The 144,179-nt window shown below is 39.7% G+C and overlaps 1 protein-coding gene across 1 annotated transcript; it reads left to right on the top strand.

Annotated features, from left to right (window-relative positions):
* The first annotated feature begins 34,552 nt into the window (after window positions 1-34,552).
* On the top strand, window positions 34,553-120,772 carry RYK (receptor like tyrosine kinase). Its single transcript, XM_055321189.1, has 15 exons — window positions 34,553-34,790; window positions 65,932-66,053; window positions 77,458-77,557; window positions 79,677-79,811; window positions 81,363-81,416; window positions 84,858-85,002; window positions 88,666-88,766; window positions 92,568-92,693; window positions 94,374-94,460; window positions 97,786-97,855; window positions 103,346-103,478; window positions 104,742-104,851; window positions 105,015-105,174; window positions 119,269-119,405; window positions 120,335-120,772. The coding sequence occupies exons 1-15, from the start codon at window positions 34,553-34,555 to the stop codon at window positions 120,444-120,446; spliced, it is 1,830 nt and encodes a 609-aa protein (XP_055177164.1). The 3' UTR covers window positions 120,447-120,772.
* Window positions 120,773-144,179: the final 23,407 nt, after the last annotated feature.

Here is a 144,179-nt window from a genome sequence, read left to right as displayed (position 1 = left end):
TAATTTTGCTTTACTTAAAATAACAGTAAATAGCAAATAAAAAGCACTATGACAAGTAAAGAGAGAGACCTCAAAAGGAAAAGGAAAACTTTCATGTTTTAGTACTTCTAAAGTACTAAAGCACCTTAGCACTTCACTAAACTTTACTAAAGTACTAAACATGGTAGTTATTTTTTCCTGCTTTCTGAACAAGGGGATCCTGCACTTTTATTTTATTCTGCATCCTGCAAATTATGTAGATGGCCCTGGCAGCACATTGTCCCAGGGTGCCCTACGGGACCAGTCTCATCTCTCACATTAACTAACAGGAGCCGATGACCCTCTCCTCACAGAAAGCAGCAGAGGTCCAGAGGATCCCAGTGTTCTGAGGGTCCCCACTTCAGTGCATATGGTTAAGGGTCTTTATTTACCCAGATACCCAGATGACATCTTGAGGAGAAGAAGGGAAAGGGACAGAGCCGAGTGAGTTTTCCAAGAGTCTGTGGAAACCAACCACATGAGGGAGTTCAACTCCAAGTAGATTGAATGCTCAGATTGAAAAAAGACTGTTGAGTGGGAAGAGAGTGTCAATTGTTGAAAGGCAAGCCCAGGCTTCCCCACTATACAACAGGGCGGGCCTGCTGGGGAGTTCCCAAGTTTCTTTGCAGGTCTGATGGAGTGTGTGCACTTGCAAGCCTGCTACCCTCTGGATCCCATGCACTTCTGTCTGAAATAGGCTCCTTCCTGCTTCTCCTGCCTTCTTTCTATCCTCTAGTCCTGGGGCCCTTGGTTACAGGCTATCCTCTCACCTCTCTGCCCTCAGCTCAGGTGTCTCCTCCTGCAGGAAGCCTTCTCAGACACTTCCCTTACTCTCTCCTCTTCCAGCACTTACTGCAACCTCCACATGCCTAGTTTCAGAGGAGCAGTTTGAGAGACAGCAGGCACCGGCCCACAGGCCCAGTGTGGAGGCTGCTTGCTGTTCACTTACCCTCTTTGAGCCTGTTTCTCCATATGGAAAGTAGTGGTTACAATACTAGACCCACTGATCTTCCAGGATTTTTTAAATTTAGTTTTTGAAAAAGTACTACACATGCATGCAGTACACAGTCTAAATAAGCGCATACAATGAAAAGTCCCTCTCCTTCCCTATTCTTTCCTCCAGACTCCCAGTTGTCTTCTCTGAAGACAATCCCTGTCATCAGTTTCGTTAGCTTCCCTCCATACTCCATGTGCATTAGAGCAAATACATGGTTCATCATCATTTATGTAGCATTCTGGGGGTGAATGAGTAACCAGACTCTAAGGAAGAGTCAGATAAAAACCCAAAATATTGTTTTTTAAGAAGTGGTGGTTACAAAGCATCAATATCACAAAACACAAAGAAAGGCTGTAAATGTGTTCCAGGATTAAGAAGGCTGATACATTATATAAAAGCATTATATTCATGTTAAAGTTATCAAAATTGGTATAAGTGTGCTGTGGATATGTAAGAGAATTCCTTATTAGAAAACACATACTGCCATATTTAGGGGCCATTATGTATATAACTTACTCTCATATAATTCAGGGAAAAACATGTGTCTGTGTTTATGTGTGTAGTGTGTGTATAGGCGGGTATGTTTGTATATGAGAAGGGGACAGAGGGCATGAATGATAAAGCAAATGGCAAATGGGGTAAAATGTTAATAATAGGTGAATCTAGGTAGAGTATTGATGAATATTGCTTGTTTTATTTTTATTTTTGTAATGTATGTCTAAGTTTGAGATTATCTTCCCTAGAAAGTTGACGTTTGTATTTGCAGGTTCCATATTTGCCAATACATCTACTTGCTAAACTTTAACCCTGACAGCGATATTCAAGCATGTCCACAGTCATCTGCAAATTTGTACAGAGATATGAAAGGTTTGAGTTTCCCAGCACACATGTTCCTAGCTGAGGTCAATCGAGTGGCATTCTGGCTTTTGGTTTCGGCTCTCATGCTATAAATAACTGTCCTTTTTGCAGTCTATTTAGTGCCACGTTTTCCACATTTTTATGCTTTTTGTTGATGATTTCACTGTTTAAAATAGCCTCCAATCATAGTGCTAAAGTCCCCCCCCCAGTGCTCCTACAAACAAGAAGGCTATGATGTGTCTTATGGAGAAAATACATATGTTAGATGAGCTTCTTTCAGGCATGAGTCATAGTGCTGTTGGCCATGAGTTCAATGTTTATAAATCAACAATATGTATTAAATAAGATGTTTTTAAACATAAACACACATAAAATATGGTTATGTATATATTGATGAGTTGATGAAAATGTTGTGACCAAGACTGGCAGGAACCTAACCTTGTATTTCCCCTGGGAGCAACAGTTTAGTATCTGCAAATTCAGTGTTTGTGGCAACTTTATAGAACATAACTACCATGACTAACAAGAATCAGCTGTTTATATATATGTATTTCCTGCACAAATGATAGTATACAATACACAGTGTTCTGTACCTCATATTTTTAGAGATTGTGCTATTATATTTGTTATTTTGAATAGATCCCTAATATTCCCCACACGGATGTATCCTAACTGATCTAACCAGTTCTCTAGTAATAAACATTTGGGTTTTATCTTTTCAAAATGCAAAGCTGATCATGTCACAGTCCTGCTTAAAGTATTTCCATGGCATCTCTTGGGATAAAAACTGAAGTCCTTAATCATGACCTGCTGGACACCCTCACACAGCATCCTTCATCAGCTTGTCTCCTGTTAGCCTTCTTCTGCCCCCTGGTGTTAACCACACTCCTTCCTGCCACAAAGCATTTGCTCTAGCTTTCCTCATGAAACAATTTCCCCATTGCTCACCCTTGACCTAATGAACTACCCTCTTCCTTCAAATGTCAACTTCACAGATTGATTTTTGTTTACCAATGTATCCTTTGGCCTCTCATAGAACTGGCATTTAGAAGATGCTCGATACACCTCTGCTGAACTATTTGAAGGAACGAAGCAGGAGGCAAACGGAGAGAAGCCAGCTGGTAAGGATTATGTTTATGTGGATCTCTTTTGACCAAACTCTTGGTCTTAAACTCTTCGTGGAATAGAAACTGTACAGCTGCCATATCATCTCCTCTCAAGCTCTCAGTTCATTAGCACCGAAGTAATTTTCGTTGGATTCGACAAGTAATGATGATGGAAAATCAGTGAATACTGCAAAGTGCCCCTGGGGACCCGGTTACTGAACTTTTCTGTACCAGTTCCTCACCATGAAAAGAAGGTGATAATGTCTGGCTTTGGCTTGTTGTGAGTAGCACACCTAGCACTTAGCACACGATGTGGGGACTCACCCCACCCCCACCTCCAACAATCCAGAAAAAGTTGGCCTGTTTTCTAAGAACATCCTCAGCCTATTAGCTCAGAACAAAAGATCTGAGTACAGCACAAAAATATTGAATACAGTAAGATCCACTTACTGTCACCATTCCCCCACAGGCAATCTCCTACTCTTCTTCCAGCCAAAAGGTGTTTTATGGAGCCAAGCTAAGGGGAAGAAACCGAAAAGGAAGTATCACATCACTGTGTTTTCCCACCTCCCCAGGGGCTGATCACCATGTCCCTGAGCTGGGAGGGAAGGAGCTCTTCCAGGACTGTCACTGGCCTTTGGCTCCTTTCTACCTTTGAGTGACTAATTCTATTTTCATGGATTCTCTAAAACTATATGAAACTTGTGGTTAAACCCACATCCTTCCCCTATGCCAAAAGGCCCTCCCACATCCTCCCAAGTTTTGGTTGCAAAATGAATTGAACTAGTTCACAGAAAAGACCTGAGAGAGAGACAGAGAGACAGAGAGACAGAGAGAGAATACATGGGGGAACCTATATACTAGAATCCAGCCAACAACTTCTCACCATCGTCTCCCTGGTCTGCACCACCCTCATCTCACCGGTTTATTGCAACACCCTAGCTGATCCAGCTTTCACCTCTTGCCCTAGTCATCCTCCATGTATGGGATTGCCAGATAAAATACAGGACACTTTGTTAAATTTGCATTTCAGAGAAAAAACAAATCATTTTTTAGTATAAAGATGTCACAGATATATAGGATATATTTCTACTAAAAATTATTCATTTCTTTCAAACGCAAATTTAACTGGACATGATCAAGGTGTTTTGTTTTGTTTTTTTAAGATTGTATTTATTTTTTCATGAGAGACACAGAGAAAAGCAGAGACATAAGCAGAGGGAGAATCAGGCTCCTGGCAGGGAGCCCGATGTGGGACTTGATCCCTGGACCAGGATCATGCTCTGAGCCAAAGGCAGATGCTCAAACTCTGAGCCACCCAGGCATCTCATGATCAAGTTTTATTTGCTAAACCTGGCAATCCTACCCATGTAGCAACCACAGTCATCCATTTTAAATGTAAATTAGCTCAATTTTGGAAGAGAGCACAGCATTTTTCTAGATAGGTCTTCTCAGGAAAGGGAAATAAAAGTAAAAATAAACTATTGGGTCTATCAAAATACAAAGCTTTAGCACAGCAAAGGAAACAATTAACAAACTAAAAGGCAGCTGAATAGAAGATATTGGCAAATGACATATCAGTAAAGGGCTGTATCCAAAACATATAAAGAAGTGATAAGGGCAGCCTGGGTGGCTCAGCGGTTTAGCACTGCCTTCTGCCCAGGGTGTGATCCTGGAGACCCGGGATCAAGTCCCATGCCTCGCTCCCTGCATGGAGCCTGCTCCTCCCTCTGCCTGTGTCTCTGCCTCTCTCTCTCTCTCTCTCTCTCTGTGACTGTCATAAATAAATAAAAATTTAAAAAAAAATTAAAAAAAAGAAATTGCTCCTTAAAAAATAAAAATAAAAATAAAACAAAAAGAACTGATAAAATTCAATACCTAAAAAGCAAATAATCTAATTTAAAATGGTCAGAAGGCATTAGCAGACATTTCTGCAGAGAAGACACAGATGCCCAACAGACACATGCTCAATATCACTCATCATCAGGGAAATGCAAGTCAAAACTACAATGACATATCACCTCACACCTGTCAGAATGGCTAAAATCAACAACACAAGAAACAACAGATTTGGGCGAGGATGTGGAGAAAAAAGAATCGTTACGCACTACTGGTGGGAGAACGGTATGGAAGTTCCTCACAAAGTTAATAATAGAACTACTGACCCATTAATTGCATCACTGGATATTTACTAAAAGATTACAAAAAAATAAATTATTTTTTTAAAGATTTTATTTATTCATGAGAGACACAGAGAGAGAGGCAGAGACATAGGCAGAGAGAGAGAAGCCGGTTCCATGCAGGAAGCCCAATGTGGGAATCGATCCTGGGACCCTGGGATCAGGCCCTGAGCCAAAGGCAGATGCTCAACCGCTGAGCCACCCAGGTGTCCCCAAAAACACTAATTCAAAGGGATACATGTACCCCTATGTTTATAGAAGCATTATTTCCAGTAGCCAAATTATGGAAGTAGTCCAAGTGTTCATCAATAAATGAATGGATAAAGAAGTGGTGGTATGTGTGTATACATATCCATACCTATATTTATAATGGAATATTATTCAGCCATAAAAAGAATGCCATTTGCAACAACAAAGATGGATCTAGAGAGTATAATGTTAAGCAAAATAAGAGAAAAACAAATATCATATGATTTCACTTATATGTGGAATTTAAAAAAGAAAACAAATGAGCAAAGGGGAAAAAAGAAAGAGACTCCTAACTATAGAGACCCAGAGAGGAGGGAGGTGCAGGGATGTATGAAATAAGTGATGGGGATTAAGGAGGGCACTTGTCATACTGAGCACCGAGTGTTATATATAAGTGTTGAATCACTATTTTGTACACCTTAAACTAATATTACACTGTATATTAACTAACTGGAATTAAAGTAAAATAAAATGAATGAAATAAATAAAATATAAATTAGCTCATAACATCCATTTGCTCAAAATCCGTCAGTAGCTCCCCATCTCTGAGCAAAGTCCTTACCTTGATCAGCCTTCTCCGGTACTTCTTCAATATCATCCCCTACCACTCTCTTCCTTTGCTCCTTAATCCAGCCACACTAGCTTCCTTGTGCCTTATACTTCTCTCAGATGGCCGCATGGCTAGCTCCTTCATTTTTTTTTTAAGATTTATTTATTCATGAGAGACACACGGAGAGAGGCAGAGATATGGGCAGAGGGAGAAGCAGGCTTCTCGCAGGGAGCCCGATGTGGGACTCGATCCCTGGACCAGGGATCATACCCTGGGCAGAAGGCAGACGCTCAACCGCTGAGCCACCCAGGTGTCCCAGCAACTTTGCTTTCTTTAGGTTTTTGTTCAGATGGGATTACTCTCTCAGTGAAGCCCTCTCTGACCACTTTTTTTTTTTAAGATTTTATTTATTCATTCATGAGAGACACACAGAGAGAGGCAGAGATATGGGCAGAGGGAGAAGCCGGCTCCATGCAGGGAGCCCAATGGGGGACTCAATCCCCGGATTCCAGGATCACGTCCCTGCCTGATCCCAGGTGCTAAACCGGTGAGGCACCCAGGGATCCCCTTCTGACCACCCTTTAAAAACTGGAGCCATCCTATCCTCTATCACCTATCCTCACCTATCCCTGCTTTTTCTCCAGCAAATGTCATCGCTAACATACCACATTTCTAAATATTTGTTGGTTTGTTCTCCAGCTCCCCACTAAAACATATGGTCCATGAGGGCAGGCATTGTGTTTTGTTCAAGCTGGATATCCAGCCCCAGAATCCTTCTTGGCACATCAATGTTTGTAGAGCCAATGATGAAACCAAGGGCAAGAAGCACAGCCAAGAAATCCCAGAAACAAGGGGGTTTTGTTTTGTTTTTCTTTCTCTGCAGGCTTGCTCTAATCTTTCCCCACTTACTCATCTTGCTCAAAGGCACCCATTGGCTGCCTTCCCATATCTCACCAGGACTTTTCAGAGGCACCATTAAAAGGCTGGGATGGGATCCCTGGGTGGCGCAGCGGTTTGGCGCCTGCCTTTGGCCCAGGGCGTGATCCTGGAGACCCGGGATCAAATCCCACATCGGGCTCCCGGTGCATGGAGCCTGCTTCTCCCTCTGCCTGTGTCTCTGCCTCTCTCTCTCTCTGTGTGACTATCATAAATAAATAAAAAAAAATAAAAAAAATAAAATAAAAGGCTGGGATGATCTGATCAGCTCAGCTCACTCTCCCTTCCTCTCTCTTTCTATCCCTGCTTCCCTCTTTGCCTCCCTCCCTCTTTTCTTTCCTCCCTCCCTCCTTATTTCTCTACACCACTTGTGTTTTTAATATTTTAATGAATGAGTAATACTTCTAAAAACACACTTAATGTTCTTAGTATGCCAAACAGGAGTGATTTGGAGACTCTCAGGACCAAGAGCAAATGCCACGGAACATCTTCCTTGTGTCCTTTCCCACACTCAGATTCTTTGCAGAGAATCAATCACCCATTCTCTAGTCTATATTAGCCAGGAGAGGAGAGGCTTTCCTTTGGTGGAAAACAGCCTCCAAATCTTAGTCAACATGAAATAGAGTTTACCTCTTGCTCATGATACATGTCCAAAATCAATTGGCAGGGTCTATATACTGAGTCTCAAAGAACCAGACCAATGGAGGCTTCTGAATTGTAGCTGGGCCATCTGGCCACCCTCTTCAAAGCAGGGAAAGAGAGAGATGAAAGACACATGCTGGTTCTTAAATGCATCAGCTGAGAAGTGGGGGGCATCACTTCTACCCACAATCCTTTGTCTGAAATTGGTCACATGGCCCCACATAATGGCAAGAGGGCTAGGAAATGTGGGACAGCATACAATTATTTGATAAGAACTAGATATCTCTTCCTAGGCACAACCTTTGGGAAGGGGAGGAGATGCACAAGTGGGTAAGCAGTCTGTTCAGACACAGACATTCATCTCCTCATCCACTTCACCTCTCAGAGCTCAGGGAATTCAAATGAGTCCTGGCTATACAAGAGAAAGAGATCAAACGTGAGCCAGCTCTAAGCACCTGAACGAGACCAGATAGCAGTGGGGGAAATAAGATGATTTTCTAGTTAATGCAGGTACCAGGGACATCTGGGTGGCTCAGCGGTTAAGTGTCTGCCTTTGGCTCAGGGTGTGATCCTGGAGTCCCGGGATCAAGTCCCACATCAGGCTCCCTGCATGGAGCCTGCTTATCCCTCTGCCTGTGTTTCTGCCTCTCTCTGTGTGTCTCTCATGAATAAATAAATAAAATCTTAAAAAAAAAATGCAGGCACCAATTGTGCCTATCTCTCCATGTCCAGATCCCATATCTGCTATGGAAAACAACACTATCTTTCATTTCTCTGGCAATGACACTTTTTTTTAAGATTTTATTTTTTATGTATGAGACACACACAGAGAGAGGCAGAGACACAGGCAGAGGGAGAAGCAGGCTCCAAGCAAGGAGCCCGATGTGGGACTCGATCCCGGGTCTCCAGGATCAGGCCCTGGGTCAAAGGCAGTCGCTCAACCACTGAGCCACCCAGGCTGCCCCTGCAATGACACTTTTTAAAGAGTTTTTCCTCCTATGTGGATTTCATAAGGAATAGGCAGAGAGTGTGACATTTTTATAAAGGAGAAACCAGAGGTTCAGAAATGTGAAGAGAATTGCCTAAAGTCGTAGAGCTCATAAGGGGCAGAACTGGAACTTCAGCAGTTCTGTTTGCCTCTACGTGGTGCAGAGCTCATTATCACATCACACTTCCTTTGACAGGGCCTTGGGGAGAGGAGAAGCAGAACCCGTTCTGCATGGATCTCTGCAGCCACACCGCGTACATAGGAAACCATTACTGCTGCCTTTGTTGTTCATAAACAGGTTAAGATACAAACATTAGGTAAAAGTTAGCCCTGCTTAGGAAACAGAAAGCATGCGATTATGTGGGAGGTAGGGAAGAAAGTGTAATGCATTTTCAAAACGGAAAGATAAGGGGAGCTTCTGGTGAACTTTATGGTCAACTAATATTCGATAAAGGAGGAAAGACTATCCACTGGAAGAAAGACAGTCTCTTCAATAAATGGTGCTGGGAAAATTGGACATCCACATGCAGAAGAATGAAACTGGACCACTCTCTTGCACCATACACAAAGATAAACTCAAAATGGATGAAAGATCTAAATGTGAGACAAGATTCCATCAAAATCCTAGAGGAGAACACAGGCAACACCCTTTTTGAACTTGGCCACAGTAACTTCTTGCAAGATACATCCACGAAGGCAAAAGAAACAAAAGCAAAAATGAACTATTAGGACTTCATCAAGATAAGAAGCTTTTGCACAGCAAAGGATACAGTCAACAAAACTCAAAGACAACCTACAGAATGGGAGAAGATATTTGCAAATGACGTATCAGATAAAGGGCTAGTTTCAAGATCTATAAAAAACTTCTTAAACTCAACACCAAAGAAACAAACAATCCAATCATGAAATGGGCAAAAGACATGAACAGAAATCTCACAGAGGAAGACATAGACATGGCCAACATGCACATGAGAAAATGCTCTGCATCACTTGCCATCAGGGAAATACAAATCAAAACCACAATGAGATACCACCTCACACCAGTGAGAATGGGGAAAATTAACAAGGCAGGAAACTACAAATGTTGGAGAGGATGCGGAGAAAAGGGAACACTCTTACACTGTGGGTGGGAATGTGAACTGGTGCAGCCACTCTGGAAAGCTGTGTGGAGGTTCCTCAAAGAGTTAAAAATAGACCTGCCCTACCACCCAGCAATTGCACTGTTGGGGATTTACCCCAAAGATTCAGATGCAGCGAAACGACGGGACACCTGCACCCCGATGTTTCTAGCAGCCATGTCCACAATAGCCAAACTGTGGAAGGAGCCTCGGTGCCCATCGAAAGATGAATGGATAAAGAAGATGTGGTCTATGTATACAATGGAATATTCCTCAGCCATTAGAAACGACAAATACCCACCATTTGCTTCAACGTGGATGGAACTGGAGGGTATTATGCTGAGTGAAGTAAGTCAGTTGGAGAAGGACAAACATTATATGATCTCATTCATTTGGGGAATATAAATAATAGTGAAAGGGAATAGAAGGGAAGGGAGAAGAAATGGGTAGGAAATATTAGAAATGGAGACAGAACATAAAGACTCCTAACTCTGGGAAACGAACTAGGGGTGGTGGAAGGGGAGGAGGGTGGGGGGTGGGGGTGAATGGGTGATGGGCACTGAGGGGGGCACTTGACGGGATGAGCACTGGGTGTTATTCTGTATGTTGGTAAATTGAACACCAATAAAAAATTAATTTATTAAAAAAAGAGAGAGAGAGAGAGAGGGCCAAGTTAATTATAGGAGAAAAGGCAGCATCAAAAGAGAAGGCTAGAGAACTCAAACAGCTGGTTTGGATAGTTTAGGGGGTTGACAAAATGGAATTTTGTGGAGTGACCTATGGGAACAGCAATGGGGAGAAGAAAGTAAATTTCAAGTTTTGCCTTGTTTTTTGGAGAAAATGTACCTGGGCTCTGTGGTATTTTTTAAGAGACTTCAGTAAATGCAGCATTCAAAAAAAAAAGGGGGGGGGGAGCTTCTGAAAGTCCTACTCTTTCCAGGTCGGCCAGTCAGCTAAGTCGTGGAGCCGAGCGGGCTGGTAACCTTGAGCAAGTGATAACTTTGCTGAATTTACTTACTGAATCACTTACACAATTTCCACACTGGTAAAATGATCATTGTAGCAGCCACTTTATAGACTTTTTAAAAAAGATTTATTTATTTATTTATTTATTTATTTATTTATTTATTTATTTTTAGAGAGAGAGCGAGAGAGAGCACAAGTGGGAGGACGCAAGGAGAAGGTGAGAGAATCTCAGGCAGACTTCGTGCTGAGCACAGAGCCTGACACGGGGCTCGATTTCATGCCCCCAAGACCATGACCTGACCCCATACCAAGAGTTGGATGCACACCTGACTGCCACCTAGGTGTCCTACTTTATAGACTTCTGTGTGGACATAATATTTATAAGCTTTTATGATGCTCACACATAGGTGTCATCATATAAAAGTTGTCTGTGTAGGGCTGCTGAGTGGTACAGAGGAAGCCAGTAGGACCTGGAGTTCAGAGATGAGAACACAAGAAATGGGAGCAGGGGCTTCCCTGTCTTCCTCCTTCCCTCACATTATTTTATTTTTAGTTATAAAAGACAGTAGAGCAACAATTATTTTTTTTAAGTTTAGGAATCAGGAAGAAAAAATGCAAAGGAAACACTCATAACCTCAGTGTGGTAACTGAAACATCTTGCTTTGTCCATACTTATGAGTCAATTTGCCTTCTCTAAATGCTGTGTTTTGAAACATTTTTCTGTGTTGCCTCTTAGGTATAGGATAGGTTATGCTCAAACCTCAGAAACTTAATATAATAAAGGTTTAATCCTTATTTGTCCAATTCCCCCTATGGACCTTAGTGACTCTCATGCAGCTGTCTTCCATGTGGTGACTTAGAGATGAAGGCACCTTGAACCTTATGGCACTTCCATGTGAATATACAGTCTTCTCCTTGACTGTGATGGAGAATCATGCATGGGCCCTTAAATACTTGAGCCCAGAAGAACATTTATCCCTTCCTAGTCATGAGGCCATATCTTACAGCAAGGAGGAGTGTGGGGAGGCCCAGGAAATGTAGTCTTCCATGTGTCCAGGAAGAAGAAAACTGAGACTAGCGCTGAACCATCCTGTATGCAACTTCATGTTTGCATAACTTTTCATTAGTTGCACATTCCATAATTTATAGTAGACATTTGGATTGTTTCCAATATTTCAGTGTTATAAATTGAAGCAGAAGTTCCCAGTTTCGCTATGCTCATAGTTGTAGCCACACTGGCACCGATACTGCCATATTGTCAGATCTGGGCCTCCACCTACTCATCCACTGCCTCAGCTCTCATCCGCACCCAATCAGACCAGCCTCAGCTCCTTCTTAGAGTCCTTAGGTAGGTGATGGGCACTCAGATTCTACTCATTCAAGAATATAAACTGAGTGCTTGCTGTATGTGAGGCAGTATGCCTGACACACATGCAGAGACTTAACTACCTCTGCTGCCTGGAGCTGTTTCCTGATGGTCAGCCGGTCTATGGCAGAGGGGAGAGGGTAGGAGAATACACTTGTCCTTGTTCCACATGGCACTCAACTAGTTAGGCCCTGAAGGCTACACGGCTTGGAAATGAAGTGTCACACAGACCTTTGTCAATTCTTCTATTCTCTCATAAAGCTTCAAAACCAGTGAGGCAGTCAGTCTTATGGTGGTAGAGATTCAAATCCTCTTATTCTCCATGGTCCTCATCTTTATCCTTCCTAGAGAACACTTATTCATTCTTCACCCAAAATTCCGAAGCTGCCATGTACATCAACTGATGCAAACACGTACTTAAAGAGAGGAGCATCCGCTAATGCACCCACCAGGAGCATGGTAGACTCAGGGCCACCAGGTCATCCAGAACCCCCTCAGACATTAGTAACACTCGGTGGACATCACCAAGAAAAGTTTTTTCTTCTTTTAGATAATTTTCCTAGATAAATTCCCAGATGTGGGATAATTGGGTCAAAGTATTAAAACATTTTTTATGGCTCTTAGTTCAAGTTGACAAATTGTTTTCTAAGATTTGCATGGTGGATAAGCACTATCTACAATAATATCAGTTTCTTGACTGTCACCAGGATTAGGAATAATCATTGTTGTAAATTTTATCACTGTGATAGACAAAAATCATACTTTTCCTTTGCTTTAATTTGCATTTCTGTGATTACCACAAGCTTTAATCTTTTGCCATATTTGTTTCTAGGAATTTTTTCACTTGTATGACTTATTAGCACAGATGTTGGTTTATTTATTCAAAACATTTTTTATTAGTTCTTTATATAACAATGATGTTAGTCTTCTGGCCATGGTTGCATCTTAGAGCCTCCATTCCACCCTACATCCCTGTTCTGGTGTATTTGCCTTTTTATTTTGGTTTCTTTCTTTCTTTCTTTCTTTCTTTCTTTCTTTCTTTCTTTCTTTCTTTCTTTTTGTGGTACAGAAGTTTAAACTTTTTTTCAAGATTTTATTTATTTATTCATGAGAGACAGAGAGAGAGAGAGAGAGAGAGGCAGAGACACAGGCAGAGGGAGAAGCAGGCTCCATGCAGGGAGCCTGATGTGGGACTAGATCCCGGGACTCCAGGATCATGTCCTGGGCTGAAGGCAGCACTAAATCGCTGAGCCACTGGGGCTGCCCTAAACTATTTTTTGTATTCAACGTTGTCAGTCTCTGACTTTATGGTTTCTTTCTTTCTTTCTTTCTTTCTTTCTTTCTTTCTTGTCTTCATTTCAAAGCTTTCAAACATATTACTTGTCCATCAATAGGGGACTGGATACATCCACACAAAGGAATACTATGCATCTCTAAAAAGTAATCAGAAATAGCAATATATTCTGCTATAAAGCAATCTCTGAGATATATTATTAAGTGAAAAAAGCAAAGTGTAGAACAGTGTGTATTGTATGTTACCTTTATTTTAAGAAAGAGGCAGGAAAAATATGGATATATATATGTATATGTGTATATATTTGATTATATTATATTTTTAAAAGGAAAAAATGGAATAATAAACCGAAACCAAAAAGGAACCAGAGCCTTTTGAAGAAATGGCTAGGGCAGGAAATTACAAGATAAGCCTGGAATAGCTTGTGTACCAGAAAACAAGGAAATTATAGAAGACTACTGGGTTAAGCCAAAAGGACACAACAGCTAAGAGGAAGGACTTTTCACTAATCAAAGATGGAATAATTTGAATATTAAAAATAAACAAAAAAGGTCTGAGAAAATAATTACATATGTGTGTACTTGATTAAAACACAATAAACATATTACAACCATAAGTCTGTAATGTTATTAAACATAATTCATTGGTTAGGTAAGTTGATGATAGGGCATCAGCTCATCATTCTGAAAAGTAGTAAAGAAGAGAAAAGAATAAATAATTTATTTTGCCTCTTTTTACAAACTGTATTTCAGAGCAGCTGAGTAATTGATGAAGATGAATTTTCCACTATAGATTTCCAGCTAATGCATGCAAAGGAATGTGGTAGCCAGCCTCCAATGATCCTGACTCCTGGTATTTACACCCTATGTAGTCCTCTCCCAAGTTGTACCAGGGCTGACCTGTTTGACCAGTAGCATGTAGAAATGATGGTATGTCACCTCTGAGATTAGATAATAAAGGACTTTGGCTTCCATCTTGTTCTCTCATTCTCCTCTCTCTCTGTTCCTCTCTTTTTCTTTCCATCTCTCTCTCTCACTACTCATTCTGGGGCAGCTGCCATATTGTGAGACATTCAAGTAGTCTATGGAGAACCTCACTAGGTAAGGAACTGAGTTATCCAGTTAAAAGTCAGTAGAACTAAAGCCTGACAACAACCACGTAGGTGGAGTTGGAGGTAGATGATTCCCCAAATGACTGGAACCCCAGTTAGCAGACTGATTGCAATGTCATGAGAGACTCTGAACTAGCTAAGCCATTCTCAGATTCCTGACCCCAAAAGCTACGAGATAATAAATGTTCATTGTTTTAACCTACTAAATGTTGGAGTAATTTGTTATGCAGACACTGCTAAATAATACAAGGGGTTAGAATATCATAGATTTGTACTAATAATTAGATGAGAGCAATGTTCATCAATGACTGCTAAAACCATGAGGTGCAGAGCTAAGAAGGATCTTTATAACCGATGGGTCTGTAGGCTGATGATATCTGAACTTAGTAATCAAATTTTTTTTCATACTCACAGTTACAGTTTATTCTGGTGAGGAGTACAGAGCAAATCCAACAAACGGTGCAGTCCAGGGAGAACCAAGTGTAGACTTCAAGAGTCTCTCCCAGTGGAGTCACCCAGGACACATTTAATTTCTCCAGCAACAAATTGTGACAACTCCTGCAAAGCATTGTCAGTCAGGAAAATGCAACTGAATCTAGGAGTCTGGTGTCAGTCACCCAAAATTATAGTGCTTGTGTGACTATCACTGGAACTCTAGATCCCAACAAAGAAACTGTTTTAATAAAATATCTACACAAAATGGTACAGTGTGAGTAATCAAATTTTTAAAAACAACTTCATTTTTATTAACTCTTTGTTTGAAAATGCTTTATTATGTACAATTTTAAACATATAAAAAGTACAGACACTAATAGGCTGGAATCTATATGCCCATTACTCAAGCATTAACAATTATCAGCTCACGGCCAATCCTGTTTCATCCATAGCACCAACCAACTCCCTTCACTCCATCACCATACTGGGTTCCTTTTTTTTTTTTTAAGATAATTTCTTTATTTATTTGCACGAAAGAAAGCAGAGATTAGGAGAGAACAAGGAGGGGAGGGAAAGAGGGAGATGGAGAAGCAGGCTCCCGACTGAGCAGGGAAGCCTGATGCAGGACTCAATCCCAGGACCCTGGAATCATGACCTGAGATAAAGGCAGAAGCTTAACCAACTGACCCCTACACACACCCCCACACCCCCAACATCCCCCCCCCCACCGCCCCCGGCCAGGAGCTCCCTATACTGAGTACTTTGAATTTTTTTTTTTTTATGATAGTCACAGAGAGAGAGAGAGAGAGGCAGAGACACAGGCAGAGGGAGAAGCAGGCTCCATGCACCGGGAGCCCGATGTGGGATTCGATCCTGGGTCTCCAGGATCGCGCCCTGGGCCAAAGGCAGACGCCAAACCACTGCGCGACCCAGGGATCCCCTATACCGAGTACTTCGAAATAAATCCCAGACACCACATCATTTCATCCATGTCACACACACAAAAAGAGACAAATAGACATTATATATCTTCTGATGTGATGCAATTAGAAGTCTCCAATATTATCTATGAAGTATTATTGCCAAAAAAAAAAAAGACTTGAACTTGAAATCAAGTCCCAACTACAAGTTTACAGGAAATACAGAGATATGTAGGAAACAATACATATAGGTGACTTGATTTCTTCAAAACACAAATGGCTTAAAAGAGTGGAGAAACAAAATTAGGAGATATATCAACCCCAGTGATGTGTGGACTATATTAGCCAAGGTCCTTCAGAGAAACAGAATCAATAGATTACATATAAGAAGGGTTTTATTATAGGCATTGACTTACATGGTTATGGAAATTCATATGTCCCACGATCTGTGTTTGACATCTGCAGATTCAAGAGAACTGGTGATGTAATTCAGTCTGAATCTAAAGGCCTAAGAATTGGGGATACCAATGGCATAAGTCCCGGTCTGAGTATGAATGCCCCAGAGCCATGAGTGACAATGTCTGAGGGCAGGAGAAGCTGGATGTCTCAGCCCAAGCAGAGAGAACAATTTGCCCTTCCTCTATCTTTTTGTTCTTTGCAAGCCCTTAATGGATTGGATGATACCCACACTGAACTGGTGAGGGTAACCTTCTTACTCAGTCTACAGATTTATTTTTTTATTTTTTTTATTTATGATAGTCACACACACACACACACACACACACACACACACACAGAGAGAGAGAGAGAGAGACAGAGACACAGGCAGAGGGAGAAGCGGGCTCCATGCACCGGGAACCCGACGTGGGATTCGATCCCGGGTCTCCAGGATCGCGCCCTGGGCCAAAGGCAGGCGCCAAACCGCTGCGCCACCCAGGGATCCCTCAGTCTACAGATTTAAACGCTAATCTCTTCTGGAGACAACCTCACAGACACACCCAAAAATAATGTTTACCAGCCATTTGAGTATCCCCCAACCCAGCAAAGTTGCTACACAACATTAAGCATCACATGAATCCTATTAGGAAATCAATTCAAAGAAGCCATCTGTAAAAGACATTGTGAGACAATCAAGGAAAAGGGAACATGAACTAGATATAAAAGGATAGTAAGGAATTGTTATTGATTTCATTAGGTGTGATAATGGAACTGTGCTGCTTTTTCATTTGTTGTTCTTATCTATAAGGATACATATAGCAGGGGCACCTGGGTGGCTCAGTGGTTGAGCATCTGCCTTTGGCTCAGGGCATGATCCCAGGGTCCTGGGATCGAGTTCCCCATCAGGCTTCCCACAAGGAGCCTGCTTCTGCCTCTGCCTATGTCTCTGCCTCTCTTTCTGTGTGGCTCTCATGAATAAATAAATGAAATCTTTAAAAAAAAATAAGGATATATATTGAAAGAATTTGTGTATAAAATTAAACTACATGATGCTGGAATTTGCTTTGCTCATCATGAAGTTTTTGTATTTTGACTTTCTAAAATATTATATTAAAATATTACTTACTTTGATTATGAAGTTTTCTTTGTTTTAGGCCCAAAGCAAGTGCCTCACACAACTCACACTAGTCCTGGCCCTGAGGAGACTAAATGTAAGCACAGTAGTCAAGAAGTAAGCAGTGCGGGGATCCCTGGGTGGATCAGTGGTTTAGCACCTGCCTTCAGCCCAGGGCGTGATCTTGGAGACCCAGGATCGAGTCCCACATCGGGCTCCCTGCATGGAGCCTGCTTCTCCTTCTGCCTGTGTCTCTGCCTCTGTGTGTATGTGTGTGTTTGTGTGTGTGTGTGTGTGTCTCATGAATAAATAAATATATAAATCCTTTTAGAAAAAAGAAGTAAGCAATGCAATCACAGAATGGAATGAACACTATACAGTTAAGTGTGGTAGAGAATTGCTAGGGAGTGAGGAGAGAGAGATTGGGAGACAGTGTGTGTGTATGTGAGCATGTGGATGGTGGGAAATGGGGGAGGCAGGCTGGGGAATCAGGGAGCTTTCCAAGGAGTTGCTGAAACTGGAGAGAATTAGAGGGAATTCAGAATATGTTTGCAGGATGGAAAAGATATGACTTGCTAGTGGCTTAGAAAGAGATGAGTGAAAGGTAGGAGACTGGATTCAGCTTCAGTAATGGTTAACTGAGGTGAGCAATACTGAGGAGGAAAAACATTCAAGGGAAACCAAGTTTGACTTTGAACCATACTAAGTGTGAGCTGCTAAAAGCCACAAATAGAGCTGAAAAAAGCCATTCATAAAGACAAATCTGGAACTCAGGTGGAAAGAGATGAGCAAGAGATACAAATTTGGGCAAGATCACTTATGGAAACAGTGTGAATAGAAAAATGGAGTGGGCATAGATCTGAGCTCTGGGTTCACCAACACTTAAAGGTCGGATAAGAAGGGGGAGCCTGGAAATGAGGCTGAGAATTAGCCATCAATGCGGTAGGAAGAGAACAAGGTAAATATTTCCTCAAGAAGAATTGTGTGAAATCCTGCTAAGTAATGAAGTAAACTGAAAACAAAACAAAACAAAACAAAAAAAACCAACCAACTATTGGGTGTGGTAACAGGCAACCAAGAGGTGGGCAGTTTCCATTGAGTAGGGAGATGGAAGCCAGATTGGAATGAATTGGCAAATGTATTTGAGAGAGGCAAGGAAATTAAGACAGTGAATCTGATAATGCAGTTAAGCAAATTCTTCAAGGATGGAGAATAGAGAGGCGACTTGGAGGAATCAAGTTGGGGCATAATCCACAACTCTCATCTCTACTGTCCACCTACAGTATTTTGTATTGAGTACAGCTCTGGCTCGGGAAGCTGTGGAGATTGATTTCATGAGTATGGGGTACTTTGTAAGAAGATTATAAAAAGGAAATAATCTGTTTTACATTTTGAACATTTTTTTACATATTAGCTTTTAACTAGCTATGACAATGGCAGAGAAGGATATTAGCTAAAAATGTTAGGTCTAAATCAGGGGCTGAGTTTTTAAAAGTAAGAATCATTTCTTGGGGTGTCTGGGTGGCTCAGTCAATTAAGTGTCTGACTCTTGATTTTGGCTCAGGTGATGATCTCAGGGTCATGAGATTGAGCCCATGTCAGGCTGCACTGGGCATAGAGTCTGCTTAAGATGCTTTCTCTCCATCTCCCTCTGCCCCTCCCCTACTCCAGCACAGCTCTCTTAAAAAAAAAAATCATTTCTTAAGGCAAGGATCTAGGGTACAAGTAAGGTAAGGTAGGGGGTAGGGGTGAGGGAAATTGAGCCCTATTCCTGGGCAGAGCATCTGATAGATGAGACAGGGGTCTGCCTACCACCCACCACCCAAAGAGTGAGTATCCTAATTGAGTGGACAAACCCGTAGAGCAGCCTTGAGATGGAGCAGCCTCAGTGACACTTTCCACCTCAGAATTTGTGAGCAGTGCACCATTGTCCCTATGCTTTCCGACAAGACTAAAGCCAGAACTGTCCCTGATAGCTCTAGTCACCCATGGGTGGGGGAGGTCCTTCCCTCACCAATAGAAGCAGCAAAGGTGGTGCCTCTTCTCTCCACCCCACCACCTCCTGTTCTCTAGTGAAGACGGGTGGAGAGAGGAACAGCAAACATCCATTTAAAAAGCCACAGACCTTATCTCTCTTATCCATGTATTTTTAACTAAGCTTAAAGGGAGAAATTTCCTGCTTTGAGAGGTAAAGAAACTTATTGTGAGTTTTGAATCCTAAACCCAAGACACCAGGTAGTATGCTGCCCATGATAATTAAAGGAATAGAGACAACTCTGTGCCTTGTTTCAAGCAAATTGAACTATAAAATATGACAACCTCTCTGAGTCCTGTTTGTTGTGTCCCTATCTGTGGCTCTTTTTAAATTTCCTTCAGACTTTGGGCAAGGACTGCTCAGACAGGCATAAGTTTCTGTACTTTATTATTTTTTTTTTAAAGATTTTATTTATTTATTCATGAGAGGCACAGAGAAAGAGAGGCAGAGACACAGGCAGAGGGAGAAGCAGGCTCCATGCAGGAAGCCCAACATGGGACTCAATCCCGGGATCCCGGGATCAGGCCCTGAGCCAAAGGCAGGTGCTCAACCACCCAGCCACCCAGGTGTCCCACTTTCTGTACTTTAGAAGGAAATGCAGCATTCATTTAGTCAGCAACTTTGGCTGCTCTGTGGCCAAACTTCGCCCAGCGATACATCCAGAAACACACAAATCCACCTCTAAAAGCTTGTAGAGTAAGACAGCTTTTTCTGAATGTTCTCCCAAAAGGGGCAGTGAAGGGAAAGTTATGCCACCTAACATTGTAATCTCTCCCAATCCCTCCTCTTGGGAAGAGAAGCTATCTCTTACACAAAATGCCCTCACTTCCTCCTCTAGCTGCTGGCTCCTCACTGCCCTCTCTTCCTCGCTTTCTCAGAAAGGCTTGCTGTCAGCTTCTTCCACCTTCCCTTCCACCCCTCACCCCAGAAGTCCTAACTGGTCCGGACCAGAGATTTCCTGCCCACGAATATTATCAGTCAAAACAGGTGTATGGGCCCACTGTCCCCCGTGACAGGACTGTCATTTAATCACTGAGGCCCTTAGAATTTGTAGTGGTTTCCTATTGTTGCTGTAACAACTTACCACAAACTGACTGGCTTAAAACAACACAAATTTAGATCTTCAGTTCTGTAATTCAGCAGTCCCAGAGGGGTCTCACGGTGTCAGCAAGGCTGTGACCCTTCCTAGAGGCTCTAGAGGAAAATCTGAGTTTTGCTTTTTCTAGCTTCTAGAGGCTGCCACATTCCTTGGTTCTTGCTCCCCACCCCCACCCCAACCTTTGGAGCCAGCAAGCACATCACTCTGACCTCTGTTTTCATCACTGTGTCTTATCTGACTCTGGTTGTTCTGCTGTCTCCCTCTTCCACATTTAAGGACCTTTTAAAATACCCTGGCCCTGCCCTTATAATCCAGGATATTCTCTCTATCTCAAAGTCAGCTGATGAGCAACCTTAATTCCATCTGCAAATTTATTTCTCCTTTGCCATACAACACAGAATATTCACAGTTTTGGGGGGATTAACCACATGGACACTTTTGGGGGGCCATTATTTGTCCACCACAAAGTTCAGAAGTTAGTACAGCTGGTGGGTGCTTGTAGGGGAATGGTCTCCTCTTCCTCTAGCCAAAGGCTATACAGGACAGACATGGTGCTGGGCTCTAAACTCAACTCAAGGAGGTGGCTAAGGGCTTAAAGTCTTTTTCTAAGTTGAGCTTCGTGTAACCCTTTCTCAATATTAGCTCTGCTGCAATCCTTGTCCCTTATCCTCATGTTAGGGGTCGTTGGGCAGGGCTGAGTGGTGGTAAATGATTTTCAGAAGAAACACAGATAAACTTTATCTCTAATCCAGAGACATTTTCTCTCCATGACCACTTCCATCCTCCTCTGGAAAACTCTGGGCTCACAAGCACTGAGCCATCCAGATTTTGGTGGACATCTTGGCATTTGAATGTCTAGCCCATCCCAGGTTAACACCAGACCAACAAATTCTTCTCATGGACTCAGGAAGGAAGGGAAGCACTGTCTCCCTGGGGTTCTGATTTGTAGATGAGGAAACACAGGAAACAAGGCCACTTATTTTGATCTGGGAGTGACCATCACTCCAGATTCCAGGTCTAGAGGGTATACTAAGATAGCTCCAAAGACTGCTGTCATTGATTCCTTATCTACCTGAATGCACTTGCTGCCTCTCACATCAAGATGTAGAGTCTAATTATCCTGCCTAGGCTGGCCTTGGTGACTTGCCTGACCAATAGAATGTGATGAGAGTGACATTCTGGGTCCTTTGTGGCTAAGTCACAAGGTTTTTGCTTGATCCTCTTGGAATCCAGCTATAATTATGTGAGCCCATGTGACATGGAGAAGGCAAATGTAGGCTCTCTGGTTAATAGGACCTGTTGAGTTCCCAGCTGAGAGCACCATTAACTGCAAGCCACAGGAGTGAGCTATCTTGAACATCTAGCCCAGCCAGGCCTTCAGCTGACTCCAGCTCCAGTTGTTATCTGAATGCAACAGCATTCGAGGCCTTAAGTATAAACCATCCAACTTAGACCAGCCAACTCTTAGAATTTCAAGCAATAAAAATAGTTATTTTAATCCACTAAGTTTTGAGGTAGGTTTGTTACAAAACAACAGACATTTATGGTAGGCCTATACTCTTGGGGAACCTAGAACAAGTCTAGGCAAGTGCGATGCTGAGACTACTGAAAAGCACCAGATATCGACAGAGAAGATATAAAATGTGTGATTGATAAATAATAAAGACTAAATGTCATAGGATTTTGGAAGAGAAAGATATCACTTGTGGGTAGCTGATCAAGGAAGGCTCCCCTGGAGAAAATGAGACTTAATCTGAGTCTTAAATCCTGGGTAGACTTTAACAGGTGGAGAGTGGGGATAAGAGAGAATGTATACTTGAAAGAAGTAATCTAGACAAAAATGACACATCAAAAGAACGAAGGGTAGATGAGAAAGGCAAGTAGATATGCTAAAAACACTCATCTTTCAAGATTCAGGGCAGGGGTTCTCTCTCCCAGGCAACTTCCTCCACTTTCTCCCATTTTCCCACCTTCTGCCTTACTTGAAGTGATTTTTCTGCTTTTGTCATAGCACCAGGAATACTTCGAGCTATGCTTTTTTTTTTTTTTTAACACTCCGGTTATGGTTAGGCTAACAGTAAGTGCCTAAAGCAAAGAGTTCCCCAAATGCAGTGGCTTAAATCATGTGGATATTTTTCTCTCTTGTATAACAGTTTTTGGAGACCTGCCACTCATGATCATTCAAGGACATGGGTCCTTCTAAGTCATTGCTCTGCTATTCCCTTGGGCAATGTCACTAACACACATGGTAGAAACTTGGTCACCAACACATCTAGGCTCCAGCCAGTCTGGAACTGGGAAGAAAGGTACAGGAGGCAGGCCTGACATTCCCAAACCAGAAGGGGCATATATCACTTCCTTCACACACCCTTGTCAAGAACTTGGTCACATGGCCTCACTGAAGCCCAAGGGAGGCTGGGGAAGTGTGATCCAGCTGGGCAGCCATATAGAACAGTAATTCTATCACTAGGGAAAAAAGGGATTTGGGGTGGGCAGGAGTAGTCAGTGTCACAAGTGCTCATCTTCCTCTGAGTCTAGAAGCTCCTTGAGGGCAGAAACCACATTTTCTTCATCCCTAGTCTCCAGCACTGAGCCTGCTGCCTGACCCAGAGGAGTGTTCAGTTCATATCTGCTGGATGGATGAAGCTATCACAGTGGCCTAGGCTGGATATGAATAAGGTGCAAGGCAGTGTGGGGACCTGAGAAAGAGAGACAGATGTGGAAGTATTTAATAGGGAAATGCACAGGGCTTGATGAAGCTTGCCAGAACAGAGAGCTTTTAATGTTATGATCTTTTGTGATCTAAGCTGACAGCTCTTTGGCACAGGTTTAAAGAACTTGTACTGAATACCTCACTTAACAGACATTTATTGAACACATTCCAAATTTAAGAAATTCCTCAACTGTTTCAAAATCACTTTAGGAAGAAGCATGCCTCGAGCTTGAAGACTTACAGGGTTTTTTCTCAATACTAGCCTCTGCTACTGGTACCGGGTTTGAGCACCTAACTGCACATCAGGGCTTTCACCTGGCAGCCATTCCACATCATCAACCATACCTTGCTGCTCCGACACCACCTCCCTGGAGTGCTAACCACTCCCCAGAAAGTGAATTGTGTGTGCTCCCTCATGGATGTCCAGACACTCTCTCCTTTCTAGAAAACAGGCTCTGTGGCTGAGTGCGGTCTAAACATGTTATTCTTCAACACCAGCACAAGTTTTGGAATCAGTATAGACTGAGTCTGAATTCTGGCTCTGCCATTTACTAGCTACATTGGTAGTAGATTTAAGTGATTTCATCTGTTTAAATCCCAACTCCTTCACCTGTAATATGGGGATTATAATGAGGCTACGTCACTGGATGTATGAGGATTTAATGAGCTTCCAGGTATAAAGCACTTGGCTCTTAGTGTTGCACTCAATAAACAATACCTCTTCAACTATTATGACAACTAGGTTTTCAGGCCTCTGTGGCTTCTCACATCAAAGGATATTAACAGGTGTAACCGAAATAATAGCCAGTTATGGCTGTGCACAAAACTCAAGTGTGCAAATTGGAACCTTAGTATTTTTTTAAAAGATTTTATTTATTTATTCATGATAGATACGGGGGGGGGGGCAGAGACACAGGCAGAGGGAGAAGCAGGCTCCATGCAGGGAGCCCAATGCGGGACTGATCCCGGGAATCCAGGATCACGCCCTGAGCCAAAGGCAGACACTCAACCTCTGAGCCACCCAGGGATCCCCTGGAACCTTAGTAATTTCTTGACTTGGCCTTAATTTCCAACCCCGTGGCTCTATCCTAGCCTCCATAGGACAATCTGATCCTGGTGCATGCATATTTGGTTCTATGAAAAACTGGGGCCCACGTATATCCATTACCCCTCTTGCTTCCTATTATCAGAGGTGCAAGACCTATTTGAGCAACTGCTGCTGGGAAACTGAACCCATAAGTCTTCCCTTCCGCTAGATGCTCCTGCCCTTGAGGACAATGCTCCTTCTTCCCTTTCTCTTTCTCCTCTCATGAGAACTCATGCTGAGAGGAGTGTCCCACCACTTATCACTCTTGTTCTTCCTTTATATCGCTACCCCTCCACCTACATCCTCCCCAGCACAGAGCTTTTATACAGATGGAAGGGACTTATACAAGTACGTGTGCACACACGCACGCATGCACACACACACCTGGCAGAAACCAGTTCTCTGAGTTTGTGCATACTTTACAGACTGTTTTATCTCCCATCCTCCAGAGAACAGAAGTTCTTTGAAATGATAAGCTAAGGAGTCTGTCATTCCTGTTCGCAGGCTTCTTGCAGTGGCCAAGAGGAGTGAACATGCTATTTGATGTCTCAGCTATCAGTCTGCCACAAATTAATACTTCATGTTTTATCCTGTCTGATGAGTTATACAGGTTTCTAATAATGTAGTTGCAAAGAAAAAAATAATGTACCAGCTGGCTCAATTCAGAGTGGCCAGAGACCCCTTGGTGGTGTTCCCATTGACCCTTCTATTTCCCACTCCAATCTTTTCATTTAACTTTTTTTTTTTTAGGATTTTATTTATTTATTCATGAGAGACACAGAGAAAGAGAGAGAGGCAGAGACAGGCAGAGGGAGAAGCAGGCTCCATGCAGGGAAGCCCAATGTGGGACTTGATCCCGGGTCTCTAGGATCACGCCCCAGGTTGAAGGCAATGCTAAACCGCTGAGCCATCCAGGCTGCCCAACATTTAACTTTTACCAAAGTTATACACATAATTTTAAAAGTCAAGTAAGCCTCTAGAACATCAGAAGGACAGCAGTCTTCCAGGCCTCCTCTCCTGTCCACCATCCCATTCTCACTTTAGTCCTTTAGCTGGTTCTTTTGATATTTGCCCCTATATTGCTAAAATTGGAATCACATTGCTACTGCTCGATTTGTAGGCATTATTTACAGATTTCCAAATAGGGAGATGAAGATAGCACTTCTTGTAAAGACCCCCACACACATATTAAGTTGCCCTCCCTCCACCAATACTTATGGTTTACTTTGTTTTAATGATATAAATACTAGTCACTGGTGGGCCCTATGGTACAGCTTAATTGCCTTTCCTTTCTCAAACTTTTTGTTTTCCCTGGAGCTCATAAATGCCCTTTTTCTCTCTTTTGCTCAGTTTTCTGTGTCCTTACATTTAAATTCCTGTCCTCTCCTTGGGGACTTTGCTCCCATGTCCTCCCACCTAATCCTCTGGACCACAGCCCTCTTGTCCTATAGCACAGCTCTCATCTCTTATTTATCCTCTCATCTTCTTTGTCTTATTTGCTACCTCTATATATTTATTTTACTTTCTGGGATATTTCCTTGGCTTTTTATTTAAACATAAAAAAATATTTTACTTATTGATGAAAGAGAAATCAAGAGCACACGAGTGAAGGGGCAGAGGGAGAGGGAGAAGCAGACTCCCTGCTGAGCAAGGAGTGGACACAGGGCTCCATCCTGGGATCTGGAGATCATGACCTGAGCTGAAGGCAGATGCTTAATCAACTGAGCCACCCAGGTGCCCCTATTTCAACTTTTATATTGGGTTACACACTTTTTTACATCATAGTTTATTTTCTGAGTACTCTTTCCTTTTTGACTTTTTTTTAAGCAACTAATTCATATTTCACAGATGCTACGTTATCTTTAATTTCTCTGGGAATATTATTAATCATCATATTCAAAATATTTTCTTCATTCTTGGCATTGTCTCTATTAATACAGATTCTTTTTTTTTTCTGTTTATTTTGGTTTTTGCCTTTCATGTTGAAGAACTCCCTCAAATGTCTAGTGGTCCTCGCCTTTCCTTTCCTCTTTGGGAGTACAATGCTAAAAATCTGATTGTTGGCTGGTGATCTTGACCAGGAGTAATAAAGGAGGAAGGAGCACTAGGTGTCAGTATCTTTTGATATTTCTTCTGTACTGCTCAGATTCCCTGAGGAAAGATCTCCAATCTCCAGCCAGCATCCTGGGAGTTGAGTGTAGGAAGAGGGCTGGAGAAGAGAGCAGAGTGGGGATGGGGCCATCTTCTGTGGTCAGTATATAGATTTTTACTTTATCTTCCTATTTTTAGTATGGTATCTCAGCTTTCATCAGAGGCTGATGTCTTCCAGTCCAAAGACCTTTGTTTTATCCTTTCCAGATCATAAACTTTGTTTAGTTTTGTGCTCAAACTGCGGAGAAGACCCCTGGATCTATATGCTTCTCAATCAATCCTCCTATTCTTAGCACACCCTGTGCTTCTCCCTTTCCGAGCTACCTGATGCTGCAACTCCTGACTTAGGTTTTAGCAAAGTCAATTGCCATGGATCATCCACTTTTGGCTTCCAAAATGTAGTTGCTGCTGTCCCTACCACCATTTCCCTTTGTTATTTGGGTTTATACCCTTAAGAAAAAAAAATCCCTTTCCTGCCGTTTTAGTAGGGCTTGGGGAGAGTGAAGAGATAAAAACTCTGTTCAGTCTGCCATCTTTTTTTTTTTTTAGATTTTATTTATTTATTCATGGGAGAGGCAGAGACAGAGGGATAAGCAGACTCCTCGCAGGGAGCCTGATGTGGGACTGGATCCCTGGACCCCAGGATCACACCCTGAGCCAAAGGCAGATGCTTAATCACTAAACCACCCAGGGGTCCCATCAATCTGCCATCTTTAAGTAAAAGTATCTCATTCTATTTTAGTCCTTTCTGGTTTCACTTAGGAACCATGCAAGCTAGATGCTATGATGTAGCACTTTAAACATCCTCTATGACCCTTCCACTGCTCTGGATCTGCATGAATGAGGATTATTCCACAGGCCATCTTCTTTCTTCTTGCAAGCAGACTGCTCAACATACAGATCTGTATTACCTCAGACACCACACTTCTCAGTTTCTTTTTTTTTTTAATTTTTATTTATTTATGATAGTCACACAGAGAAAGAGAGAGAGAGGCAGAGACACAGACAGAGGGAGAAGCAGGCTCCATGCACCGGGAGCCCGACGTGGGATTCGATCCGGGGTCTCCAGGATCTCGCCCTGGGCCAAAGGCAGGCGCCAAACCGCTGCGCCACCCAGGGATCCCTCACTTCTCAGTTTCAACGTCACTTTCAACAGTGCCCAGAAGAGCTTAAAGAACCCCAGTCAGGCGGCCCGGGTGGCTCAGCAGTTTAGCGCCGCCTTCATTCAGCCCAGGGCCCCATCCTGGAGATCTGGAATCAAGTCCCACGTTGGGCTCCCTGCATGGAGCCTGCTTCTCCCTCTGCCTGTGTCTCTGCCTCTCTCTGTGTGTGTCTCTCATGAATAAACAAAATCTTACAAATAAACAAACAAACGAACCCTGGTCAGTACTATCTTCTATCCACCTCACCAGGAATTGCAGATATTCAGCCCTTTTAGCAACCTCCAAATTCTACCCTACTCTTCTGCTTTAATCCAGAAAAGATTTTTCCTTCATATTTCAGAAAAAAAATGGAAGCAATCAAATGTGATTTCCTCGACGTTTTTCTCCTATTTGTCTCCCCGATGAAGGAATCTGTGTCTAAACTCATCCAGAGCCCCCTCTTCAGTAGACTGGGAGCCCACCTAGTAACAGTCTCTGTGTCTAAGGCAGCCAAAGGTGCTCCTCCTACCCTGTTGACCATGCTGTGGCTTTCAGAACCAGCTCCTCCTGCCTCTTTGGGACTTATTTCCTGTTCTTTGCATGTTGGACCTCTCCCTGTTTTGGCACATTCTCTTCAGCTTAGAAACAACTTAAATGTTTCCACCTTAGAAGAATCTCTGTAAATCCCCATTTAGATACTGCATGCACTGTCTCTCTTGACTCCGCCTCCCAGCTTCTTGAAAACATCAGCGCTCATTATCTCCACTTTCTTGCCTTTCCTTACTGCTTTGACCTTTGTACTCAGCCTTCCGCTTGCCAGTCTCCCTCACCAACGCCCCTCTGCTGGACACATGTGTTGGACATGCCACAGTTCTTGGCCTACTTGGCAATATTTTGCATGCTGGGCCTCCCTTATGTACCATTTTTCCTGGACTGCACTACTGCTCTTCTGATTCTTTTCACTCTCTGGCTATTCCTTCCCTTCTATAGTTTCTCTCTCTCTTTTAAAAAAGATTTTTATTATTTATTGATGAGAGAGAGAGAGAGAGAGAGAGAGAGAGAGAGAGAGAGATTGAGAGAGAGGCAGAGACAGAAGCAGGCTCCATGCAGGGAGCCTGATGCGGGACTCCATCCCAGGACTCCAGGATCATGCCCTGGGCCGAAGGCAGGTGCTAAACCGCTGAGCCACCCAGGCATCCCTGTAGTTTCTCTTCCTTTCCTGTCCTTGATGTTGATGTGCCCAGCGTTCCATCTCAGCCTTCTTTTCCCTAAACTTCCCCAATAATCCCGTACTAACCACTTGGTCTCCCTTGCCACTTCTGTGTGGATGGCTGAATTTCTTCCCCAGCTTTTCTGCTGAGCTCAGGCCTGCATTTCCATCTGCTAGAGGGACATTTCTGCCAGGATATTCCACTGGAACTTCAAACTCGGCATGCCCTAAGCTGAAATCACTATTTCAGAACCTAAACTTGTACAAAGTGCTTTTTGTAATCTGTGAAATCTTGGGAAAGTTGCATTTTCATCTGGAAAACTGGATGATAATACATTCTGTATAGGATTAATTGGTCTCATTATGTCTTATAATGTATATCTAGCATTCATCAATCAGAGTGTCTGACATACTGTCCATGCTCAACAAAAGGCCCCATCATTAGCAGTAGCAGAAGGAGGAGGATGGTGAAGAGGGTTAGGCACTGCCATTACCTGTTCCCAGTCCAAACACCTGGGATTCATTCTAGGCCCTGCCCCCTGCCAACCTTATTTAATCTATCATCAAGCCTACTGATCCTATCCCATAAATATCTGTCATATCAGGTTTCCTGTTCCCATCCTCACTGCCCTGCCCACCCCATTCAGTCCCAGTCTTCTCTCACCTAGGTACTGAAAAATCATGCTGCTTGGTTTTCCAGCCTCTGGTCTTATATTTTCCCTCCAGTCCATCCTCTAAATTTTCACCAAAAATGATACACCTAAGGGACACCTGGGTGGCTCAGTGGTTTAGAATCTGCTTTCAGCCCTGGGCATGATCCTGGAGTCCCGGGATTGAGTCCCATGTCAGGCTCCCTGCATGGAGCCTGCTTCTCCCTCTGCCTTTGTCTGCCTCTCTCTCTCTTTCTCTCTGTGTCTCTCATGAATAAATAAAAATAAGAAATCTTTAAAAATAAAAAAAAATAAAATGATACATCTAACATGCCTGTCTGATTGTCACATCTCTCTTAAGCATATTTCAGTAATAATTAAAATTGTAGCAAAGAGTGAGGAAAGCGAAATATTTAAAATCATAACTGCCTGCAGCTGCTTCTTCCCCTAATGCATGTTTCCTCCTGAGCTCAGGGCTCTGTTTGGTAAAACACCTGAGTGGATGCAGAAGGTGAACAGTTGAGAAGAGAAAACAGAGGTAGCTAAACTCCTCTGCAGAGGAAATAAACTGGAACTAAGGGTTTGGAGGGCATCTACAAAGGATAAGAAAATTGAGGAAAGCCTTGAGGGTGCAAAGATTCCAGCTCACTATCTCAGTGAGTGGCTGGGGTACACTAGGCTGTGGTAGAGTAGGGCTGTCAAAAGATTAAGAGGTATCTAATATATCCTCTCAAGATCTGGACTGTTCTGTGATGCTCTAGAAACTCTCCCATTCTGCCCTCAATCTCATTGCCCTTTACTCTGCCTGGAGGCAAAGTTTTGGCTGGCCACCTGGGAATGGGGAGTTGGGGTGGAAATTGCTTTGTCTGGGGTTGAGCTTTCAAGCAAGGCCAAGAGTTTGCTTAACAATGGAAGGATTGAGCAAATAAGCGGATACACTGAGGATAATGGATTCAGGATTCTTACTGTCAGAGAAGAGAGTTACAAATAGGTAATGAGGAAGGAATGGTGTAGGATTAGAATCAGGAGTATTAGTACTTATGGATTTTATAGATCTGTGTATTAGGCATATAAATACACAGAATATACACAGATAAATATATTTATTTCCATACTCTGTCTCCTGAGAAGGTCTAAATCAGTTATATCACACTAGCAATTTTAAGCACACTATCTTCCAAATCTTGGTTTCTAAATATCATTCTCCACTAAAAGGAACTGGGGGTCCTAAGAAAAAAGGGCTGATTCCAGGCGGGGACAAAAATGTACAAGAGAAGATAGGAATATTTTGTTGTTTCATAAAGTAAGGAAATGTTCAATGAATGCTAGAGACCTATCAAAAGAACATAGGGATGAGCTGAAGGAGCTCAAAGGTGCCCCTCCCCCAAAATTTCTTATTAATCACAAGTGGGGGCGGTGCCTGGGTGGCTCCGTGATTGGGTGTCTGCCTTCAGCTCAGGACCTGATCCTGGGGTCCTGGGATCACATCCGGCATCAGGCTCGCTGTGGGGAGCCTGCTTCTCCTTCTGTCTATGTCTCAGCCTCTCTCTCTCTCTCTCTCTCTGTCTCTCATGAATAAATACAATCTTAAAAAAAAAGACTTTAAAATAAATCACAAAAGGAAAAATAGTAACTCCTTGCTCCTTGCATGGAGCCTGCTTCTCCCTCTGCCTATGTCTCTGTGTCTCTCATGAATAAATGAATAAAATTTGAAAAAAGAAAAAAAAAAAGAACTGGGAGGTGAGGAGATGATGATTTCTATCAAGGAGGATGTTCATTTCTTATTCCTTATACTTTTGTGCTGCTTGAGTCTTTCACAACACAATAGGTTAATATATTACTTGTGGAGGGAGAACATTTAAAAAGTAAACTAGAGTACACAGAGCAGCAGAATTCCCAACTCCGAGTATTCCAGGTACAGAGAACAGCAGGGCAAAGGCCCTGAGGTAGGATTGTCTGGTATATGGGAAGCACAACAATGAAGTCATTGAGGTGGGGAAAGAGATAGGATCAGAAGGGAAGGGAGGAAGATGGAGAGTGAGAGCTGCCTTGATAGCTTGTAAGGACTTTGTCTTTTATTCTAGATGAATTAGGAAACCATTAGCAGCTTAAGAGCCAAGTAGCAACATGATCTGGTTCTGTATAATAGGATAGTTCTGGCTGCTACGATGAGAACAGACTAAAGAAAGGAGTCAGGGGAAGGCACAGAGGCCGGGGAGGCAGTAACTACAACAGCCCAAAGGAGAGGTGGTGGAAGCTGAGATTTTCTTGACGGAGTGGCCAGCATCACCTGGAGGGCCTGTAATGCTCTTTGGGGGACAGGGACTCTTTAGAACAAATAATGAAACATATATACCACTTCCGTGTTCCTATTTCATGAAGTCGATACTAGGGTATCAGTAATAACTATCAGTTGATTAGTCTGGGGTGGGGCCAAGGAATTTGCATTTCTACAAGTTACCCGGTGATAGTACTGCTGGTCTGAGAATCATACTTTGAGAACCACCAACTTTTTCTTCAGCGCACTGATAAAACTGTGCAATAAATGTGTTAATCAGATGTCCTCAAGGAAGCACCTTGCTTATCCCAGCGTCCCAGTGCCAAGCATGATGCCTGGCACGGATGCATTGGCCCAGATCTGGGCCAGCCGTGGTGCTGTACTGAAAGTTCTTGAGCATCTCTGGTTTAAACGGTTTGAGCTAACTGGTGATTAAACTTTTCAGGAAATGGTCATTATAGGGAAGGGATCGTTATAATAACAATAGCAATGGGTGTAACACTCACCGGGTCCAGTGTCTGCCCCGGGGGGCGGGGGCGGTTTATCACATCTTCTCCCAGTAAATCCTGTGACAGCCCTGTGAGTCTGGCATTATCACCCTATTCTATAAATGAGGAATCCAAGGGTCTGGAGTTTAATTTACTCAAGGTCACACCATTAGCAAGTACCACAGCCCGGCCAGGCCTGACAGCTCTGCTGAGTTTACATCACAGACTACTTCAAGAAGTCTCTTGAGATTGCCTTGAAGACAGGAGCTTCCTCGTTTGGAGACTGTGAGCCATTTGGAAGAGTGTGGGAAACACGCCATCCTTTGAGAAAATGCCTCCTGTCGAATTGAGGGCCCTGTTCACATAGCACATTTCCAGCCCCAAGCTCTTCTCGACAGAGTCCCGGTCCCCTAAGAGGTAGCAGCACCTGCCCCAAGATAAGGATTTTTGATGACCTTTGTGTTTTTATCGTTCTCTTGTGGCGCATGAGAGACTCTCCACTCTCACCGTCTTCTCAGCCTCCTCCTGTAGGATGATGGACACAACTCCCGGGCTGAAGCTTGACAAATCCACGCTAGCCGTTCTCTAAATGGAACAGATCGCTTTTAGTAGAGAAGGAGACAAAGTTCCAGGACCTCCCGCTGCATCAGTCCCCCTCTCTCTCTTCCCCCACCCTCCCCAGAGGATAAAAATAGCCGCCTCCCGGGGCCTCCCTGCAGCAGCAGCAACTGCACGCGGAAACCCGGCCTGTCCCGCGAGCAGCTGCGCAGTGAGGCGCGGGCCCGGCGGGCGACCCGGGGTCAGGGCGCGGGCGTGCCCGCAGGGGCGAGGTGACCCGGGCCGGGCAGGGACGCTTGGAAGTCTCAACCGAGACAGGGGGCACCTCGAGCAAGTCTGAGCACGATGGTGGGTGCTCGCAGAAATGCACCCTGAGACCTGGAGCTCCGCGCACTGCTCGTTGGGCAGCCTTCCGAAAAGCCTAGGTGTATCCCCGATTTTTAACCCCTTCGAGGGGCTGGGACTCGCTAGAACATCGAAACGTACGTAGACAGCACTTCTCTGTGCGGGCCAAGCGCACCGCGAAAACAGACGCACACTTCTGCACACCACAGGTTCGCATCCCCGGATGAGGGTTGACGATGGGGACGCAGAACGGTTTTAAGAAATAAAAATTCGTAACGTGTAAGGATAAGGTTACTAAGCTTTGCTGAGCAGGATCTTTTTGGAGAATAAGTGCACGTAGTATTCTATCCATGGGATAGTGACACAGGAAGGTTAATGTTGACCTCCCGGGTGGTGGGATCAAAGGTGCTTTCTATTTTTCACCATTTTCTCAGTAAGAAGAAACAGGTTTGGCAAACTGAAAAAATTTTTTTTAAGATTTTATTTATTTATTCATGAGAGGCAGAGACACAGGCAGAGGGAGAAGCAGGCTCCATGCAGGGAGCCCGACGTGGGACTCGATCCCGGGTCTCCAGGGTCACGCCCTGGGCTGAAGGCGGCGTTAAACAGCGGAGCCACCCGGGCTGCCCCGGCAAACTGAATTTAAATAAAATATTAAAAAAAGAAAGAGGGGATTCCTTGGGTGGCTCAGCGGTTTAGTGCTTGCCTTTGGCCCGGGGCGTGACCCTGGAGGCCCGGGATCTGATCCCATACCGGGCTCCTTGCATGGAGCCTGCTTCTCCCTCAGCCTGTGTCTCTGCTTCTCATGAATAAGTAAATAAAATCTTTGAAAAAAAAATAAAATAAAAAATAAAAAAGAGAGAAAGAGGAAAAAATAGTTTCCCTTTTGCTCCCGGAGCGGCTGCATGCAGGCAGTACCCTCGGCCCCTGGGGAGCCGGCTCGGCTGCAGCCGCGGCCCGGGCCTGCCTGTCTGGACTGTGTGTCGCGGGAGCGGGGGTGCTGCAGACAATAGACATGCAAACATCAGGTTGGTGACAACGTGGGGCGGGGACCGGCTCCTTTCGGAGGGTGCCCGGAGAGCCCCTAGCGCGCGCGGCAGCGCTCGGAAAATCAAAGCGCCCCGCTGCGAACCCGCGGCCCCGGCCCGCCCCCGCCCCGCCCGGCCCGCCCCGAGCGGACGGCGCGTGCGTGCGCGCTCTCGGGGGCGGCGTGCGCGCGCACGCACGCGCCCCCGGGCCGCCCCCTCCCCCGCCCTCCCCTCCCCTCCCCTCCCCTCCCTCCCTCCCTCCCCGTGCAGCGGAGGATGCCGCCGGGGAGGAGGCGGCGGCGGCGGCGCGCTGCGGCGGTCTGAAGCGGCGTGCGGCTGCCACGGGCCGGCGGCGCGATGAGCTGGGCGGCCGCCCCCGGCTCGGAGCTGTGAGGGGCTCGGGGCCGGGGGTGGGTGGCGGCGGCGCGGCGGGCGGCCAGCGCTCCTCGGCGGCGGCGGCGGCGGCGGCGGCGGCGGCGGCCATGCGCGGGGCGGCGCGGCAGGGGCGGCGGGGCCGGGGCCGCCTCCCGGGGACCCGCGGCCTCAGGGCCCCGCCGCCGCCGCCGCTGCCGCTGCTGCTCCTGCTGGCGCTGCTGCCGCTGCTCCCCGCGCCCGGCGCCGCCGCCGCCCCGGCCCCGCGGCCTCCCGCGCTGTCGCCCGCGGCCGCGGGGCCCAGCGTGAGCGTCTACCTGAGCGAGGACGAGGTGCGCCGGCTCATCGGTGAGTGGGGCCCGACCCCGGGGCTTCCGGCCGCCCGCGGCCCAGTGCGGCAGCCGGCGCCGCCGCCCTGGGGACCCGCCGCCGAGCCCGGGGCCACGCCGATCCGCCTTCCCCGCGCCCCCGCGCCCCCGCGCCCCCGCGCCCAGCGTCTGCAGCTGCCAGCTTCTCCCCCCCCCGCCCCCCCCCCCCGGCTTGTCATCTAGGGCCCTGGGTCCTGGGCATCTCCAGGTTTTACGTGGACCAAACCTGCAAACCCTTTGCCCCAGTGCAGGCCAACGATGCTGTTGCTCTTACTTTCTGGTTATCTTACCTTTTATTATTTTTTTTAAAGTATTATTTATTTATTTATTCATGATAGACACACGCAGAGAGAGGAAGAGACACAGGCAGAGGGAGAAGCAGGCTGCACGCAGAGAGCCCGACGCGGGATTCGATCCCAGGACCCCAGGATCAGGCCCCGGGCCGAAGGCAGGCGCTCAGCCGCTGAGCCCCCCGGGGATCCCGTTATCATACTTTTTAAAAACGAGCTGGGGGATCCCTGGGTGGCGCAGCGGTTTAGCGCCCGCCTTTGGCCCAGGGCACGATCCTGGAGACCCGGGATCGAATCCCACGTCGGGCTCCCGGTGCATGGAGCCTGCTTCTCCCTCTGCCTATGTCTCTGCCTCTCTCTCTCTCACTGTGTGCCTATCATAAATAAATAAAACAAAAAAAAAATTTAAAAACGAGCTGGGGAGGAGCGAGAGGTTGGAAGGGCACACACACTACGTGTTGGTGGCAGTCTCCAAACCTTGTGACAGATAAGCATTATTTTTTAGATCGTGGGTGGATCTCCGGGTAGCAGACCTGTTAGCGTCGTCGTTCAGTTATCTTTTTGGTTTCTTGTCTTGGATATGTTGGGCCGTGGGCCACCCTTATATTCTGAATTCCTTGTAGGGAAAGGAGAACTTAGTTTTGGGTCAGTTGGTTGTTCCATTCCACCTAATTAGCTTTGTCGTTTGGGGGATTAATTTGAGAAATAATGGTGTCCTTGTACTGAGACTGGATTCTGGAAATGAGCCCTCAGAGGGAGGTCTGATAAAAATGGCCCCAAATGGGAAGTCTTTGGTAGTTAGGGGTATCTAGACATTCTTGGCGTGTTAGACTTTTGTATGTTGTGGCACTAAATATTATTCCTCCTCCTCTGAGTGATGGGAGGGGAAATTGTTATTATTATTATTATTATTTTTTGAACACCCATTATCTTTATTTTTTAAGTTTAGAAGACTTTCTTGAAGTTGATTCAGTGTTGAATGGTGTTGCTTTTAGCAGTCTGTTGAGACGTTGTTACATATACGGGTTTCTAGTCTATAATCAAAGAAGAATGCTGTGTTTTTGTAATGTCTTGCCCCTCTTAGTCCCCTTTTCCGTATAGCTGAATTAGCTAAATTTTGTTGAGATGAATTAAAACTGGAAATTAGGTTAGTACTCGGAACATAAAACTAAGGTTTAGGAATGATAATGAATGCTCACAGATAGACTTGTATCTCACAATTATTTAAAAAATATTAATGCATTCTGCATGATTTTTAAAGGTTTTTTTGGTTAAAAGCTTGTATATGATTTGTGACTTTGTTCATATGTAAGAGTACATGTTAGAAACCTGCCAGGTGGGATCCCTGGGTGGCGCAGCGGTTTGGCGCCTGCCTTTGGCCCAGGGTGCGTTCCTGGAGACCCGGGATCGAATCCCACGTCGGGCTCCCGGTGCATGGAGCCTGCTTCTCCCTCTGCCTGTGTCTCTGCCTCTCTCTCTCTCTCTGACTATCATAAAATAAATAAATAGATAGATAGATAGATAGATAGATAGATAGATATAGATAAATAAATAAAAAAAAAAGAAACCTGCCAGGTGGGGGTAGGGGCTGGGAACAACCAGGCTGACATTGATTGAGTGCCTGCTATTTACCAGCCCCTGCATGTTTTATACGCATCATTTCCTCTCATTTTCTTGTGACCCAGTTAAGTAGATACCATTATTTCCATTTTATTAAAAACATTTTTTTTTCTTTTAAAGATTTTATTTATTTGACACACAGAGAGAAAGCACCAGCAAGGGGAGCAGCAGAAGGAGAGGAAGAAGTAGGCTCCCCTCTGAGCAGGGAGTCCAATGAGGCCACGGCCTTTCTCCCCAGGAAGGCAGGATCCTGACCTGAGCCCAAGGCAGACGCCTAACCGGCTGAGCCACTCCATTATTCCCATTTTAGAGTTGGAAGAAAGTGAGGCTTTATGTGATTTTCTCAAGGTCACACAATTCATAATCATTAAAAAAAAAAATTAAACATAGTGTTGACATAGGCCACAAAGTTTTATTAATTGTAATGAAGATATTGTTTACATAGAAGTTTTATTACAGCGTGGTGGAAAAGAAGTCATTACTAATTAATACTTGAAATAATGTGTATGTATCTGTCACCTGACTGACGAGCATCCAGTTTATGCCGGGAATAGGCTGTTGGGAGGAGGGGAAGGAGGAGTGCCTCACTGATCAACCTCTGGGGCAAGAGAGACCTCCAGTGGTATTTTTTCTAATGCAGAGGGAGTTGACCTGTTACAGTATGTCTGTTTGACTCCCCTTCTTGCCAGATTCAGGTGCATCTCCCTCATCTACTCTACCTTTAAAGTATTTCTTGGCTGCTCCTGTTTGGGGAAGAACAAGTGGGTAGGACTCAGATGTCTACCAGGCATCTTGAGTTCTCAGACTGCAGTTTCTCACAGAAACTCTTACGGTGCTTAAGACTACTTGAAATAATAGTTTGTACTATATTTCTGTATCATTGTGGGTTAAATGCCTCTGAAAGCTGACTTGAGAAACTAATCATCATTTTAAAAATATTTCTAAGACCATGAGTTTGGAATTCCTAGTAAGAAAGTTATAAATGAACTTGATAGTGACGGCTTTATAAATTGAACTAATTACACTTGATATGAGAATAAGTTGTTTTAATCCAATTAATATATGCACACAGCTTAAAAATCAAATGGTGCTAAAAGGCTTAACATAAAACACAGCAGTGTCCTACCCTTGGCCTTTTTATCCTCTAGGTTCTACTTTCCAGTGGAAGCTACCATCTCATACTAGTTCTATTCATTTATTTTCCCATTTTTTTTACTTTCATATTTTGAAATTAATGTAGAATAAGCATTTGATTTCCTAGTATCATAATTCAGCACTTGCCCTGTTCTCTGGCCCAGTCCCTTAAATATAGCTACCTAACAATCAGTATTTACATTATTGCGTATATATGTATTGCTCACTTCTGAGTTAAATAGTGATGCCAGATTATGGGATTTTTCCTGTACTTTTTTGTTTTCACTGGAGCAAATAATTGCCTTCAACCTTTTGATTAGTTTTCATGTATCTATGGCTGCATTCCTTAAATACTCCCAAGAAATCTATTCAGTGCCTTTTGATATTTTTTTTCTAGGTAGCACAAATCATCTCTCAGTTCCTCTTAGAGACTCCCTATTTGGGAGCCTTCCATCCTCTTGCTCCAGTCTGGACAGTAGGATTGTTTTTCCTGTGATTTCTGTTCCCTTCTCTCTTCCCTTGGAGCCTGTTTCCTGGATCACTTGCTTTCTTTTTCTTGGTTTGCTTCATTTTGCTAAAGGGTATCCTCAGTAGCTTCCTAAAAAGGGATCCATTGGAGGTAAATTATTTGAGGCCTTGTAGTCTGAAGGTGTCTGCCCCTACCCTAGATACTTTATGGATGATTTATAAATGCTTATAGATGATTTGCCAACATTTAGAATAGTAGGCTGAAAAAATATTTTTTCCCATAATTTTGATGGCAAAATTTTTCTGGATTTAAGGGTTTCTTTTCTTTTCGTTCTTGATTTTATTTATTTATTTATTCATGAAAGACACACGGGGGTGGGGGGGGATGTGCGGAGGCAGAGGGAGAAGTAGGCTCCATGCAGGGAGCCTGATGTGGGACTTGATCCTGGGACTGTGGGATCACGCCCTGAGCTGAAGGCAGATAATCTACTGCTAAGCTACCCAGGCATCCTGGATTTAAGAGTTTCAAATAAAAAATCCAAACTCATCTGACTTTTGTTTTTATTTTTGTTTTTATTGAAGCTCAGAGTCTTTTTCTCTGGCATTCTGAATTTTTAAAAAGATTTTTAAAATTTATTTATTTATTTGAGAGAGAGGGCACAGAGGAAGAGGGAGAAGCAAACTCCCCACTCAGCAGAGAACCCAGCAGGACTCGATCCCATGATCCTGAACCTGAGTCAAAGGCAGATGCTTAACTAACTGAGCTACCTAGGCACCCCTGGCATTCTGTAATTTTATATTGTGTAGGTCCTTTCTTCTGCTTGCCTGTTGTTTTTTTTTTTTTTTTTTTTAAATTTTATTTATTTATTTATTTATGATAGTCACAGAGAGAGAGAGAGGCAGAGACACGGGCAGAGGGAGAAGCAGGCTCCATGCACCGGGAGCCCGATGTGGGATTCGATCCCGGGTCTCCAGGATCGTGCCCTGGGCCAAAGGCAGGCGCCAAACCGCTGCGCCACCCAGGGATCCCTGCTTGCCTGTTGTTTATCTTGTTTTAGTAGGCCCTTTGGATCTAGAGACTCATATTCTTTAGTTTTAAAAAATATCTGTTACTTTGATAATTTCTTACCCTTTGTTTTTTGTTTTTTCTTTCTGAGACATTGATTGGTTTGATTACTATATCTCCTAGAATTGATCTTCAGATACTCTTAACCTATGTTTCTTCTTGTTTATATCTTTGTGTTTGGAGATGGAAAGTTTGTGGGTGGGGATCTTCTTAATTTTGTCTTCTAAGCTTTTATTTTTAAAATTTTAATGATGATGTTTTTAAGTTACAGAAGCTCTTTTTGTTCTGTCTTCATTTCCATTTATTTTTCTTTAATTTTTACTTTTTAAAGATTTTATTTATTTATTCATGAGAGACACAGAGAGACACAGGCAGAGGAAGAAGCAGGCTCCATGCAGGCAGCCTGATGTGGACTTGATCCCGGGACTCCAGGATCACGCCCTGGGCCAAAGGCCCAGATGCTTAACTGCTGAGCCACCCAGGCGTCCTACGTTTCCATTTAATTGCGTTTTCTGTTCCCATTTTATTCTTTATGGATGTATTATCTTTGAGGTGTGTGTTTATGTATTTTTCATTTTTTTGTATGTTTAATATGTTTTTAATGTTTCTTTGCTTTTTCAAGTGTGCTTGTTAATTTCAGAATTCTTTTTATAGTTTAGACCATAAACATCTGGTGATACTTGGCTGTCTGCAATTAAGAGTGAGATGCTGAAAAGTTGATCAGGAGAGTATTTGTGCTGGTGATCTAGTGACTTCTTTTGAGTACAGGTAGTCTTTTCATTGGGTGTCTACCCCACATGTCAGCACCTTCACATATCCCTTGAGAGCAGTCTGTCTGCAGAGAAGATACCTCCAGTAGCCTGCCTCTGGTATGTTCGGTAATACACTGGCTACCTAGGTTTGGAATATCAGGTTGAGGAGGGAGATGAAGGGTGCTTCCATTCAAGCTGCAGACTTTGACTTCTCCTTTTGAGAACCAAATTCTCCTTTTGAGAATTGAGAACCACAATTCTCTTGCCTCTGTGGTTCAGTTTTTTCAGAAAAAACTTAGGGTCTCTTGCTGGATCTGAAAGTCCATCTCTTTAGAGGCTCCCCCTTTGTCACTCCTAAGCCTCAGGCAGCCCTTTGGTTGCCTCAGGGTCCTGATGAGAAATGACCATTTCCATCTATCTCCTCTTTTGGAAAAGTTTGTTGAAATGTGTTGTCTTCTTTCCCTTTCTGTTTGTCTTTGTGGTTTAATGTCTTTGTGATTTCATTAGTATCATTCCCACGAGTTTGGGGAGGAAATGGGAATAAAGGCTAGGGATCATTCCACACATGTAAATTACATTTAAGTTTGGGCTTTGACTATTGAAGAGCTGTGGATGTGTAACAGGATTTTTTTTTTTTTTTTTTTTGGTAATAGTATTTAGAAGAGTAGTAGTTGATACTTTTTAAAATGCTGCTGGCATGGAGCAGTCCTTTGCTTCTGGCAGGCACAAAAGTAATTCCTGTTTTAAGTATATATTGTTTCCATTTTATAGTTGAGGAAACAGACTTGGAGGAAGTATGTAACTCACTCAGTTCCTTGATTGTAGGGCATACAGTCCTGAGGAAGTCTTATCTGTACAGAGACTCCAAAAGCCTCAGGAAGCTTTACTCTCCATGTGACATCCCTGTATCCCCCAGTCCAGTAAATGCTCTCATTTACTATTTACTCTTCATAATGGGCTGCAATGTAGACATCCACTTCTGCATTTTCACTGGTAAGGACTTTGATTTGGGGTCCTTTGGGCAGTGAGTAGAGGGCCAGGTCTTGACTCAGTTCTGCCTGAATCCAGAATCCATCTTGCCTCTTTGTTAGCTCTGGAGGAGTTGTGATTAACCAAAAATACTCAAGAAGTAGAATTTGAAAGCCTGCTGCCATGTGTTTGTGCTTTTGACTATTATCTGCATCTTCCTATGTTCTCTAATTGATCTAATAGTATTGAGTTCCCTGAGTATTGAGGCTTGTGAAACTGTTATATGGCTGGGGGCAGTGCTAGGAGTTTGTTCCTAGCAAAATCCTGAAGGGTAAGGGCTGTGGTATAAACTGGTTATGGCAGCAGTGGTGATAGTGATAGGGACTCTGTAAGGGTCTGGGGTTTTCTAAGAATAGACCGCCTTCTACCAATTAGACATTCACTTTGGGTAGCTTGCTTTTTCTGTTAAATATCTCTGGAAGATTTAAGCATTGTTCACATTTTATTTGGAATCAGTTGAATACAAGTTGAGATTGATGCTCCTCAAATCAGTCCAGTAAAAATTTTTGAAGCCCAACCAAGTACCATATATTGTGGTAGAAAATGGTGACTCAAAGTTATTAAATTGCTTTTCTGAAGGATCTCAGAATTATAGGGGAGACTAACCGTTGTATCGAGGACTGTACCACTGAGATAAGAGTCATACTGCTGATTGACATAAATAAGTTATTGTAGGAGTGATTACTTTGGACTTTAGAAAGGAGAAAGAACCTTAGAGAGTTTAGGGAAAGTGTTCCAGGAACGGAGACATTTGAGCCTCATCTGGAGGATGAGTTTGATAAACAGAAAAGAGGAGCAGTTCTTGCCAGGTGAGAAAACAGCGTGAAAAAGCTATAGGTGTATGGAAGTGGGGTGTGAAATCAAGTAGGAAAAACCTAATGTGGCTAAAAATGAGAAAAATTGCCAAAGTCAGGGAATGGTAGGATATAAAGCTGGGAGGTAGGTTGAAATTGGAGTTGGAATTTGAACTTCATCTTGTAGATAATGAGCTGTTGAAGAATTTAGGAGAGGAGAATGCACAAACAGGACTGGGTTATAGAAAAGATGACTTTGGCCCCAATGAAGGGCTTGGAGAAAGACAAGCTGGCTTTGGGATCAACTAGGGTAGTTGCAGGAGTGGGATGGATTTGTGCGAAATGTACAAGGAGTTTGGAAAAGACTTAGTGGAGGAGACCTGACTGTTAAAGAAAAGAGAAGTCGTTTTGGGCTGCTGAACCAAGGGACTCTTTCCATTTGGGAGGTAGTTGAGGAAAAGAAAAATAAGATGAGCCATGTGTTCCTCTCTTTCCTGTTAAACTTTATTTTTTTTAATTTGTTTTTTGTTTTTTTAAAGACTTATTTATTTACTCATGACACACACACAGAGACAGAGACACAGGCAGAGGGAGAAGCAGGCTCCTCGAAGGGAGCCCGATGCGGGACTCGATCCCGGATCCTGGGATCAGGCCCTGAGCTGAAGGCAGACGCTCAACCGCTGAGCCACCCAGGGATCCCTCCTGTTAAACTTTAGGCGAAGTGCTTGGGGGTTGGGGGGTGGGGGTGAGGAGGGCAGTGACTGTTCTCTCTACTTCTGTGTCTGGCATAACCTCTGAGGTGTAGGGTGCTTGCTGGTGGAGTTGGGTTAGCATCCTGCAGCAAACTCTTAATCCTGGGCATTTTGGGTGGAGTTGGTGGCATTGATGGAGGATTAATTTGAGTCCATGTGTTCTTCATTGGGAGAGCAAGGCTGAGACATTGTGCAATTGTGGGTTTTGAGTTTTTTTTTCCCCCCTTCTTCATGCTACACATGTGGGAGAACTCTATCCAATTATGGCTAAACCTGTCCCCTATGAGTCACATCCTGAGTTGACTAGTCAGTTCTGAAGGTGCTGCCTAAAATACTATTTGGATTTTAAGGGTCACTTTAGAAACAAATGAAACATGAGGGTATTTTTTTGAGCATCCTGAATTGCGAAGTTCCATAGCATTACTTTTGTGGTTTTAATGCATTTATGCCAGTGTTGTGAAAAAAGTTGCCAGCTATACATACTAAAGCAAAACAAAAAGACTGGGGCATGAAACAGAGCCTTTAGCTACTCTGAACTTATATTACACTTAAAAGTACTTTTTTTTGTGTTATCCTTGTTGATGCAAATCAAGTATGATATTTTCTGATCGAAATGTTTATTAAACAACTTTCATTTATGTGGGACCTCTTAAGATGTGATGTGCCAAAACAAATGTGTGTTTTGCTGAGTTACATAATAAATACTTAGTGAATGATTGTTTTTACTATGCCCAGCAAGTGTTAGTGCTGAGTGGTAGAGTATTTCTGAAACGTAATGTCATACATCTCATGCTTGTTCATAAGGTAAATATGTTATTATGTCTTGTTTATGAATAAATGTTATTTAAATGTGTGTTTTAGTATACTTCTTGCTATATGCCAAGTACTTCACATGTGTTCTTTTTATTTTATCAACTATACAAAGTAGGTGGCATTGACTTTTTTTTTAATAGATAAAGCTGAGGCTTTGGGAAATTACACAATTCACTGGAGGTCACAGAGATGTCTGGGGCTTTGTGACTCCAAAGTGCATGCTTTCTCTTTGCTGCCTCTGAAGATTAGCAGGTTACTTAGTCTTTATCTAACCAGAATCATCTGAGAGGCTTAAACAAAATATGGATTTCTCCTAGACTTATCCTGAGCAATTTATTTACGAGATCAGAAATGGGGCCTAACTCATGAACTTTTTGAATGCCATGTTTCACTGATTATAAGACGTAGTTTTCCCAAGTTTGAACATCTCTATAAATTTGGAACCATTTTATAATCAATGGTGAGTCATCAGTTAATTGACAGTTCTTTTTTCTTTCTTAGTGGCACAAAAAATAATGTTACAGTTTAGACTAAATGGAATACAGTGTGGTAAAAGGATTGCCACCTTTCCTTTCTTTGAGGGGGGGGTACCTGTCAGCTCTCTTTCAGAGATATAAAATTCACTAATGGTATTCATTATTTGCTTGTGGTAATGGCTGTGTAGTAATGATGGCAGTGAGATATTACCATTAAGTTTACAGACAATAGTAATAGTTTTCAGCTAGGAAGTTGCTGGCAAAAGAAATAATCAGCGGTTAAGGTTGAAATATCAACCTTATTTGTGAAAGACTTCTGGCCTTTCCCTAGACAAAGACATGGATACTCAGTCTATTAAAGTTTTGCATACTGTGCTGACTTTGACTTTGGGGGTTTGTAGGAACCTCTGATGAAAGCTTATGATGGTGCATCTTGTGTACCACAAAAGCTGGCTCTGGAAGGGGACATATTACATTCTGTATTTCATCCTGGTATTCCCCGACCTCCTTACGTGAATTTTTAAAGATTTGCATATATTAAGATTCACTTTATTGTGTTATATGAATCTTGACGGATGTACAGTGTTAAGTATCCACCATAATATCATATAAAGTAGTTTTACCATCCCCCCAAAATTCCCTGATTTATTTTAAATAAATTTGCTTTTAAAAATGTATTTATTATGGAGAAATTCAAATATTCAAAAGTAGAATAGTATAATAAGCCTATGTGTACTCATCATCCAGTTTCAACAATGATCAACTAATGGCCAATTTTTTTTTTTTTTTTTTTGATCTGTACCTCTCTACACCCCATTCTACTCCTTTGCCCTTACCGCCCTGATTCCCTATTTGGATTATTTGAAGCACACTCAAACACATAATTTTGTAAAAAAAACTTTTAGTATGTACCTCTGAAAGATAGGGACTCTTTAAAAATGTACAGTAACCATTTTTACACCTAAGTAATTAACAGTTCATATGTATCAAATATCTGTACTGTTCAGATCTTTTTTGATTTATAGATGTTAATATGGAGACTCTTGCCTGCTACCTCTATCCTCTCTTAATCCCCTCCACCCTTCCATGTGTTTAGTTCCTCTGATTGCCAAGCTCTTTCTCACCTTAGGGTCTGCATTTGTTGGTTGCTTTGCCTCCCATACTTTGCCCAGATCTTTACATGACTGGAGCCTTCCAAGTCTCAACTTAAAATGTCACACCTCAGAGAGCCTTGCCTTTCTAGGGTTGACCCCCCAGTGGCACTTTGTTCTTATCACCCTGTTTTATTTTAAGCATGTAATACTTTTGTTGTTTCTGCCTCCCTCTATATAAAAGTTTGTTCTGTTTGAGTAGAGACCTTTTATATTATTCCACTCTAGATCTCCAGTACCTAAAACAATATCTAGCACGTAGTAGATGTTCAGTAAAAGTTCAATGAATGAATAAATGAATAAATCATACTCTTTTTAGGGGAGATTCACTATCTTATGCCTTAGGGAGGTCATCATTCTCTTTATCATTTCCCATTACCTGCTGAGTTAGTATCCAAGAAGGGAGTTCGGCTGGACTTATTTATATTTATGAATGGGATTTTTTTTTTAAGATTTTATTTATTCATGAGAGAGAGAGAGAGAGAGAGAGAGAGAGAGAGAGAGAGGCAGAGACACAGGCCACAGGCAGAGGGAGAAGCAGGCTCTATGCAGGGAGCCCAATGTGGGACTTGATCCCAGGTCTCCAGGATCACGCCCTAGGCTGAAGGCAGTGCTAAACCACCAAGCTACCGAGCTACCCAGGCTGCCCTGAATGGGAGTTTAAATAAATTAGTTTTTAATACCTTATTTTCTTTGAGGTTGCTTAATTTTCCCAAGTCTGTTCCTTGTAGCCCCCTTTCTGGTAAGGTGTCCCCCATGTTGGCTTCCATAGGTCTTACACTCTGACAAACAAATCAGTATCACTATACTCATAACATTCTGTCTTTCCCATATACTGCATTAAGGTCATTCCATGGGTTGACACATAGCAGGCTCCCAGCAGACTTTTGGTCTGCAGGACAGTTGAAAGCTGCAAAGTAAGTATTCAAGAGAGATTCTGGCAAAAGCCTTTTCCAGTTATTAAAAGATGGGAAGTGCAGTTTCTCATCCTTTCTTCTGAAATGCTTGAGCTACTGTTAGTTCTATCCAGTGCATTTTTTCATTATACACAATGTAGTTTTCACCTCTGGAAATTTGATTTGGGTCTCTTTATATCTTCCATGTCTCTATTTAACTTTTGACCATGTGAAGTATAGTTCTAATAGTTGTTTAAACATTCTCATCTGCTAATTTTAACATCTGTGCTGGTTCTGGATTGATTTCAATTAATTTATCATCTGTTTCTTTTCCTTCCTTCCCTCCCTCCCTCCCTCCCTCCCTCCCTCCCTCCCTCCCTCCCTCCCTCCCTCCTCCTTCCTTCCTTCCTTCCTTCCTTCCTTCCTTCCTTCCTTCCTTCCTTCCTTCCTTCCTTCCTTCCTTCCTTTTAGCATGCCTGATAGTGTTTGAGTGGATGGCAGGCACTGTGAATTTTACTCTGGTGGTACTGAATATTTTTGTATTCTTGGGTTTTGTTTTGAGACTCAGTTGAGTTACCTGGCAACAGTTTGACCCTTCTGATCTTGGTTTTTGGATTTGTTAGATAGGACAGGAGCAATGCTCAGTGTAGGTCTAATTATTTTACCACTATTGAGTTAAGAACCTTTTGTGTACTTTTCTCTGGTGACCTGTGTGAATCATGAGGTTTTCATGTCTGGCTAGTGGGAATAGTGGTGATATTCCAGATCCTACACAAGTAGAATTGTATATTTTATCCTTTCTCTGTCCTTGTGCAGCTCCTTTATCCATACTGTGAATGACTGGAGGGCAACTGTTACATTCAGATCTTGGAGGTTTTCTGTGCTTTCTCCTCTCTGGTACTTCATCCCACTTACTCTAGCTGTCTTTGTCTGTCTGAACTCTCATATTTGTATGGTTCTTGGTGATCTCAGACACGAGAGTTAGTCTGGTCTATCTTGTCTAGAAGTGGAAATAGGGATTATCTTTATGATTATTTGCATCTTTATGATTGTATCTATTCTAATTTAAATCATTTGTCAAAGGAGAGTTTAGTTCAATTTAAAGAAAAAAGTTTTATTGTTTAAGATTTTATTTATTTATTCATGAGAGACACAGAGAGAGAGGCAGAGACATAGGCAGAGGGAGGAGCAGGCTCCCTGTGGGGAACCAATGTGGGACTGGATCCAAGGACCCCGGGATTACCACCTGAGTTGAACGCAGATGCTCAACCACTGAGCCACCCAGGCGTCCCTAAAGAAAAAAGTTTTAGTTTGTATATGTGTGCATGCACATGTACACAAATGTGGGAATATAGTAGATAACATGGTATAGGACAGTACTGAATTCTGCATTTTTGAGTTTTAATTCCATTTTATGATATATGTGTTTATTAATGTGTTGGTTTCTTTTTATATAAGACAAGATGCTTTTCAACTACAACAGGATATCTGTTACCACGGTCGATATGATGTATATGAAAATGTTACATAATCTTCAAAACAACTTAGTTATTGGTGGAAGAGTTGCATGTTTTTGGATGAAAACTAAAATCATAGAAAGTTTGAAAGACAGGTCACTTAGATATTAACCTGGTTGATTGATCATCTTTATTAGCAACACTTAACTCATACTTCAAACGATTCTTAATTGACTGTTTACTAGGCCTTATTTTAGGGGCTTAATATATTTTAATAAATTAGATAATATTTTAATAAAATGGATAAATATCTCTCCCCTCATGGATCTGAGTTCTAGCAAAGAGCTAAATGGCTTGCCTGAGAAGAGAATTTATATAGTTTTGGAACTGGACTTCAGATTAGGACTTTGCAGTGCCGGTTGCTGGCAGGAAGAAGTGATGTTTGAGAATTCTTCATTATGCTTTCCTGGACATAACGGTCATGCTAAGTTACTAGTGGCATCCATGGCTGGCTGAGATCAGAGATCATGTTCCTATTAGGAGTTGGCTATGAAGTTGAATGGTGATCATGTCAAATGGTAATTTATTCCATCTCTATTACAGAGCTGTACCTGCAATGCATGTTTGAGCTGGTCAGATTATCTTATTTAAATAGGACAGGAACGGGATCCCTGGGTGGCGCAGCGGTTTGGTGCCTGCCTTTGGCCCAGGGCGCGATCCTGGAGACCCAGGATCGAATCCCACATCGGGCTCCCGGTGCATGGAGCCTGCTTCTCCCTCTGCCTATGTCTCTGCGTCTCTCTCTCTCTCTGTGACTATCATAAATAAATAAAAAAAATTAAAAAAAAATAAATAGGACAGGAACTAATGACATTATTTTCCAGAGTATCTTTTGACCAGGTACTGGAGCATTGTAGTACTATGGCACCTCATGTTTCATATGTTATGCTATAGTGCTAGAGATTATGGGTTGTCACTTATTTTCCTTGGTTAGGATTTGGGAAGCATTTTTACAATCTCTGCAGTTGTGGCACAAATCACATCTTTGGGAGAATTCTTTTATGGATTTTGTTTTAGATGACATATATGTTAGTTAGACCTGAAATCTTGTTCCTCTATTTCAGTGTCTAGCTCTCTTTATAATTTCTTATCCATCTACTGTAGTATTTTCAGATGGGGAAGGTGATAGTCCATCATTTGAGTCACCCACTTGAAATCAAAAGTGACCTTACTCTACCTTTGATTCTACACAGGTGATATCATCAAAGGTAGTAGAGAGATAAACCTGAGCACAGTATTTATGATGGATAGCTTTGGGCTTCCATTTTCAGGAATCACAGAATTACAGTGAGAGCTACTTTCTGAAAGTAATCTCTAGAGGATAGGGGAGGAGAGATGCTTAGTAAATGGTTCTTTGCACCCTGTAGCTTCATGATGTGTTATAAATCAGTGGCAACAAATAGCCACTTCAGGGGATTGTTTTTAGGTAAACTGTTGATTTTGACCACATTGTCATGTTTTCTTCCTGAAGTGGCAAAATAAGGAAAGGTGCTCTGTGATTGCAGATGCCTGGCTTTTCCTTGGGAGGACCAGGAGATTCCCTTCCTTGAAGTTGACCACTTAGCTACCTCTCAGGGACCGAGAGGATGGGTCTGCTTTCCTTTCCTTCAAGCAGGCCAGTTTTAGGTAGGAGATGTGGGAGCAACCTGGAGGAAGGGAATGGAGGGAGGGGGCATATTTACACTGTCTTCTGTTGTCCAATAGGCATATTGTTTTCTCTTCAAAGCTCACTTTTATTCTTTTTATACTCTGTGTGTACCTATATATGCTCTCAGCTGTGTTCTATGGAGATGCTTAAGGTTGCAGGAGAAAGATTGGAGAAAAATGATGAATTGGTAGAACATTACATGAAAAATCTTATTTAATCTATAAGATTATGGTTTTAACTATTATAGAGATTGAGGATTTATATGCCTTTTCTTTTGTAATTATGAGGAAAGGATTCTCCTTTCCTATAGTCTAATATTTGTAAATTCATTGTCTTATAATGTAGTTAAATATTAGGTCTCAGCCAATTTTCTAGTTAAAATTTGACTATAGTTAGATTTATTAGATCTTGATGGACAAATTATTTTATTGTATCTATTTCCACTGACTAGTTTCTATAAACTTAGGAATATTTGGAATACGATCTTACTTATTTTCTTTTAGAATTGATTAAAATGTATTTAGTGGTTTTATACCTAGTAAGTGATGTTGGCTTTTTTCCTCTGGCTCATGTACTGGACTGTACTCAGAACTTAAATTATCTTGACTAAATTTTTTACTTAAGTTTTGACTAGCATTTAGAAACTGGATGATATCATAGAATATAATAGAGGTTTGGCTGACATTTGGAAATCATAGATGATATCATAGAATAATAGAATTTTGTGGCTGGGGAGGGACATTAGCATCATCTGGTTTAGCTCTCTTGCTTTATAGTTGAGAAAATTGATGCCTAGAGAAAGTGGTTACATAATTGATTCCCAAAGTTCACTCAGTTACTTATTAGCAAAAACTCTGCTTTAATTCTGTTTCCACAGCATTACTTTTGTTTTCCTCCCTTAACTGATTCCTGATGTTTTCTTTAAAATATCATTTCCCAGGACACCTGGGTGGCTCAGTGGTTGAGCATCTGCCTTGGACTCGGGTTGTGATACCGGGGTCCTGGGATCCAGTCCCTGCATCTGACTCTCTGCAGGGAGCCTGCTTCTCCCTCTGCCTCTGTCTCTGCCTCTCTCTGTGTCTCTTATGAATAAATTAAAAAAATATCATTTCCCTTAAAATTCATCTTTGATGTAGTTGATTTTTATCAACAGGCTGCCATTCATGCATCTAATATTTGAGTAGCTACAAATATTCGAAGACCCCAGTCCTGCTTGTGAGGTGTACACAGTACTGGGGAGTACAAATGTATGAACAGTTCTCTGGAATGTATTTTTTTTTTAAAGATTTTATTTATTTATTCATCAGAGACACACAGAGAGAGGCAGAGAGACAGACAGAGGAAGAAGCAGGCTCCATGCAGGGACACACAGAGAGAGGCAGAGACACAGGCAGAGGAAGAATCAGGCTCCATGCAGGGAGCCCGACGTGGGACTCGATCCTGGGTCTCCAGGATCACGCTCTGGGCTGAAGGAGGCGCTAAACCGCTGAACCACCAGGGCTGCCCCGGAATGTATTTTGTTAAGTGCTATAAAGGTAGCTCTAGGGAAGCCTGGGTTGGCTCAGTGGTTGAGCATCTGCCTTCCACGTCCAGGGCGTGATCCCAGGGTCCTAGGATCGAGTCCCACATCAGGCTCCCTCCAGGAAGCCTGCTTCTCCCTCTGCCTATGTCTCTGCCTCTCTCTGTGTGTCTCCCATGAATTTTTTTTTTTTTTAAAGGTAGCTCTTTTTATAAAGGGAGATGGTTTGCTCATTGGCACTATTCAACTGTTGTTGTGGCCTTGAGAAACCAATTGTTAACCTTTAAAATTATTTGGAAAATTTTTTGAACTAGTGAATTATTCGAACAAGAGCTAGACAGGGCAGATCTGTAGGACACAGGCCTTGATTAAAGTTTGAATTTAAGATTATATAGGGAAAAATTAAATTTTCTTGATGGGAGTTGAGAGTTTTGAGGAACAACTTTGGTTTCTTGGCTTGGAATTTAGTTTGTTTAAAAATAAAGTTTTGGACAAATGCCATAATTTCTAATAAGAGCAACATTCCTACTTTGCTGGAATTGATAGTGAAAAATTAAGTCTGGTTATTGTATCGAAAAACTGAAATATTTTTCGTTTTTTGTTAGAATAGAAAAGTTATACTTCTTCAGATAACAAAATACCGCCTCTTTGGTTGATGGCTGTTTACTCTTGCTCCTATTCGCTTTCTTAGCAGGGCCCCTTTACCCCTCTACCCACTCTACTTTGTCTGGTCTGTCCTCTTTTCTGCTGGCCCTTTCACTTTATCTTGTGGAGCTCCAGTTCAGTTTTGAGGTCTCTTCTGACTCTTTTCATAGTCTCTTTATCTTTTCAGCTTAACTAAGACCTGGTTTTCTTTTGTAAGTGATAGTTTCCTCATAATTCTTTCCAGTCACTGAAAGCCAATTTTATTATACACCCTCCCCATTTATGGGGCAGAGGCTAGCTTTTTTTCTTTCCTTTTTAAGAAATAATAATTTGTTGAGGTGAAATTCATGTAACATAAAACTAACCACTTTAAAGTGAACAATTCAGTGACATTTAGTACATGTGCAATATTGTGCAACCACCACTTTTCATTCCAAAACATTTCCATTACTCCAGAGTAAAGACTCCTTACCCATTAAGCACTCTTCTCCCCACCCCCTTGTCCCCGTCAACAACCAATTTGTATTCTATCTCTCTAGATTTATTTATTCTGGATATTTCATATAAATGGAATCCTACAATGTGAAACTTTTGTGTCTGGCTTGTTTTATTTAGCATAATGTACTTCATTCCTTTGTGTGGCTGAATAATATTCCATTCTATATATGTATCAAAATTTATTTATCCATTTATCTGTTGATGGACATTTCGGCTTTTTTCACATTTATACTATTATGAATAGTGCTCTATGAATGTGTGTGAGTGTACTTGATTGAGTGTCTTCAATTTTGGATGTATACCTAGAAACAGTATTGTGAGTTATATGGTAGGTTCTATGTTTAACCTTTTTTTCTTTTAAGTATGCTCTACGCCCAACATGGGTCTTGAACTCACAACTCCAAGATCAAGAGTTGCATATTCTACCAACTGAGTCAGCCAGGTGCCTCCATGTTTAACTTTTTGAGGAACCACCAAATTATTTTTCACAGTGGCTGAATCATTTTGCATTTCTGTCAGCAATGTATGTAAGTTCCAATTCTCTACATCTTTGCTAACACTTTCTTTTTTCTTTTTTATAATTAAAGCTGTCCTACCTAGTAGGTGTGAAATGATACCTCATTGGGGTTTCTTCGGTTTGCATTTCCCTAATAACTAATGATGTCGAACATCTTTTTATATGTTTGTTGGCCAATTTTTATATCTTTAAAGAAATATCTACTCAAGTCCTTTGCTATTTTTGTATTGTCTTTTTGTTGTTGAGTTGTAAGTCCTTTATATGTTATGTATACTAGACCTTTATCAGACACATAATTTGCAATATTTTCCTCCATTCTGTAGGTTATCTTCATCTTCTTGATAATATCTTTTGATGCACAGAAGTTCTAAATTTTTATGAAGTCTAGTTTGCTTCTGTTGCTCATGCTTTTAGTGACATATCTAAGAATCCACTGACAAATTCAAGATCATAAAGATTTTCCCCATGTTTTAGTCTAAGAGTGTTATAGTTTTAGGTCTTATATTTAGGTTGCTGATCTATTTTGAATTTCTTTTATATATGGTATGAGGTAGGGGTCTAATTTCATTCTTTTGTGTATGGTTATCTAGTTGTCCCAGAATAATTTGTTGAAAAGGCTACGCTTTCCTCGTTAAATGGTCTTGGCATCTTTGTTAAAAATTAGTTGGCTAGAAAAATAGGTTTATTTCTGGATTCTCAGTTCTATTCCATGGGTCTACATGTCTGTTGATACCATACTGTTTTGGTTTCTGTGGGTATGTGGTGAGTTTTGAAATCAGGAATTGTGAATTCTTCAACTATGTTCTTCATCAAGATAGTTTTGACTGTCGGGGAGCTATATGTGTGACTCTGTATTACTTTGAGAATCTGCTTTTCTATTTCTGAAAAAAAGAATTTTAATAGAGTTTGTACTGGTAGATCCATTTGGGTAGTATTACCACCTAACAATAGTGAGTCTTCCAATCCATGAAAATGGGATGACTTACCATTTATTCAGATCTAATTTGTCTCAGCAGTGTTTTATAGTTTTCATTGTTAAGCCTTTGTTTAAATTTATTGTAAGGTATTTCATTCTTTTGGATGCTATTGTGAATGGAATTGTTTTCTTAATTTCCTTTTTGGATTGTTATTAAGGCACCAGTTTTTATCATGCATTACATCCTTCTTTTCCTATTTTTGATTGTTTTGCCCCAAGACCGTGACGCCACATCTTCCTTTTGATGTCAGTGATATTTACTTACATTAGGGTTGTTGGAATCCCCTGCCCTCTATAAGATGATCCTTCATAACTTCAAACCTTGACTTGTTTTTATTTCCCTCTCTTTATCCCTGGATATTAAAACCTGCTGTGACTTTCTTCTCAACTATTACTCCTTTGTATGAGCTGGTATTCTAGTTCCCAGCTCTCTTTTCCAAATAAGGCGCTCATAGAAATGGCCACTTTAGACTTGGTCCTCTTAGCTCTTGGAACTTTTCTCACCAGGGCACACCAACCTTCTTTCTCAGTCACTTCCTTGTACTGAAACCGGGCTGTTTCTTGGTCTCCTAAAGAGTTACATAGTTTCTGGCTTGTTGTAGACTGGCTCAATAAAGTATTACTAAATAGAGTGCTTCCCTCATTGCCTATCTAACCATTCCTCATTGCCCACCTTACCTCTATGGAACCTACCACATTACTTGCAGACAATGATAACTCTTGTTATCTGCTACCCCTGCTTTGAGACTGCATTTAATTGCTTTGTCATATTGACACACTAATAATAGCAATTAGAAAAGAGAGTATTATCTAGATTGCATCTTCATTTGTATTTTTCTTAAAAAAATTTTTTTTTGTGAGCATATGATAGGCAAGGAAAGAGTATATTCAAAAATAATGCATGATATTCTTGGGGCATCTGGGTGGCTCAGTTGGTTAAGCTTCTGCCTTTGGCTCAGGTCATGATCATGGAGCCCTGTGTTGGGCTCCCTGATCAGTGGGGAGTCTGCTTCTCCCTCTCCCTTTACCCCTTCCCTTGCTTGTGCTCCCTCTTTCTCGGTCTCTGGAATAAATAAGTAAAACCTTTTTTTTTTTTAATATTTTATTTATTTATTTATTCATGAGAGACACAGAGAGAAAGACACACAGAGAGAGAGAGAGAGACAGACAGACAGAGAGACAGAGACACAGGCAGAGGGAGAAGCAGGCTCCATGCAGGGAGCCTGATGTGGGACTTGATCTTGAGACCCCAGGACCACACCCTGGGCCAAAGGCAGGTGCTAAACCGCTGAGCCACCCAGGGATCCCCAATAAGTAAAATCTTAAAAAAAAAAAAAGCATGATATTTACTACAGATTTTATCTTTTCCAAAAAATCAGCTTGTTGAAACTTCTTTTTATCTTATTAATTTTATTTTCTGATTATGTGGGTAAAAATTTATTTAGGTTATTTGGAAAGGATATAAGACCATAAAGAAGAAAAGTATACATTATTTAACCAAGTATTGGTAATTTTTGGTAAATAACTTTACAGTATTTTTTACATGTTCTCATATTTTTTAATGTAATTGAAGTCTTACAAAATAGGAATATAGATAACTTTTTGAGGTAGATAATACTTCAGAATTTGTAGTGTTAAGTTTTCCCTCCCTCCCTGCTTCCTTCCATTGGCCACCCTGTGGTCAGAAGGTAGCCTATGCATTTTCTACTTTAAGAAACTGATTGTGCTTTCGTTATGGCTGATCACTTTTTGTAACTCTCTTACAAATGCTCTGAAAGAATTGAATTTCCTATAAAGCGCTGTCTTGATGTGTCAATATGTCTGTCATATTAATCATAGCTTCATATATGTAAATTATGTACTCCACATGCTAATATCAGTCATAGACTAATAGTTCCATACCATGATTATACTTAACATTGGGTTCTCTCCATATTTCTAATATTTGGGGATGATTGTGCTTCCATTGGATTCTCTTTGTATTTCTAATATTTGAGGGTTTTTGGATTCTTGACATTTTGATTTAGAGCTGTAAAAATTCAAGATTATAATACTTTCATCATGAGGTATATAACTTCCCAATATACAAAGCTTCTTTATCGCCTGTTAAAAATAAAACTATTATTAATGTCTCAGAATATTTTGGAGTAACTTTTGCAGGGAAGAATACATAATTGGTATATTTTCTGAAGCCTTCTGAGAATCTCATATCTTTACATATGATTAGAATTTGTTTGGGATTAGAATTTCCTGGCCTGCTTGCTATTCCCTTGAAAAATATTGCTTTATTGCATTCCCTGTCATCTTCAGAATTTCCCGTATTATTGTCATTCAGATAGTGAGCCTGTGAGAATTCCAAGAATTGTCTTCTCATTTCAGCCCCATTGTTATGGGGGTTGTATGTGAAAATTCTTTGATCTTCTCTTTCCAGTTCTTAGTGCTTTGCCAAGTTTTACTTTTTGATGTACCTGGATATTGTAAGGGAAAGAGGAAGGTGTTTTAGTCAGTGATAATTTATCATTACTAGTGTTAATACTGGTGTATCAGAGATTTATCCTTGCCAATGTGGTTTTTGTTCAATTTCATTGCTTGAGGGCTTTCTCGCTCTTACTAACCTTCATGGATTACTTTAGGCAGTTACTAGATTTTTGTTCAGTAAATTGCTGCAGATATATATGTATTTCTTTAAACATGTTTTTGAAAACCAGTTTTTTTTTCCGGTTTAACTTTCATAGGAAATTTAATAAAAAGAATAAAAGCTTGCGTAAAAATAATCCATAATCCATTATTTATGATCAACCACTATTAATATTTGTTGATATTTCCTTTCTTTTCTGAGAAATGGAGCACACACATCATGTATATACTTAAATATTTAACTTTAGTTCACTGGACATTTATCAAATACTTCTTACATTGAGGATGTATTCTAGGTGCCAGACACTTATAAAAATTTGCTGTATATAGTTTGTATCTTGCCTGTTTTTATTTTATGTTACAGTCTAAGCAAAACCCAGTTTATTAAAATTTATTTGTAACAACTCTATTCATGACTTTGTAGTCTTTTCCAGTGTTTTTTTTTTTTTTAGTTACTAAAACCTGTTCTCAAAAGGGGACCTCAGTATATCACAAGATGAATTGGGAGAGATTTGATTAAAGGGGTATAATGACTTAGCACCTCTCGCCTTCTCCAAAGAAAGAAACTTTTGAAAACTATTCTCTGTTATGGATGTACAGTATTATAGTTTATTAATTGCTGCTTTATTGCTGGTCATTTATTTTGTTTCTTGAATTTAAAATATTACTTTGATTAATAACTTTATACATAAAAATTTTTATCTACATTTGGTTTCCTTAGGGTGGATTTTTAGAAGTGGAATGACTGGATCAAAGAGTATAAATTTTGTAAAACTTTGATATATATTCATAAACTGCTTGCTATACCCTAACATTCAGTATTACAGTTAAAGAATATAAACGTTTCTGTTCCAACATCAAATGCATTCCTAAACAAAAACCCTTCAGGATTGCCTGTTCACTAAAAATAATAGGACTTATGGGAAAAATAAGGTTAAAGGCAAACCACTCAAGACCTCTGCAGTTTTCAAACCAAGTACTAACAAAAGCATAATTGGTACCTTATGAGATAACTTGGACTGTGCAAACCACTTAGCACAGCTGAGGCTGCTTTAGAGGAGAGTTAAAGATACTAAAATATAATAGGATGGAAATCACTGGCCTGCATAGTCTTGAGATAATGCAGATGTAAGTAGATTTCTAAGCCAGTGGAGCTGCCATAGAGGTAGACACACAAGAGGAAGTTCAGCTTGCTGTGTTCTAGGAACTGTGTAGGCTGGTGGTGCTCCTCTGAGCAGGAAGCCCTGGGTGCAGGTGCTCATTTTTAGTTTTCTTAAAATAGGGCAGAGAGGGGGTGCCTGGGTGGTTCAGTGGTTGAACATCGTCTGCCTTTGGCTTAGGTAGTGATCATGGGGTCCTGGGATCGAGTCCCCCATCAGGCTCCCCCCAGGGAGAGCAGAGAGTAGAGAGTAGGGCAGAGAGGGCTCCTGCCTGGCAGGAATTGAGACTTGAGTGAGGGTCTTTTTCTTTTCCACAGAAAGTTATAATTCTTTACCTCCTATTCCAGTTCCCCTTGCCTGGGAAAATTCAAATGTGAACCATCATAATTTTTGTGTTATAGTGGCATTGTCATTTTATTAACTAATCACTTATAAACTAATTGGTGTTATAGGAACCTGTCTTATGACAAAACAGACTGGTTTGCTAATTTTATAGGCAAAAATTTGAATCTCATTTTAATGGTTTCTTCAAAAAAGTTAAAAGCCTTTCAAACTAGGAATTACTAACCTTGGTCAAAACAAATGTTTTCAAAATCTTTAGTCAGAAAATATCAACTCTGTGTAACTGTCACATTAGAATTTAAACACCTTAGGGTAGTAAATTTCCAATTTCCAATTTATTTCGATGGCCATTAAGTATTTATAGATATGGATCATAGGACTCCAAACTCTCAGCAGCTTATAAATATTAATTTATTTGTTGAGAGTAGAAGACATGGTTTTGTAGTGACTTTCATTTGTGGGAATGGCTTCATCCAGGATTATGCAGTGTTCACTCAAAGCACCAGAGAAGACAGGGTAGGGGAGTCAAGTCAGTTCAAGACTGCCTGGTTTCTAAGGTTGAGTGTACATGTCTACCACAGGCAGAAAGTGGTGGGAGAAAGTTGAGGGTACTAGTAAGAAAGTGATTAAAGTAATTGGGGTTGAGGCCAGTAGGAAGAAAATGAGGAAACGATTGGTATAATAAAATGAGAGAAACAAGAAGATTTTGGATATGGGAGATCTTATGAGCCCAGAAAACAGCTGTTATAATAATAAAGGGAAGGAGCTGAAGAGCTACTAGCTATTGAGACATTACATTTCAAAATTTTGGAGGTAGAGCTATTTACATATTGCTGCTGTCCATAGAAATGGGTTGCTTTGGTATAGGTGGAGGTTGTTGGGAGTTGAGGATCAAAAGGCACATTGAAGGACAGGTTGAGAGTGCATTGGTCTCAAGGACGTTGGAAACCTGCCATAGTAAGTCACAGAATAAGTATGTACAGAAGTTTTATAAACTAGTTGTAGAGTCCTCAATGAATGAGGTAGCTAAGATACTGAGAAGACTAGAGAGTAGCATAATTTGATAGTGTATATCTGAAAGGAAACAGGACTTTTTTTAAAAAAAAGATTTTATTTGTTCATGAGAGACACAGAGAGAGAGGCAGAGACATAGGCAGAGGGAGAAGCAGGGTCCCTGGAGGTAGCCTGATGGGGGAATCCATCCCAGATCCTGGGATCACGACCTGAGCCAAGGCAGACACTCAACCACTGAGCCACCCAGGTGCCCTGAAATAGGACTTTTAATAAGAATACTTAAGTAATCATCAGAAGTGGTTATAGAGATTCAGGGCAATACCCACTGAGGGGGGTAGAATGGGTCTTTCAAGGCTCTACAAGGCCAGCTATGCCTCAACAGGTGGAAGATGGTGAAAGTTACAGTGGTAATGGGGGATGATAGTATAGAAAAGAGTCATTGAAGAGAAGGGGGGTCATGGATGGATGAACAGGGTAATAAGCATGCCAGCCAAGTTGAGGTCCAAATAGCCTTTAGAAGCTTGAGAAAGTTAACAGTCCAGTCTTTGCTCAACCTTCTATTGGAATATTGTAGAGTATTTGCTCTCGTGTCTTCAAAGAGAATGTTTTCTAGTCAGGAACCTTGGTTTCTGTCTAGAGTTTGAATTGGTAGAGCTGGAGAGACCTTGAGCAATTTGGGAAGTACAGATGCCCCTAGGATGTTGGAAAGGGAATTGGCCATATCCCTCAGTCTCATCTTTTGAGAAGTAAGAACTCAGAGAATTTTTAGTAGGACTAAAATCACAAATTATTAAGGACTGCATGCATGGCTTGAGGATGTACTTGCTTTTTTGTTTTTTCTTTTCTGTGTTTATAGCTCGTTTTCATCTGGCTTTATAAGGAGTTGAATTTACAGAACCCCTAGACGTTTCTGATATTTTGAACTGTGTCTGGAAAACTTAAATATTTACACATTATTATTACTACTAGTAATAGCATCATAACTGTTATTTATTAGGAACAGAGTTCTTTATTTCCCTGAAAGATGTTTTAAGTTTAAATTCGGAAGATGTTGATTACTTAAGATTATTTTTTTCTACAACTTACTATGTTAGTGCTGATTATATACTATGGTCTGCAAGCTTTTTGAGATTAGAAAAGAAATGTAAAACCTATTGACTTTTTTCTTCCTCTTTTGAAAAATTTAGGTTAATTTTATATACAATGATATTGCAAATTTTTTTATTTTTTATTTTATTTGTTTCTTTTTTTGTTTTTTGTTTTGATACTGCAAATTTTAAATGTATAGTTGATTGGATTTTGAAAAACACATATACCTATGTATACACTGTCTCAGTTAGATATAGAACATTTTTATTATCGGAATAATAAAAAGTTCCTGTGCCTCTTTGCAGTCAATTCACCGATCTCTCCCACCCTCTTTGCCAGACTATATGGTTTGATTCTATCACCATATAGTCTTCCTGCTCAAGGATTTTATGTAAATGAAATTATAGTATGTAATCTTTCATACATAACTTCTTTTGCTTGTGTAGTCTGTGAGATTCATCCCTTTTGTTACAAAGTCTCAACAGTTTCTTTTTATTGCTGAGTATTTTGTTGTATGAATATACCACAATTAGTTTTTCGTTTATCTGATGATAGACATTTGTATTATTTCCAGTTTCAGCTCTTCTGAATAAAAGTGTTATCAACATTCACATACAGTTTTTTTTGTGGAGATATGTTTTCATTTCTTTTGGGTAATGACCTAGGAGTATAACTATGGGGTCATAGGCTATGTATATGTTAACTTTATATACAAAATTGCCAGTTTTGTAAAGTAATTTAACATTTTTACACTCCCAGCAATGTGTAAGAGATGCAAGTGCTCCAACATGTTTGCCAACCTCTAATAGTTCTTGTGGGTAGAAATGATACCTTGTTGTTGTTTTAATTTGTATTTCTCTGATGACTAAGGATGTTTAGTCCCTTTTCATATGCTTATTTTCCATTTTCATGTATTTTCTTATAAGATGTGTGTTCACATCTTTTGCCCAACTTATTTAATTGGATTATCTCTTTATTTTTAGTTTGTAGGCGATCTTTATCCTAGAAACAAGTCCTTTTTTTAAGAAAGATGTGCTGTGAATATTTTCTCCTGGTTTTTGACTTGAATTTCATTTACTTAACAGTGTCTTTTAGGAACAGTTTTTAATTTTGATGATGACCAGTTCATCTATTTTTTTTTTTTTTTGTCTTTTGGTTTATGTTTTGTGTGACCAGTCTAAGAAACCTTCACCTAGATTGTGAAGATATTTATTACATATTCTTTTAGAAGTTTTATAATGTTACCTTTAACATGTAGGTTTATAATTTATTGCAAATCAGTTTTTGTGTGATATGTAAGATAAGGGTGAAGATTCTTTTCCCCTTTACTTTTATCCAGTTGTCTTAGCATAACTTTAATTGAATTGCCTTGGTGCCTTTGTTGAAATTCCATTGACCCTATATTTGCAGGTTTGTTTTTGGATTCTGCTCTCTTGATACATCTGTCTTTTTATCAGTACCACACTGTCTTGATTACTGTAGTTCTCAATTATGTTGTGAAATCAGGTAATGTGAGTCTTCCAACATTATTTTTTCTTTTTCAAGATAGTTTTGGCATTTAAATTTCATTTTAGAATTAATTTGTTTCTTCAGAAAACTCTTTTGGGATTTTGCCTAGGATTACTTGAAATCTGTAGATCAGTTTGAGAAACCTGACATCTTAAGAGTGTTGAGGCTTATCTAAAATAATGATCTCTCTCCACTCATTTAGGTCACCTTTAATTTTTTCTTAGCCATGTTTGGTAGTTTTGTGTAGAGGTCTTATATCTTAATTAATTAATTTATTTTTTATTTATGATAGTCATACAGAGAGAGACAGAGAGGCAGAGACATAGGCAGAGCGAGAAGCATGCACCGGAGCCCGATGTGGGATTCGATCCCGGGTCTCCAGGATCGCGCCCTGGGCCAAAGGCAGGTGCTAAACCACTGCGCCACCCAGGGATCCCCGAGGTCTTATATCTTTAGATTTATTTCTAGGTACTGATATGTTTTGATGCTACAGTTTTGATTTTTAAATTTTATTTTCCAGTTGCTAATATATAGAAATACAGTGCATTTTTTTTTTATATTGGCCTTGTATTCTGAGACTTTGCTAAAGTCATGAATTGGTTTTAGTAGTATTTTAGTAGATTTTATAGTGTTTTTTACACAAATAATCCTATCAGCTGTGAGTTTGAGTTCATCCACTCCAATTTTTATGCTTTTTTTGTCTTGTCCTTATATGTTGGTTAGGACCTCTAATTCAAGGTTGAATAGAAGTGGTGGAAGTAGACATCCTTGCCTTGTTTCTGATCTTAGAAATAAGAATTTGATAATTCACCATTGAGTATGATGCTAACTGCAGGGTTTTTAAAAAAATATTTTATTTAAATTCAGTTTGCCAACATGTAGTTTATTTTTTTTATTTTTTATTTTTTTTAAATTTTTATTTATTTATGATAGTCACACAGAGAGAGAGAGAGGCAGAGACACAGGCAGAGGGAGAAGCAGGCTCCATGCACCGGGAGCCCAATGTGGGATTCGATCCCGGGTCTCCAGGATCGCGCCCTGGGCCAAAGGCAGGCGCTAAACTGCTGCGCCACCCAGGGATCCCAACCAACATGTAGTTTAACACCCAGTGCTCATCCCATCAAATGTCCTCCTTAGTGCCCATCTGAGGGTTTTTTTTTATAGATGCTCTTTACCAGACTGAGAAAGTTTATGTCCATTCCTAGTTTGTGGACAGTTTTTGTCATTAATTTTACCAAGTGCTTTTTCCACATCTACTGAGATGATGCAGGTTTTTATCTTTTATTCCTTTGGTGATGAATTAATGATTTTTTTGAATTGGTGATTTTTCAAAATTAACTTCTCATATATACTTAATCATGATGTAATTATCTTTTGTGTATATTGCTGGCTTCAGTTTGCTAATATTTTACAGAAAATTTTATGTATATGTTCATGAAGGATGTCAGTCTGTAATTTTCTTATGTTTCTGTCTGGTTTTAATATCAGTGTGATGCTGGCTTTATAAACTGAGTTAAGAAGTGTTTTCTTTGATTATTTTCTGAAAGTTTATGCAAGGTTGATATTATATCTTCCTTAAATGTTTGATAGAATTCATTTGGACCTGAGCTTTAGGGGGAGATTTTTATTATTTGGATTTTTAACTTCTTGTCAGTTTTGGTAAATTGTGTTTTTTCAAGGATTTTTCTAAGTTATTGAATTTATTGTCATAACGTTGTTCATACTAAGTTGTTTTTAACATCTGTAGGATTTGTAGCAAAGTTCCTCTTCATTCTTAATGTTGGTCATTTTCTCTTTTTTCTTAATCAGTCTGGCAAAGGATTTAATATTCATTTATCTTTTCAAATAATCATCTTTTGGCTTTATCCTTAACTTATAGTTAATTTCTTTATTATAACATTTGATGGAGAAGGTAGCCTTTATTATGTCTAGTTAGAATCCATTTTTTAAAAATGTGTATGGTCTAACTCATGATTAACATCGTGATTAATACCCTGATGGGTGTTAATCGTATGGAAGGACTACCAGTTGTGGGGCATCCCAATTGGGTGGTGGTTGGCAGCGGGAGTGATGAGATAATTCATTCAAGGCAGAACAGAAGAGATAGAAGCTTATTGAATACATGCAAGGGGACAGTGAGGGTCATGACAGCAAAACTGAAATTGTCTGCCAGGAGGCAGTGGTGAAGGGCCACCGTGATGAGGGCAGAGTGAGGAAATGTAGGGACATAAAGAATTTCCCTTTTTGATAATCTGAGGAACTGTACTGTGCCTGTTTGTAATTGGTCAGTTAGGGCCTATGTCTATTTTGAGGTAGGTCGCTTAATAAGCCTGTGTACTTTGAGCTAAGTGGTCTCTGTGGGCCCTTTTCCTTGCTTAAGTTTCCATTGCTCAAACCTGCTGCTTAAAAGAGCCTCGATAACCCCCTTGTTTCCTGCCCCATAATTATATTGTTCAAAGAATATCGTAACCAAAGTAACATTAGTTCGCACCTTGGTGAGGTAGAGACTACACCAGGTGGAGTTGTCAAGAAAGGAAACTAGTTTTGCAGCAAATAAGGAGATCATGGGGAATAACTTCTAAAGCCGTGACTCCCCAAGCAAGGGTGAATGGTTTCTTTTATTTTGGGTTAGGATGAATATTCAGAAAGGGCAGCTTTGTCCTTGTGGAGGTGAGCTTAAAATTGTGCCTGCACCTTAAGGAAACCTGCGTATACACACATTGCCTGTCTTGTTAATGAGGCTTGTGCCCATCCTGGGGTGAATTTTTAGCATTATAACGAGGTAAAAGTAACTGTCCCTTGTGGCCACCTCCGATCTCTGCTGGTGTGAATTGGGGTTAAGCTCAACCTGGTCTGGGTGGTCTGGGCCTGCCAGAGCTTCCTTTGGGCAGTCATTTTTGCTTGAGGGGTAGTTTTGGTTTCCATCATGGGATGCTGTGCCCATGGCATTCTTTGCCTGAGTTAGAAGCTGGAATGAAGATCTTAAAAATGTGGGAAAAGGTGGGCAGTGGAGGTTAGGCTTTGGGAGTCCAGCTGGGGACAGAATAGCCACTCTAGATTCTTATGTTTTCTGAAATGATATTAGTCTCCAACTATGATTATGGATTTGTCTCTTTATTATTGATTTTTCCTGTTGTTTTTTGCTTTCTATATTTGAGATTCTTTGTTAGTTACACAACTATAGCATCCTGTGTTTTTTTTTTTTTTTTTTTACTAATGGCTTTAATATAAAATCTTTTTACCTTGCTCTAGTTTATCTCATGTCAACACTGCTCATCTACTTTGTTTTTCTTCCTTTTTAAAAATTTGGTTCCAGGTGTACTTCTTGTAAACAGCATCAGTCTCGACTAGAGTAAGATGTGACTTTTTTTTTTATAAGCATGTTTAAGCAGTTTACAATTATTGTGATTGCTGATGTTTTCTTTGTTCCCAGCTTTCTTGTTGCATTCCGCCCCCCACCCTTTCTCTCACCTTCTTAATTTTGTTTTCCTTTTCCCCTTTCTCCAATACCACCAGTCCTCCCTCCCCATGTCTGCAGTGCTACCTGTCCTGCCAGCAGGGAGGGTCATTTGTAGAAAACCCCTGAGTTTGTCCCATTGCATTTGGTACCTCTATAGGATAACTAAAGCAATGCCACCCAAAAAGTGCAGCTTTCCCCTAGGTAAGCCTCAAATCTCATTTCTGAATTAATGATTTTAGATTCAGTTGAGAAATGAGAAAATTAATTTTACGGGAGAAATGCCTGTAGCAGAGTTATTTGTTTCTATATCTTAGGAGGTGTAAGATCTCCATCTTGACCTCTGCATACCGCAGGTTTTCAGGCTCATGGTACAGATTCAGTAAATAGGAGATTGATATTTTGATTGGTTCAGCCTGTACCCTTTCCTTCCAATGTGTGGAATATATATGTTACGCATTACTAGAGGGACACCTAGATACATCTTTAAATACCAGCAAATCAGTTGAAAGAAAGAAAATAATTCTACTTTTATTCATTCAGTTCTTTTGGATTATCATGGAGAAAGCCTCCTTTTGATTCTTATATCAAATACAGGTAGGACGAAAGGGAATGACAGAATTAAAGAACATGGTATGTTTTGGAGGTTGGATGTGGCCTTAATAGAAAAGGTATGGGAGTGAATGAAATTTGGAAATTGCTTCTCTAGCACTTCTTAGGGGTCTGGTTATTTCTGCTTTATCTGCAGAACTGACTTGTTTAACATATGTTTACTGAGCATCAGCAGAGAATTGTCCTGAGAATATGGGGAAAGGACATATGTTAATGTGGCAACTAGTGTGAGTGTATGATGGTAAATGCTGTCGCAGTGGCCAGGATGTACTTGCCTATGAGGCAAAGGAGAGATCATCTCTGGCCTTGGGTCAGACTAATATTTTCATGAAACTACATGTCTTTCTCCCTTTTATTTTGAACCTCTCTTCCTAAATCTACGTCAGTTTTGGGGGAAGAAGAGGCTCTTGTTTATAGGTATTACTCTGAGAAGGACTGTGTCTGAAAGGAGAAGTCACATTGGTCCTCAGAAGACAGAGTGGCTCCCAGAGTTCTAGATCTAGCATACCTGTGTTTAGCTGGATAACTAAATTGTTTAGAATCCCAAGTTCTTCATCTTTATTGATGATGGTGAAACCCAGTGTCCTACCTGATTCATTAGATAGCGTATGTGAGAGACATTTGTGATGTACTTTCGTACATCCTATTTTCACTCTCAACTTGTGTTTGAAATATTGGTGGTTAATGATTTTGAGTGCATTTTAGATATTTAATTCTTTTTTTCTCTTTTTTCCCCCTAGGTCTTGATGCAGAACTTTATTATGTGAGAAATGACCTTATTAGTCACTACGCTCTATCCTTTAACCTGTTAGTACCCAGTGAGACAAATTTCCTGCACTTCACTTGGCATGCAAAGTCTAAGGTAAGAGAGTGGTCAACCAAAGATGCCAAGACAGGACCACTCAGGCCCTCTACCTGAGGGATGGTCTGCCCTCTGTACAAAAGGGTCTGTGGCTGGTGGGTGGTAGCAGTACTGGGTCTTTTCAGATTTATATTTTAAGTCTTTAGCCTATTCTGTTAGACTTTCTCAAGTCCTTTAAAATGAAGGTAGCCATCATTTATTTATGTGACTAGCTAATGACAGAACACTTATATCCTTTCAGGCTTTTCAGGCAGGGATGCAGATCTGGTTTGAAGAGGGAACAGTTGGATCTGCTAATGACTGCTGTTACTCTGAACTGATAGGAGTGGTGGATGGGAAAATTGGTGAGATAGGTGTTTGGGGCATGTTTGATGTAATGGATACAGTTTTGCCATTTCTGGAGAAATGGTAAAAGTGAGATACATCAGACACACGACACCCATGTGTGCTGTGGCTAAGCTCCTTTAACGGTAAGGAGCCTTCTGTCTGGCTACTCATTGATGAATTCTTCACACTTTCTCTGACTGACTGGACGCCATGAACATGGTAAGTTTTCTCACAGGTCAAAGAGTGGGAGGCTGAGGGTAGAGCCCACCTCCTCCAGTCAACTTTAATTTCTTTTATTATCATTATATATAAACTGAAGAGGATTTTATTTGGGAAATAAAAATAGTTTTAATACTAAAATCTCTTCTAGAGTTTTTTTTTTTAAGTATTGTAAATTGTTGTCTGTCCTGATATTTGTTGCAAGTCATTTAAATTTGATGGCTTTAATATAGATTTTTTTTTAACTTTATTTATTCATGAGAGACACAGAGGGAGAGGGGCAGAGACATGGGCAGAGGGAGAAGCAGGCTCCATGCAGGGAGCCCGATGTGGGACTCGATCCCGGGTCTCCAGGATCAGACTGAAGGTGGCACTAAAGGGCTGAGCCACCCGGGTGCCCCTAGATCATTTTATCTACTTAGAAAACAGTAATGAGTATTAGGAAACTTCAAGTATTCATAGAATTACTTTAAAAACTGTTGAGACTTTGTTTAGGTCTACACCCCAAAATAATCATTGTTTATAGTTTGATATACTTCAAACTCAGTTTTGTTTTGTTTTGTTTTGTTTTATGTTTTAAACAAAAAAGGGGAATTTATTCCCCTTACCTATTACTGTTTCCTGGCATCTTTCCATGTCTCTACTTATATATCTAACTTATTCTCTTTAATGGCTTTATAGTATGATACTGTATGGATGTATGATTATTTCTTAAGTGCCTCATTGATACATTAATTTTTTATAGCATTTCACTATTTTTTTTTTATTTATGATAGTCACAGAGAGAGAGAGAGAGAGAGGCAGAGACACAGGCAGAGGGAGAAGCAGGCTCCATGCACCGGGAGCCCGATGTGGGATTCGATCCTGGGTCTCCAGGATCGCGCCCTGGGCCAAAGGCAGGCTCCAAACCACTGCGCCACCCAGGGATCCCAGCATTTCACTATTTCAAACAATGCATCCTTTTATTGTTAGAGATAGTTTTCTTCACTTCATCTGGTAGGCAAGATCTGTGGTACAGGGATAGCGAAAACAATTGGTAGTTCATATTTGTTGCTGTTTTTACCTTTGTTATTGATGAATATAGAAACGTAGAAATATATGTGTGCATATGTGTACTTGGGTGTATGTATATATGTGTGTACATTGAGAAGTTTTTGTGCACTTGTGGCATTATTTTTGAATCGTAAGTTATTGCCAAGTTGTGAAATGGCAGAGTCAGTGTGTGAATGTTTAAAATTTTGGTTGACATTGCCAAATTATTTCTCCCTTCCTCTTCTAAGATGGTGCCAATGAACTAACATTCCTTACCAACCAAGTGAATAGGAGTGCTTATTTCTTCAATTCACTACTTAACACAAAATATTTTAAGTATAGTTGTTTGCTAACCAGATGAGTAAAAATGATTATGTAACTGTCCATATTTTCATATTATTACAGTTGACCCTTGAGTAATGTGAGGGTTATGGGGCATGCATGTCCCCCTGCAGTTGAAAATCCATTTGTAACTTTTGACTCCCTCAAAATATAATTACTAATTGTCAATTTTTTTATTAAAGATTTATTTATTCATGAGACACACACACACAGAGAGGCAGAGACACAGGCAGAGGTAGAAGCAGGCTCCCTGCAGGAAACCCGATGTGGGACTCGATCCAGATTCCAGGATCATGCCCTGAGCTGAAGGCAGAGGCCCAACCCCTGAGCCACCCAGGCATCCCACTAACGGTCAATTAATGCATCTTTTATGTGTTATATATATTATATGCTGTAATTCTTCCACGAAAGTAAGCTAGAGAAAAGAAAATGTTAAGAAAATCATAAGGAAGAGAAAATCCATTATAGTATATACAGTATATACAGTATTACACTATAAAAAAATTCATGTAAGTGGTCTTGTTCAGTTCAAAAACCATGTTGTTCAAGGATCAGCTACACACACACACACACACACACACACACACTGAAGCATACATTTAGAGAAATGTATACTGAATGTATACTAAATGCATACTGAAGCATACATTTAGAGAAACATTATATAACATATACAAACAGACATTAAAATAGAGCTACAGTAGTGCAATTAAAGTTGACTTAGCTTGGATTCTGGGTAAAACATATATGCCTTGTCATCTGGAGCACTTTGACTATCCAACATTGTTACCTTGGGGTATCCAGATATGGGGCTGCTTTTTTAGTGGTGGATTATCTCTTTAGGGTAAAAACTGCAAAACAGAGGTCAAGAAAGAAATTTCATGTGAAATAAGAACATTTAAGAACACAGGTAAAAGAACATTTACCAACCTTCACTTGGTTGGTAAGGAATAATGGCAACATTATTGCCAAAGTAAATGGTAGAAATAATTCAGAAAAGGTTCATATGAGACATTTTCATCTGAGGTTCATCAGTATCAGTGAGTAGGACCTGAACTCTTCAAGGAAACTATGCTAACACATTTTTCAGTATTCTTACATAATATTATATGACCTTACTACTTAGGGATCAGGGTAACTTTTAATTTTGATATAATTTCAAATGTAAAGAAAAATTATAGTAGTACAAAGAATTCTCCTACATCCTTCGTCCAGATTCACTGGTTGTTATTAGTTTTCTTCCTGTGCTTGCTCTATCATTCATTCTTTCTCCCCACCCTCATGCATGAACACTTTTTTCTTGAACTATATGAAAGTGAATTGCAAGCATCCTGTCCCTTTAGCCTTAAATACATCAATATATATTTTCTAAGAATAAGGGCATTCTTTACATAACCAGAGTACAATCATCAAAATGAAGAAACTTAACATTTATACAATACTATTATTTAATGTACAGGACTCACATTTCATCAGTTATCCTGATGATGATCTTTATAGCTCTTTTTTTCATCTGATTTAGAATCATGCATGCAGTTGGTTGATGAAACTTTAGTCCTCTGTTAATCTGGAACATTTCTTTGGCCTTTCTTTGTGTGTCTTGACCTTGACATTTTTGAAATGTCAGTTTTTTTGTAGAATGTTCCTCAATTTGAGTTGTCTGAGGTTTCCTCATGATTAGCTCAGGAACGTCTCCTTGCTAGTAACACCCAAAAATACTGTCCTTCAGAGTGCACATGATGTTAACTTGTCTCATTACTGGTGATCTCTGATCACTCAGTTCACTAAGTTTCTCCACTGTAAAGCATTCTTCTTTCTAATGAATAAGAAATTGTGGGGAGATTTTGTGAATTATATTTTCAAAATACCATTCCTTATCATGCTTTCAACTACTAGTTTTTGCCTCTATGTTTAGAATTAGTTCTCACTTTTTAGCCAGTGCTGTCAAAGAGAGTAGTATGTTCCCTCTTATTGGAAGAGGTCATATCTACATTGGGTAAATAGTTGGTGGGCATGTTGTAGAGGGAATGGGAATTTAAGCATTTGTGGAGTAATTGGTCTTTCATTTTAAGTTCCCTTGCAACTTTGAGTGTTTCTGTGAACATCTTTCAGGCAGAGAAGCTTCTTATGTTCTCCAAAAAATTGATAATCTTTTGTAACTTTTCCTACTTTTAATGTTGATAAATATAAAAACAATACATGTATTTTGAAGTAGTGAAAAATCTAATGAAATAGTAGAGAATCTTCTGTAGTACTCTACTGACCTTGAATAGGGTATGATTATGTCTGGGCTCAGAAAAAATAATGATATATCATGAGAATGGTTCTTGGGCGTGTATATGGGTAGGATTTGTGAATAAAAAGGCAGTGTGGCATGTGGCAGTTAGAATTGAACAGAATTAAACCTTCTCTTAAAATACGTTCCCTTTTAAAAATATACATACATCGGATGTTTTTATTTGGAGTGAGTTTCAGGGATCTGATATTGCTGATAATGGATGTCTGAAGAATTTTAGGAGCCTGTCACAGGAGGAAGTTGGAGTGGAGGAGAGTAGAGAGAGGAAAGGGTTCAGATAAATATATACATTTGAATGGGAAGCAGCACTGGTCTGGGCACATGTTGGGTCAAGAGGAGCCCTGCTATTGCTCTAGGTCCTTCCATATTCTTCATGAATAATTTCTGAATTACTTCAGTGGCAGGTTTTAAATACCATCATTATTGCACATTTGAGCTACCATTGCTAGTATGATATTCCTGGTGAGGCAGAAAGAAGTTCTCTGACTTGTTGGAGGGCATCACCACTATTACACATCTAGGCCAGAATCCTAGAAGGGCCCCTATACTTCTCCTACATTTGCCAAGTCTAGTTGATTGTCTCTCATAATTATACTTTGAGTTCATCTTCTACCTCTCTCTGGACATAATATGCCATTTGTAGTTTAAGCCTTAGTTTTTTCTTAACAAGATATGGAAATAGTTTTATAACTGGTCTGCTTGCCTCGGGACTGTTTGCTGCACTGCTGCCGCACCTCACCACTTACTCTCTGCTCCCAAAAACTGCTCTAGGGCTCTCAGTTGCCACCAGAATAAATTTCTGATTTCTTAGGAAGTCTTTATGATCTTGTCTCTGCCTTTCTTTTCTACTTTCTCTTCAGCTAGTTGTTTAGTCTCGTTTTGTTTGACAATTTTTTGAATGCCCTGGACTCTGTTACATTGCTGCCATTTGCACTGCTAGAAATGCCCTTTACCCATTGACTCCTGTTCATCTTATAAATCTCAAACCTGGTATCACCTCTCTTTTGGCTGTGCCAGGTGTTCCTTTCTGTATCTGTGGCACCCTTCTCTTTTCTCCCTCATCACCATTGTCATACTCTTAAGAATATCATATGGTTGATCTTCCTTTCTATCTCCTTCTTAGATGCAAAGCCTTTCAAAGGAAGGAACTCCTTTTCGTCTTTGTGTTCCCTGTGCCTGGTATATAGCACAGTGTACTGTACCAGGTACCTGGTACTTAGTTATAGGTGCTCTTTTACTGACTACAGAAGAGATGCACAGGTGGAAGCCACAGGGCACAGCTCAACATACAGGGATCTTCTGAGTGGTTAGAGCTCTTTAAAGTTGGAATGTGGTGAACTTCCTGTTTCTAGAAGTGTGAAACATAAGTTGGGTACACTTGACACTAGTTGTCCACCTGGGATTTGTCAGGTATTTCACCGTGAATAAACTTATAAATTGGAAGAAATGAATGGGATTCATAGCTAAACTAATTTCAGAAGTTCATCTGTAATAGGATTTAGAATTAGGGGAAAGTAATCATCTTCTATCTTAAAAGGTCTTACAATAAAAAACTAAGGAATATGTTTGTGTTAATCCAGTTTCAGGCTTTGGCTACCATTGCAACCCCTAATTCCGTATTAGGTTATAATCTCTTTGGTAATTGTAGCACAGTTGAGTAATTGAACTTTGCTTATTTTAAAAATTAATCTTTTGAGCATTCAACATATGCATACGGTACAACACTCAAAAGGCATAAGGGATATACAGTGAAAAATAAGTCCCCTATACTTTGCTAGTACCATCATCCCCAATCTAGACACTGAGTTGCCCTTCCAGTGGCAACCACTGTTACTTGATTCCTGTCTCCCATTCTAAAGCTAGTCTGTACGTGTGTGTGTGTGTGTGTGTGTATTTTAACAAGTAATATACTGCATACTTTGTGCAGTTTGCAGAGCACTGAATATATATTGGTAAAGGGTTTATAGAGTTGAATGCTTTCTCTTTCAAATCACTGAAAAATACTTTATATGGTTGCAGTTTGGTTTACTGATCAGTTATTATGAGGGAAAAAAAATAAGATCCAGATTTGGAAAGGGACTTGCTCAAGGTAATAGTAGAAGCAGAAGACATAGGTGGTAGAGGTGACTTGAAATGGGAAAGTCACACAAGGGGGCAAGAGAGACCTGGCTTCTTTACCTGAGAAGACACAGGATTCTTCACCTGATCATTTTGGCTCTAAGGTGCAGTCATGAACTTTCTGGAGGAAGGCCACAGCTCGTAAGCTCTAACTATTTATCAGAAATTCTCAGTTCTTACTTTTTTAAGGTATGCCAGGAGGTAAATAAAATGTTTGCTTCCAGAGATCTCCAGGCTCTCCTTGATATGCCCATTCACACTGTAGATATTTTAACATTGGTTTTCACTTATCAAAGCTTTTTGCTAATAGTGCTGTTTGTCAGTGTTTACTTGGTTGTTTTGTCTTGCCAAATAGACTGTGGTCTTCTCAGAAGTGAAGCTGTATCTTATTCTTGACATCTGTTGAGTAGTAGTTAAATACCATTGGTTAATTGCATTTCCAGGTGGGATGAGAACTCTGGTATTTCTTTTCTTTCACAAGACCACATGGTCAGAAAAGCAAAAACTGCTGGGTGGTTTTAACAAAGAATTAGTTTCTTCTAAATTCCAGAACATTCTCTGATATCTGGGGGAAAAGCATACCACTGCATCTGTTAAATGTCAGTAGATATTTTAGATAGCTAGAAGGCAAAAATATACCAGAGTGTAGCAGAATACTCCCCCAACTCCTGTCCACTCTGTAGCTGTTCTCTGGTTTCAGGAATTCTTCATCATTGTCAGGAGGGTCTGCAGGGAACTTGTCCAGAGTTCCTACAGTATCTCCTGCAGAGTGGGATTTCCGTGAAGAAGGCAGCACTTTTGGTAAATTCAGAGAAATTAAAAGACTGTAGGAAAATGTATTCACTTTAAATCTGTACTGTGTTCCAGAAGGAAATGGCTTTACTCATCAGCTGCCTATTTGGAATTGCCATTTGTTTCCAAGTAAGGGAAGATTACCAAAAATGTTTATTTTTTAGCTTATTCAAATATTTATATTTTCTCTAGCTTCTTTTCTGAAATATTTTGGCTTACTCTTTTCTGATAAACAACTGCTGTTCAGATTTCCTTTGTTCCATTAGGTTGTGAATGTTAGCTTTAGAACGGATCTGTTTTTTCAAAGGATCATGGGCAAGTGAGATTCCACATAAATCGATACATGGCAGAGTAAAGAAAATTGTACTGTGACAATTGGCAGTTTGTTCTCTGACCCCCAAAACTACAATTTAAAAATTAATATTCTAAGAATTTCAGAGAGAGAAGAGAATGTCTTGTGAACATCTCGCATGTTTAGATAGTCCCTCAGAAAGGGAGCCAGCAAAGGGCAGGCTTCTTTCTGTACTTTCATACTCCTTATTCCTCTAGGCTGCTTTTCTAGTTAGAGGGTCAGCCTTCTCAAACCTCCTACCCAGCCCCTTCACCACCTCTCTCCAGCTCCATTTATAAGCTCATTTCCCTCCCCTTTGCCTCTCTGAGATACTTGGGTGCTCGTCTTGTCCCCTGCCTTCTGCATTGCAGTTAAGGCTTTTGACCCCATTTGCCATTCTCTGCTTTCCTAGAAATTCAGGTCTCTGGTTAGCTATGCGTCTGGTTACAATAACTGAGACCTAGAATAAAAGAGCCAACAGGTGTGGGGAAACATACATTTGTCTTTGAATCTGTTAAGTTTTGAGAGCTGTAAGATTTATAATATACATATGTTTAGTAGGTAATTTGGCATATGGGAGAGATTGAAGGTATAGGAGAGTGAGACCAGTGAATGATAAGAGATCCCATTGGTGGTGAAAATGGGCTAGAACCTTGTATACTAGGAGAGGAGGATATCTTTCCTTGGGACCGTAGTACGGAGGGTAAGTGCTCTAACATCTGAAAACAATGATTTCAAAATGGGGTTCCTGTGTGCTAGCAGAAGAAGATGAGGACATTGTCTGAAGAGCGAGGAAGTGGGGAGGGCAGCAGATGGTGATGTCCTGTGACATTTGGAATGAGTAGACTAGGGAGGGAGAGGAATCTGTGAGGAAAGGCTTGCTGACAGCATTAAGGGCCTACCTACCCTGAGCCTGGAGGTCATCTTTGTGTAGAAGCACCCTTCTCTCCAGGGATGTGATTTCCTCCAGCGGTGCTGAGCAGCAGTAGAATGAGAGGTTAGGGTGCTGGTGTGGCCCCCTGGGAGTATGGAGGGGAGTGAACCAATTGAGGGTACCAATATGACTGTCAGTAACATAGTCATCTCTGGGGCACAGGCTCTGGGAAAGTGAAACCAAGTCACAGAACTGGTTTTGTAGGAATCAAGAGTTAGTGATGGGATCTTTGATAGGGTAGGATTTGTGCATTTGTTTTGGTTTTGGCGTAATTCTTTATCATGTAGCAGTACTGAATACTTAATATTGAAGCTACCAGGAAGATGGCATGAGACAAAGTGAGCCAAGGGCCAAGACCTCTGCAAAGTTTTTGTCTGTTGTTGATATTGATGGTATGAGGAACAGCCATCGTGAGCTTCGGGGTATAGAGGATTTTGCACAAGGGAGGAATGTCTAGAGAGGACCTAATGATCCTAAAAGAATGTTGACCCTGCTGCCTAGGCCCTGGGGGTTAGGTATTGTAAGAACTGACTGATAGGCAGGGGAAAAGATGACTTCTGAGGAAAGCCAGGTTGCAGGAGAAGGTGGGGAAAACAGTTGTGAAAAGCCTAAGCATGTAGTAGGCTGTTTAGAATAGTGGGGGTCCCAAGATGGGGAACAGAACAGAGGGCTGCAGCAATGTCCTTAGCACAGCAGAGGAGGCTTGTGTCAGAATCTCTAGGGTCAGTAGTTAGCTGGTGCTTATGGGGAAATGCAGTGGGGCAGTAGGGTAGTTATTCTGGAATGATGCCACCGGGGTCTGCATTTACCAGGGGCCTTGTGCCAGACTGACAGATGTGTTGTATTAAGTATCCTATTTGATCCTTATAATGTGTTGTGTTAGCCTCATTTTTCAAAAACTGAAACTCAGAAAAGTTAATAATTTACCTAAGGATCACAGTCTCATGGTTCCATCTACTTCTTGGTTAATTTCTTTCTTTCTTTCTTTCTTTCTTTCTTTCTTTCTTTCTTTCTTTCTTTCTTTCTTTTTCTTTCTTTCTTTCTCTTTCTTTTCTTTTCTTTTCTTTTCTTTTCTTTTCTTTTCTTTTCTTTTCTTTTCTTTTCTTTCTTTTCTCCTTCCTCCCTTCCCTTCCCTTCCCTTCCCTTCCCTTCCCTTCCCTTCCCTTCCCTTCCCTTCCCTTCCCTTCCCTTCCCTTCTTCCCTTCTTCCCTTCTTCCCTTCTTCCCTTCTTCCCTTCTTCCCTTCTTCCCTTCCTTCTTGAGAGAGACATAGGCAGCGGGAGAAGCAGGCCCCATGCAGGAGCCTGATGCAGAATTCGATCCTGGGATTCCAGGATCACGCCCTGAGCCAGAGGCAGATGCCCAATTGCTGAGCCACTCAGACGTCCCCTTGCTTAATTTCTTTTGCGCACTTGCCCTTCGTATATTGTCCTGTTCAAAGATAGCATGGGTATAGGAATATAGCTAATGTATTCTCTTAGTCAATGAGTATGGCTGCTTGCTCCTTGGCCCACACTTAGCCAGGCGGCTCTAGCACCCCCTGGTGGCATTGACAGTATTGCAGCATGCTAAGGTAAGTGAACAGTGACAAGCCCAAAAGTACCACTAAGTCAGTGATATGCAGCAGCAAAAACATTTTCTTTGTCATGAACATAGCACTTACCAGATACAGACTTTAACAGTTGTTTGTATATGTATCTTAACTGTGAAGTAATACTATGATATTTGTATACCCCTAACAGTGTTCAGGGACATTCGAGTATGAAAGTGTGAAAAGAGATCCATAGGGGGAGTTAAATTCATTGGCATGAATACTTATCCATGGGTAGACAGACACCCTTTGCCCCAGACAGTCCCTTTTCTCATAAGCTAGGATGATACTCTCTTCCTGTTTACTTTAATCTTTATTACGTCCCATTTCATTGGCTTTTTTCATTAGCATACAAACATTATAATACCTCCCATTGAAGAAAGAAAGAAAAGCCTCAGAATCTGTCTCCTCCTCCCTCCAACCTGGCTCCATTTTTCCTAGTTAAGTTTCTTAAAGAATGGTTTCCTAAACCTCTTTTCTACTCCTCTTTTCCCATCCCACTGCCCCCTTGGCTTCCTCCAATTCTGGCTCTTCACCAAAACCACTCTTGTGACCACTAGATGGGAGAGAAGTACCATTTTTTATCAAGACCCCAGCAGGCTATACAGAGAGTGATATGAAATATAAAGCTTCATTAAAGGTCTTGAAGGTGGCAACTATTCCAAATTTCAGCTATTGTTTTACGGTTTGAGCTATTTCTTCCATGACCATCAGTCTAACGATAGGGCTGTATTTATTGATGCTGGTTGGTTATGTTAAGCCACCTATGTAGGCCAGGTATTGATAGTTAATATTGCTGTTGATAGTTAATATTGGTGTTCTAGTGATATCTTCGTAATCACCTCTTTTTCTTTCTGGATTCTTAATTGCTTGAGAAGTAGATTCAGAAATTAGATGGGTTTCCAAACATAAACTTTATGGTGAAAGCTGGGCTAGAGTCATTCTATGAGAAATTTGTGCTTTGTAATCTGCTTGTGGAGTGAGTGGATCTGTAGATCAGATTTTCATCCACTAGCCACATGGAAGTCCTCAGACCTGGCATTTATCAATCAGAGAAGACATTGGTGACTAGTCAGTGGTCTGTAAATTATACATGTCAACAACTTGGCTCTTCATATCTGTCTCTCCAGTGCCTGTCAGTGGCTGTGTAGTTCTCAGCAAGATTTCTGAATCTTAGAATACAGGTTTTATAGGAGAGTGGTGGTACTGTTCTGGACATGAAATAGAGAGTGGTTTACTGAGTTGAATTTTTATCCAGTTGAAATTCCTAGGACCATTTCTAGCAATTTGGATTTTGTTATAGGTAGATTATTTGTACATATGAAAGGCTCATGCATTTACTAGTTAATGAGCTAATCAGTGAAGTCAGACTGTGTCCTTTCTGTTATCACAGATTCAGTTTGTTTATGTCTATATTTTACAGGTTGAATATAAGCTGGGATTCCAAGTAGACAATTTTGCGGCTATGGACATGCCCCAGGTCAACATTTCTGCTCAGGGGGAAGTTCCACGCACTTTATCAGGTGAGTCTGAAAGAATTAACATTCTGTTTTCAGTTGTGTTCCCCATGTCCAAAAAAGAATAGTTTATTTTATTTTTTTTAAATTTTTTTATTGGAGTTCAATTTGTCAACATATAGCATAACACCCAGTGCTCATCCCACCAAGTGCCCCCCTCAGTGCCCATCATCCAGTCACCTGAACCCCCCACCTACCTCCCCTTCCACTACACTACCTCTTGTTCACAAAAAAGAATAGTTTAATAATTGATGTGCAGCGTATCTTAGTTGATAGGCATAAGATGTGTAAGTACTTTTAAAAATCTGATTATTTACACTGTGTTTTAAACCATTCCCTCTTCCCTCCCTTCCAGAACTGTCCGCGCTCACTTCTTGTCTCCTTTTCTGCATTGCTGGCCTTGGCCTCCACGTGTGTCTTTGTGTCTGGTCTCGTTCCTCTGACTAATTCCTACACCGTGGCCTGGATCATCACTGAACACTCATATCTGACCAAATGACAACAGGCCCATTAGGGCTTCCTACCCCCCATCAACTGCATACATTGTAGACTCTCCAGCCGTGTGCTGTATGTTTATCCTCTGCCCCTGCCTGCCTGTCTGGCCTTGTTGCTGCATTTGCCCCAGCATTCCAGTGGCACCATACTACATGAAGTTTTGACATCCTTGCCTTTGCATGTATTGGTCTGTGTATATGAAACTGCCTTTTCCTCTTTTCTGCTTATAAACTCTAATTTGTACTAATGATTCTTCGAGATTCAATATCTGCACTGTCCTTTTCTTGCTTCCTTCTGTCTGTCCAGTTGTTAACTCTTTCTTCTGCTTCCTATCCTGTAGGATCTTGTAATTTGACTGTTTTTGAACTAATTATGTTATTTTGTAATTCTTTGTGCTTGTCTCTCCTTGCTGGCCTGTGGCTACCCTGAGCTCTGGAGCTGTCTTTTTTAGCTATCTGCCCTTGTTGCCTAGCACAGCATCTGCACAGGATAGTCATGTAATACATTTCTGACTAAATGATTAAAGGGTTATATTTGCCCAAATTTAACGCCTGTTGAGTCAGCCTTTTGAGAAAGGCTCCTGAAGATATGAGATTTTAAGAAAGGCAAAACAAACTTCTTAAAACTTGAAAGCATAAGCTGTGTACTTTCCACAATATAGCAGTATTGTAGAACTCTTTCTGGCAGTCTTAACCATTGTTATTAGTGACATACATTAAGCTTTAGGAAAGCATAGGGGGCTTCCTCTTTTTTATGAGTCAATAAAGAAATTCAGAAATGCCCATATTTTTCATATGCTCATACAGATGATAGAATGATACTCTAAATTTGTAAAAAAAAAAAAAAAGAATCTTAAACTGAAAGATTGGAAAAAAAAATGATGTGCACCCATGTCTGTTCTCTTGTTGCTATAGTAATTGTTTAAAGCAAGTTTCTGTTTAGAAAGGTTTTTATATTTTTAGATTCATAGTTACTTAATCTTTCAGGTTTATCACTTTACAGCTTTATATTTAATCTCTTAATTAAGAGCAATACATAATTACATTTTGGTATAGTGAATTGTTTTTCCTTTTTATCAAGTAATCGTTCTTATGCTGATGTGACTGGTAAGGTAGCAGGGTTTGCCTTTTCTGTAGCTTTAGTATATAATAATAATAAGAGGACTTATGAGACAAAGTGATCTATTAAAAATCATGAGCAAAAGTTGAAAGTAGGGACGCCTGGGTGGCTCAGCAGTTGAGCGTCTGCCTTTGGCTTGGTGTGATCCTGGAGTTCTGGGATTGAGTCCCACATCCGGCTCCCTGCATGGAGCCTGCTTTTCCCTCTGCCTATGTTCTGCCTCTCTCTTTCTGTGTCTCTCATGAATAAATAAATAAAATCTTTTTTAAAAAGTTGACAATAATCTTTTCCTTTATGTCTTGGTTTGTCTTTAATGCTAACTTTTATATCTATAATGGATGAAAAAATATTAATGTCTAAAGCTGTGTAGTTTGAAGGTAAGTTCTTTGAAAATTTTTGTTTAGTGTTATGTAAATATTATTTTTAGTTTTAGGCAACAAAGAATTCTAGAATACTAGAATGTTGATTTTTAGAAAATTAAAATATCTTTTCTTTTTTGTTTTTTAAACAGTGTTTCGGGTCGAGCTTTCCTGTACTGGCAAAGTAGATTCTGAGGTTATGATACTAATGCAGCTCAACTTGACAGTAAATTCTTCAAAAAACTTTACAGTCTTAAACTTTAAGCGAAGGAAAATGTGCTACAAAAGTAAGGAATTTATTTACCAAAGTTTGTTTTATATAGATGTGATAAGGTCAAAAATAAGTTTTGTCATTTTTCTACAGATTTGTGACCAAATCTTGATAATAGTTGCAAGTGAGAAAAGAAAGCACTAACAGATGAAATTCTAAGATAATCACCAAGTAGCCTGTTAGGAATCTCCCTCAGGCTCTGCAGTCTCAAAATCTTTTATCAGAATTGCTAGGGTGTTTTCCATTAGGGATGTGAAATGGTACCCAAGTGGCTGGTCACATGATTCTGATAAGGGCCCCTAGTGTTGAGTGTGTTTTCCTTATGGAGGTGGTGTTGCACAGAAGCCTTGCCTGGGGCCAGATAGACTGGGCCTGATATGGGGACAAGTCGTTTAACCTAAGTCTCAGCTTTTTCATTTGTAAACAGGACATAATAAACTCTTTTAAACTCTTTTAAATTTCCTTTTAGATTAATTGAATCAGACCTAACTCTTAGAATACCATGTGTGAGTACTTAATAGGCACCTTTTAGCTCTAGTGTTTGATATATTTTTCAGTTCTAGTATATTCAGTTATGTACCTAACTTTCCCGTAATTTTAGAGTCAGAGTGGACTTCAGAGTCTCTCTAGTTCAACCTAGTCATTATATAATTGATATGAGGAGAGTGGGCCCAGAGAGACCACCTAAGCTGGCACAGCCAGTCAGTGAAGAGTGTCGAAAGCCTGGTTCCTGATCCCTAAAAAGAGGCTATGACGGTACCATGGTCTAATGTCTAAAGGCAGGATGATGGCCAAATGTGATGTGATCGATGGAACCCACCCCTGTTAGTTAGCTGCTGAGTTAATGATCAGCTTACATTCAGAATGATCCCATACTTTCTCTGTTTTCTATAATGTGTGTGTGAAATTTAACACTAAAATACAGCTGGTGTAATTTTGATTCTGTTTTAGACCTAATATAGTGCCACCCTTTCCATTTGGTCGTCATACTTCTGGCCACCCCAATAATCCAGTTCATGACTCTTACTTTAATATGTCATCCTAATGCATCTGTCTAAAAAATGTGTTTTTTACTCTATTACATTTAAAAAATTGCAACAGAAAACATCTGTCCTATATCGAATATTAATCGGTGTTACTGGCAAGAAAATATTCCTTTATGTGTGAGTGGGGACTGCTTCATTAGATATTTTTCGTTACTTAAGAACTCCTTAGAGCCTTTATACTCTGCTAATGTGAATTATGTGTCTCCACAGAGGTTAAAATATTTCTTTTCCCCAAACTTCTAGACCACAGAAACCCTTTTTCATTGAACATCTATAAGCAACACCCATAGACTAGGGATTGGTGATTATAGTGATCATTATCAGAGTAGCAACATAGTATTTATTATCTTGCAACAAATACCTTGTTGCTTAGTTCAGGCAGTGTTCTAATAAAACACAAAACTATGTTAGAGAAAAACTCAGAAAAATGTGATTAAGGTATTTAAGGATTTACATGGAAAAGGAAGAATTTCTAAAATGTCTTTTATCTTTTTTTTTTTTTTTTTTTTTTTTTAATTCAGAACTTGAAGAAGTTAAAACTTCAGCCTTGGACAAAAACACTAGCAGAACTATTTGTAAGTGTTACTGTGTTACCTTTTTCAATCTCCAGGGAAGAAAAATGGCTGATTGCAAATGCACATTATTGTATGAGACTTGAAGGTCTTGTAGTGTCCAGTTTGTCAAAAGATAAGTGAGGTCTTGCTATTTATTTCACTGATGTATTGTAGATTGGTATATTTAGAGTCAGGTGAAATGATTAGAATATTGAAATTTTTGTGAAGCAAAACTCATACATATTTTATAACATGATCTATAAGCAAGAATTTATATCACATCATTTTGAATGGTTATAATTAAAGTATGAAAATGAAAACATGTATAAGATCCTTATCTCAATAGCAGAAGTTTAGAAAGTCTGATTTTTGGCTTGGACTGGTTAATTTCATCCAGCTGAAAAGTAAGGATACTTAAGATACTTATTTAAACCTACAGAGCAGAAACTCCAAAGTAAATTTTTATTTTTTGGTAATGGTTATGTTTAAATGGTGCAACTTAGACTTCTTTTTTCCTTTTCTGATATGGATGCATCATTGAGTCTTATACTTCTTTTTTTTTTAAATATTTTATTTTATTCATAAGAGACACAGAGAGAGGCAGAGACATAGGCAGAGGGAGAAGCAGGCTCCCTGCAAGGAGCCCGATGTGGGACTCGATCCCAGATCCCGGGATCAGGACCTAAGCCAAAGGCAGACACTCAACCGCTGAGCCACCCAGGCATCCCAAGTCTTACACTTCTTGAGATACTTTTAATAGCACTATCTTAAAAGGATATTAGATTCTCTTCATAGAAGTAAACTTAAAATTTGTGACTGGAGAATTTCAAATATGCAAAAGATGACAGAGTGCACTGATGACACTGCATATGACCATTACCCTACTTCAGTAATAATGAACGTTTTGCCAGTGTTGTTCCATTGATTTCTTCCTCCTTTTTTGGATGGATAGGTGGGTGGGGAGGGGTAGAGTATTTTAAAGCACAATCCAGGCATCCTTTCTTTCATCCATAAATATTCCAGTATGAATTTCTTTTTAAAAAGATAATTAAGGGGGGCCTGGGTGGTTCAGTCTGTTAAGTGTCTGCCTTGGGCTCAGGTTAGGATCTTGGTCCACACTGGGCTCCCAGCTCTGCAGGGAGCCTACTTTCCCTTTCCTTTTGCTCCTCCCCCTTCTTGTGCTCGTTCTCTGTCAAAATGGATAAATAAAATCTTTTTTTTTTTTAAAGGTAATTAAAGAAATAACCCACAATCCCCCAGGACCTATCCACTTGTATTTGATATATTACATTTAAGAAAATTAACAGTAATTCCTTAATACTAATAGCTAGTTCTTGTTCATATTAACCTGATTATCTCAAAAATATCTTTTTATAGTTTCTCATCTGTATTAGGATCCAAATAAAGCCCACACACTCTATTTTGTTGACAAATATTTTAATCAGAAATCACACCCCCTTTTATATCACTTTTTTATTGATGAAATTGAGTCATTTATCCCATCAGATTTCTCATATCTGCATCTTTGTGGTATTAATGTATTTTTCTTTCTCCTAGATTCTGTACTTGATTAGATTTAGGGCCAACTCTTGGCAGGAATAGTTCATAGATGAACTGAGGGACCTCCCTTTTCTGCCCCTTCCAAGATTGAACAGCCTGTGGCATCTTTGAGGAAAGTCCGGCCTTCATTCATTCTGTAGTAAAGTCTAGCTGCCCTGGAATCTGTTTGGTCTCTTTGATTTAATCTGTTCTGATTTACTGTTTGTTGATCAGTTTAAATTTTAGAAAGCCATCTTTCAAGTTTTTAAAAGCTAATAGCTTTTATCTTTTGTCCTTAACCTATCCTCAGAAGTCCACATTTGTATTTCTGTCAACTTGATACCTCCATGTAGATGTATACTGGGTACTCTTAGATACAACACAACTGTTGATTCTCTTTCTTTTCACAACCTGCCCCCCCCCCCAGTTTTTGTAAAGGTACCATTAGCCACCTAATTCTTTAAGCCAAAGTTTTGATTCCTCTTTTCCTTTTACCCGAATATCATTCATTAGCAAGGTCTGTTGACTGTGCCTCCAGTCCGTTATACTCTTGCCCACATCCTTGCTGTCTCTTTTTCGGACTACTATAGCAACTTTCTAACTTGTTCCCTGCTCCTGTTCTTGCTCAATCCTCAAAGCATTCTTTACACAGCATGCAGTCAGTTTTTTTTTTTTCAAGTCTCCTCATGTATATCATTCCTTTGCTTAATAACGATTTCCTGTCTTATGTAGGATAAAACCCAGATTCCTCAGGTTTTATTCAGAATGTAGAATTATGATGTGAGTACTCATCATTAAAACTTACTTGATGCCTTGGTTACACCAGTTCTGCTATTTCTCTGTCTTTGCCTGTGCTTGCTCAGATCGTATGTATCTCTGTCTCTGTGCATCTAGATCTTCCTCAGTTTGTGTGTGTGTGTGTGTGTGTGTGTGTGTGTGTGTCTGTGTCTGTCTGCCTGCCTGCCTGCCTTTGAGTCACTTTCCTGATTGCCGAGGTTTGTTTTCTCTTTCCCTCTCTGTTTTGAATAATAGAAAGTTGAATAGTATTTCATGAGTGGGGTTTTGTTATCTTTCCCTTACCTTTAAAAATAAATAAGCAAAATAATCTGTTACTCTCATAAGAGAAAAAGACTAAAAATTAGTTTGTTGCTTTTTAAAAATGTGTTGGTCACTCTGTTGTATATTCCTTCTGTGAGTCAGTGATTGGCAAGAAGATGTCTCACCTTTCCCCTCTAGACATCACTGTTGAAGAGATGTGAAGGATATATAGATCTGTGCTGTCGATTTTGGTAACTACTAGCCACTTATGGCTACTTAAATTAATTAAAATGAAATAAAATTAAAATTTCTGTTCCTCAGTAGTACTAGCTACATTTCAAGGGCTTAATAGCCACAAGTGACCAGTGGCTACTCTATTGGACAACATACTACAGAAAATTTCTGTCACTGCAGAGATTTGTTGGACAACACTGCTATACATACATCTAAGATTTGTGACTTTTGTACTCATTAATGAAAAGTTTTCTTTAAAACCCTTTTTAAAAGCTCCTTCAGGGGAGCCTGGTTAGCTCAGTTAAGTGTCTTGCTTCAGCTCAGATCAGGATCCTAGAGTTCTGGGATTGAGCCCCATTTTGGGCTCCTTGCTCAGCAGGGAGTCTGCTTCTCCCTCTCCCTCTGCCCCTCCTCCTGCTCATGCTCTCTCTCAAATAAATGAATAAAATCTTAAAAAAGAAACCCTCCAACAGTATTTTAAAAATTATGAGAACTTGTATCAATACACCACTGGTAACTCATCAAAGAGTGGGTACATGAGATGAAAGTATTTTTTTACAGAGAGTAGGATACCCATTGTTTATATTTGGTCATACAGAAATTGATAGTATTTGTTTAAAAAGCTTAATGTGCTTTTCATTTTTATTTCAGATGATCCTGTACATGCAGCTCCGACCACTTCTACTCGTGTGTTTTATATCAGCGTGGGAGTTTGCTGTGCAGTAATATTTCTTGTAGCAATAATATTAGCTGTTTTGCACCTTCATAGTATGAAAAGAATTGAACTGGATGACAGGTATTATATCTGTTTGGGGAAAGGGAAAAAAGTAAAGGGTTATTTGCATTTACATGGGAGCCCATGCACACCCATGCATATGGTGCACAGGGGAAGAAGGAAGGATAATCAGGCCTTGCCAAAAGAAAAACGATTGTCTGGGATTACTGTCATTGTGTTTTTCTGATTTTATTTAAAAATTTTTTTGAACAGAAATTACAGTTTCTTAGTTGGTAGATCACATTTTGTTCCCATCCCCTTTAAAAAATGATTTTATTCCAGACTCCTAGTACCTTTTTAAAATAGCCCTGTTTCTTCCTCCTCATTCATTCCTCCGTCATCCATTCATCTGTCCATCCATCCAGTAAACATTTATTGAGAACCTGCTGTGATTTAAACCATTGGTTCTCAACCTGGTTGCACATTATAATCATGGGTAAGCTTTTAAAACATGGGTGCCACCTTTCAGAGATTCTGATGTAATTGGTCTGGGGTGGTGTTGGGGCATCAGCATTTTTCTTAAAGTTTCCTGTATGGTTCTAATGTGTAGCCTTGGAAATATGCTGGGTTAGATATACTAAGTGCTGGGAATATAAAAAAATTAATGATATACTTTATAGCTTTAAGTATTCATCATTGACATTAACCTGTAATTATAGAAGTTTATAAATTTGATGATTATGATTTGTGTAGTATGCTGTCAAAATAGAAAAGGTGCTTGCCCCAGCCTAGATGGGTCAGAGATGATAGGGAGGACTTTATAGCCAAGATAGGGTGAGAGGTATAGATGGAATGACAGGTTTACTTTCCCAGTACATAATTCTCATTTTCCTCCTCAGTGATTCCCACTTAGTTACTGAAAGATTCCAGCTTCATGATTTGGCTTTCAAAGCCCTCTATTATGTGGAGAGGTATCTCCCATACTTGTTGAACCTTTCTTACTGTACCCCTACTTATGCTACAGTCACATGATCGTGTGTTCCACACTTTTGCCCCATAATTTGCCCTTTAGGACTTTAGTCATGCTTTCCCCACAGAGGTCCCTGCATTTTCCACCAGTCCAAACATGTTCCTTCTTCAGCTTTCAATTCCCTATTGCCATTTCTTTCATGAAGTCTTTTCTAAGCCTCCCAACTGCCCATTTGTTCCTTCTCTGTTTTTTTCTCTCTCTCTCTCTCTCCTATCCTCTGCCTCTCCTTCTCCCTCTTTCCCTCTCTGTCTCTCTTTGGTACCAGTTATTGTACTTTGTTCTCCTGTAATAATTTTCTGTGTACTTGTCTCTCCTACTAGACTGTAAGCCTTTTCCAGTTAGGAAGCCGAATGTCTTACTCATTGCTGAATCCCTAGGCCTACACAGTGTCATCTGCACAGTGGATAGGCATATTTGTGGCATAAACAGAAACACAAGGAGACAGGGAACTTGGTTGGATTCAATACCTGCCCCTCTGTTTTACTTGCTTTATCTGAGCAGAGAAGGAAGAGAAAGGAGATAAGAATGAAAAGAGAAATACATGGGTGACATGTTTCAGAATAGGTTTTATGTATATGGTGGTGTTGAAGTTAGCATTGGGGTTTATAGAGGAAGAAATGGCATTTAGAAGCTTCTGAGTGGGAAGTAAGGGAACAGGAACATTTAGATAGAACTTTGAGAGGATACCAGTACAGTTAAAGGAGTCACCGAGGAGCATAGCATATAGAAGTTTAGATAGACACATTTTTCTTGAATGTTTACATGTGTGCTAGGGCTGTGAAGACACATAGGCCAGAGTTGTGCAAAAACTGTCAGATTCTATGGGACATGTACCTCAGCCTGCTAAAATAATCAGTTACCACTCATGCATTGGGGATTCTGGTTCTTTCCATTTTCAGGCAAAGTTTTCTAGACATTGCCTGAATGAAAGCAACTTACAATATTGCTTGTTTTCAGAGTATAACCTAGTGGATAAGACCATCAAAGAGCCAAAATGTCTCTGAATTCTCTAATTAGTTTTATGGTTTCTTGAAAAGGTACTCAACATCTTTGTAGGCACTTCAAGAATTCTGAGGTGGTACAAGAGTGCCATCTACTGTTCAGTTACTGGAGAGAAACAACCAGTAAATAGTTTTGAGTCTGGCCATTTATTTCACCATCAGGGTCTATTGGTTGCAAGTAATTTTTAAGGAGTAGTTTTACATTTATTATATAACTGTAGCCTCATAAAAATCCTGGGAGGTAGATTTTTTTAGTCCCGTTTTATGGGTAAGTAAATTGAGGTCCCTTATTTTCCCCTTTTGCGGGGAGGTAATATTTCTCTTCCCTCCTCTGGACTTTTAACATTAATTTTTAGTCTGATCCTTGAGTAGTACTTAGAACTCTGAAAACAGGTGCTCTTTAGTTCCTTATCATTTTAAGGATTGAGGATACATAATATTAGTAATAATAAAAGTAAATGATAATTTATTAATGTATGTTTGAAGCCAGTGTATTCTTCTAAATGCTTTACTTATATTATTTTTCACATATACCTTTTAGCAGCCTTGTCAGGAGGTAGAATTAGGCTCATTCTAAGCATGAGGAATTTGAGGCTACAGAAGCATTAGTTTGCCTGAGGTCATACAGCTAGTAAAAGGTGATGTTGGCAGTTTTGATTTCAAGGTTTAAGCTCTTCACTGGACTGCTGCATACCCACTACATGTGTAGCCTCACATAGATCAATTCTCAAATAGCAACCTTTTGTCATTATGTATTTTTTAATCACTAGGTTTTGAAAATTTAGAACAGTTCTGTGAGCTGTGATCAGATCAAAGATTTTGCCTTTTTAAGAAAGTTGGGAGCCTTGAGTTGGACTTTGGTGATCCTATAGCTAAGACAGGCATGAGAAGCCTATCCTGACAGTCTGGTATGACTTCCTGCCATCTGATTTCATTCTTCATGCTGAATTTCTATTCTTCACTTCTCCACTACTACAAAATTTAAGAGCTGAGGTAGTGAAACTCAAATATGGCCAAGTGTAACCTGGGATAAGGCTATTGCCCACTGAAGAGACAGAAGTACATACTTAAGAGGTATTAATTTGTGGTAATCTTGAGTAAAGGGTTAGCAATTACTTGAGCCTACCATCTTCCAGATCTCCCATATTATCTAAAGAATGTGGTGTAATGGAATGTTTCAAGTACCAGAGAATTCTGATAAGTTCCATAAATTCTAAAAAGGTAGGATTGAGGAAGAAGGAAAATGTATATGATTCAATTAACTAGAGCTAGATACTATAGCTCTTGAGCATGTTGGCCTATTTGATTTTGGACCATTAGTGAAAGAGGCCTGTCATTCTCCTCCTTTTTAAAAAAGCAATCTAATTGGGATGGGTTCTTTTCCTAAGGGATGACCCATAGATCCCTAACATGTCTTTGTGTGAGGTTCAGGACTGCTGTCTATGGTGTCTGAGGACTAATACCTGCATTTCTGAATGACTGATAAGATGAACCTGCTTGATATTGTGGAGCTAGAAGAAAAAAATAGCTCTATGTTATGGGATTAAAATTTCAACATGGAATGTTTGTGACGGACATCCATGCATTATTGTGACTGCCATCAAGATTTTAAGCTGGTTATAATGGCTGCATGCATTTTTGAAGATACAGAAAAAGGAAATTTCTCACTGAAGCTGACTTATCAGTTATTTCTCTCTTAAAACTTGTTTGCAGCATCAGTGCCAGCAGTAGTTCCCAAGGGCTGTCTCAGCCATCTACCCAGACGACTCAGTATCTGAGAGCCGACACACCCAACAATGCAACTCCTATCACCAGTAAGAGTTAATTTAATTCTAAAGATGATATAATAAAGTTGTCTGTGGTCTCTTTGCCAGCAGTACCTGTGTTGTTAGTATTTGTGGGGCATGTGTACCATCCTGTGTAGTACATGCACAGGATTAGGCTTGATCTTCAACTTTTGCTTTCTAGAGCATTGAGGGAAACATTCTAAAATTGGAGTAGTAAAAATATAATTTATGTTTAATTGCTAGAATTAAGTTGAGGGAGATTTCCATAGATTAATTACATTAAAAGGGATACTGAATCACTTCTAGAGAAATTCAGAAGGAATATTTTCAAGTGGTTAGAATATGCCATTGAGCTGTATGAAAACTGTTAGATTTTAATAAATTGTTTGATAATCTTAAGGGGTATGGACTTTATGTCGTTGTTTAAAGATTTTATTTATTTGAGAGACAGAGCATGAGGGGTGGGGAAGGGAGGGGCAGAAGGAATGGGAGAGGGACAAGCAGGTTCTGTGCTGATAGCAGAGCCGACTGATCTCAAGACCCTGAGATCAAAAGTCCAATGCTTAACTGAGCCAGCTAGGCACGTTGTTTTTTTGATTATGATAGGAAGCTAGCTGCCATTAGAATTGAGAACATGGAATCTGATTTTCTTTTAAAGATTTTATTTATTTATTTGACACAGAGAAAGCATGAGTCGGGGCAGGGGCAAAGGGAGAGAGAGCAGCAGACTCAGACTCCCTGCTGACCAGGGAGCCTGATGCGGAACTTGATCCCAGGATCGTGGATCATGACCTGAGCTGAAGGGAGACGATTAACCTTTTTTTGTTGTTTTCGACCAGGATTTTGGTGAAAGTTTTTATATTGTAACATGTTGATGTTGGGGAAAATAATCATTCTTAGTAAACAAGTTAGACATAATGAAGAATCAGTCTTCACACAAATAAAACACAACATAATCATCAGGATAAACAGTGGACCACAAATCAGGGCTCAATTCAGTAGTGTTATTGATTAATTAGGTTCTTACAGGCAGTTATCTTCCTTGGGCTGGCATTTACTTTTAGGTAAACTAAGATTATCTGCCCTTCATCCAGTGCCCTCTTGTGGTCTTTCAGTACTGTTTCCCATTAAAAGGAACTAGGATTCTTTAGGGAAGTGGACGATTTCAGGACTAAGTCAGGAATGGACAAGGTAAACCTGGGCCACGTAGAGATGGATCATTTAAGCATCAAAAAGAATGACTAGTGGATTGAAACATTGAATATGTAAAAATCTGTAAGTTTGTAATGATAAAAGTTGATCATTATGAGAGGTAACTAAGGCACCAATAATACCTCATTCTGATGACTGGCTATATGAACTGTATTTCATATATCAGCAGTTTCAGTTTAACCGTGTAGTGCTGGTTGATGAGGGAAAATGCTTGCTTACAGAAGAATCCTACCTAGTAAATGTGAAAGGAGTGAAAGGATAGAATTAGAAAGTCAGGGACGCCTGGGGAGCTCAGTCAGTTAAGCCATCTGCCTTTGGCTTGTATCATGATCCCAGGGTCCTGAGATTGAGCCCCACGTTGGGCTCTTGTGCTCAATGGGAAGCCTATTTCTCTCTCTCCTGTTCCCCTTGCTTATGCTTTCTTTCTCTCTGTCAAATAAATAAAATCTTTTTTTTTAAAGGAAATCATATTTGCAACTTCCGTTAAAATATTTGATTCAGGAAAAGATCATCAGTGTTTAAAATCCTGTGAACAAAGAGAAATGGGATGAGATCCCATTTCTCATGAGAGATCAGATTGTCACAGCCTGATTCCTCTAATGAAACTTTGCATCACTAACAGTAGGACAACTAGATATTTTGTACTCCGACACGTTATATACCACCCATGGAGTACTTTGTCTCCCCTCCCCACTCCAGGAGTTAACCTGGACCTAATCACGGCTGTGGAACTGACTGGCAGTTTGCAAGAAATTACAGGGATATTTATTTGAGAGAGAGGGAGAGCATGAGCAGGGTGAAGGAGCAGAGGGGGGGTGGAGAAGCAGACTCCCCATTGAGCAGGGAGCCACATGCCCAGGATCCTGAGATCATGACTTCAGCTGAAGGCAGCCACTTAACCAACTGAGCCACCAAGACATCCCATGAAATACAGGGATAGAGGAACAAGTTAAATAATACTGGAAGAAGCAGATGTTAGACAATCCCCAGGATAACTGAGCTGGTTTTTTTTTTTAATAAGAGTGGCAAGAAAAAGAAAAGGGGGAAGAAGGAATGCTTAAGATTAAAAAATTTAAAAGAAATCATAATAGTAGTTAGCATCACTGCCAATGAAAGAAAGAATTATATGTTCTTCAGAAGATACGATGATAGTTATGAAAATAGTTTGGATTATTCAGAAGAAACACATCATTGCTTTTAGTGTGCAGATGTCAAGCTTTGCTCATTAGAGTCAATTTTTGATTGACTTGAAGAAGTAGATTCAATTATTCTATGCTAAAAGCAAAATACTTTTCAAGACTCAATTGAAATTATTTATTAAAATATTTTTAGTTACTATCGATAGGAAATATGCTTATTTTTTATGGACATTATCTTGAGATAGATCGTTCATTTATTTTATATGGCAAAAACAAACATTTTAAAAAAATAAAATGGAAATCCATTTGTGTACAAATAAAAAACGACAAAGAAAGGAGTAAAAAACTGTTTGAAGATATAATGACCAAGAATTTTCCAAAATAACAAAAGACAGCAGACCACAGATCCAAGAAACTCCAAGAATTCCAGGTAGGATTAAACATAGACAAATACAGACACACACCTGTAAGTATCCTGTTCAGACTGCTGATCGGTGGAATCAGGTGTTGTCAGCCTAATCTGTTGGTCACAAAGCTCCCAGGCCTATTATCTAGATTTTGTAGCAGCCTGTTGGTGACCATCATCTAGGTCTGCTAACTCTTTAGGGAGTTTTCTTCCCGTATGTTTACCAAAGTGCATAAATCTTAGAGGTACCATTCAATTTCTACTTGCTGATACTGAATCCTTTTATTCTAACATTTTTTTTCTTGGAATGAAAAGTTTAAGTTATGGTTAGATTCTTTTGTTTTTGTTGTCATCATGGCAAGAATGAGAAATATGGGAGCTGAAAAACCAATGTATCTCACAGTGATACGACTAGGCTGTATAAATATGAGATTGATTAAGTTGATCAGGTGTTTTGTTAGAAAAGGTAGTTTTACGAGCATCTTTTCATTTGAAAAGTGTTTCCTAGGAGACTATACTAGAAACCCTTTGGAAGAAAACAGTCCATAAAAGGGATTGAGTTAAGTCCTGTGAGTCAGTGCTTATTTCTTTTCTTTTTTAAAGATTTATTTATTTATTCATGATAGACACACACACAGAGAGAGAGAGAGGCAGAGACAGGCAGATGGAGAAGCAGGCTCCATGCCGGGAACCTGATGCGGGATTCAATCCCGGGACTCCAGGATTGCACCCTGGGCCAAAGGCAGGCGCTAAACCGCTGAGCCAACCAGGGATCCCCAATCAATGCTTATTTCATTTGGCTGAAAGGCAGCTGAAGTGGTGGTCATGGTAATATTCATTGTTTCATAGTGTTTCTTCTTTTAATTACTCATTTTAAGATTTTGGGGTAGGTGAAAGTGTTTCTTTAAAATTTAGTGTGGCCGTTTAAGTTCATGTGCATGCCTTCTTTTTATGATTCTTACATTTATTTATTCCTGTGACTTGAGTCCTGAGGTTTTGACTGAATTAGTTGACCCTGATGGCATAATAAGGGTATTTATATTTCTTGGTCTGGCTTTGTTGGCTCCTCAGGTTATCCTACCTTGCGGATAGAGAAGAACGACCTGAGAAGTGTCACTCTTTTGGAGGCCAAAGCTAAGGTGAAGGATATAGCAATATCCAGGGAGAGGATAACTTTAAAAGATGTACTCCAAGAAGGTATTTATTATCTCCAAATCAGTTTCTCAAGGAAAATTTAGACTATAAATTTTTTTTATTTCAAATTTTAAGAATTTTATCTCTTTGTGTCTAAGCATAGAAGTACACAATTTATTTCCTTTATAAAACTGATTTTCATTTTTTCTTTCTTTTGATCTTTAATTTGCCTTAATATAGCTTTGGCATAATTCTTAGTTTTCAAGTATATTAAAGCATTCATGTATATTAGCCTTTATTATCTTTAAATATATTTTTGTTCTTGTTTAAAGATATCACTACCTAGCAAACCTGTTTGCTGTAACAGATAGTATGGGGGCTCTAGCAGACAGAGCAAACATGGGTTTTGGTGTTACACCCAACTTCCAATCCTAGTCTCACAATTTATCATCTGTGTGACCTTGGAGAAATCATTTAATGTCTTCCATGTCCAATTTCCTCTTCTCTAAATTTGGACTATGATGTCTGTCCTTGAACTGGTTGTGAAGATTAGATGAAATGATATACATTAAGTGAACTAACACACAGATGTTTGATAGATGTTATTACCCTCCCCTTCCCCAGTTGCCGGTCCTTGTTTTCTTTCTTGAGTTTTAGGTTATTAATTGAAGAGATGCTGACAGAAGAGTATAGAGATTAATGATAAAGTACCTCATTGAGCCCCTCAAATTGTTAAATAGAGAATTACCTTTTTCATTCCCCCTTCCACAAGCCAGTTTGGAATGTTTTGAATGCATATGAGTCACTCTGAATTCACCTCTTAGTTGAGATGTTTATAGGTCAATCACAGCAAAGAGAGAGGCTTGAACTACCACCCTCAGTGACAAATAGTAATTAAAGGAAGCACATTTTTTGGACTGTTTTTGAATATATGAGGGAGTCCATTTTTCTCTTTGTTATTATTCTGAAGCTAAGCCTAGAAATTCATAAATGCTTCTATGGATACCCCATTACTGAGTTCCAGTGTTCCTGGCTATATCATTAGTTTATTTAGAATAATTCAGAAAGAATTTTCATATATTTAGTTTAAATATGGCATTTTATTTTATTTTATTTTTTAAATTTTTATTTATTTTATGATAGTCACAGAGAGAGAGAGAGAGAGGAAAGAGGCAGAGACATAGGCAGAGGGAGAAGCAGGCTCCATGCACCGGGAGCCCGACGTGGGATTCGATCCGGGGTCTCCAGAATCGCGCCCCGGGCCAAAGGCAGGCGCCAAACCGCTGCGCCACCCAGGGATCCCAAATATGGCATTTTAAAAGCACATTAAAGTATTTCTTAGTTACAAAGAATTTTTCTTTTAAAAATTTATTTTATTTTTAAGTTTTTATTTATTTGGCAGAGGGGAAGCATAAATGGGGTGGGGGCAGAGGGAGAGGGGCAGAGAGCTGAGCAGAGAGACCAATGCAGGGGATGCTGGTTGGGTGAGGGATGGCTCAATCCCAGGACCCTGGGATCATGACATGAGCTAAAGGTCGACGTTTAACTGACTGAGCCACCCAGGTGCCCCAGTTGCTAAGTATTTATAATAGTCATTTAAAAAACAAAGATTGGTTAGAGTAAGGTTGTTGATCACGTATGCCCTTGTTATGTTTAAGTTATATTGTGCCAGGTAATTTTGTACTTAAAATTTTAGGAAGGTTGTCATACAATGGTCTCATTAATTATTATTTTTCCTTTTAGGTACTTTTGGACGTATTTTCCATGGGATTTTAGTAGATGAAAAGGATCCAAATAAAGAAAAACAAGCATTTGTAAAAACAGTTAAAGGTAGGATTTTTTTTCCATTTTAGAATGCTTTCCTAAGGTGAATCATGCCAGTGAAATTCTGTCTCAAATTCTCAGTCTTTGCCAGACCTTTAAGTCAGTCTATGTTAATTTAACTCAATAAGAGGGAATTTGAGTTGTTTTTGTAAGGTATAGAAAATAGAAGTCTAATAATTTAAGATGTTAAAACACTTACTAGGTATTGCCCAGGCTTGTAGTTTAATTACATCCATTTGACCTCATTGTTGCTATATTTAATACTGTATTTTTTCCTAGGTAAAATTCTTTGTTTTTTCCCTCTTAAAAACATTGTTACTGGGATCCCTGGGTGGCGCAGCGGTTTAGCGCCTGCCTTTGGCCCAGGGCGCGATCCTGGAGACCCGGGATCGAATCCCATGTCGGGCTCCCGGTGCATGGAGCCTGCTTCTCCCTCTGCCTGTGTCTCTGCCTCTCTCTCTCTCTGTGTGACTATCATAAAATAAATAATAATTAAAAAAATTTAAAAAAAAAACATTGTTACTAGTTTTTCCTCCTTTCCTCTTTCCCTCCTTCCCACTCCCAATATTGCAGTCTAATAAAGGATTTTAAAAAATAAAAATAAGGTACTATGAGTCTGAAAGTTAGAAGGTGAATAGCCTTGCTTACCTTTCTCCCACTCCCCCTGCCTTTTTTCTGCTATTATATATAATGCTGCAGAAAATACCCATGTGTGTTTATCTACTTCTTGGCTTAGTTTTGTAGGTATGACTAAGTTGGCATTGCTGCCCCAATTGTATTTACATTTAAGATTTTGATAGATATTGTCCAGTTGTTTGCTAAAGGGTAGCACTAGTTTAGGTTATCATGAACAGAATACCTATTTTCACATAATATTCTTTTGGAGAAATATGATGTTTAATTTTTTACTTTATAATTGATATTTATTTATAAAAGCTTAAATCTCAGTTAAATCTGTTTATTCATTTTAAGAGAGAAAAATGTGGTAATTTATAGGGTGCTTAATGTCTGACAGTGTATGATATAGACTGAGATGACAAGATGTTAATTTTGGAAAAACAAATTTAGCATTTTGATGCAGAAATTGAGAGAAAAATTAAATTCAGTTTAACATGTAGGAGGTGACAATTTTATGAACTTTTTAAAGTTAATTTATAAGAACTTAGGTTTCTAAATCTTCTTAAATGAATTCATGGAAAGTATGAATTCTGAGTAGAATTATGGTTTCTAAAAAGTTGTACTAACCTAACAAAAAAATGTGGAAGTTGATTTCTTTTAATTTAGTAGATTGGTTCTTTAAGGATGCTGCAAATACATACACAGACACACACTCAACTTTTATGTTTTCTAAACAAATGGTTTAACTTACTATACTGTTCAGTATATATTTTATTTACCTACCTCTTCTAGCCTGAAAGCACTTTTAAAGAGTAATATTTAAGTTAGGTCCACTAGGTTTTCTGACTAGTTTTGAAGGATATTTTACATATTAGTCTTTGAAAATGTAAAATTTGAACCCTCAGTTTAATAACTGTTGACTTTTGTTACATTTTCCCCCATTTTTAAGGAAATATTTCTCTGTAATTTTAATATTTCTTCTGGGGTTTATACATAATCTATGGACAGTTTATAACTCAGCTGTTACTAATTTGTTCTGAATGAATCTTAAATTAGCAGAAGAGCTTTCTGTACAGAATTGGATTGATTTAAGGTTGGAAGGGGGGAAAAGGGGAAATAATAGTGATAAGAAAACACAATGCGGATACTGGAACTGTTTCACAAGATAAGATTTCCCCCTCCGGATACACTTGAAATTGTAGTCCCTTGGTTGTTTCTGTGCCTTACCACTGTAATTATAGTGTTCTTTCTGAGCTAGCCGGAAACAAGAGAAAGCACAGTGAGTCCTTAGCCAGGATATGGTTACGGTTTGCATGAGAAATAAAGAGGAAGTGCACTAACCGCAGTCCTTGCCTCAACTCCATACAATTGAGTATCTATGAGATTTATTCTTTTGGATTTTTTTTTTTTTTGAAGCTATGTAGAGCTGACCAAGGTCTTTCACAAATCCATATACTTCGTTACATGCCACATAGAAGTGCAGCTTAAAATGCAAGAAGTAAGTGTTTAGAAGATTATTGCCCTTTGCTTTTAGACATAAGCAAGAAATTGCAATTTGGCTTCTTAAAAAACTCATAAATTTGCAGACTTAATGGACATTCCAGTAGAAATGTACAGAGATTGAAATTAGGAATCTGAATTTCATAGAGTGAATATTGTGAAATTGAATTCCATAAAATTAATTAATTTGAGGCTATTGGTATTAAAGCCTTGTTTTATAGCTGCTGATATATTGCAGTTTAGAAATAAGTATTTTTTATTTCTTTTTTTCTTATAAGTTTTGGAATGTAAACATTTTATAGTATATTTTTCAGATTTATACATCTTAAATCTTTCAATATTTAAAATTAATAAGACTTGGACTAGACTAGGAAAGCAATCCAGAAAAATGATTCTTTTTACTAAATGGATACAATTATTTTTTTCTCCAATCCATAGTATTCTTAGATCATCATCCAGTTCGTGTCTTCTGCTTAATAGAATATGCTCTTTAAAGTTAAGAATTTGAAAAAAATTATGCATAAAATGACATGCCCTAAAAAATTAACTTTTACTTCGGTCTTGGTACCAGTTGGCAAGAAAGTAAACAATTACTAACTAGGTGTGGACTTCCAACTATTACTAGCTTGCAATCTGTAAAAGACCCTCCAGTTCTCAAATCGCCTTGGCCATAATTTAATTAAAATTTATTTAGATTACAGAAGGAGAAATAAGGACACATTCTGCCATTCCTAGATGATTCTAATTTTTGAGCAGTTTTTAGACAACTAGAGTTTATTCTAGTAGACATTGGTGTGAAGCACCTTTTCCAAAGAAGTACAAAGTGTTTCAAGTTCTTGGCTCTTTGTCCACTCTTTTTACATTCCTTCAAAGGTTTTAAACTACGTGAAGTTGTCTAGAAAAGTGGACCTGCTAGCAAGCATGGAAGAGAGTGATTCCAGTTAGTTTTAGAATGAAATGAAATTTGTGATTTCTTAGCTTCAACAGCTCTACTTTTAAGGAGTGAATGTGACACAGACTCATAAGTGCCTGACTTCAGTGTCCTGGATTTTACTCTTGGTTCAGTATTTTACTAGGTAGGCCTGGGATGTGGATCTTGGATCTGCCAATCCTCGTATCTTTTTCTCCGTCTTGTAGCATTGATCAGAACCTTTATAAAATATTATTACTGTTTTTACTGTTGACATACAAATTAGTCTTTTTCTTTGTATAGATCAAGCTTCTGAAATTCAGGTGACAATGATGCTCACAGAAAGTTGTAAGCTACGAGGTCTTCATCACAGGTGAGAGAAGAAACCTACCCAGCATTAAAGTGTTAAGCATGGTAACATTGTTTGCTACATTTTTATAATAAGAATGTTGTGATATGTTCTGAATTGAAAGCTTTTTGGAATAGCTTATTTTTTTATTTTTATTTTTTTTAGCTTATTTTTTAGAATATTAAAGTGAAATGCATGCTCAGTGCACAAAATTTAAAAATGAAGTATAAAGAAGAAAATAAAGCAGAGTATGTAAGTCCACATCTGGATAAACATAGCTAAGCTTTCAAGAGAATTTTTACATATTTTGTGTACATATTTTCCTTTAAAAAATAGAATAGTAAGATACATATATGTATATACTAAAAAATATCTGCTATGAGATTTTTTTTTTAACATAGAGTACCAAAGACAAGCATAATTAACACCAGTAATCCCATTTCCTAAATTCAGTGATAGTTTTAACATTTTGCCCTTTCTGTTTGGTGTATATATATGTATGTCCACTATCCATCCAGATGGTACATAGCTATTTATGAGTGTAGAAATATTTTAAAGTAAACTGGACATCTCAGCACTTTCAGTTCACTTCCAGCATGCAATTCTCCCTCCCCACAATGAGAATGTTTGCATAAATAATCATAACAGCATTATTATCTTTAACAAGGTTAATGGGCTTTTCAGTATAACAAAACAATGTAGCTAACTCTTCATATAAGTCACTATGAATTCATGTTCTCATTTAAAAAAGATATATAGCGATCCCTGGGTGGCTCAGCAGTTTGGCACCTGCCTTTGGCCCAGGGTGCGATCCTGGAGTCCCCGGATCGAGTCCCACATCGGGCTCCCTGCATGGAGCCTGCTTCTCCCTCTGCCTGTGTCTCTGTCTCTCTCTCTCTCTATGTCTATCGTGAATGAATAAATAAAATCTTTTTTAAAAAATAAAAATATGAAAAAGTTATATAGCAGTTCATTGAATGGATGTACTGCATTTTCTTTAACCACTGTCTTGTCATTAAGTCATGTTATGGTTTTAAAAAAAATACTGTAGTTCCATATAAAGAGCTTTTTAAAAAAAAGCTTGATTATCAGTCCTCCTCACAGAGCTATAATGAAAGCTTCTACATTCTGAGACAAAAAGGGCTTAAATACAGTATTGCAGTATACAGCAGTATCAGTATTTTGGCAGGGCTTTTGTTGTTTTTTTTTTAAAAGCATATAGAGTCAGCTTTGTTTATATGCTTATTACAGATTTGGTTGTGTATGTTTAAAAAAAAATGGGACAGTGACCCATCCTTTTTGGAAGATATTTATAAACTTCTGGGGATAAAAGCACATGGAAAAGTGATGCATGCTGCCTTTTGCATGCATTTTAATTTCTGTGTACTTTGAACAGTTACTTAGGTTCTGCCAAAAAATAAGATGACTGTGCAGAGTTTCATTTTTTAACTTTGTGTATACTTTGGTTCATATTTGAAAGAATTTGAGAACCTAAAAAGAAAGCAGCAGTAGTAAGATCAATAAAATGTTACTGAAAATCAGACTGAGTTTATGGCATTGTGATGATGGAAGAGAAAACAAGCCAGTAACAAAGATACAAATATTTTTGCTGTGATTGAACATAAAAATCTCTTAGCTTCTGGGCAATTAAGCTTAAACAATTAGAAGTTAAATCTCAGTATTAGAAGGAAAGAAGTGTAAATGTTCTTTGGGGGAGGAAAAAAGGTTTTCTAGGGTTAAAGTCTGAGACAGATGCCATTAAGCTTATACCTGGGACATTGATTAATGTAATGAACAGATAAATTTTCTGGTTTCACTGAGCATAAGAAAGCCCAAGGACCTTTGAAAAAATTGAACATATAGTATTGAGAGACTGAAGATGTCCTGTTGAAGGGTTAAAGACAAGTGGTTGAAAAATGTTATCTTCCATTGGCCTGATTCAGTCCAAGTGTAGAACTTACAGAGGAGAATGGATGGATAACTCATCCCTAAGATGGTATTTTCTATAAAAACACATTTTGTTTCCTCTGAGTAACAAAACAAGAAATAGGTAATGGTCATTTGGAAATCTCTTTGGCAATATTGGAAGTGCTTGAAATTCTTTTATGCTGACTCTGTGGGGCAGAGCCAAAAGTGTTTAATATTAGTATGTGATGTCAACTTACAACTTCAGTACCTACCTGGTATTCTTACCTGGTAAAAGGTTTGCACCACTTCACAGAAGTGAGAGAGGGACAAATGTAGACAAAGCCAGGATTTTCCCAAGAAGCAGTTTTTTATGTACTGTAGCCCAGAGATGCTTTGGCTGGAAAATGTTCAGAGCAAGTATTCGCAGCATTTCTCATGTGACTTTCAGCTGTAGGGTTTTCCAGCATCATATCAGAATGAATTAGCAGCCCTAGAACACCCTTAGGTGATGGAATTCCACATGGTGAATGGGGTTGATACTGAACATTAGTGATCAGGGAAAGTCTTCTAGAGGCAGATTATATAGTTTGGTCATAGTTAATTATTCTTCCTGCCTATACAGTAATACCAGGACTCTTAGGTTTTGGTTTTGGTTTTTGTTTGTTTGTTTGTTTGTTTTTAGTAGGTGGCATGCTCACTGTGGAGCCCAGTGCAGGGCTTGAACTTGGAACCTTGAGATTAAGACCTGAGCTGAAATCTTGAGTTGGATGCTTAACCGACTAGCCACCCAAGTGCCCTAGGACTCCTAGTTTTCAATGAGCAGAACACCTTGTCAATTTATAGAAAAGTACATTATTGTTCTTTCCATTCATTGTAACAGTTTGTTTTATCTTTAAGAGGACTGAGGACTAGGGCCTATGATGCTTTACTTTTTGACCCCTGGTGTCATGGCTGTCTCTATAAATTTATTTGTTCATTCTCTTATTCTAAACCACGAGTGCCAGTTTTGCACTTGCAACTCTGCTAGGCCTGAGGGATAAAAATGAACTAATGAGCTTTAGTGTTCATGTTACAAAACTGATCAAGCAAATGTAATACAGTCAATTAGAAATAATACCTTGTTTCCGAATTTAACTTTTTAGAACTAGTTATAGTATGTAATTCCACATGTGAAACATGTTTATTACTTCATGTTTTAACATTCCACGAGTAAGAATTGTAAAGTGTTGAAATACTTTAAATTATTTTGAAATTCTTTTTATTCCTTTTTCCACTGGAATTTGTGAGAATAATTTTTACTCTACATTAAAATAGCTGTGTAAACAAAATTTATTTTTATTTAAATTACATCAGAAGTACTTCGTAACAAAGGACTCTTGAGTTATTTCTCCTTGTAGTTTGGCTCTCCACTGGCCCAAGTTTCCTGATGGTGACTTTCTGAACACTGAGTGCCTCCCAGCTCTCTCTCTGCAAGGACACTGAGCAAGACAGGGAACTGGATGTAGTTCTTGTTCCTTATTGCCACAAAACCTCCCTTCCTCTGCCTTGTTCTTGTCCACAGCACCAGTTTCTGCTCTCATCCACTCTGCATCGAGGTCTCAGATTTTCCTCTTTATCTACTTTTTCTTTATGAAATGGGCAGAACGAAAACCAGCCACTTGTACTTTAAAATATGTTCATGCAGCTTGTTACTTCTTCTAGATAGCTTTTAATGATTTGATCTCAAACAGCACCAAAATACCTTTAACTCTGCTCAGTGGATTTCAGACATGAGGAGAGGAGCAGAGGAGTAATCTTGGGAGGGTTAAATTGGGTAACTTCACATTACTAAAATCATGGTGTGCTCAGTTGCCTCTAAAATGCAGACCTGCTGTAATCATTTTATTGTGCGTGGGACGTGATATGAAAAGAGGCTTTGTCACTTTTCATGTATTCCTTTTTTGCTCTCCTGGAAGAGCATATCCAGTGGTCCAGGGGAAAGCACAAGGGTTTCTGGAATCAGATGAAACTTTGAATTTTTTTCTCTGTGCACTTTTTGTTCGTCCTTGGCAGATTACCTAACCTCTCTCTGCATGGGTTTCCTCACTAAGTGGCACTAATCAGCACTGCCACTGTTAGACTTTAATGAAAACAGAAGCTAACTAGAGGGGGTTACCTTGAGTCCTCATTTTCCAGCTTCTCAGGATCAGTGCTTTCCCTTTTAGTAACTCCTGTGTAGCATGAAGGGAGCCCGTAGCTTTCACTTGTGCATTGTTGGGCCAGAATTGTGTGAGTGTGGTTTTAAAAGAGACATGCTTAGTTGAGACAATTTAGAAAATACAGAAAAGGCAAGGTAAAAATGGTCTAAAGCCCTGCAACTTAAAGACAACAACTTACAATTCTTGTCATATTTTTGTGGAGTTTTACTATTTTTTTCCATGTTTGGAATTATCCTGCAAACATATATAAATTTTGTATCGTGCTTTCCTGTAAGATAAACATTTACTCCTGTTCTCTTAACATCTCTTTGTGACCATTTAATTGTTATATACTATCCTGTTATTTGAGTGTACTCCTTCCTTACATTTGCACGTTGAAGTTGTTTGCAACTTTTTGCTATTAATATTGTATTAACTATCCTTGTTCATGTAACTTTTTAATGTTTAATATTATTTTCTTATTAAATATCCTTCGAGGCAGAATTTGCTAAATTAAAGAGTAGGAATGTTTTTAAGGCCATATTGTGTTATCAAATATTTATTAAATGCTTATTTTTTCTGGCACAGAATGCAAAACATTGGGTGTAAAAATAAGAATTCATCTTAGTTTTTGTCTTCTAGAAATTTTCAGCATAGTGGGGAAAAATAAGATAATTATGTAAAAAGGTACGTAACCTTGGAGAAAATTAAATTATTTCCAGATACTAGTAGAAAGAGGTGTCATTAAGTGATAAGATGGAAGTATTTATGTGTGCTGTGGAAATTTCAAAAGAAACAAAACTGTTTACTACATGCTTTGGCTTTATTCATAACGAATTTTATGGTTGGTGTGATGCCATAAAGGTATGAGACTAAGGCCAGGAGAGAGTTGCACAGACTATCTATAAATGGTAAATTTAGGATTTAGAAATCAGATTCTGAGTCCCATATGACCAGCTAAGGACATCTTGCTTTTGTGACAGTTGCAGCCTCTTTGAGGCCTTCTTGATGATCATATTCTGGTCCATAGTCTGCATGGGTTTCCACCCCCCCCCCCATTGTATTGATGGACTAAAGGGGATGATATAATACACTCAGAATGTGTCAAGTCATTTTTTAAATGTCTCTGATTAACTCTTAATAGTAAAGATTGAGTGTGGCTAGAATGTATCTTCAGAGAATCCAGTCCATAGGAAACAACTTTGCGTTTATAGCTCTTCTCTATCAGGAAAGTGCATATGTGAAAAATATTCAAGTCTAGTTTCAAAGGGCATTTATAATTTTATTACATTTTTAATGGTAATCATTTTTAAGTATGTTTGAGATTTTCTTGTTTTGTTTTAGGTTATAAAATAAGCCCTTGAGATTTTAGATTTCACTTATCTTCTTCCTGATTTCTTTCTTTCTTTCTTTCTTTTTTTTTTTTTAGAAATCTTCTTCCTATTACGCATGTATGTATAGAAGAAGGAGAAAAGCCCATGGTGATACTGCCTTACATGAATTGGGGGAATCTTAAATTGTTTTTACGGCAGTGCAAATTAGTAGAGGCCAATAATCCTCAGGTGAGAAAAATTTGCCCAACTATCAATAATTTACCAGGAATTTCTGATAGTTTCCTTGAAAGTAGATGTTAACTTTCTTATATATAAACTGTGTAAAACCCTGCAAAAAGGAACTCAAAATGAGCCAGAAGGTATTTATAACCTGTTGATTTAGAGGAAGATGATTTATGATACCTGTTTTGAAGGTTGCACTTTACTTATGCTGAAATTTTTCCATTTTATCCATTATATGTTTATTTATAATTACCTCAGACTCTCTCTAACACCATCTCAGTCATTTTCCTGATAACTCTTTGAAGGCACTGATACTAGATCTCCCTTCTAGGAGTGGAAACACACTTGTCTGAGTCATTTGGTTCATATTGTATCAAAAGCCGGTGGTGACTAGAAGTCTGAATTATGGGGATAATTGGATCTCTTTTTAATATCCTTGGCTATAAGATGTCAGTCATCTAAGAGTTTTCTTCTCTTTATTGCTTGTGCACATAGCTGTGGAGCATTTGGTTACATTCCAGGCACATGATGGTAGATGTCTTAAAGCCTAGCTGATGTTTTGTTGCCTATTGTAACTTGTAGCCACATTTAGTTTACTTTAGGGTTTATAATAATGTACTTACTACAGTTGCCAGGAGAAAGTGGCTTTGAAAGCTGTATTGAATATTTGACTTAATACATCAGGACACTTTGTAAATTGACAGGATTAAAGTCAGGGTTCCCAACAAGTTGTTGGAGGCTGTAGCCCATCAGCATCACCTGAGGAAGAATTTCATTCCCCAGCCCACAGACTGGCATGCTGACTCTAGAGGAGTATAGCAGTAGTGAGAGCTGTAGACTATTAGCTTGAAAATGGTCCCCAGAGATCATCTCCTAATCCAAACTATTAGCTTTTAAGAAAAGAACAGGTTATCGAATAATAAGCAATTAAATATTACCTTGAGAATTTGGCATTCATGGAACAGCTGAATTATAGAGGAGCTGCTGTATGTCCTGGATGTTGGGGAGCTATTCCCAATATGAGATGAGAGAGGTGGTAAAGTAAATGGTAAGTTACATTGCAGAATGGTAAGACTATAGTAGATACAAATATTATAGAGAGCTATGGGAATGTATTCTTGGTGAAGAAGTAGCTTTTTAAAACTCTGTGTGTAGGTGTAAAGAAGTATTTTGGGATGGAGTAGGATTGTGGAATAAAATAAGCAGCTGGCTGCCATCATCATTTTTGTGCTAACTGCAAACAATGTCATTTTTTTTTTTAAACCACAGGCAATTTCTCAACAAGACCTGGTACACATGGCAATTCAGATTGCCTGTGGAATGAGCTATCTGGCCAGAAGGGAAGTTATCCACAAAGACCTGGCTGCTAGAAACTGTGTGTAGGTGCTATGAGCTCGTCATTGTCATTCATGTTTGGTTTTCTCTGGATTTGGGGTTGTCTCCAGGAGTTACAGTGGGCATTGTATTGTATTTAAGAGTAACTGTGATCCAAATGTTTTAAATACTCTGATTGTATTTGATGTTCATGTCTTTACTTTTCAGCATTGATGACACACTTCAAGTTAAGATCACAGATAATGCTCTCTCCAGAGACTTGTTCCCCATGGACTATCATTGTCTAGGGGACAACGAAAACAGGCCAGTTCGGTGGATGGCTCTGGAAAGTCTGGTTAATAATGAGTTCTCCAGCGCTAGTGATGTGGTAAGTGCTGGGACTCCTGCATATCAGTAGAATGGAGAACAGGCTTTATGTTTTAACTATTTTTCTATTTGTTTTAATCTAGTAAGTGTACTTCCTTGCCAGCTTAAGGTGACTGTTTGCATCCCTCCTGGCTACATCTTTCTGCTTCATGTTCACATCACCTTCTCCTTGTTTATGTCTATCTCTTAAAACTCCTTCTGCTTGTCTCTGGTAAAGATACATATGATTGCATTTAGGACCCTCCTGTATAATCCAGGATAAGCTTTTTTGAGGGGAGGGAAGGGTTACATTTTTGTTTTTGATTTTTCTCAAGTAATATAAAAAGAGAAAGAGTTTGATTTTAGGTTAGCACACAGCTGTATATTGAGTATCATTAAGGACCAGTTGTACTATTATTGATATGGTACTAGTTTTGAGGGGTTGCCAGATCTTTATTTAGAAGTTCTGAATTGTAGCTGGGATTCTTTACCGGCTCCTACATTAAGCAAAGCTGTTTTCATGGGGTGCAAATGAGTTTAACTTTGGTTTTAGCACATAACTTTAAAACATAGTATCAGTTAAAGTAGAACTATATGGTTTTTCAAATCTAAGAGATAATCAGAGATAGCAAGAGAAAGGACAAGCAGGGAGGAGAGGAAGAAGCAGGTTCCCCAGTGAACAGGGAATCCAGTGTGGGACTGGATCTCAGGACCCTGAGATCATGGTCTGAGCTAAAGACAGATGCTTAATCAACTGAGCCACACAGGAACCCCAGCATTTAAAATGTCTGTGACCCAAATTCTTCTAGCTGTACTTAGAATGTGATGGTGAGAGTACCCATTGATTTACATTCAACATGGTTAACTCATAAAATGTTCAGATTTTTCTTCTTAGATCTAGTATTCATTTCTTTTAAAATATATGTGTGTGGGGATCCCTGGGTGGCGCAGTGGTTTGGCGCCTGCCTTTGGCTCAGGGCGCGATTCTGGAGACCCGGGATCGAATCCCACGTCGGGCTCCCGGTGCATGGAGCCTGCTTCTCCCTCTGTCTGTGTCTCTGCCTCTCTCTCTCTCTCTCTCTCTTTCTGTGACTATCGTAAATAAATAATAATAAAAATTTTTTTTAAAAAAATATATGTGTGTGTATATATATTTTTTCCTTAAATATCTTTTGCCTTGGCTAATTAAGATTAAAGGAATGGGAACACTGTTCTATTTCCTATGACTGATAAAAATATTAATGTAAAAATCCATTTTTCAGTTTTCTGGGATTGAATACTTTTTGAAATCTTTTTTTTTTCTCTAAGATTTTATTTATTTATTTGAGAAAGAGGGAGAGCACAGGAGAGTGAGAGGGAGAAGCCGACTCCCCATTGAGCAGAGAGCCTGCCATGGGGCTCAATCCTAGGACCCTGAGATCATGACCTGAGCTGAAGGTAGATGCTTAACCATCTGAGCCATCTAGGCAGCTCTGCTTTTTGGAGTTCTTATATTAATACATAAATGTTTAAGATTGTGTTTTAATATTTGTATTAAAAATATGTATGTATAATCATTATTCTCTGTTCCTGCTTTTCCTTTATGGATGGAGTTGGGGGTTTAAAAGCTACAGTTAATATGCTATTTTGGGGCTGAGAAACTTTATACATAGTCATATGCAAAATAAGTAGTGTAATCCCACTCTCACCACAGTCTCTACACATGTAAAATAATTTCAGGTGTAAATATAGCACCTAACAAATGATATTATTGCCTTGGAGAGAGTATTTTCTTTGTTCTTTAAAAGATCGTTAACATTTTTGTATTTTTTTTTTATGGTTGAAAGTTCTGTGTGATTTGTTTGGAAATACATTAATGTTTTCCATCTTAAAAGTAATACATTGCATCTCTTGCTTGTGTTTTCACCATTTTTACTGGAAGGATTTAGTACTTCAGTATGTCAATATTCTTATAATGTTAATATCAGCTTTTAACTGTTGAACTTAGGAAATATGCACAACTAGATTTTGACTAGTTATAAATCTCTTTTATTATTCCAAGATATGACATCATCTTAGGCATTCTTAAGAATTTCTGGATATTGTTTTTATTGTTTTCATCACATGTAGGGTACCACCATAGATTTTTTTTGTGTAACTTTCTTTTCCTTTATTTGAAAATAGATTTCTTGATTTATATCTTCTTTCAATTATTTAGGTAATTATAGTAGCTAACATAATTCTGCTGTTAAGAGACTATATCCTATTAAGAGATTCAATGCAATCAGGAATGCACAATTAAGAGTTTCTTTCTTAGTGCTTTTTTGTCTTTACAGTGTTACATTGTGTTTAAAAAACATTTTCTTGGGAAAAACAAGTCAAGGAAATGATTCCCATGCTAATCTTATCAGTATGGCTTGTGGTAATGAGGTTCTTTAAGGTATTTGAACAGTTTTTAGGGTGTAAAGTAAATTAAAATATGTTCCTGTGCCTTTACAGTATTTATTTTGTGAACATTAAAGATAACCTAAAAGAAGGAAAGAAATCTATAAAATTATCCAGCTGTTGTATCTACAGTATCTACAGCAAAGTGCTTCTTACTACGCTTGTTTGCCCAGTAAGAAGGTCATTGCCACACCCTGAGCAGACTTGAGCAGGAGAAACTCACATTCATAATATGCCCATGAAGAGTGGTCGTTTGAACTACTGTGTGGTATCAAAGAGAAAGGTCCAGTTTTCAGAGAATGCTTCTTAGTTGTAAAAGTGTGGGAGAACTTTCTATTTTATATTGTTTCTTTATTACTCATTTTAGAGTAATGCTTGGGTTTCCAGCATTTATTTGTTTCTACTATGGTTGCAGGTTTTACACATCAACAAAATCTTAGACTAATTATTTAAACATAAAATTCACATTTTAAGAGAAATAGCATTGTATGGTGACAGATTGTAGCTAACACTTGGGAGCGTAGCATAATGTATAAACTTGCATAATGAATCACTGTGTTGTACACCTGAAACTAATGTACCATTGTCAGCTATACTTCAATAAAAAATAACTAAATAAAAATTAGCATTTAGATGAATTACTGTAAAGACATTAAAGAAAAGCCAGAGAGGTGAAAGGATTATTCAGACATTAGGAAATAAAGATTTAAAATTTAATATTACTAATATTAAAAAAAATTTTAATTGTTTAAAAATTTGGACCAGTTGCTGTCTTGTGATCAGGTATTGCCCTTGATGTATTTTCTGTTTTACTCTCCCTAAGAATAGATGTTTTCCTCAAGAGATCTCGTGAACATTCCTTTTCCTTTCCTTCCTTGTACTTATCATTCTATTTAACATTACCTTCAGATAGCCTGTGTTCTGATGGAGCAGTGTCGAAGCATCTAGTGTAATAGAGGAAAGTGTCATAGATAGATACATGCAATGGCCTGGTAGGTATCCAGTATTTGTTCTTTTTTCTAATCACAGATTCTAGGGCAGATACATAGCAGAAGTGGTCTCTCTCTCTGTTTTTTTTAGAAGTGGTCTGTTTTCAATCATGTATGACACTCTGTGCCTAAAGATTGTTGACTTTTGAAGTTGAGTTAGCAACATGTACTAAATTTTATACCTGATGCAGTCAGTACATTTTATGTATAGTCATTGTATATCTGGGTTCATTTGTTTAGCTGGAATAAAAAATATTTCCACAGTGATAAATCTGAGGAGTATTAAGATTTTTAGGTAATAGTTAACCTTGGAAGAACTGCTGAAAGGTCCACTTTAAGGGTCATGAATATACATTTATTAATGAGGTCTTAAATTTTATTTTATTTTATTTTTATTTTTTATTTTTTTTATTTACTTATGATAGTCCCAGAGAGAGAGAGAGAGAGTCAGAGACATAGGCAGAGGGAGAAGCAGGCTCCATGCACCGGGAGCCTGATGTGGGATTCGATCCAGGGTCTCCAGGATCGTGCCCTGGGCCAAAGGCAGGCGCCAAACCGCTGCGCCACCCAGGGATCCCCGAGGTCTTAAATTTTAAATAGTAAAGCTTTCTTAAAGTAATACACTCCTTCTTAAAGATGTATATTTCAGTTATGGTTATTGAAAAAGCCTAGAAACTATGTCTGAAAACTTAAAATTCATAGGGTAATAAAAGCTTTGAACATTGGATATTTAGGATGGGATATATATATATATATATATATAGTAAAAATATATATATATATATATATATATATATATGTAAAGCCTGTACTTTGTGCACAGTGATGTCACTTTTGAAAACTTGTGAAAATCAATCAATGTTAGTTAGGTGAACTTAAGCTTTCACTGCTATGAATATTCCTCCATGATATTTTGATCTTCAAATTGAACTTTTTTTTGCTTCAATTTAGTTAACATATACTGTGTTATTAGTTGCAGAGATAGAATTTAATGATCCATTAGTTGCATACAACACCCAGTACTCATTACATCACGTGCCCTCCTTAATGCTCATCACCCAATTGCCCCATTTCCCTGCCCACTAGCCCCTCCAGCAACTCTCAGTTTCCTATAGTTAGGAGTCTTTTATGATTGTCTTACTCTGTTTTCATCTTATTTTATTCTTCCTTCACTTCCCCTATTTTCACCTGTTTTGTTTCTTAAATTCCACATATGAGTGAAATCATATGGTATCTGTCTTTCTCTGACTGACTTCTTTCATTTAGCGTAATACCCTCTAGTTCTATCCACAATATTATAAATGGCAAGATTTCGTTCTTTTTGATGGCTGAGTAATATTCCACGGTGTGTGTGTGTGTGTGTGTGTGTGTGTGTGTGTGTGTGTATACATCTTCTTAATCCATTCATCTGTCAGTGGAAACTGGGCTCTTTCCATATTTTGGCTATTATGGACATTGCTGCTGTAAACATTGGGGTGCATGTGCCCCTTCAAATCACTATGTGTGTATCCTTTGGATAAATACCTAATAGTGCAATTGCTGGGTTGTAGGGTAGCTCTATTTTTAACTTTTTGAGGAACTTCCATACTGTTTTCCAGAGTGACTGCACCAGTTTGCATTCCTATCAGTGGTGTAAAGAGGGTTGGTTCTCTTTTCTCCACATCCTTGCCAACATCTGTTGTTTCCTGAGTTGTTAATTTTCAAAGTGAACTTTTATTTATAGGGAGTTGATAAAGAAAGATCCATACTCCTTCCTCTGGTTTTCAGAGCCTTCTGTTTCTTACCTTACCTTCCTGTTTTAGTTTTATAATTTCCATTGTGCATTTCCTTATATTTTGCATTTCATCCAATCTGGAATTCCTCCTGGATCCAAAGACACAAGTTACTTTTTGTCCTTTGATTTGGTCTTCTTTGGACCCCCAGAGAATTTTGTACCTAACAATGGCACCTACCACTGATGCCTTATATTTTTATGAATAAGTTATTCTTCCTAGAATGGGCAATGGAAACTCTGCTTTCCTTATTTTTCTTTAGCAGGTGTTCCACAGTTACAGACTTGAAATTGATGTACATATATACACCTTTTGGGTCATTTATTTTAAGAACATTCACAGCCAGCTGTGTTAATCTTATCCCTGCAGAGCTGTGTACTTGAATGTGTAAAAGGATCCTGAATGGCTCACACTGACCCCTTATCCTCTGTATTTCCATGCTGAATCTCACATTTCTCCTTGTCTTATTCCCACAGACTTCAGAGATTCCATCTTTTTTGACTATAGTTGTTATTTATGAGTAAATTTATTAATTGACCTTTGTGCACTGAGGCTCCCCTCTTACCTATTAGATATATTGCATAGATGTCTACTCTGCCTTTCTTCCTGGTGCCCATGTTTCTGAAAACTTCAGTGCAATCTTTGATCTGTACTTTTCTTTAGTTCTGTGGTTGGAGTAAATTTTTTTTTTTTTATTGGTGTTCAATTTGCCAACATATAGAATAACACCCAGTGCTCATCCCATCAAGTGCCCCCCTCAGTGCCTGTCACCCAGTCACCCCCACCCCCCACCCACCTCCCTTTCTACACCCCTTGTTCCTTTCCCAGAGTTAGGAGTCTTATCATGTTCTGTCTCCCTTTCTGATATTTCCCACTCATTTTTTCTCCTTCCCCCTTTATTCCCTTTCACTATATTTTATATTCCCCAAATGAATGAGACCATATAATGTTTGTCCTTCTGGTTGGAGTAAATCTTAAGTCAGTGTGAAGATATAACACAGTTGAAGACAATAGGTAGAATATCTGGTTTGGGGAAAATAGGATTGATTTGATATGAGGCATATGGAATTCAGGATATTAATGGATGGAATGCAGGTCTGGAATTCTGGAAAAACATAGAAGCAGGATGTTAGAAATTGGAGATCAGCTTCATTAAAGTGGGGATTGAATGAACAGGAGGGTTTGATCCCAGAGGTAGTGAATATATACAGAGGAGAAAGCCAAGGGAAGAATGTAGGGAATATGTAGTTTCAGTTAGTGAGAAAAGAATAATGAACGAAGAATTAAAACAAATTGAATGCTGTGTCATCGAAGCCAAGGAAAGAAATAGTTTCAAAGAGACTTTAATTTGTAAACATACCTGCAGTGGTCAGAAAGGGTGAGGAAATCATTCAGGGCATTTGGATTAGTGGATTTAGTAAATCATTAAGGATAGATGTGATTGTGGGTTTTGTGGGAAATGTTAAAAGGAGGGCAATAAGTAGATTGTCCTTTGAAGAACAGCTATGAAGAGGATTTTAATGATTTAGTTTGATGGGATGGCAGGATTAAGTGAGGCTTAATTTTGTTACTTTTCTGGGGGTTTTTTGTTGTTTTGTTTTGTTTTTTAATTGGATCCATTTGGTTTGCTTTTTAGGCCAGGGAAACATGGGGAGAAAGAGATTGGATGTGTGGTTTTTGGAGAGGATGTCCAAGAGATGATAGGTGAATGGGCTCAAGAGGCCAGATAAAGGTGTAGTCTTGGCGTGGGAGGAAGAGTACTTTTCTTCCAGATGGGAGTAAAGCTCTTGAAGGAGAGAGAAGATACAGGAAATTCTTGAAGGAGGATCTCTCATTGGAACAACTTCACATTGCTGAATATATGTGCAATTGGGGTTCACAGAATGAAGGGGGGAGGGATAGAAAAACTAAGAAAGACTGAGATGTTTCCACATTTGGTGAAAACTATAAACCCACAGATCTAAGAACTGAACAAACCCCAAATCCAAGAAGCAAAAAGAAACTAAACCACAGTGCATTATAATCAAATTGTTGAAAACTAGTGATAAAGAGAAAATCTTAGAAGCAGCTGGGGAAAAAAATGTTAATATACAAAGGAAACAAAAAGGATGACAACAAATTTCTCATTGGAAGCAGTGCACGGGAGAAGACAGTTAAACATTTTTAAAGTAACTGTAAGAAAAACTCCTGTAAACATAGAATTCTATATCCAGTGAAAATATCTTTAAAAAATGAAGGGGAAATAATGACTTCATAGCTGTTCTTCAAAGGACAATCTACTTATTGCCCTCCCTTGAACATTTCCCACAAACCACACAACTCCGTTGTGTATATGCCACATCTTTGTTATGCATTCATCAGTAGAGGGGCATTTAGGTTGTTTCCATATCTTGTCTGTTGTGAAAAATGCTGCAGTCAACATAGGGGCGCATTTATCTCTTCAAAATACTATTTTCATTTCTTTTTTTAAAAAAAATATTTATTTATTTATGAGAGACAGAGAGAGGCAGAGACACAGGCAGAGAGAGAAGCAGGCTTCATGCAGGGAGCCCGACGTGGGACTCGATCCCAGGACTCCAGGATCACACCCTGGGCCAAAGGCGGCGCTAAACTGCTGAGCCACCCAGGGATTCCCCCTATTTTCATTTCTTTTGGGTATACCTGGTAGTGGAATTACCAGATCTCATGTAGATCTATTTTTAATTTTTTGAGGAACCTCATATTGTTTTCTTCCCCTAAGTTTTTAAAAAAACATAAAAGGATACAAAAATATGAAATTCTTGGGAAATATCTGAAAAAAATATGAAATATCTATACAATGAAAACTATAAAACATTATTTGAAAGAAATTAAGGACCTATATAAATGGAGAGCTATCCCATTGTTTATTGATCAGAAATCTCAATATTAAGATGTTATCTCCAAGTTGATCTATAGATTTGACACGATCCCAAAGAAAATTTTTGCAGGCTTTTAATTTTGAGGGTAAAAATTGACAGTTTGATTCTAAAATAGATAAAGAAATGCAGAGGACCTAGAATAGCCAAAAGAGCTTTGAAAAAAAAAAAGTTGGAGGTCTGATTTAAAGTTACAGTAATCAAGACAGTGTAATGTTAGCATTAAGATAGACAAGTTAAACAGAGCAGAATACTTAAAAGTTGATCCGCATATGTATGGACAGTTAATTTGCAAAAAAAGGGCAAAGGCAATTTGGTGGAGAAAGGATTTTTTTTTTTAAAGATTTTATTTATTTATTCATAGAGACACAGAGAGAGAGGCAGAGACACAGGCAGAGGGAGAAGCAGGCTCCATGCAGAGAGCCCGACGTGGGACTCGATCCAGGGTCTCCAGGATCACGCCCTGGGCTGCAGGCGGCCCCAAACCACTGCGCCACTGGGGCTGCCCCGAAAGGATTGTTTTTTAAACAGTCCTAGAGCAGTTGGATATGCAGCTACAAAAAAATGAATTTTGATCCATACCTAGCTCCATATATACAAAAATTAACTCAAAATAGATCAGAGATTTGAATGTAAAATCTAAAACTATAGCAATTTTAGAAGAGAACGTAGGTGAAAATCCTTTGGAACTTTGGGTTAAGCAAAGATTCCTTGGGACCAAATCAAAATCCCTGGAAGAATAAATCAAGCTATCAAAATTTTCAACTTGTGCTCTTTGAAATACAGTATCAAGAGAATGAAAAGACAAGTCACACTCAGAAAATATTTGCAAATAATACACATCTGATAAAGGAAATACATGAAAAATATATAAAGAATTCTTAAAACTTAGTAACAAAAATGGGCAAAATATTTGAAGATATGCTTCACAATGAAGATATACAAATGTCAAATAAGCATATGAAAGTCAAATTCATTAGTCATGAGAATGCAAAGTAAAACCACAGTGAGATAGCATTACACACCCATTTGTATGGCTAAAATTGAAGACTGAAGTGTTAGCAAGGATATGGGGAAACAGCTTTCTTATGCTGCTTGCTGGTGGGAATCTAAACATATGGTACATTCACTTTGGGAAATGGTTTGGCAGTTTCTTAAAAAAAAAAAAACATCTGAGACACCTGGGTGGCCCAGTCAGTAAGCTTCTGACTGTTGATTTCGGCTCAGGGTCATGATCTCAGGATTGTGAGACCAAGCATGGAGCCTGCTTAAGATTCTCTCCCTCCCTCCCCCTCTGCTTCTCACCCCCCAGAAGCTGAATATACCTACCATATGCAATCACTTCGCTTCTAACTTAATGAAAGCATGTATCCTTACCAGTACTTGTACACAGATGTTTATAACAGTTTCGGTAACTAAACCTGGAAATAATCTAAATGTCCATCAGTAGGTAAGTGGATAAACAAGCCACCGTATTCATATAATGAACTACTATTCAACAATGAATGGAATGAACTGTCAATACATACTATGTCATAGATAAATGCCAGAATCATTATTCTAAGTGGAAGAAGCTAGGCAAAAAAGTATATTGTTTGAATGGTTTCCATTTATATAAAATTCTAGAAAATGCAAACTCATGACAGAAAGCAGATTAATGGTTACTTGGGTATGAAAGGGGTGGCAATGGGGAGGGGCAGGAGGGAAGGATTCTAGAGGTGATGAATTTGTTCATTATCTTGATTTGGCGATGGTTGCAGGAGTGTGTATACATATACATATATGAGCTTACCAGATCAAGCACATTATGTGCATTTTATTGGATGTCAGCTATACTGCAATAAAAAATAAAAGCTATCTTTGTTATCTGACCACTGCTGCTAACACGTAGAAGATTAATTTCTAAATTTGCTAGATCTTAAGACAAAGATTTGTTTAAAACACACCTTAGATGATTCTTTTCATTAGTCAAGCTGGGAAAGCACTTGGCCCAGATTAAATTAATGGGTCTTTGGTCATCTGAATCCATTTCCATATGTGAGAAGGAAATGTTAGGTTTCTAGTATTAACAGAAAAGTCAGTCATAAAACACTTCATTGTGATGCTTTTATTGTGGTCAGATGAGACCCTTTAGAAAAGGACAAAATTCTTTTCTCAGCAGAGTATATAGTATACCGAGGTCAGCCTTGCCTTATAAGTTCCTGAAGTAACAGAATGGAAATCTCCTAATAGTCCCAGCATTAGTTAATATTCCATCAAAGAGTAAAAAAATAATTTTATTTATATACTTTGACAACTCAATGAGTATATGTTGCTAGTGAAAAAAAGTTTCATATCCTACATATTAAGAAGCTATAAAATAACACAAATTGAGAGAAGAGGACTAAGGTGAAAAAAAGAACGTTGTTATTCTCTAAATGTGCTTTAAACGGATGTAGCAGTAGCCTTTCATAAAACTCTGGAAAAAACAGCTTGACCTTCTTATTGCCCCTTTTCCAACGACGTCAAACAAAAGGAAATTATAGAATAAGTCTGTCTAAATTTTAAATGGCTTAGTTATCGGAAGACTTTGGAGAGCAGTTTTTCCACAAATCATCTTTTTGCTGTTTGGTCTTGATATTTTTTAAAGAGTTAGCAAGCCAACATATAATTAATCACTTTTGTTGGCTTTTAAGGAAATGAAACTGCAATGTACCCTTCGGGTTTATTGTTTTTGTGTGTGTGTGTTTATTAGGGTTGCAATATATAATAGACCTTAGGTGGATGCTTAGTGTTAATAATGTGGACAAAACAGTGTGAAAAAAATAATTTTTTAAAGTCAGCTTATATACGTTATACTGTTTTCATACCTGTGTACCTTCCATATCTCAGATACCAGCAGCATTACTGTGAAAGTCTCTTATAGTCAGAAGTTGTCAGAGTGTACCTCCCTTGTCAGTGAATGGGGTTTGTCACTGTGTACAATATGGCAGTACCCACTTTTTATTAATTCCCATTGTTTCTTCCTCCAAAATCTGGTTTGGACTGATTACTCCTTATCCATAGCTGCTGCCACAATCAGTGAATAAGAACAGATCCATCTCATTTCATGAAGAAGGGGTAGGAACACCCAGCCAGTTTTATTACTTCTTTCAACTCTATTTCATCAGAGTAGTGAACTATCTTCCATAAAGAAATTAGACATGATTTTTTAAATTAAGCATTACTAATCATTGTCATTATTAAATGTTTACCTAGAGTGTGCTTTTAAGATAGACAAATACCTGGATGTATGCAGGTACCTTCCTTTAACTTTTATTAATTTGAAGTCATTTTCCATTTTTAAACCAGTAGTTTTAGGGAAAATTAGTAGGCTCTGTCTCCATGAGATTTTTTTTTTTAAGAGTTATTATTTATCGGGGATCCCTGGGTGGCGCAGCGGTTTGGCACCTGCCTTTGGCCCAGGGCACGATCCGGAGACCCGGGATCGAATCCCACGTCGGGCTCCCGGTGCATGGAGCCTGCTTCTCCCTCTGCCTATGTCTCTGCCTCTCTCTCTCTCTCTGTGTGACTATCATAAATAAATAAAAATTTTAAAAAAAGATTTATTATTTATCTCAAAGAGTGCGTGAGCACATTTTCAGGGGCAGAGGGAGAGGGAGAGAATCCCAAGCAGACTCTGCACTGAGTGCAGAGCGTGACGTGGGTCTCAATCCCAGGACCCTGCGATCACAACCTGAGCTGTAAGCAATACTCAGATGCTTCACTGACTTTGCTGACTCGGTGCCCTTCTATGGAGATTTTAAAACTATACATCTGTCCCCATCTGTTCATCTCTTCCTTTTCTCTCCCCCCCCTTCAAAAACAGAGACATCTGGGATGGGCATTGCTCCACCCTAATGATCTGTTAATGAAAAAGATACTAAATTCCAAAGGTTTAACTTTTGGGTTTTGGTATTTAAGAGAATCCTGCCTTTAAATTGAGTTGGGAGATATTTTTCTTGCCCTGTTTTTTGAAAGAGTTTGTGTAGGATTGTGTTGAAAGTTGAACTGTGCCCTCTATAAAAAAATAGGTTGAAGTCCTAACTTCCAGTACCTTAGAATGTGACATTATTTGAAAATAAGGCTATTGCAGATATAATGTTAGGATGAGGTCATACTCAATTAGGGTGGACCTTAATCTAGTATGACTAGATTCCTTATAAGAAGAGACACAGACATGTGAGGGGAGAATGTTCGTGAAAACAGAGGCAGAGAATGAAGTGCTGCTTCTACAAGCCAAGGCTACCATCAAAAGCTGGGGGATAAGCAAGGAAAGATCCTTCCTCATGAGTTTCAGAGGGCGCAAAGCCCTGGTGACACCTTGATTTTGAACTTCTAGACTACAGAATTGTGGGATAATACATACTGTTGTTTAAGCCACCTAGTTTGTGGTGCTTCATTGTGGAAGCCCTAGGAAACTAATAAAAATTTGTCCTGTTTTTTTTTCTTTCAAGTTTGATGGAATTCACTCAGTGAAATAGGATGCAGTTTTCTTCGTGGAAAGATTTTTAACTACGAATTCAATTTCTTTTCTTTCTTTTTTTAAAAAAATTATTTGAGAGAGAGCATGAATGGAGGGGCAGGGGGAGAGGGAGAAGCAGGCTCCCCACTGAGCAGGGCTCGATTCCAGGACCCTGGGATCATGATCTGAGCCGAAGGCAGACACTCAGCTTACTGAGCTACCCAAGCACCCTGAATTCAGTTTCTTTAATAGATATGGGCTACATAAGTTTTCTACTTATTCTTATATCTATTTTGGTAATTTGTGTCTTTTGAGAAATTTGTTCTTTTCATCTAAGTTACTGAATTTATTGTCATAAAGTTGAGTATTTTTTGATGTAATGATGTTCCCTCTTTCATTTCTGATAACAGTAATTTGTGTCCTTTATTTTCTTTGATTAGTCTAGCTTAGTGGTTCTCAAGGGACAGTTTTGTCCTCCCCATGAGGGGACATTAGGTAATACCTGGAGATATTCTCAGTTATCACACTTGGGGCATCTAGTAGATGCCAGGGATATTGCTAAACATCCCACAAGGTACAGGATAGCCTCTCACAACAAAGAATTATGCAGCCCACAATATACATAGTGCTGAAGTTAAGAAACGTATCCTAGACTTTACAATGTATACCTACTTCCCATTGTTGTGAAAATTAGATGGAGATAAAGGATTCAAAATGTCTAGAACAGAAGGGACTCATAAACATGATACCTTCCTCCTCTTCCAGCTTCAGCTGTGTTGACTTCAGGTTCGAGGTCAGCAGGAGTCTCTGCTCTGAGTCTTTTCTGGCTGCATGGCAGTAAATCTGTGTAGATACATTGCCTGCCCTCTGCACAATCCCTATGAGCGAGTGTAAGCACAGCTGGGCCAAAATGGGGAGCCCTGGTTGGACCATGAATAAATATTCTTGCCACAACTTATGATTTCTATTCTTACCAATAGTTCACATGCTGATTTTAAATAAATCTGATCTTTTACTCAAGCAAGGTTGGAAGGTATTTTTCCAGCTTATTTTCGTCTGGTAATATAAATTATTTGACTGTAGTAAAAACCCATGACATCTTATATTTTACGTAGTTTACATATTTAATTTACTCAGAATGTTCTTCCCTCCAGTTAGGCTAAAGATATATTCATTTTCCACTTCTCAATTTTGCAAACTAGCTATGGTTATTTAATGTAACAGATTTTTCATATTAGGAAAATCTTAGATATAATTAGCAGTTTTGGATGGTTGGTCTTGTAATCAATAGTAAAAACAGTTCTTTCCAAGGGATCTAATTACCTTAGAATATGTAAAATGATACTCATTTTAAACAGTGCCTTCATTAAGATGTTTTTTTCTGTTCCAGCAAGAGAAACTAACTAGTTATGGTAGACTTTTTTTTTGTAAATAATAACTTGCTTTCCTTGAGGGTTGAGTGCTATTTTTGGTTCATACCTGGTCATGGGAAGCAGCACTCTGACAACTGTTTTAAATGTTCCTTCATTGTGTTTCTCCTTCTCTCCTCAGTGGGCCTTCGGAGTGACGCTGTGGGAGCTCATGACTCTGGGCCAGACGCCCTATGTGGACATTGATCCCTTTGAGATGGCTGCATACCTGAAGGATGGTTACCGAATAGCCCAACCAATCAACTGTCCTGATGAGCTGTGAGTTTCTCTGAGCTTAAAAGACATGGGTTTCATTCCCTTTTATGATAGAGGGATAAAAGAAGAAGAGCTAGTGCCCAAATTCATACAGAGACTTCCTTTGGAGAGTAATGACTCTTTGGACTTGAATTAGACTCATGGAGAACCACAGAGTCAGCCAGACTCATTCACTCTTTAACACATTTGAAATTAGAACGTCTTGTAGTTCTTACATTTGTCGTGCTTAGTCTAATCTGAGAGACCAGTAATGTACATAGTAAGAAAATATTGAATATTATGTCAGTTATTCTATGTAGAGTGAGTATCCAACTTTCATTTATACAGCCTTAGTTGTAGAAAGCCTTTCTCATTGTCATCTTTCCTTGCTATTTGGTGTCAACTGATAGGTTAAGGAAATGTTGCAGGCTGAGACAGTTCCTGTTTCCTGTCTTTATCATATAGCTAATCTTCCCATAAAAAGGGAGTAGGGTGGGCAGGAGGCTATTCAGGTGATTGAGTGCACAGATGACTGTGGTCTTGGTTCCTAAATCCCCTGAAGGTTTCTATACCATGGTGTGGTGGCAACTTTTGCACTAATTTTACTGTAGATCCGGGGTGCTTAGAGCTCAGATTAGATTAGTCCTCCTCTTCCTCCAAGTTCTTTTGCTCCAAAAACATAGATTATTATTTTGTCTATGTTTTAGGTATTTATGTGAAATTTCTGTATTTGCTGATGTATTTTGATATGACATCATGAAGAATTAAAATCCACACATAAAATCCAGAAAACTCGTTAGTTTTTTTTTTCTTTCATTTCAGAACTGTCAACATATAGTAATATTCATTGATTTTTAAGTCATTGTCCCCACGCCTACCTTTAGGGAGAGACATAACTGGCATCAAATTGACTGAATCATCATTAGCCCACTTTCCCATTTTTGTCACTGCAGATTTGCTGTGATGGCTTGTTGCTGGGCCTTAGATCCGGAGGAGAGGCCCAAGTTCCAGCAGCTGGTACAGTGTCTCACGGAGTTCCACGCAGCCCTGGGGGCCTATGTCTGATTTTACTCTCACAGTTCCATGGCATCAGGAGTACGGTGCCTGTCGGGGCTCACTTGGAACCAGTCATGGATGCTTCATACGTCATGCAACACCAGCAGAAGCACATAAGTCTTCCAGAAGACCGTGCCTTAGGAATGCTTTAGAATCTGAGCTTTTAAAGACAGACTTAATAATGTGGAATATTTTCTAGATATCATTTTTATTAGGTTGAACTGAAAAAGTTTTTGTAAATTTTTTGGCCCCAAATTTTTTAAAACATAGTTACTTTGGACTAGGGGTACATTCTTACAAAATAAATAAACAGTTTTTAAAATTGTTTAAACACAGATACTTGGAATAGTTATCTTAGTGCCAACTGCTTTTTTATTTTTTTACTTCATCAAGGTAATGTAGGTGATTCACCTTTAAAGTTTTGGTGTTTGTTTTTTTTATATATATATTTATCATTAGTCTTGGGATTGGTTTGTCTTAAGATACATTTCTCTTTCTTAAGAAAAGGAAAACAGCATAAAAAGATGTCTGGTTTGCCTCGTGTAGGAAAAGGCAGTATTGGAGGAAGAAAACTTAAAGAAAAGCTGGGGGGAAAAAACAACTTAGAAACAGAGGCTGTCCTTTCGTAGAAAACGGCTTCTTTTTTTATTTTCTTAATGAAAGTTATTTCTGCTTTCTTATTTTGGGGGAAGTAGAAGCTGAGTTCGTTGAAACCTCTTAAACTTGACAGGAATTAGTATTTCCATAAGCCAGAAATAGGCTTGTGGCAGGTCAGTTGTAAACAATGGTGATCTAATTTATTTTTACTCTCTGGGAAAGGAGATAATACAATTTCAGAAAGTGAAATCATGCTTCTAAGGTTAAGAATCCCTTTTATTGCACCTAGAATAGTGCTATGCACAGAGTGGGTACTTGAGCTGTTCCGGGTAGTGTAAAAAAAAAAAAGTAAACTGATAAATTTTGTGCTTAAAAGTTGGCTTAAGTATAAAGTTCTTTCTTCAGACACTTGAAAAATTAAAGGATTTCTTTTATAGTTTTGAAAATATTGTTCATAAAAAACGATTGGTTATTTTGGTTAAGTCTTTGAACATGTACCTGCTAGGTCAATACCCATGTAGTCAGGCTCCTAAGCCCTAACACAGTTATAGCTGACTCTACTCAACCTCCAAGTTCTAATAAGAAGTTGGGATTGTTGTTACAAGGAAGTGTTAAAACATTGAAACTTTTCTTCAGAGCCATTAAATGAGGGGTATATATGTATTTATGGTTGGTTGTAGTTGGCCTAAGGCAGAGTTGAATGGGCCTTCTAAATAGTTAGGCCCATAGGTGCCTGCCTCTGCTCCCATCCTCATAGGTATATTAGGAAGAATGCATAGCAGTTGGAGGCTTTTGCCATTCTTAAAGAAGTTTTATGAATCAGAACATCTAGAAAAATTGCTCACACAGCACTTGCTCTGTCAAAAGCAGGCCAAAAGCATGTTTTTTCTGAGTACCATTTATTAATAACACTGGTTCTTTGGTTTTATGAAATTCTCAGCCCCTTGAATGTCTTGTTTTTTAAAAGCTCTTTGAACAATTTGTGAGTTACAAATGTTTTCTTCACGACCTGTAATCTTAAAGAAGGCATTCAGTCAACAAATATTTATCTAGTTCTTATGTGTATTATACACAGAGAATGGTTCAATTCTAGTTCTAACATCCCTTCCAACATTCAGTGCATTCTGTTTTGTGTTTGGGTTATTGCCTTGTTTAGAAATCACAGTTCTTTGTACAAGATCAGTTCAAAAGAAAAAGTGCTGACATCTGACTTCTAACCCCTAATTAACAGTTGCTCTCAGAGGTGCCCTCAGTTTACTGGGATGTGTGATGCCTTTAACCTTATCTTTTTGTGTTTGTAAGCTGTTTGTTTTATGTATGTGCATTTGTTTTAGTAGGTGGCATAAGTCTTTAAATAGATTTTTCTTGCTGAGCTACTTGGAGTCATTGACTTCAATGAAAAGAGCAGTTCTAAGATTTCTGTGACTGGTCTTCCAATTGTTTTTGCTGTAGGGTGTGAATATTACTGAAGAGATTTTGCAGAAAATATACTTTTTATAGGAAAGAAGCAAATTAACAAAGCACTGATGTGGTATTATAAGCTGGCTCTAATGACCTAGAGTTCTATTACAGTCTGTCCTTCCTTATAACACCCCCGTTGTAAGAAAATTTTATTTGTAGAAACAAGGAGGATTGGGTTATTAATTCAATACATGTATATTTATTGAGTGCCCACTTGTATGTCTGGCTTTCAAGATATGCAGGAAGTAGGACAAATGAGGTTCCTTCCTTTCTAGTTTTATATTCTGGTTGGGAGAAACATATAATGAACATAAGTAAGATTTTGATAAGTGCTATGAAAAACAAAAAGCAGTATTATAGAGAAAAACTTTAGGTGTAATACTTAGCTCAGCTTCTCTGAGCATGTGGCATTTGAGCTGAGATCTGAATGGCAGAAAGCTGTCTATGAGAAAATCCAAGTTGAAGGAATATAACTGCAGAGACTGTAAAGCAGGAACGAGTTGCCCTCTAGACTTGGCCGTACCTGCTCATTTTTCAGCTGCTGCTGCTGCTGCTGGAAGAAGAGGACAGAGACTGGTGTGGCTAGAATGTAGTTAGGGATGGGAGGGTACCAGATGAGGTCTGAGAGACAAAGGAACAGAGAGCAGCAGGGCCTTGTAAGCCACGGTGCATATTTTATTCTAAATAAAATGGAATTTTTCATTCGGGATTTTTTAAAGTAAGGAGGTAACATGATCTGACTTGTCATTTAAGAAATACTATGCCAGGTCTTTTGTAAAGATTGAATTGTAGGGAGGCAAGGGGAAATAATAAGACTCTTTAAGAAACTATTGAATAGTTTTGGAAAGACAGTGGTTTGGGCCTAATTTGGGCAGTATGGGCGATTGGAAGGGGCAGATTGGAGGCACGTTTTGACAGACAGGACCTAGATGGATGTTGGAGGGTTGGGTCGAGAATGAAAGAGAATAATCAGGGATGACTAGTTGGTTTGGGGCTTGAGCATCTGGATGTATGGCCAAACTATATACTTAGATGGAAAAAAACTTCAGAAGGAACAGGATTTTGCTTTGGCAGAGGGAATGAATCAGTAATCTGTTATAGGCCATGTTTGAGTTGCCAGTTGGTTATCTAAATAGAGAGATGAGAGTCTACACCTCAGGGAAGAGTTCTCATTGAACATATTAATGTAGGAGTGTGACATGTAGACTATCTTTAGAGTCATGGTACTGGGTAAACTTACCTCTGGAGAGAGTTTAGATGGAAGGGCATTTTAGGACTGAGTCCTATACTCTCTAGTGAAGGAAGAAAAGATAACCAAAAAAAGGACTGAGAAGCCACTGTAGTTGGAAACAGCAACAACAAAAACAGGGAAAAGAGGTGTCATGGAAGCCCAGGAAAGTAAGTATTTCAAAATCGAGAAAGAAGCCTCTATGGGATTTGGCATTATGGAGGTTATTGACAAAAGCAGTAGGAATTGGAGCAAGCTGAAATATGATACAAAGTGGGAAAGAAGAGGCCTTCCTTATTGTAGTCAGTGCTATTGAATAGTTCTGTGACGAAGGGAAATGGAGCAGTTAACTACAGATCAAAGAAGTATTTGGGGCTGTAGGTTGGGGGACTGGAAGGAGAGCATGTTTGTTTTCCAGGCGAAGATATAGCACCGCAAAACGTTTCCAAGGCTAATTGGAATGATCCAGTAAAGGGAAGAAATCCCTTTGGGGGTATAGGACACTTTTTTCTTGTCATTTGGTTTACAAAGTGTAAAAGACTCTCTACTCTAGCCCCAGTCCCTTTGCTTGTGGTAAAGGCTATGTTTTTATTGGGGGGAAAAATGTGAAGGGACAGGGAGGTAGTACACAGATTTTAAATGTTTCCATTATATGAAAACCAGCCCCTGTTGAGTTCAGACCCAAGGTGGTCATCTTGCTTGCCACCATAATCTTTTGCCCCATTACCTCCATAACTTCTGGACAGGCTTTGGCCCTTAACCAACCCACCTACCCACCCAGCCAGCCTCTGCCAGAGTACTGCTTTTCTAACATAGAGCTACTATCCTGTTTACCCTCTTGAGCATTTTCCCAAAGCCTTTGGGATAGAGTTCTGAACTGTCTAGAAGTCTCCACTCTTTGCAATTTCACCTCCTGCTTCTTCACCAACTCACTGCTTCCTGTCTGCACGCAATGTGCCATTTCATGTGTCCTTTCCTTTGCATGTGCTGCTTTTAGAGTGCCACACTCCACTCCAGATTACCCAGGCGCCCAGGAGACTGCTCTGACACCTTATCCTGTTCCTCCAGGCTTTGTAGTTACTTTTCAGCCTTGTTCCTGGGTTTGTACTCAAAGGTAAGATGTAAGCTTATTTTTACTACTTGGCTGTGCATTCCTTGAAGATAGCGATTTGTATGTCGCTCATGTCTAAATCTCTTATTTGCTTAATTAGTGCTTGACATGTGGCAGGGCTGAATATTTAATGAATTGAGTAAAAATATCTTTTTGCATGCAAGCAATTAAGTTTTTAAAAAGTCTGCTGATTATTTAAAAGCATTATCTCTTATTTAAACTACTCATGTTATCAATGTGGTATTTTGGTATTTATATGCAACTTCGAAGAGTTTAAGTTTTATGTAATACAAACCAATAAGCATAAAATAAAGAGACTGGTAGGGAAGGCTATATCACACCCCACTGGGGGTTAAAAGGAATTCCCCCCATCCCTTGGCCACCTTTCACTTCATTTTTCCTGCTTTTTCTTTGGTCACAGGAATAATTAGCCCAATGGCATATTGTTTCACATTTCTACAAGGTCAACTTTATTTGGAGTTCTATATGAAAATAGTTATCCCAAATGAAACAATCCATTGACTTTCGTGGTAGGATGTTTTCCGGGTCTGCCCCTCATGCTCATCACTTCATATAATAAAAAGGAGGTGATATAATATATGAAGCTAGAAAGGAAAAATCCAGACGGTTGCTTATTAAGCTAATAATTTTTGTTCCTACATTCATTTTTGTGCTTAATATTTTAGGATAACATTGAACTTCAGAACACACGAACATCCTACATAAGGATGTATATATATTTTATATATAAGTGAACTGAATCTGCAGGCCTCTGTTTGCTCTCTGAGTACTGTTCTTTAAGGGTTTAATAAGAAATGTCTCCTAACCTTTCAAAGAATAGGTGTTAGAGACTTACTTAAAAAAAAAAAAGAAATGAGAATGATATTTGAAATTATTTTTTGAGCAAATAATAATATGCCATTTGTTTATTACTTGGTTTATCCCATATTTCAAAACTAAAGCATTTCTCCTTAGTGATTTATTTTTAGAGAGGGATAAGCACTCCCATGAGGGATATATCAAGATTGGGGAAAACATGTATAGTTTGAAAATAAAATAACCATTTACCCTTAAAAAAAAAAGGAGATTAAAGCTGACTTCTTGGTGCCTGAATGTTACATTTGGAATCAACTTTTTTGCACCTTTCTGAGACTACTTTTTTGCTTTTTGTCTTCTTGGCTTCAAGAATAAGCACAGGCTGATAGGAATGCATCATGAGGTTTGGATTTGGCTAGAAGTGATAGAAATCTAACTGTAATCACTTAACCAAATACACGTTTGTTTCTTTCCCATAACAAATCCAGAGAGCGGTAAACCAGGCTGGTATAGTGATTCTAGGATATCATCTATTACCTGGTCTTCTCCGTTTTTGCCGCTCTGCCATCTTCAGCATGCTTTTGCTCTCAGCGCCCTCCCCACCCCAAGGCCTAGACCTAGTAAGAGGGCAAAAGGATAAAAGGCAAAAAGGCATGAGTTAGCTGAGTTCTTTTTATGACACTATTAACTTTCCCATGGTGTATTTCCACCAACATCTTACTGGCCAGAATTGTAGCACATGGGCAGCAGTTAGGCACTGTGGGAAATTAGATTTTATTGTGCTTTTTTTTCAACAGCTTTATTGAGGTATAATTCACATATCACCCATTTAAAGGATATATAGTAATGATTTTCATTATATCCACACTTTTTTTTTCATTTTTCATTCCTAACAGAAGCAGAATTCATTTTTACCATTCCAAACAGAAACTCCATACCCGTTAGCATTTCCCAGTCCTTGGCAACTACTAATCTACTTTCTGTCTCTACATTTGCCTATTCTGGACCTCTTTATAAATGGAGTCATGAAATATATGGCCTTTGTAGCTTCTTTTACTTGACATAGTGTTTTTACAGTTCATGTCGCAGCATATATCAGTACTTACTTCCTTTTTATTGCCAAATAATATTCCATCACATAGATATATTCTCATCATTGTGTGAGTGTATACTATTCATTCATGAGTTTATGCATATTTGAGGAAATTCTGTTTTTAATTGAGCATATTCTTACCCTGAGCAAAACTGGGTTTGCATTAGTACGGAAGCACCATCTAGTTGTCTATGGGCAGCTAGCAATGCCTGTCTCAATGCAGAAATGGAGTAATGGACTGGAATCTTGTCTCCTGTAACAATATATTTAATGCTTCAGAAGTTCTGTCAAGTATGAGAGGAAGTGCAGTGATTGAGAAGTTTTAATGAAGGGAATGCCCAATCAGCTTCTTTTAAGGTTGGTGAGTACTGCCGTGTTTGAGGAGAAAGCCTGATAGGGATTATTACCTAAACTTTTAACCTCTATGTCCTGAAAACCTGGTATTCTCTATGATTGCTGTTACTTTGTTCCCTGGCCCTACTGTTTTCCACCAGTCCATAATTCTGCTACCACTTTATAGATTTGAGCTTGCAAGGATATTTATTTCTAGTTAGTATTTAGCCTGCAGTATCTTCTACCAAGTGCCTTTCCTCTAGCTTCATGGTCTGATTACCTAGGCTAGGGCCTTTGGAGATTGGCTACATGTTTCCATAAAAATTCTTATTAAAACATCCTAAATAAACATTTATTTATTTAATGCTATATCACCTGAATTTATTGAACTATATTTTATATGCCTTTATTCAGAGTATTTGCATTCATATAAGATTTGTTAATTTTTGGAGCTAAACTATTTGGCCACCACATCACTTAAGAATGCCCTAGAAGTTGTTTGTATAAGTCAGGGAACAGGATACTCTGGATATTCTGATAGACTTGAGGAATTGGTCATAGGTCCTGGTTCTAGAAAAACACTAGAATTAGTATTTTGAATCAAGTTCCTTTAACTCTCACTTTGTTCAGAATGGGTTTGACTTGACCAGAATTTCTTCATCAGGAAATGCAGTGTCTTGATAGACCTGTGTTTTAAGTTTTGTGTTGGAATCTCTAGGCAGTGCCCCTCTGGCCTTTGCTCTTTTTGTTCCCCCAGAAATACCTACAGATGACTTAGCTGAAGAAAGGGCAGCTTTATTTGACCTGACAAGCATTCTTGGTCAGCTAAGCAGACTCTTGTCTTGTGATAAGTACTCCCTAGGGTTCTTCTTGCTTCTTCTGGGAAGGCAGGAAAAGGAAGAGACAGGAGGCTGCAGCCTGGTGCTGCCAGGCTTTGTGCAAACCTGGGACTGGCTCCTCCCTGAGGACCTCCCTGTCTCCACTGTCCTCTCTGGCTACTTTGGACCTCTTCCCATTTTCAGCATCCCTTTGTTACCAGCCTCACCATCTGGCTCTTGTATCATCTCTCCCTCTCAAAAGAGCCTCATTGCCTTTCCACAGGATGCAACATTTCAAGTGCATTTAAACAATATAATAAGATTTAAAAATAGATATAAAGATTGCTTTTTTCCCACAGCCATTTTAGATAGCATCACATTTTAGAGCTAAAAAGAGGGTAACCTAACTATATTATCTTACAAGGAAGGAAACTGAATTCAGTATCATTTCCCAGACCCAAGATGAAAAATAGGCTCTTTCTCATGTTGGTGATTTTTAAGGAGATAGGCTTTTTCAGGAAGAGGAATTAACTAGAGTAGTTCTTAATACTGCAAAGGTGGGCATTTTAGTATATATCTCTATCGAATGAGTAAACATTGACTTTATTTTGTTTTTTAGATCTGTGGGCAAGTTTGGTATCGGAGCATAGCGTTCAAGACAGAAAAGTAGGGGCACCTGGGTGGCTCAGTTGGTTGAACATCTGACTCTTGGTTTTGGCTCAGGTTATGATCTCAGTGTTGTGAGATTGAACCTTGAGTTGGGCTCCATGATGGATGTGGAGTCTGCCTAATATTCTCTCTTTCCCTCTGCACTACCCTTCCCCCACCCCCCGCCACCACTGCCCATTCACTCTCATTTGCTTGCTCTTTTTCTCAAAAAAAGAGAGTGGCTAAAAAGAAGATTCAAAGAGTAAATGGCTGATGTTGCATGAAGGGCCTCAGATTGAGAGGTTTGGATTTTGTTCTATAGGTGATGGAGATTGAGCGAAGGGCTTCCATGAAGTGATGTGGTCATCTTGTAACAGTTATTATAGCAGGTGGCCATTGCTTACTGTATACCAGGCATTGTGCTAGTTCCTTTATATGCATTATCATTTACTCTCCACCATCCTGTCAGGTAGTATCATCTCCATTTTACTCCTGAGAAAAGGGAAACTGAGCTAGGTTCCAGAGATAGTATATAGTGGAGCTGTGATTTTAATCCAGGGAGTCTGACCAGAGCACAGAGAAAAGGACATCTCTACTGTTAGGGTAAGAGGAGAGGATTGCAGGGGTGGCTGGGACATGGTGGGAGACCCTGGTTGGTGGTCTTAGCATTTGTAGTGCCATTAAGAAACAGTATTGTTGATTGAAAATGAAAGGTTGGACAGAGGCCTGGTAAATATCATGAGAGTTTGTAGCCTTTACTGAGTGAATTTGCAAAGTTGCTGACCAACATATCAGTTGGAAGTGGAACTTGGCTGAGGTTGGAGACAAGGGATTTATGGTGGTACTGTCCTAATTGGTGATGGCATTTTTCTCCACATATTTGATGATAGAATCTGCTGTAACAAAGAGTAGATTAAATAAATGTTTATTTCTCTCTCACATTACAGTTCAAAGGGAGGAAAGTGGTCCAGGCTAGTGGAGTGGCTCATTTTCTAGGTCCACTCAGTGTTCTAGATCCCTTCTATCTTGTTCTGCCATTCTAGGCTGTGCTCATATGGCTGCATGGCCAGAGCTAGATCTCTACCACCTCAGTGTTCCAGCTCCTGAAAGGGGCTAAGAGCAGAAGTGGAAAGCAATAATTTCTTTTTAGGTAAGAGAAAGAGAAGTTATGCACATTACTTCTGCTCTCCTTTTATTGGTGAGAACTTAGGCACTGCAAGGAAGTCTGGGAAATGGATCCAGCTGAGCAGCCCTGTTTCCAACTAAAACTCTTGTAATGTGGAAGAAGATAACAGATTTAGGGGGCCAGACAGCAGTGTGCCACAGAAGAGAAGGCTGAGTGTGAGGTTGATAAGGGAGTTGGGAGTTTTTCTAGACAGGTGGGAGAACAGCAGTGTGAGAGACTCTGGGGTTTTGATGAAATGTAGTTCAGGTGGTCATTTGAGCTCTAGCTGGGCAAGTAAATTGAGGGTCTAGAGTCCTTGAGTTTAGGATACTGCAGAAGATGTAAGACTAAAGGAGAGAGTGGTTGGAATAGGAGTTCATGGTCTGGTTAGAATGGGACCTGGGTTTGGGTCTAGAGATGGCTTAGTTCTGAGAGATGACAGGACCTGTGGTAGAGCCAGGGATTTGGGAGGTGGTTGACAGGGTGAGATGGAGATGTCCAGATCTGAGGTGGTCACAGAGTATGTTTGGTGTCCCCAGCACAGTGTTCAGACTTCTCATCCTAGCACACAGTAAGTACCCTTTACCATCTGGCCCCTAGCTCTCTTTCCCCTGCATCCCTTCTTTCTATCCAAGAGTCTGTTTCTTGGAAAACAAATACTCCATTTCCCAGAGGTAAAAACCAAAAATGCCATCTTGTAGAAAGCTACATCATTTTATATCAAAGGAGATTCCTCTTCTCAGGTTCATGAAAGGAGTCTGGTCAGACTTCCAGGCCCAGACTGCCATGATGCACCCAGGCTGGTAGCTGGGAGAGGCTAGGAGGTCAGATCTGAGGTGGTCTGATAGGACCACCCACTGCCTCTCCAGAGCTGGCTCAGAGATTTTGGCCCTGGATCTTTTAGGAAGTCCCTGCAGATGCAGGCCATGAAAAGTGGCCCTCTCGTATTCCCATTCCAGAGGCCCTGCCCACTCTCTACTCCCTCTCAGGAAAATGGTACACTTCCTCTCAGGAAGGGATATACTTGGAAGTCTGCTGTTCAGATGAGAACATTCAGTGCTCCTCAATATGAGACCAGCCTTGGTTCCTCTATTTCTCACCCCCATACTCCACCCACTCCTTCTAAATGTGTCCCTGTGCTCCTCACTTCTCTTTACTCCATCACCACCCATCTGGTCCAGGCCTCCATCACTTCTGGACGACTATGACCCCTTCTTACTGGGGCTGCCTTCTAGCCTCCCCAGTCCACTTTCACATCAGGATGTGAGATGAACTGATGTGAGGTCATCACACGATGACCAGGATGTGAGCATTCCCCATCACAGGCTCGGGCCATCCTGTGATGGGGAATCCTCCCAAACAAGGGCCTGTCTGCATCCTCATAGTGGACAAATATGGCATGGCTTGATTCTCCAGAATAGCTGGAAACCCTATAAGCCTGGACAGGAATTTCAGAAGGAATTCTGAGGCATCACTGGAGGCATCTCCTCCCTCTCCTGGAAGCTGTGGGTGAAGGGAAGAAACTTCAAGAAACAAAGCAAGGTCAGGGTGGTTATACCAGACAGAAGGACTTCCTGGGCTAGGGGTGTGAATAATGTTCTCAGAAGAGAAACCACCACTGGTGGGGTGGTCACATGTAGTCCTTGAGATCCCTGGGGCTCAGGAAAAAGGAAGGCAACCTTGGACTTATTTTCTCTGCAGCAGACTAGGCCAGGGGCCCTCTCAGAATCTCCAGTGTTTGCTTGTCCTAAGTTGACTTTGTGCTGTGGCTTGGCCAGCTGGTATCCCACATACTGTCTTCACTGTCCCTGTCTTACTCTGACCTTCCTGTCCTCTTCATCCTTATCCTTAGCCTTCTTCTGACTCAGCCCTATTCAGCAGCTCTTTTCTCTCTCTTTTTTTTTTAAATTTTTATTTATTTATGATAGTCACAGAGAGAGGGAGAGAGAGAGAGAGAGAGAGGCGCAGAGACACAGGCAGAGGGAGAAGCAGGCTCCATGCACCGGGAGCCCAACGTGGGATTCGATCCCGGGTCTCCAGGATCGCGCCCCGGGCCAAAGGCAGGCGCTAAACCGCTGCGCCACCCAGGGATCCCATCTTTTCTCTCTCTTTTTTACGATTTTATTTTTTTATTCATGAGAGACACACAGAGAGAAAGGCTGAGACACAGGCAGAGGGAGATGCAGGCTTCGCGCAGGAAGCCCGCTGTGGGACTCCATTCCGAGACTCAAGACCATGCCCCAAGCCAAAGGCAGATGCTCAACCACTGAGCCACCCAGCCATCCCTCTTTTTTTCTTTCTCAAGTGCATCTTGGGCTCCTGGGACATGCCTCCCTTCTTTCAGAGGAGCTTTCTCATCTTACTCTCCCTCTTGCCAACACTACTATCCCCTCCCACCCTGGACCCCCTAGGCTGTATTCTATTTATGGCCCTCATTCCCTTTGGTTTTCCCATCTTTGGTGGCTTACTCCTCTGTCTATATGATATGGACCACGACTTCCCTCTTCTCTTCATTCACTCTCTCCCCTGCCTGGTGCCATCACACTGCCCGAAAGAACTGATGGTTCAGCACCCCCTGGTTCATCTCTTGGCTTGTCTGGGTTGTCAGCAACCCCCAGCCTCAGACCAGTGTGTTCTTTCTGTACTTTCGTGTTTACTTTACTTTCTGGGGCTGCTCCCTCTGTAGGTCCTAAGATTCCCGGGGCTGCCAGATTCAGGGACCTTTGCTCTTACCTTCTACGCAGGCTTCCACCTCTCTCCCATGTGGGGAGATCCCCCTCCCAAATGTGGGGGATCCCTAAGGTTCCTATCTCAGTCTTCTTTCTCCATCTTGCCCCTCAGTGACTCCATCTATGCTTAGATAACTGTGCATGGCACCCACAAACCTAGATCTCAGCCCACACCTTTTTGAATATCTCTTTCTGGATATCCCCACCAGCATGTCACACAGCCATCTCAACCCCGATACAACCAACACAAAACTCATCCTGTCCCTTCTCAGCCTTTTCCCAGGGCCACCTTCACTCCTCCTGTTGTGATTTTTATAAAGTTATCTAGGGGAATAATTTTGGTTTTCTGACCAGGCTTCTCCAGTCCCTGGAGTTCTGCAGTCCTGAGAGTGTCTGCAGGGTAGGTTGGGCCAGACTCTCCTATTCTCTCTATACCCTTCCTCTGACTTGGGCAATAACATCCTGTTTGGGCCTCTTGACTCCATTTTCTTCCCAGTGATACCCTGACTACAGAAATTTCTTTTTCTTTTTCTTTTTCTTTTTTTCTTTTCTTTTCTTTTCTTTTCTTTTCTTTTCTTTTCTTTTCTTTTCATTTCTTTTTTCTTTTATTTCTTTCTTTCATTTGAAAAACACTCAAGCATTTATTCCAAACATTAAAAAATTATCATGAAATGTTTTCCTTCAACAGATGTGGATGCCTAGAATCATATCGATATGAAAGATGTTTATTTTTTTAATCTGTTCCATTGTAAGCTCCCCCCCCCCCAAGCAAAGAAGGACCATTCTGCCCCCTTTTCTGCAACTTCTTCTAGTACTTAGGGTTTTTTAAATATAATGATTTCTTAGAGCAAAGAGTAATTTTATTGACAAAGGTAATCCTTCCGTTCCCCGCTGAAAAATATACACATACGGAATTCATTATTCCAAGAGTTTCTACTGGTAGAAAAAAACCTAAATATATTCAAAAGGCTTGGAGAAAGTTATGCCCAAGACAAGGTTACTTTCTAAGACACACATTCCTGAAAGAAACAGAGATGGACTTAATTGTTAATGTTGGTCTTCAGGGTAATAAGGGCATGTGTAGGGAATTTTTACATGAACCTCACTGATGAGCTATCTTTCCCACAGTTATATCCCCATGGTATTGCTTAGTGTCTAGCTCATATGTTCGTTCTTGTATGCAGTCAAACTACATTTATGCATGTACACGATCCAGCTAAAGTCCCTGGAGTTTCTTTCAGCAGTAGTAACAACAATGGACCTGACCTCTAGACCCAGATCTGAGACCACAGGGCGCCTACTGGGGTTGGGCTCCAGCCTGTGGCTGTGAGCCACTAAGGAAATGACCCATGACCTAGACATCACCAACTCCCTGCTCTAATTCACCAGCATAAACACCACCTAGAATCTCAATCTGAAGAGTTGACACCGTTGGCTGATCTACCATGAAAGGGATGCCCTGGCAACTGCCATGGTGACTTCATGACAAATGACCTTCCCTCACTCCTTCCTGCCCCAGGAATTCAGTTCCTTGATCTATTTTTTTTTATTGTTATGCAGTGGAACTAGGAAGTGCATAGTACTTTCATTACAAATATACTTTCTCATTTAGGCAAAGGATACTCACAAGTGGCCTTGAAATTATTTTTGCAGATCTAAGAAAAAAAATTTTTTTTAAGATTTTATTTATTTATTCATAGAAACACAGAGAGAGAATGAGAGGCAGAGACACAGGCAGAGGGAGAAGCAGGCTCCATGCAGAGAGCCTGACGTGGGACTTGATCCAGGATCTCCAAGATCATGCCCTGGGCTGCAGGCGGTGCTAAACCGCTGCACCACCGGGGCTGCCCAGGAAAAAATGTTTTTATAACAAGTATACCTGTTATATAGTAGGCATTTGATTAGCTTTTTGTTGTCTGGGAGAAAATGCCAAGTGATGGGTATAGAACTAGATTTTGTAGTTGGATTAATTAAACCCTAAAATAGGAGAAAAAACGGTCTTTTTTTAAAAAAATGTTTATTTATTTTAGAGATAGTGTGTATGTGCAGAGGGAGAAGGGAAAGTCTTAAGCAGACTGTGCTGAGCATGGAACCTGATGCAGGGCTTGATCTCATGATCCTGAGATCATAGCCTGAGCCGAAATCAAGAGTTGGATGCTTAACCCCCTGCATCACCCAGGTGCCCCCAAAAACGGTCTTTTGAGAGGTAGTATTGCCTCTTCCTGTTCTATCTTCCATGTCTCTTCATCTCTCTTTACTTTTTCCCCCTTATTTTAGCTTTCTATACTGCATTCTGAGTAGTTTTTTTTAATCTCCTTTCTGATTCACTAACTCTTCTTTAGTTGTGGTTCTGCTTAATGGATTTGGGTTTTAAATTTCAATGGATATGTTTTTTCATTTTTAAAGTCTTTCTTTTTTTCTTATAAAAGTTTATCTCTTTTTACCTAAGTAATTGCTTATATATTTTTTATTGTATCTTTTGTTTCTTTAACCATTGTACACGTGCCTTTTTAATAATCTAGTTAGTTTAGTTCCATTAGTTCCACTTCTTAAAGTTCTTGGCAGTCTAAAGCTGCTAGAGCTTTACTGACTCTCATTTATTGTGTCTTCTATTTTCATATGGTCCATAAGTTTGGGTTCTGACCTCATGTTCTGCTTGACCTTCTTTGTCAAAATCCCGTGGGACAGTAAGACTTGAACAAAAAATAATATTGAGGGAGCAAAGATTATGATTATTTACAGATGATTTCATAATGTACCTAGAAAATACAGGAGATTCAGTGATAATTAGAATTAATAAAACTTGTAGACAAACTTAGAATTAATAAAAAAACAAAAACAAGCAAGAAACAAAGAGGCCTAGTACAGAATAACTTACCAAAATCACTAGCCTTCCAACAAGCTAATAACCAAAATGTCCAAGGATATGAACAGAAAACTTGCAGAAGAGAACATATAGATGGTCAACAAACACCAGAAAGAAGTCACCTCACCTAAAGTCTGATGCAGTGGAATGCAGCAAAAAGGATCTTTTATTTTTACTGACATTTATCAAGAATTAAACTCACTTAATACTATCAAGTATTGATGAGGGAAATTGGTATCTTCATACTGTTGGTAGAACTGAAACTTAGTATAGCATTATTTATAGCTGTAAAAAAACAAGATGCAGATGAAGTATGGATAGTATGTAGTAATTAAAGGAAATCTACAGGAAATGATTGGGAGAACTTCCTGTTAAACACAAAAGCTAAGTTGCAAAACATGGTGTACAGTAAGGTGAAATTTATGAGAAAAATAAGCCACAAACAAAACTATATTTATGCAGGTGTAGAGAACAGTCTGGAAGGATACATGCCAAACACAAAACAGTGATGAGGGTAAAAACAATTACTGAGTGCTTGCCTTGCGCTGTGAGTAGACAGATTTTTTTACATCTATCAATTCAAATCTGCCCAGCAATTCTGAGGGGATAAAACTGAGGCTCCTCAATCTAAAGATTTTATCTTTTAAAAAAGATTTTAATTAATTAATTAATTTGTTTGAGAGAGCAAGTGAGAGGGAGAAAGAACACAAGGGGAGGGGAGAGGCAGAAGGAGAGGGAGAAGCAGATTCCCCGCTGAGCAGGGAGCCCATTGTGGGACTTGATCCCAGGGCCCCAGGATCATGACCTGAGCCAAAGGCAAATGCTTAACCAACTGAGCCACCCAGGTGCCCCTAATGATTTGTATCTTAAGTTGACATTTTCTGGAATATGTATTTGATTGTGTTCTCCCCATAAGTCTCTGTCTTCCCTTTTCCATAGCTCTTCGTCAGCTGGTTCTCTGGGTTCTTAAATTTTTCTCTCATGTTTCTCACCACTTTGTCTTTTTGTTTTATGTCTTAGGTCAGTGGTTCTCACACTTGAGGTGCATCCCAGTCTCCTGAAAGGCTTGTGAAAATGCAGTTTGCTGTGCCCCACCCCCAATTTAAGATTTATAAATTCAGGCTGGAACCCAGGAATTCCCACTTTAAAAAGTTCCCAGATGATGCTAAATGTTGCTGGTTGGGGGTCACATTTTTGAGAATCTCTGTTCTCAGCATTTCTTTCATTTATTTACAATTTTTTGTTTGATAGTTATATTTCTTAATTTCCAAGAACATTTTCTATTTTCTCTTTTCCAGTGACTTTTTTTTTTTTTTTTTTTGTCTTTGGAAGAAAAACCTCCTAGAATCTCACTTGAGGATTCTAAGTAAATTTTTTTTTAAGATTTATTTATTTATTCATGAGAGACACAGAGTGAGAGGCAGAGACATGGGTAGAGGGAGAAGCAGGCTCCTCGCAGGGAGGCCATTGCAGGACCCGGTCCCAGATCCTGGGATCACACCATGAGCCAAAGGTAGACGCTCAACTGCTGAGCCATCTAGGCATCCCTCTAAGTAGATTTTTTTTTAAAGGTTATTTCCTACTCTTCAAACTATATCTGTTTCTCTTGGATTTACTGTTCTGTTTATCTTGGTTTATTTTGGGGCTGTTTTACTCAAAGATCTAGGAGTCATTGGCTATCTATTTTTATCTGTGAATGAAGGATTTGTAGTTTAACATAGGTAGTTGGTGTTGGTCTTCAGTACCATGGTGTGGATCTGTTTCTTCAACAACCCTCACCTCGAGGTGGGAGCCTTATGCATGGTGACTGGCCGGATGCCATTTGGGGGCCATTGCCAGGATACCATCCACCCTACTCCTTGCCCCAGTAAAATGGGAAAGCCTTTTCTTATGATGCCAACACAGACACTAGGAGCCTCAACCTTCTCAGAGATCCTATCAAATTTCTTTTAGAGGGTACCCTCAGGTTCCATCTCAGCCTGTTGTTCTGCCTACACAAGACAGGCACGTATATGGTAGACGTGCCGTTGGACACAGCTCTTTCTAGATTGACCTAGGACTCCCCTTCATGTCTTCTCTCTACCAACTCTTTGCCCTCTGTGCCTGTACCTTCTGACCACAAAGTCTTCCCAGACCTCCCATTAGCAGTGGCTCTCATCCTAGACACCTACCTCTGTGGCTATCTCCTCTGCTCTTCTTTGCCCATCAGAATAGTTCCACCTGATTTTATTCAAACTGCTGGTGGTCCCCTTTCATGGTTAGTGCTGTGATTTATGTTTCCTTTTGCCATTTTTAAACTAGTGTCATCAATGTTAAAATGGGATTCTTCTTGTCTCATTCAGTTTGAGTAAATCACTGGTGTGATAGATTCCTAGCAAGACTAGGAATACAGCATTCATAAAGCCTACTACATGCAGAGTTTATTAAAAAAAAATGTGCAAGGAGTGTTCCATTTCAAGAATATGAGGGAAGAGCAAGGAAGAAAGTGTTAGAGGGAGTTTCTTTGGAGATAGTCTTTTCAGAATCCTAACCCACTTGCCTGCAGGCCAGCCCTAGAAGGTCTGGGGCCATAATGTGCAAGTGGGAGGATGAGGAGCAGAGAAAGAGAAACTGACCAACTCTCCAATCCTACTCCCTCTGTTTTCCTCCTGCTGCTCAGTAGGAGGACCAGGAAACAGCTGACCTCCAGACACTTTGCTTTGTACTCTTTCATGGGAAGGCTGGGATCTGGGGAGCTTGCCCTTTGCCTTCTGTCCTCCACTGTGTTGTCTCCACTCTCCCTTTCTCTCCCACCCTGCCTCTTCCATTTCGCACTTGCATTCCTTGCCTCCCCCCACTCTTACTGCAGATAATGCCAACCTCACATTGGTAAATTCCACAATCATTTATAAAGGACCATTACATTCCTTTCTCTTTCTGCTTTTTTCAGCAAACAGCACTGCAGAATGTGATGGTGGATCTCAGGGGACAATAAGAACACACAAGCAAGCAGTGGGGTTAGGCTCCAAGAGAGAACAGCACAAAGGATGGGCCCCAAATTCAGCACAGAGATGCCAGGAGGTCTGCCCAGGAGCCACATTGTGAGGAAGAGTAGAGTTGGTCAGGGGAAGGGGATTTGGGGGGAGTTTGCAGGCCAGGAGAACATTGTGTGTAAAGTTTAGAGACACTCCAGGGCCACATATTCATGAAGTGACAAGCTCTGCCACTTTATCCCCCTTATTTTACATCTCAATCCTGTGAGATAAGCAGTGCAATGTAAAGTAACTGTTTCAGGATCAGGAAATCTGCTCAGAGAATCCATTTCACAAGAACTTTTAGAACAGCACTGTTTGCCAGGCTGTGCAGGAAAAGCTGACAGTAAAGAGAAGGATTTGATTACTGCAGTAGATTGGTCATATGAATTCTAGGATCCTTGAGACTAGAAGCATGGGGACTTTTGGAAGTTTATGGAGGGATAGGAATAAGATGTTTTCTGCTTATACTCTCTTTATTCCCACTTGTTAAAAGTAAAGGAGAAATTCATTACAGTGGGTAAAAAAAATCCACTGAAAAGGATGCAATGCTCTGAGCACAAAAAATGGAATGACCCCACCCATGTCAGTGCGAGAATGTCTGGGGGCTACATTCTGGGTGGAGGGAACTGGGACTCTTGTCATGAAGCTGGGTTTAGGTAGCAGGTGCTTTTTTCTTCCTTTGATATCACAGGTCCACAAAATAGCCAAGTTTCTAAAGGCATTTAGAGCCGTACCTTACAAAATACTGAGAAAACGTCCATTGTCATATGATTATCTCTATTGGGATGGAGTGGGATGGTTTGTGGATGTGAGGAACTTAAGGCCTACCTGCAGCAGTGCCATGGCTTCATGTCCTGGAAAGGAGATGCCAGAAGAGCAGATGTGCCAGCCCATGAATCAAATGTGGGACCTAACCGTGGGTGGCATTGGGTCCTCTGTTGGAAGGAGGCTGGGCTGGGAGCCATATAGACTCATGATTCTTGATAGCTCTGGGACCTTGGGAAAGTCCCATGGCCACCCCAAATATCTGCCCTGAGAGTGGGTATAGTGGTGCTAATGGTCTGGGTTTTTGATAGGCTTCAGTGTGATGATGTCTAACAACACACTTGCACTTTTCCATGGGAGCACCTGAGTACCCCCAGTGGAGTAAACCCTGGGGATCTGGAGGTATTTCCTAAGAGTCCCTAGAAAGCATGGGAATTCTCAGTCTCTTGGTGCATCTAAATTCGAGGAAGTTTGCTTTTGCTTTATATTACATTTGTGCTTAACATTAAAAGAAAAAGTTCTATTACCTAACTTTTCCCCTCTTAAATCTTTGAGCAAAACTGATGTCAGAATGGCACAGAGATGGAGCAGGGGCACAGGGCCCTGGGGGTTGCAAAGCTCAGTCTAGGAAGCCGAGTGATGAGAGAGCCTTGCTTGGGAAGCCACGAAACACCGGATGCCTGTTGCTGACTAGTTTATTGCTACAGCCCAGAAGAGGGAAGGTGTGAGAGTGAGAGACTTACCAAGGTTTCTGAAAAAAGTGGAACAGGTCCCCAGATGGGTGGATCAATTGGGCTTCCTGAAGAGGTGTAGCCAGACCTTAGGAGATGGTACAGATCTCTTTTTCTGCTCACCCAGGATTCCCAGCCCTCCCAAAGCTGACATGGCCCCCCTGTGCTGGGCCTGCAGAATAACCTGGCAGTCTCACTTCCTGGTGATGAGAATGTTGTCACATCTGCTAGCCATCAAACCCTGGTACCAAAGTCATTTTTAGCTGCAGTGGCGTGCTCATGTGAGAGAGGCAGGCTGCTCTATGGCCTACGAGGGCTGAATTAGGTTCCTGGGAGCCATGCTTGGAGGCTGATTTGAGTTACCACAAGGTATATTTGCTCCAAGGGGTAATGAATGATCTTGTGGGGCAGGGCCTAGTCAGACCCTAGAATCTCCACCTGGCTTCCTCCCAGGTCCTTTAGATTATGAGGTCTGTGACTCGTGGTGGGACACAGAAGAGGCATCAGGTATTCACGTTTCTTCCTCAGGCAAGTACCTATGACCTCAGTGTAAAGAGTTCCTTTCCCTCTCCAGATCTTTCTATAAGCCTCCTGGCTAAGAGTTGGATTTCTAGCTGCAGAAAACTGTGGATTGGACGACATTGAACCATGTAAGTGGAGGGATGCCACAGGGAGCTGGGTACCAGTGTGAGCAGTGATGGAGCGACACAGGGAAGGTATGAGGAGGAAGCACCTGCAGGGTATGGGGTGGATTGATTGGATGAGGGAGGAAAGAGGATGAATGTTGGAAAACCTCTCCTGCTCATCTGCTCTTGCCCAGAGGGCTTTCATGATAATCCTGAGGACATTGCCCATTAATCCCACTTTCATGTTCTTTTAACACCTGACCAGAATAACTAACTTTGCAGCGTACAATTTGTGCCTTTACTTGGACCAAACTTCTCATCCCATGCTTGGCTCCCTGGCTCTAGAAGGGTGTTGTAGGTCTTTCTGGGCTTCTTTTTCCCCAGCTGTCATAGCCTTGATGGGCCCAGCTACATTCTTTCCGTGAAGGATCAAGGACTTTTCATCAGCATCAGTGCTAATACCAACACCATCGCCAGCCGCCTACCCTCACCAGCCTCCACTCCCCTAACCTGCTCTAGTCTCCCGCCATCTTTGTCATCAACACTGTCTACTCCACTAGCACCATTAACCATCACCAGCACCATTGTACCACCACCACCCACCACACCACCCCCATTCTCAGGACCATTGGTACCATCATTATCACTGTTCATTACATTTAACCAATGCCTAAGTTGGCGTTTCTCTGCTCTATTACCTGTTCTAGAATTCTGGGCCTCCTATTGGTCTAAATCCCTGCCAGGAAGCCTGCATTTGTCCCTTGCTTCCAAAAGTAGGAAATCTCTCTCAGAGTATTTGTTTCCTCCCACGTTTAGGAAGAGATAAGAATGTTTCAAATGCATGACAAGTTGCTTATTTGGATTAAAATGTAAAACAACTGATTCTACTTGTTCCTTTACAAATTGCCTTGGCATAACTAAAGGAACCATAGCCAGCCCTTCTCTCATATTTCAATTAGCAACAACCATTAATTCATCACACATATTGGGCAAGACTCTTTGTTAATTGGTTTTCACAGTTAATAAAAGGCTACCTTGTCCTATCTGCCTTCCCCTGTGAAAGGCCCACGTTAGTGCTTGGGGAAAAGGAGGAAAACTTTCTCTGATGTCAACGGACTTTTTTTTTTTTTTAAGATTTATTTATTTATTCATTCATTCATTCATTCATTCATGAGCGACACACAGAGAGAGAGAGAGGCAGAGACACAGAAAGAGGGAGAAGCAGGCTCCATGCAGGGAGTCCGACATGGGACTTGATCCCAGGTCTCCAGGATCACGCCCTGGGCCGAAGGCAGCACTAAACCACTGAGCCACCTGGGCTGCACAAGGGACCTTTTTATACTCTTCATGAAGGATGAATCAATGGAAGGGAATTTCAGGCTCTCCACCTTAGCCTCCAAATGTTGTTCCCAAGAACTAGGCCAGTTCCTTGAAGTGCTGTTTACATTTGAATTTGCATTCACGTGGGATAACTGGCTCTCTGCAGTTGTTGAGCAGACTGGCTGTAAGCCAATGAGTTATTCCGGCATAGCCTTGATATTTCCCATAATAGGTTATCACTGTTTATTTGTTTAATATGTATTCTGTTCTGCAATTTGACCTTTTTGTATTCTGCTGTGCACTGGTAATCTTTCTGTCTCGCTGGTCTTGTGAAACTTTTACATTTCAACCAGCCAGATGGGAGTATAGTGGTATCTCATTGTGGTGGTTACTAATGAGGTTGAATACCTTTCTAACTATTGGTCGTTTGGGTATCCCTTTCTAAATACCTGTTCAACCCTTATGCTATTCTTTAAAATTATTTCTCTGCCTTTTTCTTTATGAATTTTAGGAATTCTTTATATATCAGACACGTAGCCCTTTGTCAGTTACATATTTTGCAAAGAGCTTCTCATACTCTGTGCTTGCCTCTTCACTGCCTTGATGGCATCTTTTGGTGAACAAAGTTTTTTCCTTAATGTAGTCAAATTTATTAATCTTTGCCTTTGTGGTAGTTTTTTGTTTTTTAAGATTTTATTTATTCATGAGAAACAGAGAGAGAGAGAGAGAGGCAGAGCCAGGCAGAGACAGGCAGAGACACAGGCAGAGGGAGAAGCAGGCTCCCCGTTGAGTAAGGATCCTGATGAGGGGCTTCATCACAGGACCCTGGAATCATGACCTGAAGCTGAAGGCAGATGCTTAACTGAGCCACCTAGGTGCCCCTTTATGCCTTATTTTAGCATAAAATCTTTATCCTTCAGTTGAAAGATATCTTCTATATAATCTAAAATCTTCATTGTTTCGAATTTGACATTTAGGTCCATAGTCCACCTGGAATTGACTTTTGTGCATGATTTGATACAGGAGTTCAATTTCATATGGGTTGCATGATAATTTATCAAAAGGCCATTCATTCTCCATTGTTCTGAAGCACAACTATTATCTTATATGTGTTAATGGGTTCCGTATTCACACTGTACAACTGCTTTGCAGTGTCTTAATATCTGATAGGGCACACTTTTCCACTTTAAGATATCGTGTCTCTTAGACCTTTGCATTTGTCTATATATTTTAGAATCAGTTTGTCATGTTCCACAAAGAAAATTAAAAGAAAAGCATAGTGTACGTTTTGATTGGTAATGCATGAATCTTAAAATCAAATTGGAGGGATCCCTGGGTGGCGCAGCGGTTTAGCACCTGCCTTTGGCCCAGGGCGCAATCCTGGAGACCCGGGATCAAATCCCAAGTCGGGCTCCCGGTGCATGGAGCCTGCTTCTCCCTCTGCCTGTGTCTCTGCCTCTCTCTCTCTCTCCCTGTGTGACTATCATAAATAAAAAAATAAAATAAAATAAAATTGGAGAGAATGGACATACTTTTACTTCCAATATTTCTTCTGTTTCTCTTCCCTATCAGGTATTCTCATTACATGTATTTTTTAACCTTTATGATTGTCTCACAATTCGTGGATATTCTAGGGTGCTTTATTTTTCATTCTTTTTTTACTTTTTGCTTTTCATTTTAGGAAGTTTCTATTAATATATTTTCAAGCCCACGGATTCTTTCCTTGGTCATGTCCAGTTTACTGATGAAGCCATCAAAGGCATTCTTCGCTTCTGTTAGAATGTTTTTGATTTCTTGCATTTCCTTTTGATTCTATCTTAGAGTTTCCATCTCTCTGCTCATGTTACCCATCTTTTCTTACACGTTGTCCTTTTTCCATTAGAGCCTTTGGCGTATTAATCATCATTATTTTAAATTTCCAGTCTGATAATATCAAAATCTCTGCCATATCTGCGTCTCGTTCTGATGTTTTCTTTGTCTTTTCAGACCATGTTTTTGCCTTTTAGCATGACTTGGAATTGTTTTTGAAAGCCGGACATGATGCATTGTGTAAAAGGAACTGATAGGGCATTACTATGAGGTGTTATGTTTATCTGGCCAAGAGTTAGACTCTATTTACTGCTTGCTGTACTTGTGGTGTCAGAGGCTAAAATTTCTTCTAGTGTTCTTGTTTTTGTCTCCCCTGTTGTCTTTGGGTTTCTCTAGAGATTCCTTCAGGAGGATCTGAGGCTTGCAGTCTTTTAGCTGTAATCTTGTTACTGTATTAGGAGTTCTGTTGCTGTGGTGGTAAGGTGTGGGGAAAGGGAGAACACTTTTTAGTCCTGTGATTAGGTCTCAGTCTCAGTGGGTGTGTGGTCCTGGGTTTCACCAGTGTGTCTTAGCTCCCTTATACCTTAAGGGAGATAGGAATGGTAGAGGGAC

The sequence above is a fragment of the Nyctereutes procyonoides genome, unplaced genomic scaffold (assembly GCF_905146905.1).
Source record: "Nyctereutes procyonoides isolate TBG_1078 unplaced genomic scaffold, NYPRO_anot_genome, whole genome shotgun sequence".
In the NCBI taxonomy this organism is placed as follows: domain Eukaryota; kingdom Metazoa; phylum Chordata; class Mammalia; order Carnivora; family Canidae; genus Nyctereutes; species Nyctereutes procyonoides.
The sequence above is the reverse complement of the archived record's forward strand: the minus strand, read 5'-3'. Positions and strand labels throughout refer to the sequence as shown.

Coding starts and splice junctions, on each gene's coding strand:
- RYK (XM_055321189.1), top strand. CDS start 34,553: ATGCGCGGGGCGGCGCGGCAGGGGCGGCGGGGCCGGGGCCGCCTCCCG. Junction 77,558..79,676: donor AGTTCCACGCACTTTATCAG/GTGAGTCTGAAA, acceptor TTTTTTAAACAG/TGTTTCGGGTCGAGCTTTCC. Junction 104,852..105,014: donor CTGGCTGCTAGAAACTGTGT/GTAGGTGCTATG, acceptor TTTACTTTTCAG/CATTGATGACACACTTCAAG.